The following is a 124,297-nucleotide window of genomic DNA, read 5'->3' on the forward strand; positions in this document are numbered from 1 at the left end:
CAAGTTTTCATGACGGTTGCTCACTGTTGTCACAAATGAAAATATTGATTTTCTAATAAATGACTGATAAATCAGAAATGAAAAATTAAGACCAAGGTTAAATAAGCTTGTTTAATTGAAAATTATGTTTGTTGTTACCCATCATCAAGGTTGAAGGAAGTAGCATAAAACAGTTGTTATTGGCAAACAAAAGAAGTTGAAATTGTGAAGATAACAGAGTGAGGCAAGATGCCGGTGAGTGCTCCATAAAACAACCAATAAGTATAACAGACTTTGGCTGCATGCTTTCTAAATCCAAAATAAAAGTCACAACAAAACCTGACTTACCAAACAAAGCAAGTAAACCGAGTGAAACTAAGCTTGCAAAAACCTAAGTTAGCCTCTATCACTCTTAGTAACAGTGTTCACAACTTTAACTATAACTCTAGGAGGCAAAGAGCGGAGAAGTGTCTGGCTGAAGCTCTGAGATGCAATTGACCAGCTTCGTAACCGGAGCTCTCCTCCCTGATTGGTGCGGCAGGTTCCAGTTATCTGCCCAGGGGAATGCATCACTTTGGCAGCAATCCAACACACCAACACTCTCATACACAGACACTACCAAATATGGTTAGTCACACCCACGAGCGGGCATACTGCTGTGGCGCGTTACTTGGTACAACTTGGGAGATTCCTCAACCAGCCAAGGCAGGGGTTCCCAAAGTGTGGGTCGGGACCCCCAGGGGGGTCACGAGACAACAAATGGGGGGTCTTGAGATGTCTTCCAAAATGTGTTTTTTTTAAGTTATCTAAAATTAGTACATTTTACCCATTATAGTAAAAAAATATCATAGTAGCTAAACTTGAAATAAAACCTTGAAAAAAGAAAATGTAATGAGTTTTCTGCCTTTCTTTGTTGCCAGATGACTCCTAAGTTTAGGGTTAGTGAACAGTTAATTATCAAAAGCATCAGTAGCAGTAGGTTAATTAATAGAAACACAGCCACATGCTCATGTAGGTAGGCTAATTTTCTCCAGACCAGCTAAATGAAGCCATATTAAATCACTTTGAGGGGCAGTGGGGGTTGCAAGTCTTTGTCATCTATATTTTGGGTGTCGTGGGCTGAAAAGTTTGGGAACCCCTGTGCTAAGGTATAGAGCCGGCAGGTTTTATTCCTTTACCTAGAGTTTTTAAAAACAGTGATACATTAAAAAAAAGTTGAATTTCAGTACTTTTATTAGAGCATGGCCATATTAGTATCATCAGCAAAACAGAAAACACAAAAGACTAATGAGTGGTGTGAAATAGTTTTTTAAACTTTGGGGAAAAAAAGGCAAAAAAGTTTTCATGATTCATTATTTTAAAAAAAAGTTCTTTCTAGTACAGCAGTATCTTATGTGGGATTCACTGTCTTTATTGCAGCTCCAGGTTGTTGCTGTCGTGAAGGGCAACTCAGAGGAACAGCTGGTTCGAAAAAAAAGAGAGTGGATTCTCCCCCCAAGACCACTGATGGAAAATAAGGACTACACAGGCCTTGAGTATATCGCCAAGGTAAGTCACTGATCTGTTACTTCACTTTTATTCTACTCTCAAAATGAGGCAAGACTGCTGGAGTAAGCTTTCAGATAATGCTGTTGGTTTAAGAGTCTGGCTACAACGCTCAGTGTTTGCTCACTATGCTACTAAAAGGAGCAAAACCAGTTTGTGTTTACTTCTTGGTATAGGAACAGGAAGGGATCCGGAAGTGATTGAGTGTGCGGTTTGTTTTTGGCTGGGAGAAACGGACTGTCAGTCTGATGTGTCCTTTCAAAATAAAAGCCTAACAAAATAAAAAAAAATAGCAAGGATTCTGGATATTATCAATCAACAATTTCAAATGGCTGGTATTTTACATCTACATGTCAAATCAAGCTGTGATTGGCTGGACTACATCATGAGGTTGTCTACTATTAGTCGAAACTATAATGACACAGTGGAAACAGAGATTCTTTGTTCATAATCTCTGATTGAAAATCTCCAGTATTATTGCCATTTTTTCCAATTTCATTTGGCATTCTTTTTGAAAGGACACGTCAGGCTGACCTGTGATTGACAGGACAGTCAAAACAAACCGCTCACTTAGAGCTTGGCAATATTAAAAATGATCTTATCAGGATAAAATATTTCATATCAGTTGATATCGATAATTATCACGATAAATATCAAATCATTATTTCTTTTTGCCCCGATTGAAAGTTGGAGAAACCAGACCGTTTGTTGGCTTGTATCTGGATTTAGTTTTCTGTTAAGCTTCTTGAATCCCTAATTTCTGACGGTGCTGGTGGACTTTTTGTGGAGTTTTAGTTTGTATATTCTTATTTTCTCAGGTCGAGATAATTTGTATGATTTGATTTAATTTTACAACAAAAATATATCAAATTGTATACTGTGTATCAGTTTAGTAGAGTATTGTTTTGGGTTTTGCACTCCCCTTTAAGATTACTGGGCGTCATGGGTGGAGTAATACTGTTTCACACGGTGCAGTGAATGCATCAAGTTTATTCAGTGTTCAGTTGTACTAAGGTTGCGGTGGACATTAAACGTGTTAGAAATGCCCAGCAGAAGTTGTTACTTCTGTTACCCACATCCTGAAAGTATATTTAATAAAGTGTATTAAGTTAAAGGTAAAGCAGAGTCAGCAGAGTGTTAGACTAACGACTCTGCATTTCCTCAGTGTCGCTGTCTCTCGTTTCAGCTGTGTTTACATTCTGCTTCAAATGTCTATAAGCCCCGCCTACCTCTGACCCTGCGACATGATTGGCTGTACAATGCCGTCTTTTTCTTCTGTCTAATGTTGGATGGCAACTAGCGTTTAAGGCTCATTAGAGCCCCCTCTCTTTCCAGTGGTTGGGGATGTAATTACATGTTTATCTATATCAAATTTTTATTAGAAACATTTGTTATATATATATATTAAGAAAAATTATATCAGGATAAGTATTATTAGCAAATTATCCCCCCGCCCTACGCTCACTCGATCACTTCCGGATCACTTCCTGTAGTTTGTAAATTCCTTTTCTGTCAGAATCTGTTGTTTGTAAATTTGTTGTAGGACTGGTAAAAATGTTCAGTCACTTGTAAAGTTGTCGCTTCTAAAAGTGTTTCAGATTTTTAAAAAATGTTTTGTTAAATGTAATTTTGTTTTGGCCTCAGTAAAAGTGTTTTGCTATGGTCATTTTGTTTTATAAAATGTAAAAATGTTTTCCTAAATATAATTTTTGTCTCCAACTTTGTAAAAGTGTTTCAACCTTTGTAAATTTGCATTGCACTTCTCACCCACTGTAGTCATTAGTTGCTAAGCCCAAGCCTTAAAGCTGGGGTTGGTAGTCACGGAAAACTAGCATGAATTTGAATGTAGCATTTCCTCGGGACTCCATCTAACCCCTCGCCCCCCCCCTCGGTGCTCCTCCGAAACGATGCCCCGGCTCACATATGCGAGCGCCGCTGATTCACGACCATATGATCGTGACTGATTCAAAACCGGTCCTCAGCACATCGTTTGTGTTTTGCACTACGTCAACTCTTGTCTCACTCAGTGCTAAGAAAACACCAAAACATTATAGTGAAAGTGAGAAACACAAACAAACATGAGATGTACGCGAAGGGGGCGGGCAGAAGTAGGACGGCATTTGATTGGTATCAAAATTTGGCTCCTGATGGTAGGGATTGGTTGGTGTTTTCCCAGATTTACTCCGGCTGTAGATAGAGGCTTTTTCAAGAACACATTATCTATTGATTGCCATCGGGACAGAAAGATAATTTTAACCAGTATAACAAAAAGTGTATCTAAATCTGACTACCAACCCCAGCTTTAATTTTGGGTTTGACCATTCAGTTGCAAGGACGTAATCTTAGATATCTAACCTGTTGCAGTTTGTTTTGGCACAAAGACACTGTAAGAAAAAGCGATTAAAATCAGTCTATGGTCGCACAAAGAACCTATTCAACTTAAGTGAGCATGTGCCAAAAGAACATTGGGAAACAATAAAAAAGAAAAGATCATAATAATGAAAATAAAAATCAGAAGGGAAACAATTCCAAACACAACAGGCAGCAGTATCTAACCACAGACAGTCAGATGAACCTACAGCTTTTCTTTGTTCATCTTTTCTTGTGCATTATTTTCTTTTAATTATTATTTATCTTCCTCTTTTTCATGTTTCAGATTCGATCTGATTTTGAGAGTCAGATGCCTATTGAATACTCTCTCGAAGGCATTGGGGCAAACCTGTTTCCGTTCCATGTGTTTACAGTGGATCAAACCAATGGATACATCAAAGTGAGCAAAATTCTTGACAGGGAGGAAATCGACACCTACAATGTAAGTGTTTTTGTTAAACATAATGAATCCCTGACATTGACGTCTTTTTTCCCTTTGATAAGAGCCATGACTGCTACTTTTGGAATGAATGTTGAGAGAGTTAGCAGAAGATTGGCTCAGAATAACATGAATCAATCAATCTGTATTTATATAGTGCCAAATCACAGTAAATGTTATCTGAAGTGTTTACAAACAGAGCTAGACCATACTCTGCTATATTATTAACAAAGTCCCAACATCAAGACAGGATAAGATCCAGTCTGATCTTATAGACAGGACTCAGGTAAATCTCATCTTAATCCGCCATGAGCAGAGCACTTTGCAACATTTAGCAAGTTACAGTGGCAAGGACAAACTTCCTTTAACAGGCAGAAACCTCCAGCAGGACCAGACTCATGTTAGACAGACATCTGCTAGACTGTGTTGGGGTTAGAAAGAGGGATAGAGGAGAATAAGAGAGAGATGATAGTGGTGAGACGGATAGTAGTAGTTGTAGCAGCTGAAGTCTGGCACGTCCACAGCAGCAGGCCGTCTACGGCAGTGGTTCAGAGGAAACTACGAGACAAGGGAGCTCAGGGACTCCAGAAAGGTCTATGGTGAATGGCTGTCTATGTTTGGAAATATACCTGCTCAGATGGATTAAACAGATTTGTGTTCCCTTCTTCAGCTGTTTGGTATTGCTAAAACCACTGGTGGTGAAGAAAAGGAAAAGAAGATTGGCATACGAATCGAGGTTCTAGATGAGAATGACAATCCTCCAGTTTTTGGAATCATCAACCAAGGGGAGGTAAAGGAGCTTAGTGAAAAAGGTAATTTTTTGGGGTTATCTGTACCTTTCAGAACCAATTAAACAATGTACCAATTCAGAAATCTGGATTGTGAAGCTGAAAAGAATGCAATGCTGATGTATTATACACTATTATTAATCTTGTACTGTTTGAGTTACTAGGCTTAGTTTTTTGACACATTGTGACATGTCTTCACTCTAAAGGAATTCACTCATACCTTTAAAGTTTTTATATTTTTACAACATTATGTATAAACCTTTGTAATCTGGTTAAACATATTTTACAAAGATAGATAACAGCAAGCAGCTCTGATAAAAAGGGGCATTACACAGGTTTTCAACCATTTGACAAATCATCATCAACAATGATGTTCAACTCTTTCTGACCGTATCTTTTCCTTCTTATTGAGTACACCACCTTGTTATCAGAGCACATCCGATAAAAGGATTTTGCAGCATTAAGTATTACATTGAATGACTGCTTCACTTAATCTTGTTATTAACAGATACATTTGTAATGAAGATAAATGCAACTGATCGTGATAAAGAAGGGACTGATAACTCTAAGATCGCCTTCAGCATCCTCAGTCAGAGTCCATCTGATGACATGTTCTACGTCACCCCAGATGGGAGCGTCTGGGTCAAACAGTCTAACCTGGACAGAGAGGTGTGCACTACTTGAAACTACCAGTATTTTCTGACTATGTCTCTGTTAATGTGCATATAAATATGTTACTGTGTGATGAAATGTGTGATGCTGGAGAAACTAACTACTTGTTTGATGACAGTGTATCCTAGTATTGCTTTGTATGGCAGTTGTTACTCTGATATCAAAGTGTTCCCATGTAGCTGTGTACACTTTGTTTCAGTATTTCTAATGTTTTCTCCATTCAGAAAGGAAGTCAGTACACTCTGACAGTGATCGGTAAAGACTTAAATGGCAAACCAGGAGGATATACTGGTACAGGAACTGTTACCATAAATGTATTAGATGTGAATGACAACCATCCCACCCTGGAACTCGAGCAGGTTATTTTCTTCCTCTTAGTTTTCTACATCTTAGTCTTTTGTTGATGTGCTTATGTCACAGATCACACGTTTAATTGAAAGACATTTTTATCAGCACAAATGTAATTTCACTGTATTTTCCATGCAGTACGAGGGCAGTGTTGAAGAGAACACAGAGGGTGTGGAGGTGATGAGAATCAAAGCATCAGACCTGGATGTGGAGGCAATAAACCGTGAAGCTGTCTATGAGATTGTGAAAGGCAATGAAGGAGGGTACTTCAGCTTTAAAACAGACTCCAAAACCAACGAGGGTATCCTAATGCTGGACAAGGTAATGCTGAAATTGTGACAAAGCAGTGTTTTTCTGCTGTTAAAATGTAGATGATTAACATGGTATGGTTTAGTCCACACAGTTTTTGTAATCAATGTAGTAAACGGAGTTATTACACACAATAAATTAAGAAGGGAACATGCCCATTGTGATAAAGAGTGGCGTGGACATAGTAAGAAGTAGGATCTCCGAAAAACAACAAATGTTTAGATATAGACACATGATGAATGAATTACTCGGCATAGTTCTCAGGTCAGGAAAGTTATACCCAATCATTCAAACCTGTGGGTATGATGTGTTGGATGTGTTGCCGTGTTCCTAATTGTGAGAAAGGAAGTCAGAGTGACCTGAAAAAAAAAACGGATTACAGGCAGAGTGCTTCACATTCATTGAGTTCTTTTAAGGTGGTGGTCAAATTGAGGGAACCAAATAAGAGGACCTCAGATTCAGATTCGAGACAACCAACATTTGGTGTCTGAGAGACAGGCCATAATATTGGAGAGTTTGTCATTGTGGCTACCAGTTAGTGGGACGTATAATTGGGTGTTGTCTGCATAGAGGCAAAGGTCAATATTGGGGTTCCGAATGGTTTGTCCCAAATTAACTATCCAACATTTAATGTCAGAGAGGCAGACCATAATATTGGAGAGTTTGTCATTGTGGCTACCAGTTAGTGGGACATATAATTGAGTGTTGTTTGCATAGAAATGAAGTAGGGATGAGACACGATTTTCGAATCTTCAACTATTCGTTCACTTTGTAAAAATTTTAAGAGTTACTGCGAATATATGAATATATGAATATATATGAATTCTGTTTTGGCTTGAAATGCCCATCCCTAAAATGAAGGTCAATATCGTGGTTCTGAATTATTTGATCTAGAGAAAGCATTTATGTGGAAAATTAGAATGGACCAAGAGTTGACCCCTGGAGAACACCACATGTGAGGGGAGCAGGGGTAATGGAAAATGTGCTTACTCTTCAAGATATATGCTGTAAAAGCCTCAGATGGCATTTCACAGGATTAGAGTCATCTTTATGCTGCCCGTAAAGGCAATAAAGGGTGTAATAATAAAGCGATCCACACAATAAACACAACACATGTATTTAAGTCTTCTTATTGGATTTGGTGGGCACGTAATGACAATAACCTTGCAAAAACATTGTAATGACTACTCGTAATGTCCCTTTGTGTTTGTTTTCACAGGCTGTGGATTATGAGAATGTGAAGAACCTTGATCTTGGAATATCAGTGAAAAACAAAGTTGCACATTATGCCGGAGCTACAACTGTCACCGGCGGTCTTGAAGGCAGTAGTGAAGGCAGTGCCAAATTAAAAACCTATCCACTCAAAATCAATGTGATAAATATAGCTGAGGGTGCAGCTTTTGATCCCAAAGTCAAGTCTATTCCCATCGTAGAGGGAGGCCACTCCATCAAGGTCAATGATATAATCGCCCGCTACAATGCAATAGATTTAGACACTGGGAAACTAGCTGAAAATGTCAGGTCAGTGTATGCACAAAAACTGCAATATCAGCTTATTTTTTCCACATTTTAATATGAACTAACATAGCTTATTTCTGCTGCAGGTATGCCAAGGGTTCAGACCCTGACAACTGGCTCATCATTGATCCAGTGACAGCTGAGATCAAACTGAATAAGTTGCCTGACAGAGAATCTCCATACCTCCTCAATGGGACATATATGGCTAAAGTTCTGTGCATAAGTGAAGGTACACTCTTTCACTTAATGTCTTCTCTGGATTTGTTATTTTACTTGTTAACTTGTAGTCTTATTGGAGAGATGTTGTAGAGGTGTGCAACGGTGCTGGCAGCTACTAGTTGCAGCTACTAGTTGCAGCTAACCTAAACAGTCGTTAATCCTCAACCTGCATGTTTTGAGCTAGGATGTATGTTCTGACGATGGACTGTTGAAATCACAAAAGCACAACATGCTATTAATTCAGTTGCACCTTCATAATATAATGTCAACTATACCTTATATGAACTGTTTTTTATGAAATAATGTACAGAGAAAAAAAAGACGGATACGTTTTGAGATTTTACCTTTAACACAAGGAATTTGCTGGCTGACTGCCAAATAACTGTAAAATCAGACGACAACTGCAGTGAATGTAGACAAACTGTATCAAAAGCCTGGCAAAATCATGCAAATAGGTAAAGGAGAAAATATGCTTTAACTTCAATATGATCATCCAATGAGGCCCTCCAATTTGGGGGTCAAATCGCAGTGTACAATTGTTGTTTACCAGCTAATTGTCCCCGAGTTTGTTGTAAAGGAATATGAAAATATAGATAAAAGAAATGCTGACTGTTTTTTTTCTAATCTCTATTTTCAGAAGTGCCTGGTAGAACAGCCACCGGCACTGTGGCGATCCAGGTGGAAGATTTTAACGACAATTGCCCCACCGTCACCAGCAACTTCAAGACGATGTGTACCACAGCTGATTCTGTTATTGCCAACGCTGAAGATAAGGATGCATTTCCAAACGGAGCCCCCTTTTCCTTTAAAATCATCAAAGAAGGAACCAAGGGTGAATGGCAGGTCGAACAACTTAATGGTGAGGAGAATTCAACTCTAAAAAAACTTAGTGTTGATACATAATAATATGTACGTATATGCAGATATTGAAGCATGGCTAATAAAAATGGTGTTAGCCGTTGGTATCTTTGGGGTTATGAAGCTCAAACATGGTGGTTGACATATTGGAAATGCTTACTCCAACTACCTGCCAACTATTTTTGATAACTAAGATGAAAATAAAAGCAAGGCTTTATAAAAATTGATAACCGACCTAAGCTGTATTGTATGTTAAGGCAAGGCAAGGCAAGTTTATTTATAAAGCACCATTCGTACAAAGAGCAATTCAAATTGCTTTACAGAGTTAAAAACAAAGCAAAAACCATAACAGTAACAATCAACAAAAACATACCTCAAACATTTTATCAATCAATCAATCAATCTTTATTTTTATAGCGCCAAATCACAACAAACGTTATCTCAAGACACTTGAGATAAAATACATAAACCACTCCATGTCAAATTATGAACAGAGACCCAACACCTTAATCCACCATGAACATTGCACCTCGCAGTATTTAGCTAGTTACAGTGGTCACTCTCTCAGACCTCTTGACACCCCAGCAGTTTACAAAACTAACGAGTTACAGAGAAAGTATCCTCAGTTTTTGTCCTTCACACAACCCTAAAACACATCGTTCAGTCTGCCTCAGACACCAGGAGTTCATTTTTGGTTAGACCTTTAAAAGCAGAAGGGAAAACCCTTTCCCCTTAATATTATATAATGGACTACTTTTTTGAAGAGCTTGCTTGATCAAAATGCTGGTCTCAAAATATAATGTCCTGTTTTTCTTTTGCTACAATTGGTGAAAAAATGTACAATTAGAACACTTTAGTTCTAATTATGTTTGGTTATCAAAATCATCCTACATTCTGCCTGGATCCATCTGTTGCTCACAAAGTAGCATAATGTAGGCCCACTTGCTAAAAAGTAAACACTAACAAGCAGGGGCATGACAAGAGTTTTTTTGACTGGGGTGGCCCAAATGGAGCACTGACTATGCATTGGTTGCATGAAGTAAGTGAGACCCCACTCCAATTAACAGTATTCATTTTAGCATGTATGCTGAAACACTGTCCATATCGTTACTTTTAAAATGATTTTTTTAACACTTTTTATTTAATAGTTTTCAAGAAATAAAGTATAGAGAATACACACACACAAAAGAAGACAAAACAAAGATGTAACAGTATGTCAGAATTAGCATGGATGAGTTTGCTTATGATTTTTATAAGACTTAGGGTTGCAAAGAGGTGGAACATTTCCTTGGGAAGTTAAGCTGGTGAATTTTGGAAATATTCCAAATTGGAAACTTTCCATGGGAATTATGGGAATTATGGGAATTGAGGGTAATTTAATGAAAAGGTATCATATCCAAGCATAAATACTTGTTTTGTCATAAGCAAACATCCATCCAAAGTAATGCAAATAAAAAAGCATCTTTTGTGATGGAGGAATGCACAGTGCATGTAGGGGGCGTGGTCTCATTAGCCCTGCCGTAAGCAGCATGCTATGTGCATGTGATTGAGGAATAGCATAGATATTCAACTGTACTTGCATGAAATCTGGTTGTTTGAGTCAGGGTTATGCTAAAATATATTTTCCCCAACTATATTTAAGTTCCCTATTAAGAGCCAACCTTCAATTTAGTAAACTCCTGGTTTATTCACGTTTATTTCTATGGAAAGTTTCCACTTTGAAAATTCCCAGAATTTTGCAACCCTAATAAGTCTACCTTCTGTATATAAAAAAAAATGTTATTTGTGGTGGGGTCGGATTCAGCCAGTTTTTAGTTTCCTGTTTCATTTCCGTTATTCTTAATCCTATACAGGTATTTGTCTGATGTAAGAGACAGTACCTGGAGGATGGTTCCTAAAAGCAGGTGTTGTGGACCTTGTGAAATATTACAATTAAAGATCTCATTGATTTCATCTCCGACTGAGGACCAGTACTGTTTCAACACAGGGCCCGTGTATAATATATGAATGTGGTTGGCTTCAGTTTCTCCAGTTACGCCAGCAGCTTGATGTGATATTGTGGTTGTATTTGGATTGAATGATCAGTGTTTTGAAGTATCTTATTTGAAGTTTCCAGGAGAGCTCCCTCCAGAATAGTGAGCTTGTAGTTGTCCAGGTATTAGTGCAATCTTCCCATTTTTGCCCTGATATGTTAACCTGTAATTAATTTTCCCAATTAATCAATGCTTTAGGTCTCAGCTCTTCCCTCTCCCTTGAATAAGTTCATATATTTTACCTACTTCATTCTTAGTGTTTAGTCTATTGTATGTGTTAACTATATATGTAACTAAGGGGTGTATATCATTAGGGTCTTGTTGTTGCCTATTGTTTTTATTAAATAGCTTCGTACTTGAAGATATCTAAAAAACTGAGAATTTGAATGATTGAACCATTTTGAGAGATTCTCAAAAGTGTCTACCCCTTATTTGTAATAATCTGGCTAAATCTGGTCAGCCCTTATTCTGCCCATATTTTAAATGTATCGTCTGTCTGTTGCTGAACAAAGTAGCATAATGTAGGCCTACTTGCTAAAAAATGAATGCTGACAAGCAGGGGACAAGGTTTTTCGGACTGGGGTGGCCCAAATAGAGCACTGACTAATGCAGGGGTAGCATGAAGTATGTCAGCCACACACCAATAAATGGCATTCATTTTAGCATTTTTGTTCCATATTGATACTTTTAATCCGGCTTCTTAAGGCAATTATAGGTTGGCATTTTTGGGTGGAACCAGGAGTGGTCAATCAGATAACGATAAACCCTGTGGCTTCTCTTCTGCGGACAGTGCAAATATTGATGCATAAATGATGATAAATATGTTGTTTTGAGATTTTTACACACCACATCTTGTCAGCTACTCTAAGATCTCTTTATAAGTATGTCATATTACAAAAAAATAAACTGACACTAAAAAAAAAAACATGACAGAGAATTGGCCTGCTCACTCAAACCACTCAGTGCTGACCCAAAGTGGATAGTTTATTTGAAAAAATGTTAGCACTCGCAAATAAGTTGACAAACTTTTAATGTCAATAATCTGACATCAGCAAAAAGAAATGAAACAAACGCATTTCAGCCCTTGGTTTTCTTCAGCGTCTCACTAATTGGTTGGGTGTACAAAATGCTACCAAGTAACATAAACACAAGAATCACAGAAAAAAAAAAAAAAAGTAATACAAATACACTTAAACAAAAACAACAATTAAAATAAAATAAAATTACACAAAAATACAGAAAAAGCATAAGAAATACACAAAACAGCTCGACAACCTCTCCACTGATCAGAAAATGAATTGCTACAATACAAAAATACAATATTGACAGAAAACAGGAGAAAGAAAACTCATAGTTTAAACCTCCAGGAGATTCAGTCTGTAGATGAAGGATCCAGTCTGTTGCTGTTCCTTTGCTGCTGTCAGATATTTGACATTAAAAGTTGGTCAACTTAATTGCGAGTGCTGACATTTTTTCAACTAAATAAATAAAAAAATAAATAAAACTAAGCATAAATAATACAGAAAAAAATCATCATTATAAAAAGAGAATTTTAACTCAACTGAATTAAGAAAAGAAATGAAATGAAAAAATGAAATAAGATTTTTAAAGAGTATCATAATCTTGTCTGACAGTTTTTTATCTTCATTTTATAACCGAAAAAAAAATCATGTTTTGTTTTGTTTCATTCGGATGCTTTAAATAGTTTTTAAAACGTTGGATTACTTATTGAAAGAGGAGTCTGATTAAACCCTGTAAGGCCAATGCTTACTCATTGACAATAGACCCATATGTGATTTGTGATGAGAAATGTATTGTGTTTTTCTGGACTTTGAATTTCTCTGTTTTGTTGCAGAAACTGCAGCTGTCCTAAGGGCTCAGGGTACAGTGTGGCCGGGTGTCTATCAGGTTGCATTTGATGTGAAGGATGCACAGGGAGTGGCCTGTTCAGAGCCACAGAAAGTGGATGTTCAAGTGTGTACCTGTGAGGATGGAGTGGAATGTGGAACACGATTGGGTCTCATCGGCAAACAATCAGCGTTAGGACCTGCTGGCATTGGGCTGCTCCTCCTGGGCCTGCTGCTGTTACTACGTAAGCATAATGTGATACTCAAACTTCTTAGTATTCCTTTTTTATGAATGCTTGATTTGTTTTCTGTGTTCAGGGGGATTTTAAGAGAAGGTAAGTCAAGACAAGTTTAGGCCAAAGTAAAGGCGTGAGCAAATTAGTTTGAACTCAGACCAAAGTTTGGGTTACATGTTGGCCATCAAATACATGTTCTCCTTACATAAGATATTAGCTAAACATGTTCAATCCTTCAGTTTAATATACAACCAAAGAAAAATAAACTTTTGCCATTTATGGTCCGATCTTAAATATCAGAGCATAGCCATGGCGACATGTCCTCCAAACAGGACTAAACATTAAAACTAAACTGCAGAAAAGTGTGTTTTTTCTGCAGACGGAAAATATCAGATATTATGTTATGTTTTCTGTGTCAAAAAGATTAAATTAAAATATGTATTTTATGTTGAACGATATAAATGAAGACCTAGCTTTGATTACCAAACATTTGCTTTCAATAACAATACCTCTATTGATTCAAAATAGATAAATAAATGAGCTTGTACACAGGTCATGTGGCAAAATTGTTAGTGGGGCACAGAGATTGGGCGCTTTTTATTTTCTGTAATGCTGTGATTCGATAACAGTCAGATAAACAGACTTCTCAAGGCATTAAAGCCTTCCATGCTGAACCTCTGACATGTGATTTAACATACAATATAACATAGTTGATATTATACGCTGAATAAGCATAAAACTAAGTAAAAAAAATGTAGTCATGTATGAAATGTAAAAAATATTCCAGAAGACCATAGAACAACTAAAATATATCTAAGTTTGAGCCATGATTGCTGGAATTGTCACTGTCAAGAATGTAATTGTAACGAGATGTCTTCTGAAAAAAAAAGAAAAAGAATTGGGATTATTTTGAATTGCATATTTTATCCATTAAAAATATATACCAAAAATGTGACAAAATTGTAGATACAATTATGCATATTATTTCTTCTAGTCTTTTTAAATTACAAAGAAGCATGTGGGTTTTTGGATTGGCCTATTTATTATTGTGTGCGGCTGTGAGCAACATTTAAACACCTCAAGACAATGGGCCTCATTCACTAACAGTGCGTACACACAAATGTGTGCTTAAACCGTGCGTTTTCTTACTTGAATTTATTCTGACACTGCAAATGAAAGTAGAACTTCCCCAGACCATGCATATGCACAAATGATGACGACCAACTTTCTCAGAAAATGTAAACACATACTCTTTTAACTAAATGCATGACATATTTGAACTACTTTCAGTAAAAGAAAAAAGCCTTTAATAGAATTCATAAAAAAAAGGGTAAATTAGCTAAATGTATTAAATAACCATGTAATTGACGCCTTTTCACTCTTATCATAATTAGCATAAATCTTAAATTAGATACATTGTTTACAATTAAAAATATCACAATGTACATATTAAATTGTCACATTTTTTATGTTAATGAAATCGTCGACCACTCCCACCAACAGTGCCATGAATTAGCGCATCTGTTGCCAAAACCAGTTGATTAGTTGGAGCCTATTTAAGGGCATGCAGTGAAAAAAAAGTATCACAGTTTATGTCCAAGAAAGTAAGCGATGGCAGATCTAGCCTTGCTTGAAGACATTCATTTTAAACTACAGCACTGTGGGGATGTGTTTGGAGGCAGGAGCTTTAAGAAACTGATGGCTTGTTGATGAGCATTTATATGTTATATTTTATTTATTTCTAAACTCTCTATCCTGTTTATGCTGAAATGTTGTTGTTTTTAGGTGGGTGGGGATATGGCCTTAAAATCTGGTTTATGACTCTATTTGCGAATCCTGAAACCCCCCAAGAGGTGCGCTATAACAACGTGCATACCCACATGTGTGCCGTAGTAGAGCGCACATTTGGGCTGCTGAAGGCTCGTTGGATGTGTTTGGGCACAGCTGGTGGCAAGTTAATCTATGCCCCTGAGAAAGTGTGCAATATAATTGTGCCGTGCTGTGTTCATTAAATTAAATCAATTACCATTAGGCAATGGTTAAATATCATCACTTTATCCATAATTTCAGGAACATACTCCTGATATGGAGGTGTCTCCAATAATCGCAGGCATTCTTTAATCCTGAGCTGTCAGATCAAGTGGCCCTTGTCCTCCTCCAGTTTCCTTCCTTCTTTTCTGTTCTGCTAGTCTTTTTTTTTTGCGTCCACCTAAATATCAAACAATTTTTTCTTAACCTGAGCCACGGTGCGAACCTCAGGAGACACAGTATTAACAGCCTCAGTAATTGAAATCCATGCTTCCTTTTGTTTTTTGGTCATGGTGACTCCTGCTGATACACTCCAGAAAAGTGTTGGTTTTCTTGCCTCAACCTCCGCAACAATCACCTCTATCTCTGCCGGTTGCGGACACGCGCCTGTCAATTTAGAATTATTCTGATTCACTAATATATGCACGTGTCATGAATCCGACGGTGATTTTGCGAGTGCACTTATTATATGCACAGAGTAAGATCATTTCTACGCATTTATTAGTGAACGAGGCCCAATGGGGGTTGCAAGTCTCTGGCACAGTGATTCTGGGGGTCGTGGGTTGAAAAGTTTGGGAACCCCTGGTCTACACCACATGGTGTTATGAGACTGAGTGCATGTCTGACTGCCATCTACACAATCAGATTATAGATATTACTGTGTCGATAAGAGAGACTGTATCAAAGTCAGAGTTAAACTGAGGCCGTTTAGCTGGGATTTTGCCAGCTCTAGTATAGGGCCCCTAGTGGCTAAAAAGCTACTGTTCACTTTTTGGCTAGTACAGGAGAAAAACCACAATGCATTGTCTCAGCTCAACTGCGCCTCATCTGTTTGAGGATTCCACATCACACTCTGAGTACCAATTAGCTTTACTAAAACTATATTGTTATGTTTTTTTTACAGTCATTCCTCTCTTGCTGCTGGTCTGCAATTGCGGAGCTGCAGGAATTCCTGGCGGCTTCACAGACATGCCTTTTGACACAAAGTCGCATCTCATTAACTACCACACTGAGGGCCAGGGAGAGAGCACGGTAAATCCTTTTAACACATGAACTTCACTGTTGTTTTATATACTGGTCTCTCACTTTTTAGATTATTTCAAGGGACATGATTTTTGAAATTCTGACTTTGTTCTATGATTGGCTCACTGGCTTATGATAGGCTGTACCACTGATAACCATGCCAACGCAACCGGATGGAGGCATGGTCATAGTTAAGGAGAAAGAAAGACAGTCACAATCGGCAGGTTTGGGTTTCCATCAACCTGTCATCAACATTGACAGGATGACTGGAGCCGCCTATGGAGAAGGACATTACAGAGACAGCACATGGGAGATGATGAACGCGCATGGCAATGGCTTCTACTCTACTGAGATGGAGCACAGAGAATCTGGAGTAGGTGGAGGAGTTTATGAGGGCATGGCCCTGCCAGATCACCTTCTTCTACAATACTACACTCAGGTGAGGAGTCGTTTAAATGTTTGTAAACCCAAACTCTTTGAAACTAGTATTCATATTTTTCAGTCACGTGACCACCACAGTAGCCTGGAGGGCAAAAAAGAGCGTAGTAACATGACGGCTTCCATTCATTCAGACCGTCTCTCCCTACCAAAAGTTCACTGTCAAGCCTCGACACTAAACATTAACCTTCTCCTTAACTTACTTAAGAACACTTTATCACCAGACTGTCAGGACAAATTTGTCTGGCTGTGAAAACAGCCGTTATTACTAAGCTAGCGTAAGCTGGTTTGCTAGCAGTGTCGAAAAGTTATAACAGCTGGAGTTGTTTACATCGGTCCACGCACTGAGACAATGTCAGGAGTACTACATCCACTAAAAATACATTAATTAAAATACTTTGTGTTTACTTCAATTTACCATTAATGAAATGTTCACTCACAGACGTGTGGACTTTTATTGTTGTTTTGGTCCCTCACCAGGGACAGAGGAGCATCTAATAGAATCAATCCACATCTCCTCCTCTCAGGATTTTCTTTCTCAGATGGGAATCTTACAGGGATATCAGGTCTGCAGCTTCAAAGAGACAAAAATAAAACTAAACTTAATAATGAGGGATCCTGACCTCGCCAATGTCATGCCGTTTTCTGCTGGCACACGTAGACACCTTTATGAGCCAGAGTTTACAGAGGAAAAGATGATTCAATGCACCGGTGGAAAAAAAGTGGAGGAACTTCTGAGCTAAACTGGAGAGCAGGAGAGATTCCGAGTTCCCTGGTGGTGCAGGTGTGTAAACTGTGAGCTAATGCACACAGTTTACACACAATGAACTTAGAAAACTTTGTTCTGTCATGAGTAAGACTTGGTAACAACAGTCCCTCCATACCAGGGGTTCCCAAACTTTTCAGCCCTTGACCCCCAAAATATAGGTGCCAAAGACTTGCGAACCCCACTGTCCCTCAAAGTGATTTAATGTGGCTTCATTTAGCTTGTCTGCAGAAAATTAGCCTACCTATATGAGGATGTGGCTGTGTATCCTGTGCCTTTATGATTTAACCTACTGCTACTGATGCTTTTGATAAATAACTGTTCACTAACACTAAACTTAGGAGTCATCTGGCTGCAAAGAAAGGCAGAACACTCTATTTTCAAGGTTTTATTTCAAATTTAGCTACTATTTTTGTGGATATTTTTTACTATAATGGGTAAAATGTACTATTTTTTGATAACTTAAAAAAAAAAATCTGGAAGACATCTCACGACCCCCCATTTGTTTCTAGCGACCCCCCGGGGGGTCCCAAACCACACTTTGGGAACCCCTGCTCTAGACCTTTTGGGAATGAAGATGTACCATCAGATCACAAACTAGTGTGGCTACTATAATTACTAGTGACATAAAACTCATACAACCCCACTTCAAAAACAATGAAATATCCCTTTAAGAAGCAGAACCCGGGCTTGTCTCCTCGTCATATAACTGAAAAACAACTGTCCGGCTTTTAAGTTTTAAAACACATAGTTGGCAGCAGAGCCCAGACATTTCCCTGTAGCCCGTAGCAGGAAGAAGCCTCTTTTTGTCCTCCACGGGGGGCGTTCAACAAGTGTGTGATGTCACGTCAAAACTATGAATAGCTGAAATAGTTAAACTGTAAATAACCTGCAGGAAAAGTTCAACTAAAAATAAACCCAAAGTTTACCTGTTCTTTCATTTAAGACCACGGTGAAGTTTGTTCTGTATTTATCTGAACATACACGTGGCTCTGGGGTTTCTACTGACCAACAATGAGTGTTATATTTTTTTAGGCTTTCATTTAAAAATCAATGGTTAATAATCTTTCTGTTTGTCTTTCAACAGAAACTGGCCAGTGGAAATGAGAATCTTGCAGTGGAAGACGGTGTCTTGGTCCATGACTATGAGGGCAAAGGCTCTCTTGCTGGCTCAGTGGGCTGCTGCAGCCTATTGGAGTCTGACAACGACCTGCAGTTCCTGGATGACCTTGGGCCAAAGTTCAAGACCCTGGCTGAGGTGTGTGGTGGCAAGAAGATTCAAACTGAAGTCAAACCAGTGTTCATACCTCCCCCTCGTCCTGCCATCAACACTCAGAGCTCAGTGTCAAGTGTGGTGACCACCCAACAGCTGCCTCCTCTACCCCAGCCACAGCTGACCATCCCCCAAACAGAGCGCACTGTCATCAAGGAGACAGTGAAGGAAAGCACAGTGAGAGAAGGGATGACCACAGTGAAGGAAGGGATGGTGAATCAAGGCCAGATGGTCATGCTACAGCAACAACAACAGCCAGCAGTCTACTACACCGCAGCCCCTATGATGCAGCCGATGCACTACATAGTCCAGCCGCAGGTCCAGAACACTGTGCTGCTGGCTGAGGCACCAGCCACCAACATGCAGGGCATGGTCCTAGTTAATAGCGGTCAGACTGTACCTGCTCAAGGCATGATTGTCCAGGGGCAGACCATGATGTCTACTGCACAAGCCCAGAGCCCAGGCATGGTGCTGGTAGGGGGGAGTGGGATCCAGGGAGGCGGTGCCAATCTGATCCAAACCGGCATCCCCTCTGGCTCCCAGACCATGATGGTTGTGCAGGGCAAAGTCCCTGCAGGGTCGATGAAAGTGCTGAAGGGGGGCCAGACCAGTCTTGTGCAGGGGGGCACTCTGCAGTTAGGGGGATTCTCAGGATCTCAGAGAGTCGGCGAAAGCAGCACATCAGCTGGCACTCAGATCAGCTCAACTACCACCACTGTGAGCACAACCCCCACATACACCAAACTAGTGACGCAGGAGATTAGAGAAATACCCTGATTGAGACTTTGTCAGTGATGCCAGTGAAACTGTTTCTCTAGCAGGGTCCAGCTGGTGATGGGATGCTTGTGGGATTCAGGTCATGCATATTTGTAAATAGAGAGGCAGGGCAGGTATCCCACTCTCCTGTACTGTTAGCTTTAACAGATTGAACTATTCTGTACATAGTCAGTACTCCAACCGGGAAAATAGATCAATCAGACTTGGAAAAAAGAAAAAGAAAAAGTATCAATGGTAAGCTTCCTGTCTAAAACTCTTCAAGCTGAACTATGTGGTGTCCAACCCTGCCCCACCTCTCTACTGCTTCGCACTTTGCTTAGGAGTTTGGCTCTGCACTAAAGGAAACCCCCCTTCTCCCAACATTTTGAGGATGCACTACATTTGTTTTATAGAGATATTATTTTAATTTACTTTTGTACTTCTAGCTATTGAACTCCCTGGACCACTAATTGTATCTCTTAAAATTCCTCTAATATTCCTTATGGCTATGACAGACAAACTATTTCATCATTGTAAACCAATTCCAGAGTCTGTGTTGGAACCATGAGCAACACGTAGAACATAACTTTTCAATTTCAACAATTGCTACGTCATGCACTGCGTTTTAAGGTTGATATATGTAAGATGATAGAATGAAAACTCCATTGAGTCAGGAAAGGTAAATCCACCAATCAATCAATCTTCAAATCACAACAAACATGATCTCAAGACGCTTTTAGAAACATAGCGGGTCTAGACCAATCTATGTTAAATTATTAACAAAGACCAAACATCAAGACAGGATAAGATCCAGTCCCCTCTTACTGACAGGACTCGATCGTATTTCATCTTAATCCACCATGAGCATTGCACCTTTAGCTAGTTATAGCGGCAAGGAAAAACTTTCTTTTAACAGGCAGAAACCTTGAACAGAACCAGACTCATGTTAGACAGACATCTACCTAGATCAAGTCGGGGTTGGAAAGAGGGATAGAGGAGAATAATAGAGAGAGAGAGAGAAAGATGATAGTGATGAGACAGATAGTAGTAGTAGTAGTAGTAGTAGTTAGGGATGGGAATTTCAAGCCAAAATACTATTTGATAATCATTGGCATCTATTCGATAATTATTCAAATAATCCACTGCCACTCTCTGGCGGGAATACTGTATTACAACCAGGCACCAGTAAAATGATGAGAAATTGTTCTTTTAAAATGAGAAAATATTTGAAGTTACTCTTCAATTTTCACAAAGTGAACAAATATTGGAATATTCCAAAATCATAGCCCATCCCTAGTAGTAGTAGCTGTTGCCACTGGAGTCCGGCACTTCCGTAGCACCTGGAGTCTGTAACGTCCATAACAGCAAGCCGTCTACGGCAGCAAAACATGGAAGTAGAGTTCTGATGACACATGTAAGTTTGATCTGCAGCTGCCATAGGGGTGAGCCCGACTAAGGATTTGCTTAGTCGAATCTGAGTCATCAGATTTTGCCCATAGTCGAGGAATAGTCGAATGTTTGTTGTTTTTCCTTATTGACCCAAAGTCTGCATGATGGTGACCACATGACAATATTACGCATAACCCTTTACAATTAAGAGACTTGTAGCTTAAAGTAAAAGGGACAACAGAATATTATAAGCATAAAACTTAGATTTTTTAATTATATATTGAAAAACAACGAGGTGATGAAGGAGAGAAAACTAAAATAAGGCCACCATCCGTTAAACATGGAACAACGCTCCACTATAGAGTAAGGAATCAGGAGATATTTATACAGTGTTCACACAGCAGAGAGCAGCGCTGCGGAGGGTAGTTTGTCCAACTTAAGGCTAAACATTTGTATAATGTTCATAATCAAACCTGAACCAGCTAAAGGGTTTTTAAATCTCTTAACAGAACCTTTTAAAACAGTCTTTCATCGCGTCTTTGTCCGCTTGAGTCTTTTCAAACTGTACGTGAGGAAAACCATCGTGTGTACGGGCAGCAGTGCGCTCCTTGCTTTGTTGACTGTAAATCCTGTTATAGAGAATATCCTCTCTGATGGTGTGGAGGTGGATGGGATGCTATGGATTGTTTCTGAGGCTTCTGACAGCTTTGGGTATTCCTCCTCGTTCTTTTGGCCCCGTACAGTTTTTTGTGTGGTCCGGTAATCCTTGATCTCACAGCCCTCTTCATGAAGCTGCTCCTCATCTTTATTACTAGTTTTAGGATCATCAAGTTTTATTTTCTGACAGTTTGAGCTGCCATGAACGTAGAAAGATTTAAAGACCAGCTGAGGTACGTCTGCTCCACAGGTCCCGCTAAATGGTCCACCTTTAATTACCAGGGGAGATTTAATTACCACTTTAAGGAGATTTAACACTTCAAGAGCTGTTCTCAGAATTACATTAAATACGTTTATATTTATAGAAAAATAGGCTTAATGAGACACTATTTTATGGGAAACAGGAAAATAATGTAAAATTAGACATTGAGCACCCCCATGGTTGATCCACGTTTCATATGCAAATATTCGACTATGAGATTGGCAGTCGACTAAGGCTCGTTAGAACGAATCGTCGAATATTCGACTATTTGGAGTCACCCCTATTGCACATCTTCAGATTTTGGTACATTAAAATTTCCACATACAATTACATTAAATGTTGACAATATTAATTTTGCTCTACCTTTGTTTTTTATTGTTGTTTAAGTGATATCACAGGATTTTTTTTATGTTAAGAGTTTCGATCATTTTGTTCTTTGATGCTTTGGCAAAATTGTTACTGAAACTCTCGTTCCAATAAATTGTTTGAATTGACTTTCTGTTTTTTGGTAATTTTTTCAAATGCTCTTTTAGTCATGAGTTGCTTTTGTTAAGTTTCTTTTCTTCCTTGTTATGTATCCGTATTCCTCTTCCCATGGTATTTGGCGTCTTGTGCCTTGTGTTCTTGTATTCCTTGTCTGTGTATTTGTATGTGTTAAGTCTTAAGTACTTCCTGTTTTATTTTGAAGTTCTTGCTCCCTGTGTGTCTGGTTTAGTTTTACTTCCTGCCCTTGTGTGTTTCCCTCCCTTGTGATTGTGTGCGGATTGCCCCTGTCAGTATGCAGTCTGTTTTTCCTCCCTTTCGTGTCGAATCACTGTCATTCATCTTTCCAGTTGCAGTGTTCCTTAGGATTTACTTTCATGCTCCCTGTGTTTTCACCATGTTTTTCTTTTATCATGGACATTTTTTATGCTGCACTTGGGTCCTCATACTTAGTTTGACTACACACGTAACACTTTTTTTTACCAACTACATGCCCAAGCAGCATGTGACTGCTGCCTTGTTGAACTGCTGTGGCTTGATCTGTTTCTGCCTCCACTTGGGATTCGTGTTAGCAGCATGTGATATCATTTCCATAAGAATTCCATTTACAAGGTTTAATTAACCGGTATTATGTTAATTTGGTGAGCCTGAATCATTTTCAACTTCTATTTTTACCCGTGTTGAACTCAGAAGTAAAGCAGCCTCTACCTCTCTATATTTTTGATGCTGCGGCAACACTTATGAAAGGCTTTACTCTCAACTTTGCAGGCTTCAATAAACCTGCAAAGCGAAAGACTACAGCATCAAAATACTTGGCTGGGTAAAGTTATTCCCTGGTTAATCTGGTGAGCTGTATTACCCTAAATTATGGCTGCTTTGAGAGCTCTTGTCAGGTTTTCCTGGGCAGCTGTTGAAGGAACACGTAAAATCTAGAGGGTTGTAAAAATGTAGCGTTTGTTTTTTATATATATCATAGTGAAATAGAAGGCCAACAGCTGATATGGCTTTATTGTATGCCAGGAATGCACCAAACACCTAAGTAGAATACAAATAACAGAGAACTGTTGCTGTGACTGAGCTAAGATTAAATATACTATGATTAATATTATCTCTCTCAACTCAACTTTATTTATACAGTACCTTTCATATGTACATGCTTACCGCCCAAAGTGTTTCACAAAAGAACAGAGAGACAGAAAACAACCGAACTAGTGAAATAATGAAAGACATTGGTAGATAAAATACTTAAAACTAAAATGAATACAGTAAAAGTACTAAAATAAGTAAGAGTAAAAACCCAAATTAAAAATAGTTAAAGTTAGAAAGATCAGATAATTACAAGAAATAAATATATAAATAAATAAGATAAATACATTTTGTTAAAACAATGATTGTAATACTCCAGTCCAGTGCTAAAAATAGATTACTCCAAATTAAAAGCCAAATTGAAAAGCTAAGTCTTAGGTTAACTTTTAAACTCCAAGTTAGAGTTCAAACTAAACATGAACATAGCCTTTGTTTCTGCTTTTTATTAGCTTCATTATGATGCTCTTCAAAATATTTTATTTTTTAAATGCATTTATATATACGTAGATTTTTAAATGGATCCAAGTTGCTTTCAGAAGTTGTAGCCAGAAGGAACTAGGGGTCTGTCATGGTTCTGTTTCGGGACCCTCACACAGAATGAAGGCTTAAGAAGGAGGCCTTTGAGTCTTGGCTAGGTAAAGACCCCTAGGGCTCTCTTGAAGCAGCTGAAAGGTACAAAGTGGTTAGAGAGGATGCAGCTTTGTAGGAGGCTTAGAGATGCGGTCCTTAAAGAACCTCAGCAAAAGGGGTTATAGTGTATGATTGATACATGTATAGAACATTGAGGACCTATTCAATTCATTAAACACTTCCCCAGATAAGTAAACAGAGTCTAAAAAGATGAAACATTACCTGTATCTTTACAGTAGCCACTGAGGTAGTCGGGAAGCTCCACCGAGGCAGAGCAGCCGATATCAGATAGTGCCAGTAGGTGGTGGTTGATGTATGGCCTCTAGCCAGCTGTGTGCGGGTCTGCCTTTCTGGTTGAGGGTGGGGCTCAGTTATCCTTGGCAGGCAGGACGAAGCTTGCTCTTTGGCTGCATTCACATTGTGCTATGAGGAGGTGTGGTAGTGTTTGTGCTCTAGATTTTAACTACCATGATGCAATGAGAAAATGAAAAATGTATTTCACTGATTTACAGCTTTGTTCTTGTTGATGTGGCACTGTTTCTTCCCGCCCTCCCACTGCTTAGCCTTACCCCTTGCTTGTTGAGCTTGGTAAAGAGTGAGGCAAAGTTTGAAGGGTGTCTTTACAAAAAGTGGTAAACAAACTCTTTCACTGTCTCTCCATGTTGAAAGACTAAAAGATAAGCCTGGTTCATTCTGGTGTTTTTGTTGTTCTTGCTACCATTTAAATGAGTTAAAATTGTGCTCCTGAATGTCATTGGTCTAATCTGGGTACACAGTAATGACAATACAGGAAACATCAGCTGCCACATAAATTGTAAGGGGGGATGCAAACAGTAAAATTTAGCTGCACTCTGAATGTTGGTTATGACCCAACTTGTTAAGAACTGTGCCCAAAAAAGTTAAAGTCACCCATCTGTTCCTGATCGCTGCTTTGAAGCCAGTCGTCAGCGTGCTGAACATACTAAATTTAATCCAAGCTAGTGGGAGATAAAGTGGTGGGCCTTTAGCCTTTTCACTAGAAGCTACAAGGTGCCTGTCAATCAAGTCAGCCATGTCAAGTTTAATATCTTAAAAAAATACAGAGTTATAGAAAAATAAAAATCCTGTACAGTGTGTGCGAATAGAGAAATGATCTACTCAGACCTACTCAGAACTGTTTTTTGAACCCGGCTGTAAACATGTTTATTTATTTATTTATTTTTCACAATTATCTTTATTGATTTTGTAATTACAGTGCATATACGCATTGACAGTGTAAAAAAGGAGATACAAAGAGTGTGTGCACCAATAGCGGTACTTCATTACAACATAATACAACAATTTTACTTTTTTTCATGACCATGACCCCAAGCTCCTCCCACCCAAGTAAATATGTTTATTATGTTTCTTCTTTGAATGGTTGTGTATGTGGTTTCTGCCGCCAGCCTCAAGTGGACACTTGATAAACTGAAGTTTTTAGCACTTCCCGGTTGCCGCTTGATCAAGATTAATTGATAGTTGATGAAAGTCTAAACAGCAAAAAAAAACAAAAAACACATCCCTCTTATTTCTTCCAAATTTGGAGGTTGTTTGAAAGGTGACTTCAATTAGACATTTTCACATTTGCCAAAATACCACAAGGAATACAACTGGGCCTCCTGTATTGTAGTAAGCATGAGTGCCATGGATTTTGGGCCCCATTAAAAATCCCATCCCAGTGGGCCTAAACCTAACCCCAACACTCCACTACAGCAAATCTTCTGATATTCTTAGGGCCCCTGCCGGTCTCTTAGGATCTACTTCACTTTCCTCCTCATGTGGTGCCTCTTATAGATGAACAAAGTGTAACATATCAACCATGTGGGTTTATAATGACCCATTCAAATGTTATCTATGAATATATTATGAAATAATAATTAATTATGAACACTTTCTTTTCTATTTTGTGAGATGTGCAGAAATTTGAATGATCTTGTGGGAAAGTAAGCTTTTGAAATAAGACACCTTATGACTCTTGACGTAAGCAAGTTTCTTAGGGTGTGTCTGTCTGCCCTTATTGTCCCTCAGGGGAGATGAGTGGCACAGTAATTATTGCAGGACATGTTAAATCTGTTTTCAGTATGTGTGTGTGTGTGTGTTCTGGTGTTTCTGGTAAGAAGTAGTCAGTTTCCCGTGGAACTGGTTTTCACGTAGAGCACACATTAGACTGAATTACTCCACCCTACGCATCATCAGGGCCCAATGATTCCTTTTTTCTTACCGACAAATGAGAGTGGAAGCAGCAGTTTTATTCACGTCACATTTGAAAAATATGTGTAGAGACACAGCAGTTTTCATGTATTTGGGGGAAGGTTTTTTCTTAAAGTTCTAGGAAACAAACTGACCCCCAGCAAAGATTTACAGTCTAAACATTAACACCAAAAGTCTGTTCTCATTGCTGTTTCGGAACCTCATTTCTCCTTTGACTCTAATATACAGATATGGCATTATTATTATTATTATTATTATTATTATTATTATTATTATTATTATTATCATTATTATTATTATTATTATTATTATTATTATTATTATTATTATCACCTTTAATTTGTATCATGTGATTATTGGTTGTGATGTTGAAACCAAACTACGGTAGCCCTAAAAGGACATTATTGAATACATTTTATTTTTCTCAGTTTTCATTATCTTGAGAAAACAAAGCTTGTTATCTTGAGATCTCGACTTATGGGACCATTTATCTCATTTTATTCAAATAACAAAGCTTGTTTTTTTATATTTTTGATCTTCAACCTGTAAGATAAATGTCTCGTAACAAAATGTGCTCCTTTTATGTTTAGTACGGAAGCTCTAAAAGAACATAATTAAATACATTATATTTTCTCACTTCTCTCGTCTTATTTTTCTCTTTATCTCGAGAAAACAAAAATTGTTATCTTGAGCTAACAAGTAAAATAAGTTGCGATCTTGAGAAAACAAGTGAAATGAACTCTTAATCTTGAGAAAAAGGAGAAAAATGTATTTAATCGGTCCTTTTAGGGCTTCCATACCAAACAGCACTTTGATTTATACAATTATACTCATTTAAGCAACAATTTTTTGCTGTGGCAGTATACTTTGAAGAATTGTACCAGAATTTTTTTTCATTAAATAGAAACGAAAAGGTTCTGTTGGTAAAGAGTGATTTTCAATTTAAAGCTCAACATTTTTACTTTGAAACTGAAGGTAGAATATTTATATTTTTCAGAATTATAATGAATAAAAACTGAAGGAAACCAAGCAGAAATCTCCGGTCTTAGAATATGAAGTCCATGCAGAAGTGCTAAAAATCTGCAGTTCATCAAACGTCCGCTTGAGGCTGGCTGCAGGAACACTGGAAATCACATACACACCCATTCAAAAAAGACGTTCTTCACAGCAATAATAAACATGTTTAGAGCCTGTGAACGCATTAGGTCTGAGTAGCTAATTTTTCAGTTGGCACACACTGTACAGAGGTGCATTTTTTTATAACTCTGTATTTTCGAAGATGTCAAACTTACGAGTTCTGTCCAAATAAGGACATGGCTGACTTGATTGACAGGCAGGCACCCTGTGGCCTCTTTACCTCACACTAGCTCGGACAAAGTTTGGTTGTGTTGAGCATTTCCAATATGGCAGCCACTGACAATTGGTTTCAAAACAGCGCTTCAGGAACAGATAGGTGACGTCATGAATACAGTCTATATATTTATTGATACAGTCTATGAAGTACACTCACATTGCCCATTGTTGGAGTTTACCTATATTTATCTCAGACTTTTATTTTGAAAAGAACAAGGAAAAGAGGTAGGAACAAAGATTCTGTATGAAAATGATGGCAGAGGCTACTGTATGTAAAGAGCTCATCAGTAGTAACTAATCCCATTCACACACTAATGGCACAGCCACTGGGGCAGGTCAGGGTTAAATGTATTGTTCAAGGACAGTTCAGTGGACAGTGGGCTGGGATCAAACCCCTGACCTTCTGATTTAGAGACGACCAACTCTACCACTGAGCCACAGCCGCCTCACAATCTTTTTTCAACCCCAGTTCTTTGAGCATAACATGCATTATAAAATTTTTGGGAACACATGTGTCAGATGTCTTGGGGCACCTACTTGCGCTCAATGACACACAAACATTTTTATTTTACCACTTTACAGCTCATCTCACACTTTACCATGACTCACAGTCACACCTGCTGGTATCGCCACACCCTGCCTGTTTGTGTTCTCTCAGCTACAGGAGAGTTTTTGCTCTGTATAGTTTCACAGACATTCTCTAACTCCCTGTTTCTAGTGACACTGCGTTGTCCACCAGTTTTGGAAATGTCTTAATTGAAACCAACAACTGACATATGCTCATAGACTCTCAATAATCCATGTCACAACCTCAAGTTTACAGTAAAAGAGAACACCAAACCCACAAGACAGCAAATCTTGCTAATACAACACCAGAAAGAAGAACAGAAACCTTTTGAATTTGTTTTAAAGTCGAAACTCAAACTGTTAAAAGTGGAATTCAGTTTGCAGTTAAGATAACAAAATAGTCATGATGTTGCACTTCTTTTTTTTGGCATTTTCCTACTTCCTTTTTCCCCATATTACATAATCTTTTTGCTTAATATGCTGTCTTTGAAGCCTCAGGTTGGGTTGTGTTCAAGAGTCAAAATGCAGTAGAGTGAAGAATAAGTATAAATGAAATACCCAATCTGTTTTCTGGGATACACTGTAAGTGATAACCAAAGACCAAAAAAACCAAAACAGTGTGAATGAAGGCACCTCTGTTGGGATTTATGCTTCAAATCTGATCCCTGCTCAGTAAAATTTATATTTATATCCAACAGTGTGGGTGAAATCAGGGAAATAAGTTTTGAGGAATTTTAAACTGAACCATACATGCCAAATCTGCATATTTTTAGTTAAAGCAGAGCTTAACACTCAAGAGAATCTTCTGTGTTCCCACCATGGGGCACCTGTTTCCAATCCTGAAATAGGAAAAGAATGAATCAATATAGGTGTGGTCATAAAGGTGGTTGACAGATTACCGCAAACAACATAAGTCTCTGGGCCAAGAGAGACTACCACAACAGCTTCAATGGAACTTAGTTTACTCCAGTGTTTGGTATTTGGTCAGAAAAGTTCTTATTTATCCCTGGAAGGCCTTGGAATTGGCTCTACCAGTTCCTCAAACTTTACTAGAAGGCTGGGACTCAACTGCTCTGAGCTGTTTTCCCTCATTTTATGTTTGATGGTGGTGATGGAGCATGTCCCTCCAAAATCTCCTATAGGTTGTAAGTTGAGTTGAGTTGAGCTGCTAATGCAGTAGCCTGTGACTGGAAACATCATGCCCATACTCATTAAACTATTCAGTGACCGCTCGTGCCTCATGGATGGGAGATTTTCCATGGAGACACCACTCTCAGGATTTAAATAGTTGTAGAAAAATTGTGATCACTCAGACCCTTCATTTCAACAGGGATAAGTGGTTCGACAGAGCTACATGATCTCCCCACTGTAGGGCATTTAAGCTTGTTTGATGTACTACACCATATAATGGTGATGGGTCTCTGATTAGACCATACACCTTTTTTTTTCTACCACAATCATGTAGACTAGTGCAAATTGTTTTTGTTCCACTGAGCTCTTAAATTTGAGGCCTATATTAAATTTTTGCACAGCTGGTATACTACAATATGCCCCTTTATATACTGTTCCTATTGGCAGCTTTATCACACTCTGTTTTAAAATTCTTACCTGCTGAAGAGCATCCCTTCACAGTTTCATTCCAGATTGCGCACTCATGTTGTAGCATCATGTGCTGTCAAAAGTAGATCTGGCAGACTACCAAAATACTGATGCGAGATAAACTAGGTCTCATATTTTGATTTATTTTACTACAGATGCTGTCATCAAAAGGATCAGTAGGTGAAAGAGATCCGTCACTCCAAATTACTCTTTGTAAAAAAGTCCTTTAACTCTCCTTAAACTGTTTTTTCACTGGTGTCCTCATGTTGGGTCCAATTAAGCATGGTTTCAGTAGTGGATGTGTTTACGGTCACCACACAAGTCATGTGAGGTAATTAAAAGTCTTTGTGAGTCATGATTACATGAATCACTGTGTATGAAAGTGCTTGAGCTGCCTTAATGTTAAAAAAAATGGTATCATGTCAAGAATATCAAACAAGGATAAGGCCTTTTATCCTCTTAAAGTGTATAAGTCATTTTTAAACATTTATAAAGGTAAATATAAAATGTAATATTTCCACATAAACCCAATTGGCACTCAAGCAAATCTACCCACTGGGAATGGCTGTCTACAAACATAGAGAAAAATAAGGAAGTTATCCTGAAAATTATATTTATTCCACTGATGTAATCTCATTTAATTTAGGATGAAATAAGTTTATAAATCAGGATATTGCTCTAAAAAGATTTTGCACATGCTTTTTTCTGATACTTATTTGCAGAGGTGTCAAAAGTATTCACATTCATTACTCAAGTAGAAGTATAGATACTAGGGTTTAAAAAGACAAAAAAGTGCCAACTCAACTCTTTTACTCAAGTAAAAGTGTAAAAGTACTGGTTTCAAAACTACTTAAAGTATAAAAGTAAAAGTAATGTAAGGGGGAAATAATGCCATGAAAGACAAAAGCCTAGGCTGCGCCACAGGGGCCTATAGTGCATTACCCTTCTTCCCAAAAAAACATGTTTCTGAAGGCCATAATGACTATAATGTTATATAATATGTTAAAGTTGAAATATTTGGGTTGCACCTGTTTGTGCCGCATTTATGCCCACTGATAGTGAACGCATTTTCTTACAAATACATTAAAGAACCATATATGTGCATTAACGTGTTTCATGGAGCGGAAGATAATGAGGCTATTTTCAAAATGTAAGGAGTAGAAAGTACAGATAGTTGTTTGAAAATGTAAGGAGTAGAAAGTACAGATAGTTGTTTGAAAATGTAAGGAGTAGAAGTAAAAAGTTGGCTGAAGAATAATTACTTCAGTAAAGTACAGATACCCAACATTTCTACTTAAGTCAGGGAATGAGGTATTTGTGATTCGTAATTTGACACCTCTGCTTATTTGTAACTGGTTATTACAAAATGTCCAATATATTGTAAATAATCCCATAATTTAAAAATTTGTTTATGAAAAACTGTTTTGAATGGTGAAAAATTGCTTGTATTACTACAAGGTGGTGTTCATGTACTCTTAAATTGAAAGAAAAGAAAAACACTAGCCCACACACAACCAGATAGGCTACATCTTTAAAATGTCATAGCTTTGTGTTTTTTTGATAATAATTGATGTGAAAAAAATCTACAATAATTCGTTTTTTTTTTTATTATAGAGCATTATTTGGAATTGAAAGGGTTAAATAAAAATAAGAGTGTACAACCCCTGAAGTAACCAACAAACAGAAGCACACATTGTGTCCAGGCAACGAAGGGTGTGTTTTGGGTGGAGGGGCACTACTTCTCCTACATAAACCTCCGCCCCGCCTCCAGCACCTCACAGTCTGAGAGGGATACTAGTTGGCATCACTAGGACTCTACCGGTTCACTTGTTACGGATACAGAGACTATTTTTACCGTCATGTTTCGGGTGTCTTCGCCTGTGTTTGTTTCGCTACTATTTGTGGTAAGTACGGATCTCATTTTTGTTACTTTTAACCGGGTGAAATGTCTTTTCAGAACTTTATAACGTTAGTCTACTTCCTGAAATCCGAACCATTGAGACAAACAGTTCCTTTTTTAACACATTGTATGCCAAAAACATGTTTTTTTGCTTCTAAATACACCTGGTATGCATACAGTTGTAATACATTTTGGAAAACTCATTTGCAAAGTGTTGTAAGAACATGAAGGTTGAGGTAACTCCTTCAGGATCATTATGAAAACAACAAATACCTGGCTGCCATAGCAACAATACCTGTCAGACAGAGATATGGTACCATCTCATCCAATTATTTTCTAACATGTCCTGTGAGCTGGTCCAAAGAAACCTTGAGTAAAGTAATCAGTCTGGAAAAGTCAAGGCCTAAAGCTGTGTAATAATAATAACATGATAATCATAACATATAATAAAATATGGGGTAAAATGTTGCATATTTACTTAAAGATTATTAAAGGTAAAGTAAAGACAGATTGTTCCTGTCAGAGTTGATTTTGTCCTTTTGTCCCCAGCAGTGTTTTAAAAACATGTCATGTCCCCTGGCTTGAGACTTAGTTCACTAAAAGATGTAAAACCACTCCCTTCTCTTTGTCTAATCATACCTCTTCAGTTATCCTGACATGCCCATGCGCTGAGGAGGATCACACAAATATCCTAGGAGTGGCAGGGTGTGTCTGCCTCTCCTCTTAACACAAACAGCTACATGTACCGGATAGGCGGATGCTTTTTCACACAGGCTGTCAGACTATCTTAATTCATGCTGTCAAATTTTTTTTGTGCTGAATTCACAATGCAACACCACCTTTCTACGTGCTAATTGCAATATTGATTAAATAGGAGTTTCTGACAGATATGGGCAGGTGACTAGAGAAAATGTTAAAATATGGTCAAATTGCTGCTGTTAAACATAGAGAAATAAAGTTACACTCTTAAATAGATATCATTTGGGGTCATTGCTACACTCATTTTTTTCATTTGAGTGCACCAGTAAATAAATTAGATGCACTTATTATACATTTAAGTGTTCTTGGTAGGTCCCATTTCTGTACAGGTTTACATTAATTTTTTTTTGGTGATGAAAATATTGTTTTCATATCAAACATGTTGTCTGAGCTTTTACAAACATAGGAGGTCTAGACCATACTCCCAATATCAAGACAGGATACGATCCAGTCCCCTCTTACAGACAGGACTCAATCTGATCTCATCTTAATCCACCATCGCTGCAAGGAAAAACTTCCTTTTAACAGGCAGAAACCCTGAGCAGAACCAGGCTCATGTTAGACAGCTGTCTATCTCAACCGACTTGGGGTTGGAAAGAGGGATAGAGGAGATCAAGAGAAAGAAAAAACTTCCTTTTAACAGGCAGAAACCCTGAGCAGAACCAGACCCATGTTAGGCAGCCGTCTGTCTCGACCGACTTGGGGTTGGAAAGAGGGTTAGAGGAGATTAAGATAGAGAGTACTGTAAATAAATCTAGGTGGGGGGTTTATTTGGTCATTTTCAGTTACCTGTCAAATGCAATTTAACATATGGGAATACACCACCACTCTATGAATATGTCAACACTTATTTGTAGCCTAATGAGGTCAGACATTCCGACATAAAACATGAAAAACACATTCAAAAAAATATCAATTTGAGCTCGCAAACCCCCTTCTGCCGTCCATATGCTTTCCTGTTTGGGGTCACAGGGGTGCTAGAGCTGAGCTCAGCTGTCACTGTTTGAGAGGCAGGGGAAACTCTTCACACCCACGAGCAATTAAGACTCACCAATCTTGTTGTTGCAGTCTTCTTGCTGTGAGGCGACAGTCCTAACCAGAGTGCTACTATGCTGCCCAACAAGTGACCTGTTTTCTGTTTGATGTTTCAAATACAACATTGGTATGACAGTCTTTTAGCTGTCAGCTTACAAAACCACAGTCATTGTTTGTGCTGGCAAAACGCACTAAGCTAACTGACATGTGAAATAAATGTTGATTTGTAGAGATGGGAGGCATAGCTGAGATATAGAAACTCACTTTGTTATCTGCTGTAGCTCGACAGGTCCCAGAAGCGGTAATAAGTATAATTACTTTAAGCCTTTTATGATACCTTGTGTTTGAAAGCATATTGTGGATATGTTTCAGCTTGTTAGAGAAAGACTGAGGCTTCTTTTTCAGAGTTTAGTTGTTAAGTGTTATTGTCTCGGTCCACTTTCTTGTGACTACTTTGCATATGAGCCTTTAAACCTTGCCTCTTTTGTGTGGTTAGCTCCACAGTATCTCTGTACACACCCAAGAAAAGGTCTCTTTTCACTTCTGAGCACAACACTGGAAAGACCTGTATGATCTTAGTGACATGGAGCATGTTTGGAAGAGACCAGATCTGATTGACCTGACCCCTAGGGCTGGGCGATAATTCGATTATTATCGTATAGTTTTTCTCAATAAAAATATAACAAATGTAAAATTATCACTGTAAGAAATGATAGATTCAAGAAGCTTATCAGAAAACTAAATCCAGAAACAAGCCAACAAACTGTCTGGTTTCTCCAACTTTCCTTCAGGACCAAAAATCTGCCTTTACATTTAAATGAAATAATGATTTGATATTTATCACGATAAATATCAATATGGACTGATATGAAATACATTATCGTGATAACATATTTTTTAATATCGCTCAGCTCTACTGGCCCCACAGGTCTACTTGCTAAAGCCTCCATTAGCTAGTCCTTGTTACTTTCTTACATGTTTATTTAGTTGTTACAGGGTATCAGTGAGTAAAGTGTATTGCCTTGACCTGCCCCAACAACAGATTTTCACTGACTGACTCCTCTCTGGAACTCTGCAGTGGAACATTTTCCTGTATCCACCTGTCTTATTTTCCATTTTAAAGGCTCTTCCTTTCCGTCTGTCAGGCTTTGCCAAGTCTTTTGCAACTTTCTCTGACAGTTGCAATACCAAGGAAGAGGCTCATATTTAGCTAGAAATGTGGAGGATTTGTGACGTGATAACTCCTGTTTTTCATGATTTTTTTGCTTGTCACTTTCATTCAAATGAGTTATAACAGCCGTTAATGTGCCTCCAAGGACTCAAGAGCTGACTTTGATGGTTTCTGATTCAAGCCCCCTCAAGTGTCCTCAGTTGCTCCCCTCATCCTCTGTAAAAGACAACCTGGATGGTCATAAAAATGTTACCTTCTTGTCTGTGAACTGTATCATAGAAGTATTCAGGTCCTTTCATTCTGTAATGTAGAAATATCACAGTCTCAAGTCAAAATACTAATTTCCAAGTAAAAGCACTGAAAGAAAATTGCTTTTAGCTAAATACAAAAGTTTTGCAATATCAGTTGATCATCCCACCCTCTTTATTTACATCAACTGTTGTAAACTGAGCACATCTGCGCCAAAACCAAGCAGCAACCTTCAGTCTTAAAATTTGAAGCCAATACAGAAGTGCTAAAAACTGAGGTTCATAGAGCGTCCACTTGAGGCAGGCTGCAGAAACACCAGGAACCACATACTCGCGAAAACAGCCACTTGTATTATAAGCAGTGTGATGGTCACATGAGGCGATAGCAGTGTGCTGCGTTCAATACTACATATTTGGGGCCGAAAACTGTGTTGACTAAAGCAACAGAAGAAATGTTTGCTGCGCTGAAGCAAACTATATATTCAAGTATACTTTTAAAACATATAAAATAGTGCTAACTGGTTTTATGATGATTTATGATTTATTTGACTCAGTGTTAAAGTTAAACAACGCTATCACGACACTAAGTAGAATTTTATTGTGTGAGTTTGACAGCAATGCTGGCTAGATTAAGTTAAATTGAATATGTTGAAGACATCTTTAAATTCCTTTGTTTAATTAAGTTATTTCAAAAAAGAGAAGTGTTCAGATTTGTATCTTTAATACAAGTATCAGACCTGGACTCAATATTCAAAAAATCAGATCTGAATCAGGGGCAAAAGAAAGCCGATATAGGAGATGGCAAATGTTTGTGTACATAAAAAGATTCAGCTGTAGGACAAATGTAGAGGAGCATAAAGTTTAGTTTCCCCCTTGAAGAAATGGATGTAAAAAGCAGCATAAATACACTAAAAGTTAGTCAAATCTGTCAGAAACACAGCACTGTTTGAGATATGAGAAGGATTCCAACACTGACTGTTTCATCATGTAATATTTCATTTAGGGTAAGCCACTGCATGATGGTATAAAATAAAGATCGTGAGATCATGAGATTATTTTATGAGCTACATCTTTTGAAACAAGTTCAGTTTGGGAGTGTCTTTGTGGATGTCTTTAAGTCAAACCCGATTTAACTTTGGTGATTTCATCACTGTGAGTCAGTTGCTTTGCCTGCAACGGCTGCAGGTGATTCACACATTTTCAGACTGTCTGCTGAGCGTTCTATCAAAGGTGCCAACATGAGACTTGATTCTGTTTTGATGGAAATCAGGAACTACCGGCAAAGAAAAGTTTTAGGATACTTTATTTTCTCTGTAAATGCGACCCTGTTGAGATGTAAGACTGGGGTTATATGTAAAGAATTAACTACAGAACTGCATCAGTTAGTAGACAAACACAGGAAGATGTACAGTATGTTGTATATGTGGGACTTAGTTCACATTACATTCAACAAAATTACTAGATAAATGTACGTATTACTATTATATGAAGCAAATATATATATGTATTTTTTAATTAATTGACCATTATGAATTAATTAAAAATGGAGAAGGGTGGGATTTAATATTTTTTTACTTCTTCTCACTCCTTTTCGGATATGTAAATATAATTCATTTTAGTGAGGATACAATTTATAAATATTCTAATGATTATTATCATTTTTTTGTATTTTATACCATTTTTCTTTTTTGTATCTTTTACATGTTCAAAATAAACACTATCACATTTTTAAAAAATCAGTTGGAGATGCTAATAATATTTTGTCATGTCTCATCTTCCTCAATGGAGCAATTATTGGAATATATTTTGCATTAATTCTTTCAAACGTTCATGAACGGACCTGGACATTGCTTAACCTTCCACCCTTGATGAAGCCACCTGCAAATAGAGATTTTTTTAGTTTGGTAACACATTTGCATTCGGGAAATTATGCTGGAAAGAAAAAAAAAATTAAATAGTGAAGCCTCTGGTAGCTAATGGAAATGTAGCTAAATGTGATGAATGTCAAATGTAGTCACTTCTTCCTCCGTTCAGCCTTTTTTTCTTTTCCTCATTACACTTAACCCTTATATTAGCTTGCATGAGTCTCATCATCACCAAAAGACACAAAGATTATGAATCTAGATGATTTTCATTTTATGATCATTCTGAGGCAGGAAGGTAAACTGATAGGCAATCATAGTTTCCAGTAACAGTGCTCTAGAGAAAAACACACAAAGCGAAAAAACAAAGCATTGAGGCACATGGCAGAAAACTGGAACCATACAAAGGATGTGTTGTAATATTTATTCAGTAAGGCTGATCGGATAGAGGGGGAAAGGTGAGCAGGGGACGCAGACATCATGACTGCAGACAAGTGTGTGGCTGAGGTGAGGAGGCAAAGTCTGATGGCATCTGGTGGAGAGGTTGGGAATTGCCATGTAAGGGGGAGACATGCGAAAGACAATAATTGAGAGCTGGTTGAACACATTCGAACGTAGTATTTACTTCAGATAACACGGCCTACTTTTGTAAATACCAGTGATTGGTTATCTCTACACTGTGCCATTTTTTTTCAAGATGACATCAAGGGTCTTTTGAATGCATAAGGTTCTAAACAGCTAACTCCTCGGCCTATGCAAGTGCACAAATGTAGAAGTCAAGCAGTAACACGAGGTTGAGGCAGATGACTGTCTAACAAGAATCTGGTTCTGCTAAAGGTTTCTGCCTGTTAAGGGAATCTTATCTCATTTTAATCCGCCATGAGCATTGCACCTAGAAGTATTTTTGTTTTTAAATGCTTTATTTATAGTTTTTCATTTTACAAACAAGAACATTTATTCCCTACATCCACTCATGTTATACTCATCCACCCTAAACCAAGATACAAGAGTGACAAGAATGAAAAAATAAATACATAAATAAACAACACAAATACAAAACAATAATAATAATACCAGTAAATGTAGTAAAAATAATAGCTGATAAAAAAATCTGTAGATTAACAAGCAAATACTTACATGATAAACATTGTAAACAAAAAATAAATGAATCCATAAAATGACAAATTCTCCTTTACATTCAGAGACATGACAGTCAAACATGAAGAATTACGTCCAAAACAAAAAGAGAGTTTCATGATGGACTCAGGTTTTCTATTTCTTCGATGAAAGGTTTTCTCAGCTCGCAGTATTTAACAAGTTACAGCAGCAAGGAAAAACTCATAGACAGCCATCGACCTGCCTCGACCGAGTTGGGGTAAGAACGAGGGATAGAGGCTGATGGCTCAAACACTTTCATGTAGATGGTGTACAGTTTTGAAAAGACATTCTTCAATCATCCAAGGTTCCATGTAAAATCACCATTTTGTTTTTATTTATCTCACATGTGCTTCTTATTCTGTAAATCTGCAATTCCTACATACATATGCACCTGTGTAAACAATATTATTGTGTCAAGGCAGTGAATTGTGAAGTGCTAACATTTATTTGTATTACAGTTCCAGGCAGTTGTTGTTGTGAGGTCTAGCTGGATTCCACCGAGGAAACCACTGCAAGAAAATAAAGACTACAGTAAAGAGGAATATGTCGCCAAGGTGAGTAACTGCTAGACAAGTAGTGCACATTATTCCATGTACATGGGATAGAGGAAGCTTTCTCATATATCCAAGTCCCTCAGTTTAATCACTGCTCTAATGAAAATATCATATAACAAGAAAATGTATTGTTCTTCACTGGTAGAAACACCACCTATGTAGTACAATTTCTTCTTCCCCAATCTATTTTTGATAGAAAATACTAAAACAGTAATATGTTATTACAAATGAAAATGTTACTGAGTTTTATTATTTTTTAAATTAACATCATCAATATCCAGATGTTGAATCCTTGTTAAGCTATATCTCTGAGCACACCACACATTTTTTATTATGTAACTCTACTAGCCTCTAAAGAGATGAATACAAATACTTACATAAGCATGCAATGACCAGATTTGTTCAACCTAACTAGAGCTGTAGCAGTCTTCGCAAATGGTCAGTACACCATCCATTTGAAGCCACCGTATTTTACTTTTCAGCACAGAAGTCCAGTTCAGACATATGGCTGGGCGATAATTCCATAACGATTATTACCGTGACATTTTTTTCTCAATATAAATATCACAAATGTTTGTGCATTTCCAACATGGTTAATGTCCACCCTGACCAAAGTACAAGTGAACACTGATTAACCGTGATGCTTTCACTGCACTGTGGGAAACAACATTACTCCCCAACAGGGGATTGCTACTCAAAACAATACTGTATAAACTGATACACAGTATACAATTTGATTTAATAATTCAAACTGTCTGAGCAAAATAAGAATCTACAAACTAAAACTTCACAAAAGTCTCATTTTACACAAAAGACCTGTTACCTTTTAGCTAAGTCAAAAATTAAGGATTGAAGAAGCTTATCAGAGAACTAAATCCCAGACGCAAGCTAACACACCACTTGGTTTTATCAACTTTTACTCAGGACCACAAATCTGCCTTTAAATCTAAATGAAATGATGATTTGATATTTGTTGTGATAATTATCAATGTTGACTGATGTGAAACATTTTATTATGATAACATCTTTTTCAATATCTCCCAGCTCCATTCAGACACATCAAATTCAAATCACAAATAAAATCCACAAAAATGAAACACAAATGTCAACTTCATCAAAAAAGAAATGTGCATAAGAAATGAAAAAACATAATCTGACACCAGAGGGGCCCATTAGAATATATTCAGCACCTTTAAGAGGGGACTTAACATCCAAAAGTGTATGTATCTGCAAGTCAGGGCATAGAAGTTAACAATAAATAGAGTCCAACACCATATGAAAGCTTAGCTTTTTTACCTATCAGTAGTCAGACTTTCCAGTGCACTGAATTGAATGTGACAAAGGCAGTGTTTATCCTAACCCTTTCTCCTTGTTGCGTTCCAGATTCACTCAGATTTCGACAATGGCAAGGGAAATATTTTCTACTCTCTGCTAGGCGTTGGTGCAAGCGAGTATCCCTTCCACGTGTTCACAGTTGATGAAAATACTGGACTAATACGTGTCACCAAAAAACTTGACAGGGAGTTTATCCACACCTATGATGTAAGTACTACAGGATAGACTCTGTTTTAATATCATGCCCTTTGGGACTTAAATGTAACAATACAACACCCTTTATGAGATCTAGTAATTGCAACTTTTCATGTTTAATATCAAAACAGTGGCTTATATTTTCCAAACATTTTTGTCAAAGGCTTTTTGTTTGTTTGTTTTTAAGAAAGATGAAAAGAAGAATCACATTTACCTTTTTTTTTCAGCTGGCAGGAGTTGCTAAGTACCGCAATGGCACACTAGCAGAGGAAAATGTTGCCATAAAATTCAAGGTTGTAGATGAGAATGACAATTCTCCAGTGTTTGGTATCATGAAACCAGGGGAGGTATATGAGCGCAGTCCTCCAGGTGAGTGTTAATGCTATGTATTTTTCCAAGTATCTATGGTTTAGTCATTACGTCAAGTTTTTCATCAATCTCATCTCCTAAAGATATTTTTTTAAAAAAGCTTTATTGATCCTTCATGAAAAGTGTCTCAGTTATACTTGTCAGCTAACACACACTGCTGTGTACACCCATGTGTTCCTCCTGGTCGTCTTCTTTATGCATTTGTTGGCCTATTGCTGAGTGTCTTGCTACATCACATTGGTGGTAATCTATGCAACCATTGCTGCAGAATTTGTATTGTTCCACTTGCTAACATGTACTGTATGTCTTCAAATGCATGCATGGAACAAACAAACAAACAAACAAACAAACAAACAAACAAACAAACAAACAAACAAACAAACAAACAAACAAACAGGGAACTGTCTTTTTCTTTTTACATACTCAAAATGTGCACTGTTGGCTTTAGGAGCATCATGTCACATCTTTAAGCCAATAACAGATTTGCATGTAAATAATGAAATACTTTTTATTTATATTGTAAACCAAAGCTGGTTAATGAGCTTTCATAAAGTGGAGCTGATATCACTGGCCAGTATACAAGCTTTTTAATAAACACTGCCATCCATTTATAAGTCAACTAAAGCAGCAAAGAAGACTCCAAGGAAATATGGATTTAAAAAATGATATGACAAGCATTTTAATATATTCAAATAATCACTTTTTTCGCCACTATTAATTGTTCATTTCAGGAAATATCTTGTAAGAAAAGAAAAATACTTTTTTTTAATGAAAAAATGTGTTGTTTTTTTATTTGACAGGCACTCCAGTAATGACAATAAATGCAACTGACGCTGACGAAATAGGGAATGACAACTCTAAGATTGCCTACAGTATAGTTAGTCAGAATCCACCGACTGACATGTTCTACATTACCAGAGATGGAACCATCTGTGTAAACAATGGTGGCCTAGACAGAGAGGTACAGTACGACGCACACTTACACTTTAAAGGGTTCTGCCCATTTTGAGGAATTAGATAAAGCTCCCTATCAATACTTTATTGTGAAATATTATTTGTGTTTCCCAGCTTTAAACCCGCAGCAGTTCATGAATAGATTTATTTTCTGCCATCTAGTGGGGAGGGATGAAAAGTACACATGTAGACCAAGTTAAAAACATTTGCAGGCAGATTCTTTGGACTAATTGAGATGATACCTAGAATCATTTAGGCTGTACAACATTGAAAATAATACAGCCTGCTTGTTTGTCCTCAAAGGCTTTGTGCACTATCAGTCTGGTTGTCCTGCTCTCTATTAGTTTCTGGTTATTGTATTTTTCTGGATTTTTGCCGATATGATTGGATTGTTAAAAAGCATCTTGCTATGTTGTTTTTAATGTATTCCTCAAAGGATGTTTGTTGGATATCAGTGCATCACTTCCATACATAAGGACACTGTCTATAAGCTTCAATTTGCCTCAACAGTGAAGCAAATTGAAGCACTTCTATATTCTCTAAAGAGCTATTATGCATCAGATGTTACAAAGTTGTCATTTTTCACTGCTTGAAAAAATGTACATTAGCCTCTGTAAGTAACATACTTCTGTTTGTATTTTATTTCAGAAAACAGATAAGTACACTGTGACGGTGAAAGCTCAGGACCTAGATGGCAATCCAGCAGGGAGAAGTGCCATCAGCACAGTTTCTATAGATGTCAAAGATGTGAATGACAACATTCCCACACTTACAGAAGAGCAGGTACTGTCCCTTTAAAAACTCCTTTATATAATGTTATGTTACTTCAAGAGAAATTGGTGACATGGTTGATAGATTTACATGATTTGGGTTTTTAGACTTTTAGTACAAAGAAAACATGAAACATTGTCATGCTCATGTCTTAATTAAACATTAAATCAAAAAACAATTTTAATGAAATAAAGTGATGACACAATAGTCAAATGAACCCTGATTCATTTTGTGTTTTTACTTGCAGTACGAGGGCAGCATTGAAGAAAACACACAAGGTGTGGAGGTGATGAGAATCAAAGCAGATGACGAAGATCTGAAGGGCACAGAAAACTGGGAAGCTATGTATGCCATTGTTAAAGGCAATGAAGCAGGGCACTTCAGCATTAAAACAGACCCCAAAACCAACGAAGGAATCCTAATGCTGGACAAGGTAAGACTGATTGAGCAACAAAGCAGTGTTTCTGCAATTTGGATTGAGAAGAAGTATGTCTGTTGGTCTCTTTAACATAGGGTGCAATTCACTTTAAATGAGCCATAAGACATTCAGTAAGAACAGCTCGTCAAGTCATGGGGTCAGAGAAACCTCACTGTTTCTATCTAAGGTGTCATTTCGCTCCCACGGGTTAAAAGGCAGGATTTAACAAGTCCTGTAATTTGCATTTTACTCAAGGCAGCTTGAATTACAAAATCAAGACATGATCTAGCAAACTGTCCATATCTCATTGTGTAAGACTCCACATTTTCAAATCCCAACAAATGTTATCTCAAGACGATTTACAAACAGAGCAGGTCTAGACTGTACTCTCTATACAAGACACAACATCAAGACAGAAAAAGATCCAGTCCCATCTGACAAACAGGACTCTGTCTTATCTCATCTTAATCCACCATGAGCAGAGTACTTTGCAGCATTTAGCAAGTTACAGTGGAAGGACAAACTTCCTTTAACAGGCAGAAACCCCCAGCAGGACCAGACTCATGTTAGACAGCCATCTGCCTCGACCGTGTTGGGGTTCACTTAAGTCTTACTGGAGCATCCTAAGGCATCCCTTGTGTTCTGGGTCTGCCCCACGGTTCCTTTCTAGTTGACTCACCTTGATAGGAAGAGATCAGAATCAGATACTGAAACCTCGTCCCCTGAGTTATTGATACAACATTTCAGTATCATTTTGCACCAGAAGGTACCGTACTTGAAATTTGCAACCAAATTTTATGATAAGGCCCAATGTCCAGAAAGGTACTTGACTTGCTGTTGTTCATATCTAGACTCTCAGTCTAGACCTGATTTTACTCAATTCAATGAGCCCATATTGAGAGTTGTTGATGCCTGCTTTTGTAAGAACCATGCTTATCTTAATTCATTGCATTTGGTTGTGCATTTCCACAGGCTGTTGATTATGAATCCATAAAGGACCTTGGTTTAGGAATAGCTGTTAGAAATAAGGCTGATGCCTATGGAGGTGGATCTGGGTCTTCTGAAGGAGGTATAGGTTTTGGAGGAGGAGGAGGGGGAGGAGGAGGAGGGGGAGGAGGAGGAGGGGGAGGAGGAGGAGCCGGAGGAGGAGGAGCCGGAGGAGGAGGAGGAGGAGGAAGTGGTACTGGATCTGGAAGTTCGTCTGGAGGAACCTGGTGGAAAAGTGGAAACTATAAAACCTATCCACTCAAAATCAATGTGAAGAATAAGCCTGAGGGTGCAGCTTTTGACCCCAAAGTCAAGTCTATCCCCATCTCAGAAGGAGGCCAAACCTTCACAGTCAATGACATAATCGCCCACTACCCAGCAATTGATGGAGACACCAAGAAACCAGCTAAAAATGTCAGGTCAGTGTATGCACAGATACTTTCACATTAAACCAGCTACAGTTAAAACTACATGTCAGCTTATTTTTTTACACTGATCAGAACTAACAGCTTATTTTTATTTTAGGTACGTCAAGGGTTTCGATCCTGATAACTGGCTCACCATTGATCCAAAGACAGCTGAGATCAAACTGAACAAGGTTCCTGACAGAGAATCTACTTTCCTGGTCAATGGGACATACATGGCTAAAGTTCTTTGCATCAGTGAAGGTACACTCTTTTACTTTATATCTCCACATGTCCACTTGTACTTGTAGCGATCCATTGTTGTGGGAAGGTACAACTCATTTAGCTTAAGACTGGGAACTTTGCCAGCTGCTTCTACAGGCTACAGCGTCGATGCCATACCTGCTACAATGTGATGATGACAGAAACTGAATCGTCTGATTTCTTGTCTTTTTTTAACACAGATGAGCCCGGTAAAACAGCCACTGGCACGGTTGCCATTGAGGTGGAAGATTTTAACGACCACTGCCCCACCCTGACCAGTACCAACGAGGTCATGTGTACCTCGGCTGATTCCGTTATTGTCAGTGCCAAGGATGAGGATTTATTTCCTAACGGAGCTCCTTTTGACTTTAAAATCCTCCCAGAAGACACTGAGGGTAAATGGCGAGTGGAGCATCTCAATGGTAAGAAAACTTTAAAAGGAGATAAGTAGAAATTTAAAAATAAAACATAATAAAAAAAAAAAATTATAGATAAGTTAAAGTACACCAGATAAAATAAGAAATAGACATTCTATACATTCTTGCATTTGTCTCATCCCTGGCAGACACTGCAGCTATCCTCAGAGCTCAGGAGCCCATGTGGCCTGGTGTCTACAAGGTCGCATTTGAGGTGAGGGATGAGCAGGGGGAGGCCTGTCCAGATCCACAGAAAGTCGAGATCGAAGTTTGTACCTGTGAGGATGGAGTGGCATGTGGAAAACGAGGGGCTAATGGCAAGGTCAATAAAGAAGCAGTGTTTGGACCAGCAGGCATCGGACTGCTCTTCCTGGGCCTGCTGATGTTACTACGTAAGTACAATGTGATGCTCGTTTTGCTTTAGATCAAAAATTTAACAGCTTTACTGCACTCAAGAAAGTCCCTAGACAAGTTCAATTGAGTTAAAGTCCTGGGCACTGTTTTCACATCAACATGGCATTAACATAAGGGTGATCTGAGCCCAGGTGGATATCTCTGGGTGCCGTAGTTAATGCAACAAGAACACACATGAAAGTAATGCAAACACAATCCTTATCAATCAATTAATCAATCTTTATTTGTATAGTGCCAAATCACAGCAAACATTATCTTAAGACGCTTTTACGAACATAGCAGGTCTAGTGTATTCTATGTTAAATTAAATGATGAGTATTATCTGACAACATCTTCACAACACTCGGCACAAAAGAAGACAGACAGCATAGAGGTTCAGCATCAGTTTGTGTTTATATATTGAAGAGTTCAATTGCAAAAACAGTTAACTCCATTTTGAAAAACTAAAAAAATGTTTTTTCTATTACTAGCTTTTGGTACTATCAATCAACTGAGGTTGGGTGGCTTTGACAAAGTCAAAATGACTTACTAATCAGAGGTATCTTGAAAATGTAACTTTATTAGGAATCTATATCAAAAAGAAATGTGTTTTGAAAATGTATAAAAAGCGGAGTTATCTGTTTTTGCAAATGAACTATGTTTTTTGGCCTTCATGCTGAGGCAAATTCGGAACAAACCTATTCCTTTAGACATCAACATTACAGACATCTGCCATGTGACATGTAATGCAAAAGAGCTTTGATTGGTCGACTCAAGATTAGGAAAAGTGCTATATGAATAACCCATGTACCATTTACCAATTGCTTTTAGATGTGCTTATTGGTCTTACCAGCAGATGGCAGTATCTGTACCTGACCACACTCAAGAGATCACAGTCACAAAACATTAAGGGCCCGATCTACTAAAGGTTTGCGTGTATAAAAACACGCGCAAACTTGATAGCGCGCGCAGAGCGGATGTACTAACCGGGAGCACCGAGGATTGCGTCTGTCAAATAAGCAAAATAGCACTTGCTATCCATTTAGCGTGTTTGCCTTCATGAATATGCAGTATACATGTAGATCATCAGAACACGCAAAATACTGGGAGGAGGAGATGCAAATGTAAACATTTAGCACACGCACAACGTTATGCACAAATGGCTGCGGTAACTGGTGAGAAGGAGGCATAAATGCAATGACAGATGGCTAACGCCGCCCCAGTGCTACACTATTTTAGAGGGCCCTATAGGAGCCCTGAACCACAAAGTTAAACTGATTTTCTTGTGTTTGTTTTCAACAGTCATTCCTCTTTTGCTGCTCTTCTGTAATTGTGGGAGTGCTGCTGGTATGCCAGGGGCCTTTGCTGAGATGCCTTTTGATACCAAATCAAACCTCATCAACTACCACACTGAGGGCCAGGGAGAGAACACGGTAAGTCCAGCATATTTACCTTTTACAACTCTTACTGTGAAGGATAGCAGTGTTGTGAAACATCACTGTTGGCTCTACTCTAATATTTGGATCACTGCTTGATGACAGGAGGTGCCACTGCTGAACATGCCAACACAAGTCGATGGAGATATGAACTACAATTCCCAACCAATGGAGGTCATATCAGCTAAGGGTTTTAATCAGTCTGCTCCCCCCATGGATGTGATGACCGGAGCTGGCTATGCAGAACGCTACACAGGAGGAAGTGCATGGGGGACGATGAACGAGTATGCCACTCGTGGCAGTGGCTACTTTTCTGAGTATCAGGGCAGAGGAGCAGCAGCAGCAGCCACAGGGGGAGGCATGTTTGATGGCATGGCTATGCCGGACCACATCCTGGAACAGTACTACTCTCAGGTTAGGAATTAGGCTCATATTTCTACTCTTTAGTTCCTGAAGTTTTTCATGTTAAGTGAACATACACATGCCTCTGATGATTCCATAGGCTAATTTCAATTGACAATTAAATATTATTTCTACATCATTTTATTAAAAGTCAAATTAAAACAGTTAAATAAAGAAAATATAAAAAATGTATGACAACTGCTAAAAATAGATTGCAGAAATACATTTTTGTACAGTAGAAAATTTCTTCTAGTAGCTGATAACTTCACATAAAGGCAAATGCAGTATCAAATGAAGTTAGACTGCAAAGGTAAAATAAGATTGTATCAGACTGTTAAAAGAAATAAAGAAAGGAAAAAAACAATAAGCTCTAAAATGCTGTGTAGAGCTGAAAAAAATTGTAAAGAAGATACCAAAAAAAATGACTGCACAGTAGACAAAAGTGTTTAATGAGTGTTGTTGTGTTTCTTGTCTTTCAACAGAAACTGGCCAGTGGAAATGAGAATCTTGCAGTGGAAGACGGTGTCTTGGTCCATGACTATGAGGGCAAAGGTTCTCTTGCTGGCTCAGTGGGCTGCTGCAGCCTATTGGAGTCTGACAACGACCTGCAGTTCCTGGATGACCTTGGGCCAAAGTTCAAGACCCTGGCTGAGGTGTGTGGTGGCAAGAAGATTCAAACTGAAGTCAAACCAGTGTTCATACCTCCCCCTCGTCCTGCCATCAACACTCAGAGCTCAGTGTCAAGAGTGGTGGCTGCCCAACAGCTACCTCCTGCACCAAAACCACAGCTACCCATCCCCCAAACAGAACGCACTGTCATCAAGGAGACAGTGAAGGAAAGTGCAGTGAGAGAAGGGATGACCACAGTGAGGGGAGGGATGGCGAATCAAGGCCAGATGGTCATGCTACAGCAACAACAGCCAACAGTCTACTACACCGCCGCCCCTATGATGCAGCCGATGCAATACGTAGTCCAGCCACAGGTCCAGAATACTATGCTGCTGGCTGAGGCACCAGCCACCAACATGCAGGGCATGGTCCTAGTTAATAGCGGTCAGACTGTACCTGCCCAAGGCATGTTTGTCCAGGGGCAGACCATGATGTCTACTGCACAAGCCCAGGGCCCAGGTATGGTGCTGGTAGGGGGGAGTGGGATCCAGGGAGGCGGTGTCAATCTGATCCAAAGCGGCATCCCCTCTGGCTCCCAGACCATGATGGTTGTGCAGGGCAAAGCCCCTGCTGGGTCGATGAAAGTGCTAAAGGGGGGCCCGACCACTCTTGTGCAGGGGGGCACCTTACAGGCAGGAGGGTTATCAGGATCTCAGAGAGTTATGGTGGGTAAAGCCCCTGCAGGATCAGTGAAAGTGTTAAGGGGGAGCCAGACCAACCTTGTGCAGGGGGGCACTCTACAGCCAGGAGGGCTTTCAGGATCTCAGAACATCATGATGGTTGGTGGGACAACAGTCAGTGGAGGGCAGCTGATCCAGGGGGCAGGAGGTCAGTTCCAAAATAGTGACTTATCTGGCTCTCAAGGAGTCCTGTACAGCAGGGGCGGCACATCTGCTGGCTCTAAAAGCCGCCTGGTGGGTTCATCTACCACCACAGTACAGTCAACGCCCACCTACAGCAAAACAGTGGTGTCGGAGAAATACACTGAATTGTGATAGGGGGAAACACTCTTCGGATGCAGCTCAAACTGGCAGAACAACCTCTCGAGTGTTTTCATGAGAGAAATGTGTGTTACTTTAACGGTGGAGGGCGTGCTACTGCAGCTCGACTAGGAATGAAGCTACATGCACCTACATGTTCAGCTGTCTATCTCTATGCTAGTGCACTACCTTCCCTTGCTTTTAATTTTAGAAAAGCAGTTTTTTTTATTTGTTTTGTTTTCTTTGCTTTCCTTTTTTTAAACTATCAAATTTTTTGTCATTTTAAATGTACAGTCCACAGACAGGAGTTGATTTGATCAAAATTACTGCAGTATTTCAAATAGTCTTACCTGAAAGGCAAAGTAAAGGTAAGAGTATGTCACTGTTTTGAAAAAGTAGCAGTAATAAATGTTCAGATTTGTGATGTTACGTGTTGTTTTGTAGAAATGTTTTACTTTTCTAGAGTCAGACAACTTAATATCACAGGTCGGACCTTAATTTGTACACTATTTAGTCTGAATTAAGCGACTTTAATGTCAAGTAGAAACCAGGAATTGAGTGATATAATGCAAGCTAACTGAGAGGGATAAGAAGGGCGGGGTGCCTTCCTCAAGCATTATCTGAGAGATAGCCTAGACTCTGAAAACCCACGCCATCAGTACGTTGTGGCTTCCTTTCTTGTTGCCTTGGAAAGCTATGTCTTTAAGCAATGATTCTGTTATCCCTAAAGGAGTTTGAAATACAGTATGTTTCATGTTTGATGCATTTTTTTTTTCAAAGTCATCTTCATGCTGTCATCAGTGAATTCTTGAAACGGAACACTATGCTTAATTTACACTGATTTAAACTATGATGTTTCAAATGAGATTTTGAATTTTTTAATGATTGGAAATGGTTATGAATGCTTAACACAGGAGTTCACATTTAACTATGCAGAGGGATGTTTATGTGCTTCAATATTTCAGCATACATTTTAGCTGTATTTTGGTAAAGTCTGTCTCAGGGATATCACATGTAAAAGATTGATCTTGCTTTCTTGCTTCAATAAACCCTTTTGTACAGTACACTTTAACAAGTCTTTGATGTCTTTCTTTGTTTGCCTGACAGAAAGGTCATTTCTGTCCAATCTTTAATTTTTTTTGGCAGTGATTTAATCTTTGACATAAAGAACAAAAGAACACACCCTGGAATCCATAAGAGCATGCATGACAAAGTGGCAACCTCCGGTCTCAAAATGTGAAGCCCATGCGGGAGTGTTATAAACTGCAGTTCACGTGCATTAGCTTGAGGCTGGTTGCAGAAACACCAGAAACCACATACAAACAAATAAAAAAAAACAATCTTTGAAGCAGTAATAAACATGTTTACAACCTTGTTTAAAAAACGCTTCAGACTCGGGGGAACATTGTGTAGAATGCTGACAGTAGGGCACTAATCAGACTGATGTGAGCCATTTTATCCACAAGTTTATGGATACAGACCTCCTTGGGATCATTCAGGAGCAGAGATGGCATCCCTTTATATAGTGATGTATCAATCTTTATCTACATACACCTTTTTTGCCAGTATTTGGCTTTGTATCGTTTTAAGTGATTCCAGATTTTGACAGTAAAAACAAACACTGAAGGAATGAGGATCATCGGGAAAAAGCTAGCACAGGGCACAAATACATTCTCAGAGTGTGCTTCACATGTCAGGACACTTGCTTATTATCCCACTTAACTCAGTCAGACTGGCTCCCTGCCAGATTTCACAAGGAATTTTAACATTTAATTATTGATATTTGTGAAAGCTCAGTTATGTAGGTCATGTTAATTTAAAGTTCAACATGATAGTCAAGGCTATGTGAAGTGGATTCATATAAGGAAGTTATCTATATTAACTGTACTGTTACATACAAAAGTTTACAGTCCCTGTTTGTCGAAGCTGGCCTGAGTTCCTTCACAAAATATCACAGTCACATTCACCAATATTATTACTCTGCTAGCAGAGGATGCTATTGTTAAGCATCCATCAGTTTTATTCACCACTGGCTGTGCCACCTGGAAGACTTTGGTAGATAAGTGTCTTTCCCAAGGAATCTCTGTCACTGGTGAACTGGAACAGAAGCTAGGCTATCAACTTCTGCAGGTGGGGTGACCTCTACCATGTCATTTAGCTACTTTTAACAAACTTCATCAAAAGCTTCTATGTTCGGGGAAAGATTGAAGGACGACCCTGGTTCTCCTGTTGGCTACCAGGCTGAGACCAGCACCCCGGTTCCTTCCTACTGGCTTTTTGTTCCCCTGATGACTTTTTTGTTTCATTTGGGACGTCTTGTATCCGTCCCTTGAGGAGGGAGTACTGTCATGAGTTGATCTTCAGTTTTGTTTTTTCCTTGTGTTTCATGCCTTAGTTACTCCCTGTGTTTATTCAGTTACAAGCTATCCAATGTATTCCTTATGCTGAGTGATCCATGTCTTGTGTGGTAGTCTTTTGTATATTTTCTTGTGTTTCTTAGTTTAATTACAACTAGTTACTTACTTTTTTAATTTACCTGTTCTGTTTCACCTGTGTCCTGTATTCCACACCTGTGTGAATTACTCTGTGTATTTAGTTGCTCTGTTTCCCTGGTCCTGGGTTGGATCTTTGTGTGTCTTTCCTGTTTTCTCTGAGTTCTCAGTGCCTCTCTCGTGTTTTCTTTTGGATTTAGTTCTTGGTCGTTGTGAGTAAGTTTAGTTTGAACCTTTTTTTAATTCAAAATCTGTACTTGGGCTCTCCTTCAGTCTTTCCCCCAACGTGACAAAAAGCACTATACTCTGCATTACTGTATGCTGGATTTGGTCATTTTTCAAATATACTGTAATTGGGTCCATGATGTATGAGTCACTGATACATTTGTGAATTTTGGTATTTTTGCATCTCAGCTTGACATGATTTGAATCACCTGTGTAAGATTATTCAGCAGACACAGTAATGGCTGTTGAGGTTGTTATTTAAGCACAGACTTCCCCTTCAAGAGCTAACACTGCATTTTGATAGATTATGAAAAAATGCAAAAAATGAATGGGCCTTCTGATGGTGAAGTTAAGCACTGAAAAATTACGAAATCCCAAGAACCTCATACAAGCCCACTTCAAAAACTGAACTATCCCTTTAAGTGATTATAGTTGTGATAGAGATGTGTTTAATTTCAAAGAATTCACTTCAAATGCTGTTTTGAAAGTATCTTTCTATTGTAAATTGTGGGCGGCTGTGGCTCAGTGGGTAGAGTCAGTTGTCTATCAATCGGAAGGTTGGCGGTTCGATCCAAGCTCCGGCAGTCACATGCCGAAGTGTCCTTGAGCAAGACACTGAACCCCGAATTGCTCCCTCTGTTGTTCAGAGGTGTGTAAATGTGTACGAATGAGATTAGCTAACCCTGATGGTCACTTACTGTAGCAGCCTCTACCATCAGTGAGTGAATGGGTATGAATGGGTGAATATGTCAAGTAGTGTAAAAGCGCTTTGAGTGGTCAGAAAGACTAGAAAAGCGCTATATAAGTACAAGTCCCTTTTACCATTTATTTCTTCTGTTCTTTTACCTTTGCATATCTGTTTTTGTCTCCTTGAACTTGGTTCCCACCCAAATACTGTTCAGTTAAGGCACAGCAATAAAAACATGTGACTGTGTTAATGGCTTTGATAAGATCATGACAGACAGAGTTGGCACCTTGCATAGACCATCATTGTGTGAATGACTGAATGTGACATACATTGTGATGTGGAATGCTCTGTCGTAGGACAATCATTTCATATGTCAACCATTTACAAGTTCTTTTTCTGGTCTCCTCAATCTTGTCTTATGCTTATTCCACTACTAAGCATTTACTCCCAACTCAGAAGAGACTTGAAAAAAACATACATCATTCTAGTCATTTCTCAGCCCCCCCCCCCCCCCCCCCCCCCCCCACACACACACACACACTCACACACACAAACACACACACATACTGTACATAAATCATCTTAGTGCTTACATAGGAATGCATTATGTTCACCGTAAACATCATGTTGAAGAAGTCATTGTTTCGCAATGATTTTGCATCTACACAATCCACACTCCACGTTAAGGACAAAATGACAGGCTCGGCTAACATGCTTTGTTGTTTTGATTCCACTTGGTTTAAAGACACATAGTTGCAGATTGGCAAAAATAACTTATTCACCCAACAAAAATACCTCAACACCAGCTGCACACTCCTGAACCCCTTCCATGACTTTTTAGGAAATAGATTTTCTTACACAGAACTAGAGCAAAAAAAAAAAAAAAAAAAAAAAAAATCAGGTTAAAAGTGTCTCATTATAAATTGAATTAGTTTTCTGATAAAAACCTGTGCTGCTCATCTACTTTCTGAGCAAGGGCAGCCCGGAGCAATAAATCTCACCAGCCTTCTGTGTGTCTGCTAACTCAACCTTTAGGTGCTGTATATTGTACATTTTAGTTTGTAGCTTTTTTATGGGTTTTCTGTCTTTCTGTGTGCATAACAAAACCTCAACCAGATGCCTGTGGCATTAAAATACTTTCAGAAGCTTCCTGAGTTTAATTAAGTCAACTGGTTCTTTCACCTCTGGCAATTCTGTAACGTTTGCAGCAAGAGAAAAGATTCTATATGAACATTGTTGGATGTCTCTGTTTAATTAATGTAGTAACCTGATTTTTACCTGTTTACAACATAGACTGTAGCACAGCTTAGAATACTCTGGGACTGTTTTACATAATATAAAACCTTTAAAAGTTCAGCTTGACAGGTAAGCTATAAAGGGAGATTGATGGCTTAGTGTAATATGTTGAGCCTTGAGATAAAGTTTTTGGTATGTAATGAAGATAACTCTTTTTCAGTCTTGCTAGATCTCCATTGTAACTTATACTTTAAATGTGAAATTAATTTTGGCGCCCTGCGACAGGTTGGCGTCCTGTCCAGGGTGTATCCTGCCTTCCGCCCAAAGTCAGCTGGGATTGGCTCCAGCCCCCCCGCGACCCCAAACAGGGTAAAGATAATGGATGTATTGATTTTGGTAAAAACAATTATTAAATGTGAATTCACAACCTGTATACAGATTTTGATTGAAATGCTAAAATAATCTGTGTACGGTTTCATGTTTAAGAGCTCTACATAATGACGTTGTCTCTTAAGCAGTAAAAAAACAATGGCAGAGCATGGAGCAGTGAAACAAATATTAAGTACTGACAATATTAATGCTCCATTTTGTGCATAAGAGGAGTCCAGTGACACATCAAACTCTACATTTTTGTGGGTGTGCTCAACCTGAAGCATACCAACATGGGTCATTTTCCTTAAACCTTTTAATTCTAACAATTTTATTCATCTTCATTCATGTACCTTATTTCTACTATATTTTGTTGAGCTAGCACAAAGAAGGCCAAGCTGTATGGATCTTACTTCTATTATACCTTTTTGGTCACAGTTTTGCCAGGGATATGAGCTTGTAGTATCTTAAAACACCTTTTTTTCAACGTATTATTAACCAGTTATTTATTCTTATAGCCTTCAACTTTTAACAACCTAATTTCCTACAGAAAAACTTTGATTTACTCTGACCGACAGGGTAGTGAAGAAGTGACAGATATTTCTAACTCAGGAGTTGTAAGAAACCTAATATGGGGCAAAAAACACACAAAAAAAAATCATTATACTTGTAGAATGTGTCATGTTTTGCTGAAAGTAGAGATGTTCAGAAGCATCCAGCTACCAAGTTGTTAAAATGGAGATTTAAATTACGAATGGCCAAGTCAAGAGATTTAAATCGCTCATGAAACAGTCAAAATTGAGTGTATTATATCAAACACAACAAAACACAGTAGTGTAGAGTCTTCAGGTAAATTATGTCAAATTGGTTTGTTGAGTGTGGCTAACGTTAGCAGAGCTAGCACCAACCGCCTTCCTTGCAGGATGCCATCAAGCAGCAACCTCTGCACTGCAAAAAGCCAGCCTTCAAAAACAAGAAAAAATATACAAAATTGGGGGTATATTACTTAAACTAAGCAAAATTATCTGCCAACAGAACAAGAAAATTTGGCTGAAAAATATTCTTAAATTAAGTAAATGCTAGTGCCATTATCTTGACATAATGATATGCACTAGGACAAGAAACTTTATACAACTTTATCGCAATTTTCAAGGAGAGTATACTGCCAAACCACGACGAACTGCCATGTGTATTTGTTAACATCGAAGACGAAGAGTGTTGTAGCATTATAGACATTACTGATTAACCAGCTAGATATCTTGGTGCACAAGATATATCAACCAAATGTGAATATCCCAAGCTGAAAGGCTTATTTTAAACAAGTTATTGTGGTCAGAGTGTATTGAGCTGCCCTCAAACAACCAAAACTAAATTGAAAGAGTACTTTGTAATATGGACTTTCATGCATGTGCATGTTCAGAAGACACACAATGGCTTCCAATTAGCTTGAACTTTTTTCATGACCTGCGTGTTTAGTGATGTGAGAGGATTGAGTGTGGCAGGAGGAGCTGAGAGGAGGGAGGAGAATACGTGGGCTGAAAGGTAAAAGGAGAGCAGGGAGGGACAGAGAGACAGAATAGCAGGGGAGAGGATGATGTGAAGGCTTGATTTGCATCTAAAGCTGCTCACATTACAGATCCGGCGTGCGGCTTTGTTCTACAACGGGCATGGAGGGCTTTTCAGGCATCACTTTACTCCTTCACCTGTCTGCTCTGGTGAGTACAGCTGTTCTTTTACTTCTCTGCAATCTGCATGTTAGAAGGGGAGAGAGTCACAGAAAGTACGTGATGTTAAACTGAAAACATATAACAAATTAAATCACGGTGGAAAACAATATAATGATATGATTTTATTTTAAAAACATATCATTTTTACTCATGAAGTATAACTACACAGGACAGATAATCAACCAGAAAAATGTGTACCATCTCAAATGCATCAACCATAAATACAAATCATCAAGCAGGTGTGGTTCTACATCAAAACAGTCACATGGCTTAATTCGCTTATAATACATTGTGTCAAGCAAGTCAGGAACAGCTTTGGTATTAAGTTGTTAAGTTCATTTCTGCACCTGTCCATATGGTTTGATGTGTTCAAAGTGCATGACAGCTGTTTTGATCAATAGCAAGTATTCTGAATGGGTAAACACTGCAATACATGTAATAAGAAATGAAGACAAAAGTCTAGGTCCTGGTCTTGCCTGTGCTTGTGCTTGTTATGGGAGTTAAACCTTCTGGCTTTTCTTTCCACATTAAGAAGACAAATGTTTTTTTTTTTTTATAAGCTGCCAACTTCAGACAGAATCCTGACATTTTGTCTTGCCCCTGGGTGTCAGGTCAACATAATTTTTATGAAATATGTCTGGCTGTCAAATAACTCAAATCTGAACTTATCTTATGTAAGATACCCAGAGCGAGCACATGAGGAGTCATTATGGGAATATAACCAGCAAGAAAGAGCAAGAAAGTCTGCTTTGGGAGGGGGCCCATGAGGGATTCAACTCAGGACTGTTGTTCCATGACGCCTGGTTTGTGTCCTGGCAAATATCGACACTGAAATGTTGTTAAACCCATTCTATGTCCTTTCCCCTATAATGTAAACTTTGCTGTGTAAAAAAAAAAAAGCACCCCCACAGAGAGCGTGAGAAGGTGTCAGCATTTGACGACCTGTGAAAGACAACAGTTGACAGGCTTGATCTTTAAAATTGAACTCACATTTCCTGCCTACTATAGATTAAGCGTATACTTATAGAGATGTCTGTGACATGACTCATGTTTTCCGTTCAAGTACCTAACCAAAATGTTCAAAGCAGTTAAAGAACAATCTATATCTTCTTTTATTTTGTCACAAATGTTTTTACAGCCTATTTTTGTATCACCTCTTTTTACCCGTGGAAAACTTTCTTTGTTTTTAATGTCTTTGTTTGCCCATTAATAATTTGTAATTGTTAAGAATTGTATTTCACTGAATGATATCCATAATAAACCTTTATTTTATTTATATATAAAGCGCTTTCCTTCACATAGTTACAAAGTGCTTCAAAAAAAAATACAGTGACATTAAATAAAAGCAGGTAAAAATTCAGTAGATCAAAAGACAGAAAATAGCCGATAATTTGAGTATTCAGTCTATTCTGTCTTATCGTTAGAATGTTGTGTCTACTGCCAACTTTTTGAGGTGCCAGTGCCTATTTTCTATTCAAAGCCAATGTGATTCAGCGTTTCCAGTGCTCATAAACGCCCTCAGTGTCTGCTGATTTTTGTCACAGCGTTGTTCGTTGGTAACGGTTTAACTTTTGGAACACAGCCGTGCTCATTAATGTCAATTCTTGATCACCGACAAACTAGAATCAAGAAGGGGTGGGGCTTCTGAAATCAACTTTGTCAACAACATGGGCGGAGGTCCGTATGTAGGAGAAGATGATTCATCACTCTTGTTTTTTCGAGATAAGAGTTCCAAGTTTAGAGCTGCTGGTAATACTATGACATGATCAAGAGCTTTTACAGTTTATTGGTGAGATGCCATTGATTGAAAACAATAATGAAGCATACAGAGCATTTTAAAACAGACCAACAGTCACCACTTAGGGAAACGGAAGTACCACAATACTACTTTCGTAGTAAACACTGGTGAGCAGTTGAAGTATCTGACATAAAATAAGTATCTGACATAAAACAAGTCCAGGAGAATCCTATGTTGTTTCAGACTCCCAGGGACATTTAGATAGAGACCCCTTTCCTGTTTTGTGACTTGCAGGGACAAGTTTTTGCGACCCATAGGTCAGCAGAGCTGGAGGACAGTACAATAGAAGACTTGATGTTAAGATAAGTTTGTGCTGTGTGAGTAGTCTATGTCAGTGGCTCTCAGACCTATAAAAGGTGCTGGTCAACAGCCTTCTGGGAGACAGCAGATTGGCAGAGCTGTTCTCCCAAGCAGTCTGGATGCTTGTTTGATACTGGTGTTGTAATAAACGTATTACTATGTAAGCAAGCCAGTGTCATGAAGAGTCCTTCTACATCTACACATCACGGACAGTCAAGATACGACAAAGTGCTCTGAAATTGAGGCCGTGGGTGCTGCCAGTGCAAAAAAAAAACAGCAGCAGTAAAAACAGCAGCAGTGGATGCCGCACCTAAGGGCCAATAGTTCTACAATATTGAGGCTCTTAATACAAAGGCAAAGAATTGACGTGCTCACTCGAAACTAGCTGACCCAAAATGGACAAAAGGTGATAGAGACAAGAAACTCCTTCAGAGACAGGCTCATTGGATCCATTATCTTCAAACAGAGTCTCCTAAAGGTTTAAACGAGGAGTTTTCTTTCTCCTGTTTCCTTTAAATTGTATTTGTATTTTTGTGACCCACATTTTGATGGCACAATGTAGAGGATGTTGGGATGTTGTGATATTTTGGTAATCTTTTTGTTTATTGTATAATCTTGAGTCTGGTTATATGTTTTTGGTTCTATATTTCTGGTTGGTTTTATAATCGACTGTTTTTTAGTTTGATCCTTTTTTTCACTATTTTTCTTTGTGCTGTCTACAGTGACCACAGGGGCTATGTATTATGACTGACTGGCTCGTGAGTTTTCATGCTGCTTATATATCACACATTGTTTTTTACATCCCGTTGTCTAAAGTTGCCACTATGTATCATCTTATGTTATTATGTAAGTGGCCTTTATATGGTTTGCCACCCTATGATAATTACTTATAAATGGGACACACCCACCTAGTCGGTGAGATGCTGATGAAAGCCTAGGGCTGAAATGCGTTCATTTCTTTAAGCTGCTGTCAATTTCTGACAATTAAAGTTTTGAACTGTATTGTGAGTGCTGACATATTTCAACTCTTAATTCAAAGGGCCTTTCACCTTTGGTTAAAAGCTGGGATCTTGGAACATCCAGAAGAGCTGCATCCACTTATCTAAAGGCATGCCCTGCTTCATAGGGGATCAAAAGGCCTCTCAAACATTGTGGATCAAGTCCATTTAAATCTTCAACAGTAATCTCTAAAACCCTCAAACCATCTAATAAATATGAGTGTATGCTGGCAAACAGCAGTGATGTGCTGGTTTTAAGGCAGCAGTGTTTTGAACCAGCTGGAGTCAGTGGAGGAAACTCTGCCTGAAACCGAATGCATCCATATGGATGTCACCAAAGGGAGCAGCTCCATGTTTCATACATGTAATGACCTGACATGGTGCATGCCTGTGTGATGTAAATTATGATGGAGAATATGTTTTTTGGCTTCCATATTCAAAAGTCACAAGTGATTTTAAAGTTGTATGGATGGCAATAAAGATCTGAATATGTATCAGTTTAATACTTTGTTACCAACTCCGTGGACTGTACAGAGTTGAAATGTTGTTAAATATAGAAAATAGATATATATGGGAGATCTGAAATGTTTCACCGCAGCTGAGGGGATGATAGGAGAACAAAAAATGATAAACCTGCTGTGGTTGGTCAAAGTAAGATAAATCTGTCATGCCATTTAAGACAAATGACACCTGGTTAAGTAAAGTATGTGATGACAGTAATATTGTGTACAGTGTCTTCAAATAGACATTCCTAATCAGTATATTTAAACATGATAAGCACAAATCCCTTGACCCTTGTATCATTAACACAGCAATGTGCTAACAAGCAAGCAGATCTTACTGGATAAAATTACACCAAACACTAGCATTTTAATCTTTTGCATATACTAAGCACATAAGGCATGGTATCTGGAAGTCTATATCCTAATGCACATCAGATTTGGGACATGCAGCTACAGCTTCCATTGTAGCCCTGAGGCATGCAGGTGCTGTTATAACCTTTAACATGTGATGGCACAGAATTAATGTTGTTGCCACATGTAGCATTGAATTGTAGCCTCTGGTTTAGACTAGTTTTGAATGAGCTATGACGCCCCGATGAGAAGACATCTATGAAACAATCAATTTAGAAAACTAAGGACAAGTTTTTGGAATACCATTGGAACAGCTGAGGAGCAAAAGCTAGAAGTAATGATAATATAATATGATAACTTTTATTTATGTAGTACCGTTAGAGACAGATATTTACGAAGTGCTTTGACAAACAGAAGAAACCTTAACAGACAGGGAGAAGTGTAGAAAATTCTAATAATGCAAAAAACTAAATACAAACAAAGAGTTAACAATAATAAACAAATGAAACAGAATAAAATGATGAAACAGTACACCAATAAACCATTATGAGAGTTTTTTTTTTTAAAGCATTAAAGGACAAGAAATAGGTTTAAAGAAGAGGACAACATCACATCAGAGGAAATAGAATAATGTTATAAATGAAAAATGAAATAATAAAACAATAAATAACCAAATAAATACAATCAAAATAATTAGTTAAATAAAATAAAAATCAATTAAAAAAGGGGAATTCACATAAAAAAGCTAGTAATGATCGGTCCATACATCTGTGCAAGTCTGTGGGCTACAATTGCTATTACGCCCTATTGCCAAAATCCCCATAAGGTTCAACAGAAGGGTCTCTTAAACTTAATTCATAACGGAGTACAGCACAGGGAAAACTCTTGTGCTCATTCGATGTGTATGTAAAATCATCTAGGACTCTAATATCCCAACAACATTCCCTTTGGTAACATCCTAACACCAACAGCATCTCACCCACACCAATAGTACTGCATTAGCATCATGCTAGCCTCAGCTATGTACAGGACATTTAGCTACAGTTGAGCCGTGAATATCAAAACGAAGTCAGATATGGATGGATGGATGGATGGATGGATGGATGGATGGATGGATGGATGGATGGATAGATGGATGGATGGATAGATAGATAGATAGATAGATAGATAGATAGATAGATAGATAGATAGATAGATAGATAGATAGATAGATAGATAGATATTGTTCCAGCAGCTTACAACACGGAACATGCAAATACAACAATGTACTACTTACACAGTTTAAAAAAATACACAACAACAAAAAATATATAATAATGATAAAGGCTATCAAATAAATATAAGACATATATTTGCTATGTACACTTCTACACTTCTATCTTATGAATCGACATTTGATAGCTTGTGCTGTCATAACTGTTAGAAAAGCATTTGACGCAGAGTAACATGAGTCCCTGTGTGGAAGATGAAACACAACAGTGATGTGATATGAGTTTCCTCTCTTCTCTGCAGCTGTCTGGGTATTTGGGAGAAGGTGCCGCCAGCAGCCCACAGCTCAAACGACATAAAAGAGACTGGGTTGTCCCAACATGTATGCTGAAAGAGAATGTGGACTACAGCAATAAAGGCTACATTGCAAAGGTAAGAAGTTCTCCAGTATGTGTGTTCCCGTATTGTATCATGTATTACAACAGCAAAGGCCGCACATGCATTTCTTTACAGTTATCATGAAAATATAGAATTAGAAAGCATTCCACAAAAAAGGCTTCGGCTCAATTGAGGACCTAAAGAACGTGTCAACCTGTGCTGTTGTAAACCTTCCAGAGAAACATTCACACAGATCCAGATCCCGTTATTTTTGTGGGCTGTGTTGACAAAAGTATCAATCTGATATATTGAAAAGAGGGAAGAGGACCCAATCAGGCCGCATATGGATCCATTGTAAAGAGATCTGTTCTGTTGTTTCAACGGATGAGAGACGAAAGATAAAACCTACATGATGAGTCTTGCTAGTTTTGATTGAGCAGTAGCAGTCAAACCCTCTGAAGATATGATATACTGTATGAATCACCCATTCCTTTTTGATTTATGCACATGATTTAGGTCAAGCTCGTAAATACACACATGGAGCCAAGACACATAAAAGTTGAAAACAGCTCATCAAGACAAATAAGACTCAACAGAAGTCATAAAACTTGTGAAGCTAGGAAGCGCTCATGTTCAGGCTTGACTCCTCAAACTTTAGTTCTCAGGGTGCATTAAATCTTCAAGGTTTACTCTGGCTATATTTGCCTCTTGTTGTATTGCCTTGAAGCATCTGATTTCAACATCAAGACCTTTTGTGCCCTGTATTTAGTATATCGAATTTTCCGTTTTTCCTAGTTAATCTGGATCTGTCATGATAGGAGAAGCAAAGGTATCTGGTTAGATTGTGCTCACAGGCAAGAACAAAGGAAGCTCTGTTCGCTCCAAAGGTTTTATACCTTGACTGTAAACCAAGAAAAATAGAGGGAACAAAGCCCAACAAAATCCTTACCTCAACCGCCATGGCAATCCATCAATCAATCGATCTCTGTTCTTGCTGTGCCAAACACAAGGAATGTTATCTCAAGACGCTTTAACAAACTTAGCTGGTCTACAACCTACTCTTGTAAATTATTAACAGAGACCCAACATCAAGTCACGATGAGATTCAGTTTCCTCTTACAGACATGACTCAGTCTGATCTCATCTTAATCCACCATGAGTAGAGCACTTTGCAGCATTAAGCAAGTCACAGTAGGAAGGACAAACTTCCTTTAACATGCAGAAACCTCGAGCAGAACCTGGCTCATATAAGACAGCCATCTGCCTCGATCAAGTTGGGGTTGGAAAGAGGGATAGAGGAGAAGAAGAGAGAGAAAGAGAGAGATGATAGTGATGAGACAGATAGAAGTAGTAATAGCTGTTACCACTGGAGTCCGGCACATCCACTGTAGCAGGCCGTCTACGGCAGCGATTCAGAGGAACCTACGAGACAAGGGAGCTCAGGGTCACCCAGAAAGGTCTATGGTGAATCAATCAATCAATCTTTATTTGTATTGCGCCAAATCACAGCAAATGTTATCTCAAGACACTTTTACAAACATAGCAGGTCTAGACTGTACTATGTTAAATTATTAACAAGGACCGAACACTAAGGCAGGATAGGATCCAGTCCCTTCTTACTGACAGGACTCTGTCTTATCTCATCTTAATCCACCATGAGTAGAGCACTTTGCAGCATTCAGCAAGTTACAGGGCCATGGCAAAACGTCCTTTCAACAGGCAGAAACCTCGAGCAGGACCAGACTCATGTTAGACAACCATCTGCCCCGTAGTAGTAGCTGTTGCTGTTGCTGTTGCTGCTGGAGTCTGGCATGTCCGTAGCAGCTGGAGTCCGGAACGTCCACATCTTTGACTTAACCTTTACTCCATTCTTGCTAGTTGCCAGTTGGACTGTTAAAATGTCAATGCGGAGCAAGGAAAATAAGGTCCTGGGTTGAGTTAAAGATGTGGGATGGACAACATTGAATGTAAAATATGTTGCTAAAATAACTTAACTGTTGTGCGCATTGTTCTGGCCATTCTTAGATCAGGTCAGACTGGGATGAAGAACAGAGACTCTACTACTTCCTGCTTGGTCCGGGTGCCAGCGAGAGGCCAATGCATGTGTTTGTTGTGGACGAGGATACTGGATTGGTGTTTGTCCAAGGAAAGCTAGACCGAGAGGAGAGGGAGACGTATATTGTGAGTATAAAACTTCATAAACATGTTGGGTTTTTTTCCACTAATCAATAAACAAGAAGTCACTGATTTAGGTTATTTAATCAAAGTGTTGAATGCTGAGGTTGCTAGTGAGTTAAACCCATGGTTGTAACAACTGATGCTAAGTAAGTTTCCCTCCAAGCACTGATTAAACCTCTAAAAGCTTTCATCATGCACACTTCAAAATATATATTTTTTTGGCCATTAAAAACATCCTGTCTTTTAACTTGAACTCTATGCCTTCATAATATTTGGTATGTCTCTTTAAATATGCTAATATCCCCTATTATTGTCTACTGCTGCTCACCTCCGGCTACGATCTGCAGTGTCTCATATCTCACTGCAGAAAAATGATGTGATCCACGGGAGTTATGTATTTGAAAGTATGAAGTTATGTTTGTTTATTATGTGTATTGCCTGTGTTGTATATGATGCTTGTGACTTCTGTTGCAAACCAAATTGCCCCTTGGGGACGATAAAGATTTTCTAATCCAATCCAATCCAATCCAATCCAATCCAATCCAATGATGTGTCAGCTTCAGAGCTGAGATGTTCATTCATGATGACTTTACTCTTTTTTTGCATCTGAAATTTCTCATAACCAATTAAAAAAACAAAATCTACATGTAGAACAAACTGCTTAAAGTTTGGATCAGGTATCTCATGACACATTTTCTGAAACATCTTATATTTCTTAAGAGTTGTAAACAGACCTAAGTTTAAAAAACAAGAAAAATTATGTCACTGAAATGTAGTGAATAATCTCTTGAATACATGTATTTGTATTAACTTTATTTCTGTTCAACAGCTGACAGGAGTGGCCAAGTTTAATGACGGCAGAGTGGCTGAAGGCAGAATAGACCTGAGGTTTGATGTGGAGGATGAGAACGATAATCCACCTGTTTTTGTCTCCATGCCTGCAGCCACAGTCAATGAGTCCAGTTCAGCAGGTATAACATGAACACATTAAGCCATAAAAACTCAACATACACTAACCACAAGAGAAACTCAAACAGATTGAAACCAGTGATTGTCTATGGTTTCCCATCTCTAATTTAGATGTCTAATAATGCAAAATAATGACCATAGTTTTGTTATTGTGGATTACCAGCTAAGAACCAGTTTGCTTTCCACAGGCAAGGGCCACAAGAGAGCCACACTGAATACGTATCTTTATGCCTTGAATACGTCAGGATGCGTGCACATAGTTTACAAGTACAAATAAATAGAATGGTATGAATAAAGATGTTTTTTTTCTATTGAAATACACATGAATCATCTTATATTGAGGATCTACTCTTTTACATGCCAACATACGTTCAAGATGATGCTCTGAAGTACCTGATTTTTTACTTTCACCCTAACGCCACACATTTCATTTTGGCTCCACAGAGGAGGAACTGAATGCTAACAGGCTGCAAGTTTCCTCATCAAAAGCAGGAAAACACTTCTCCATTGATTTCAAGAGAACAAGAAGAGCTCGATATTTAATTACGGTGCTCTAATAACTAGTTACACTGTAACTATAATCTCACAAGAAGACATGTGGGCACGTAGACCAATCAGCTATAATATTATGACTCCTGACAGCTGAGGTGAATGACTATCTGGTTACAATAGCTGTCAAGGGTTGGATATGTTGGGCAGCAAGTGAACATTTTGCCAATGTGTCTTAAGCAGGAAAAATGGATCCGCCACTTTCTTATTTGCCAAATTGTGATGCCTTGACAACCAAGTCAGTCATCATCCATCTGGTAAATCAGCGACATCAGCAGGCGAGGCTTAGTCAAGGTGCCCATGCTGACCTCTGCCAAATGCTGAAAGCACTTGAAATGGCACTACAAGGCAATGAAAAAAGGTGGCCTGGAGTAGCATTACAAGTTAAAGGTGTTGATCTGATCTCCAGATCTCAATCCAATTGAGCACCTTGAAGACTTGAACAACCAATTCTGATCCATGGAAGCTCCACCTTGCATGTTCCAGGTCTCAAAAGATCTCAGTGCCAGAAACCAGCCCATCTTTAGAGTTCTAGAGGAATATCATGGCTAAAACAGCCCTGACCTTGACTTACTTGGGACCTGATTGGAGGGGGCCTACACAATGTTAGACAGTCGGTTATAATTTGGTGTGTAAACAGTCATCAAAGTCAAACATTTTGTAAGTTATAAAATCATCAAAGTCAAACATTTTATAAGTTATAAAATGTTTGACTTTGATGACTGTTTACACACCAAATTATAACCGAAGCCATTGGTGTTGCTGCTTATGTTATAATAACATAAGCAGCAACACCAATGGCTAAACAACAATGAATCATCCTTTCTCTTAAACCCACTCACAAACAGGCACACATGGACCTGATGGCAAGAGTGCAGATCCTCCTAACTATATTAACTACTCGTGAAATACTGAATGTTGTCCTCCTTTGCTGTCTCTCCAGGGACTTTAGTTGGCCAGGTTATAGTCACTGATGCAGACAAGGCAGGCTCTCTCCATTCAAAGATTGCCTACAGCCTTGTGAAGCAGGAGCCCTTTAATGGCAAAGACTGTTTCTACATAGACAGAAACACCGGGAACGTCTATGTGAAAGAAAACACCTTGGACAGAGAGGTTAGTTGTCTGCTTTAAATCTGATATTGATTGAATATGAATGTACTTTTAATATATCAACCTTATTAAAATGTTTAAGGGATCTTTATCAGGCACTCATTGGGTGGTAAACATGCTTTTGCTCTCCGTTGTCCACAGACACAAAGCTTATACACACTGACAGTTGCAGCAAGTGATATGGATGGAGCTCCTGGAGGATACACGAGCACCGGTACAATTGATGTCAAAGTAGTGGACATCAATGATAACAAACCAGTGCTGGAGAAAGACGAGGTATCAAGAAGTAATAAACAAAGTGTCAGAAAATAAAAGGAAGGTTGATTTAGTTTTAAAAGAAAACTTTGACTCGTAGCTTATCAAAAGTTAAAGGTATTATTCCTCAGCTTTATTTTTTTTTAGATACATTCATTGTGATTATACCAGCTGTATGACAAACTTTTCGACCCCACTGTCCCTATAGTAGTCCACAAATTGACAATACATTCCAACGTATGGCGTTCAAAAGATAGCAATACATATGTTTACATATTGCTATCACCTCAGAAAGAAAAATAGAAAACAGATACAACATTTTTATTTCCTTTATTTTTTAAAATGCAACCACTATTTTTGTTTAGATTTTTGATTAAAGCTGCTGTTGGTAGTCTTGATATAAACATCAGTTCGGAGATAGATTTCGAATGTCAGCACTACCCCTCCCCACCAGATTTCCTTTCACTCACCTCCCCCTTCCCTCTCTGCTGCCGTAACCCCGCCCACAAAAGATTGTTGAGCAAGTTCTATGGGGAAGTAGTGGCTTCCCAGCCAATCAGGGCGAAAGAGGGTCGGGGAGGAGTTCTGATTGGTCCGTGATAATAACATTGCTTGATACAAAGGCATTGGAAAACACAAAGATTTCGCAATAATCTCAAATTACTTCACTTACAGTTGAGTACCAATGGGTTTTATGACCTTTTCTCCAAACCCAGCAGAAAAAAAGTAACGTTTTTTACACCATTCCTACCAACAGCAGCTTTAAGGCCAGTTTTTGGCTGCTATTCTCATTAACAACAGGCAGCTGTAAGTTCCCCACCACCAAGCTTGAAATAGGACTAAAAGTATAAAAACATACAAAAGCTAGATGTATTTTATGGTTTACCAAGTGATATTTAATTCCGGCCATGTCTTTCTGTAGGCAAAAACATGGGGGTTGTTGCATTCAAGCATATTGTGGGAGAATTAAGTATAAAAAGAACAAACACCTGATCTTTCATTTTTATTCTCATAGACTTACATGAATAAAAAAAAACCCTAGCGAATGACCCTAGTCTTTTTTTTTCACTAGCCATGTTAGAGATAACAATTGAAAAAAAATGTGTTAGCTCACTGGCTAACTTTTGTATGCCCAAATTAATTGAATCCTTCATAACCAAAACTTAAATTTGGCCAAACTGTATGTTGCACAGCATTTTTAATAGTGACCTTTAGTAGGACTTGTAGTAGACATGAGAGTTAAAGTAGTCTCTCTCAAACTTTGAAGTGAGTATTGATTAAGGATGTGTGTTTTTTGTTCTTCTGTAGTATTCAGGCAGCATCATGGAGAACACGGCTAAAGTGGAAGTCATGAGGTTCAAGGCGCTGGATGATGACGAGGAGAAAACGGATAACTGGGAGGCTGTTTTTGATATCATCAGTGGAAATGAGGATGGCACGTTCAGCATAGAGACTGATCCCAAAACCAACGAGGGTGTGCTGATGCTGGAAAAGGTAAAACTTTCTTGATAACTGGTGTTGATAAGACAATCATATTTTGCTCAGTGACATCACTTAAATATTTTGTGAAACCTAACTTATAAGAATAATTGAATGCCTAATGACTAAATATGTCATAATACTGACTTGTGGGAGTTAAACTGATGTGGTGGAATTTTGTTTGTGGTCCCAGCCTGTCGATTTTGAAGAAAATCCAGATATCAAGCTTGGAGTGGTCGTGTCCAATGTAGCTCCGGATTTGGGAGATGGAGGCGGCGATGGTGGTCTTGGAGAGGGAGAAGGAGAAGGGGATGGGGATGGTGGTGGGGATGGGGATGGGGGAGGAGATGGAGATGGGGATGGTGGTGGGGATGGGGATGGGGGAGGAGATGGAGATGGGGGGGGAGAAGGAGACGGGGATGGGGGAGGAGGTGGAGCTGGAGGTGGGGCTGGAGGAGGAGATGGTGGAGGAAACACAGATATAGGAGCAGGAGCAGATGTTGGTGTCTCAGTTGGTGCTGGTGCTGGAGCTGGGGCAAATGCTGGTGTCAGCCCTGGAGCTGGTGGTTCAGCTAAAAAGAAGAAGAAGAGGAAGAAGAAGAAGAAGCCAAGAGGAGGCAAAGTTTACCCGGTGAACATCGCAGTGCTGAATGAACCTGAGGGGGTCGCCTTTAAACCCCTCGTGATGCCTGTCTCTGTATCAGAGGACCCAGAGGAAAGTCCGGTAATGGAGGTGATCTCTGTTTTCACGGCCACCGACACTGACACTGGACAAGCTGCAGATAATATTCGGTGAGCTGGAGACACACTTCACTTTTAGTTTACTGACTTAAAAGATGCACTTTTATAAAATAACTCAGATTCTATTATGGATGACCATTTTAGCATTGCTTAATTACTCACATATAATACAAATGCAAACTAAACACATCTGTTTATTACTGAGCTTAAAACATCATTGAAAGCAATCAAACCTTGTTGTGGACTAAATTCTGAGTCACTTATTGATCCATACAAAAATTTTCAACCAGAACCATGAGCATGAATCTTTTTCTGAACTAAGACGGAGAGGTTAAAGGATCACTTAAGTCATAAGATGCCTTTCCCAGGTTGCAAGGCATTCGTGTACAAAATGTTAGTGTTAGACTGACAGGCTTCCCACGCCACTGGATTGTCTAAGAATTAAAAATTTGATTGTTTGGATGTGAATCACATTTCCATTGGGAACCAATTGGCTTGAGGTTCAAAGTGGAGGACAAAGTGAAGTCAAAAAGAACATTCGTACGGACTGACATATCAGGAGGGTTTTTTTTACTGAATGATTATCTTTTATACAAACTTTTTTTTTTAAGTTATAATTTTGGGCTTTTACATCTGTATTTATAGAGGAGAGGGCAGTGGGTAGGGTAGGAAACCAGCAGAGAGTGGAGGAAAGACATTAGGGACCACCTGCTATATGGGCACACCACTTAACCATTAGGCTAAGTCTGCACCCAATGTTTATACAAAACTGGGACAATGACCTTAATCTTAAGTCCTTAAGTGCAACAAAATGTCATCATTTACTACCTCCATGTATTAACTATGAAATTCAGCAGCAGAGGGATTCATATTGGTGAAACAGTAGCAAATAAACAAAGCTTTGATTGTTGGTTTCTGCAAGGAAGATAATGCACGTTGTTATGTTGTATGTTGCTTCATACTTTCCCACAGATATGCTAAAGGCCATGATCCTGACAACCTGCTGCTGATCGACCCAGAGACAGCAGAGATTCGACTTCTAAAGACTCCGGACAGAGAGTCCCCGTCCTTGGTTAATGGAACTTACTATGCTAAAATACTGGGCATAACTCAAGGTAAGCTCTATTTATTGTTGGCTGTTGTAGCCATGAAATAGGAGGTGAAGCTGGAAATTTTTCTCCTGCTTTTTGAGGTTTTGGAGAGTTTTGGATAGAGAGGAACTTAAAATCTCGCATTAATCCCTTAGCCTCTCTTTGAGCTGTTTTACTGCTGGGGTCAGAAATCAATCAATCAATCAATCAATCAATCAATCAATCAATCAATCAATCAATCAATCAATCAATCAATCAATCAATCAATCAATCAATCAATCAATCAACCAATCTTTATAAATATATCACTAAATCACAACAAATGTTATCCTAAGACGCTATAATAACAGAGCAGGTCTCGACCCAACATCAAGACAGGATAAGATCCAGTCAATATCATACACAGGACTCTGACTTTGATGCATTTAGCAAGTTACAGCGGCAAGGAAAAATGTCCCTTTAACAGGAAGAAACCTCAAGTAGAACCAGACTCATGTGAGACAGCCATCTGCCTCAAATGAGTTGGGGTTGGAAAGAGGGATAGAGGAGATGAAGAGAGAGAGATGATAGTTGTGAGATGGATAGTAGTAGTAGTTGTAGCAGCTGGTCTGGAACGTCCACAGCAGCAGGACATCTACGGCTGCGACTCAGAGGAACCTACGAGACAAGGGAGCTCAGGGACTCCAGAAAAGTCTATGGTGAGGCAGAAATGAGGATGCTTGAGGTCCTCATTGCTCTAGATTTCTAATAAGTCAGGTTCCTTACAGTTTATGTTCAGTCTTCTGTAAACTTCTTATGTTTTCTGATTTCCACAGACATGCCTGCAAAGATGGTCACAGGTACAATAGCACTGCAGGTGGGAGATGCAAATGATAACTGCCCCTCACTGGCCAACAATGTGGAGTACATCTGCTCTGACACAGAGGTCGTTAATGTCACGGCGATAGATGAAGATGGAGATCCAAACTCATCTCCTTTCAGCTTCAGCCTTGTGGAGGAGGACAGTCAGGGGGAGTGGAGGGTTGAGCCTCTAAATGGTATCGTATCAATTTGTATTTAGTATCAGTTAGTTTGAACATGAAAAAAAGCACACAACTTATAGTTGTCTTCATTCTTCTCATTCTTCACTCCTAGCCACCAGTGCATCCCTCAGGGTGTTGAAACCACTGTGGCCTGGTCGCCACCAGGTTGCCTTCATGATCCAGGACCAGCAGGGCCTTGCCTGCCCAGATCTCCAAAATCTGGAAATTTATGTGTGCAGATGTGAGACAGGAAAGACCTGCAAAGCTGAAGGTTCAGTTGCTGGAGCTAAATATCTCAAGGACTCCTCTTCTGCATTTGGAGGACTGGGAGTGGGGATGCTGATCTTGGGACTTCTGACACTGCTTAGTGAGTACACATTGTGTTAGCATGCTTAAGAAATGATGCCAATAATGCATTTACGTTAACCTACAGAATGAATGTTTCAAACCTCTTAATAACTGAACATACCGCATCAAAAGACAGATTTTTTAACGACTGCATCATGAACAAAAATATTTTCAATCTGATACTTTTTAAAACATTTTATTTAAATACTCACCTTTCCAAATCACATCTACATTTCCTTGCTGTCATCTGTCGGTGAGGAAAGTTGTGATTTATCTTCTATCAGGGTTTTGAAAGACCACATTATTCCGCTCTGTTTTTACAGTCGTAGCTCTGTTCTTGATGACTTGCTCATGTGGAACGTCAGGAAGCTTCTCTGAGCTTCCCTTCGATACCCGAGAACACTTGATCGTCTATCATACAGAGGGCAGAGGAGAGGACAAGGTAAGTTATACTGTATGACAGTGGCGGCTGGTGGAGTTTTCTCCAGGGGGGCTATAATTCCAAAATAGCAAGCCAACGTGTACTAAGGTATCACACCACAGAACTTGACACAGCCTATCATTTTAGATAGGATGTGCCTGTTTTTGTCAACCTCCTCATTGTGCTGACGGATCCCTCTCCTGTAGCCTTCATCAAGCTGACATGAAATGTTTCTTTTTCCAAACTTGACTAGTTACAGTGCATTTTCCATGTGGATCCTAGTTTGTTCATGCTTCTTTGTCTTTTCTGAAAAGTGCTCAAATCAGTAATACCTGTCTTAATCCATGCTAGATCAGATCCTGACATTTGGAAAAAAAGGAGGCAGGGAAAGCAGAATAAAGCATTAGCCTCACTTCATGCAGTGAGCCAAGCCTTGTTGCTAAACCAGGTCCTGGTTTAAAAAGACCGGGGTATTGTCTCTATCTATTGACTGCTGATTAATTGTGAAGTTTTGCTGATCACGTCTGCGCTCTTTCACGTTGAGCTTCTCCTGGTACATTCTCCTCTCAAAAGGTGATGTCTTAAGTGATTTCACTGAATTATTAATTTAGTTTTCTCCATTCTGCATCTCTGTCCGATCGTCTCCAACTCCTATGGCTCGACCTGTCGATCAGCCGCACTTTATAACGGACGGCTGTGACGTCGGCCCCGTCCAGCTGCATTCAGCTCTGGGCGCAGGGAAGGTGCGCCAAGACATGGGCTGTTTCCGAAATCGCCTACTATACTAGCAGTACGTACTGATATGTCCAAAATTCAGTATGTAGTAAGTAGTATGTGAACAAGAGCAAAATCTGCAGTATGCCAAAACTCCCCGGATGTCTACTGATTCGGGAAAATATCTCAGTGTGCATCGGACCAGTCTTCCTCGCGTACTGTTTCCCATAATGCACAGCGCTCGTTCTGCTTTTTCCTTTTCCTCATTTTTTGACGGGAGGAAATCCGTTTTTGGGTGCTGTGAAAGTTATCAAATTACATATAAACCACTTCCTTACTTTTTAAATCATAAATGGATGCTAAATAAGCTTTTTACTTATCGGCTTCGCCGTTGTTTACTTCCGCTTTCCGAAACCGGAAATCCAGCGAAGTCTGGCTCAGCATGCTGCATGACAGATCGGACAGAGCAGTCATACTACATACTAAATTCAAACGCAGTATGTAGTAGGCAATACCTACTGCCTACTACATTAGTAAGTAGTATGTAGCAGGCCGTTTCGGAAACAGCCATGGTCCTATCTCTTGTATTGAAGAGGAGCTACTGCACATGTACAACTTTTAATGAGAGTCTATGGCCAAGGATTTCTGTGTCCAGGGCGGAAACACGTCACCAATCAGACAACACAGATGAACGAAACACCTTTACTCATCATTAACTATATAATATGTATCTTGCTCATATAAAAATACATATAAATATAGTTCAGAATATTATTTTATTATTCATTTTGATTTATTTTTTGTTTGTCTTATTGAAGGTAATATGGTGAGTGGTGGGGCGGCGCACTAGCACCCCCTATTGGCCAGCCGCCACTGCTGTATGAGACAAACCATGTTTGAAGAAGAAGATTTTTTGGTTCACATCATATATATAGTTCTTGAAATCTACAATTACTGGAACCCTTTAACTCCTAGACACTAATACTGCCAATATTATTAATCAATCAATCTATCTATCAAACAATCTTTATTTGTATAGCACAAAATCAAAACAAACATTATCTCAAGACGCTTTTACAAACAGAGGAGGTCCAGACCGTACTCTGTGTTAAATTATTAACAGAGACCCAACATCAAGACAGGATACGATCCAGTCCCGTCTTACTGACAGGACTAGATCTTATCTCATCTTAGTCCACTATCAGCATTGCACCTCGAAGTATTTAGCAAATTACAGCAGCAGGGAGACTTCCTTTCAACAGGCAGAAACCTCGAGCAGAACCAGACTTGTATTAAGCAGCCATCATGTTTTGACCAAATTAACCTCCAATACAGCTTTTTATTGCTAAAAGCAGCTATTCTAACATTTCCTATGTACACATTTTAGAGCATAAAATGATACTCCTTACAATCCTCAAGATCTCTGGTTTAGAAAAGTATGTTTAAGATAATTTGTAGTCTGTTATCAAGATTCAACAAACAACATCGGGCAGAAAGGCAGTGCTTGGTGTTCTGCTTTCCAAAATAGGATACAGTATTTTTTTAGGCTAACTAATCAGTATCACCTGCACAAAAACTCATCCTGTTTTATGTGAAAAAAAAAGCAGGTTTGATATATTTTTTTTATTGTCCATTGTCTTTTCTCCATTAGGAAGTGCCTCTGCTCAGCTCACCAGTCAAGGCAGCACCTGCTGCTGTGTCTGCTGTAAAGGTCAACAACGTGGCCTCAAGCCCCAAAGAAAACACAACCTCCTTCATGACTCTCACCATGGGCAGTGCCAACAACACTTACAAGTCCGGCTGTGAAGCCAACCTCGGGATCCAGCACAGCGGTTATGGAGAATCCCGGAAGAGCTGGAGAGAAACCAGGGAGAGCCAGAGGGAGGTCTATTCAACGACAGAACAGCTCCTGAGGCATGACAGCACGGATGACATCGCCCTCCCTGATGTGCTCTTACATGATTACTATTCACAGGTGAGAGCATACAATGTGACACATTCTCTACCTTTCTCACTAGTGAGTCAGAATGAAGCATAGTGTTTGAGTGTTTTACGATGTAGCGCTAAATACTGGAGTAGGCTTTTTTCCCCGTCCTCTATTTCCTTCAGGTTGTTTTTTTCATTGTCAATGATTGTTGAATGTCATGCAGAATTGACGTTGCATTAAATCTTTCTGCATTTCAGTGTGTTTCTTACAATGTCATATTCATTTTTTAATTATGCAAATGTACTCTTTGCATGCATCTCTTTAATTTAGGATTAGGCCAGCAGTGTTTACTTCAGTGTGTCACTCAGTGTGTAGGGCTTTGGCTCAGAAACCAGAGGGTGTCTGGTTTTAAGTTCTGGTATGGACCAAGCAGCAACCTCCGGCTGCGAGAATTGAAGCAAATGCGAAAGTGTTGGATTAGACTAGAGAACTTGTGCCACAAGGTTCTGTTCACAGAATCAACAAACAATAAGAACAATACAGTCACAAAACACGACAAATAAATAAATAACACAGTCACACCATTTGAGGCATAATTAACAGCTGGGTCATATCCATGGCTATAAGTTTTCATTAAAAAAATCTGACTGCTGCAGGAACAAAGGACCTTCTAAGGCGTTCCATGGAGCACTACAGCATCACCAGTCACTCACTGAAGGAGCTTCTCAGTCCATTAAAAACATTGTGCAGGGGTTTGCCTTCAAAGATCAGAACAGTTTTTAATTCAGTCCTGGTTCTCTTCTCCAAGGTAACCTCAAGAGAGTCAGAGGTATTCCGATTTACAGAACCAGCCTTTCTGATCAGCTACAAGCCTTAACTCTGACATCTCTCCATTAATACATGATCATATGTTTCGGTCGAGGCAGATGTGTGTCTAACATGAGTATGGTTATGCTCCAGGTTTCTGCCTTGTTAAACAGAAGTTTGGCCTTGCTGCTGTAACTAGCTAGATAATAAGAATTTAACAGAGAGTACGGTCTAGACCTACTATGTTTGTGAAGGCGCCTTGAGATGACGTTTGTTGTGATTTGGCGCTATATGAATAAAGATTGAATGATTGATTCATAGGGTTCTGTTTTTGCATGTATTTAGCATGATGAATAATAGACGGGAAAAAATTAAATTTACTCTCTGGGAATAGTAGAGTTGATCTTTTTCTTCTTATTCTCCATAATTGGACATTACATAAGAACGTAGAGTACAGTTGAAATAAATAACAGTCATATAAGGCGGCAGACACTTTGATGAAGGTATGATGAAGTTGATTTGAGTCTTGTATTTTGTCATTTCTGATCTTTAAAAATGGGAAAACAAAATTGAACCAGAACTTGTTTAAACTCTGATTGCCGTGGTGTTTATTCAACAAATGGAACCGGTCATAGTCATTATAACACATAAACAAATAGCATTTATTTCCATGTAATACAGATTAGGTCTCAATTAAAAAACTTTGATACCAGAAGTTATACACGACATACCTGATTGTGTTTGAGCTGTATTTTATTAAAAATGAATAGCATGTTTCTCATTCAGTCTGTCATGTCAGCAGTGTTACTGATGATGTGTTGATGTTTTGAACACCGAATGTCAGAGGACTTTTTATATTGTTCCTGTGTGACTCTAACTGTCACAAGCAAAGCAGCCATGCAGCTTTTATAATGGAACAACAGCTGTTAATTTTCCAAATAAAACGTAAAAAGTTGCCTTCAGCACATCAGTGCTGATAATAATAAGAGGTGAAGTCTGCATATCTTTCAGTGTTCTCAAGGTAATTATTGTGGAATTTTTATTGAAATTGGCATCGACAAATGTTTTTTTATTGTCTTTTTGTTGATGCAGAAGGCGAGCTGTGCAGCAGGAATGAGTGCAGCGTGGGATTGTCTGCTGGAGCATGATTTCGAGGGCCTTGGCTCCCCTGCCGGCTCGGTGGGCTGCTGCAGCCTGGTAGAATCCGATGATGACCTTCAGTTCCTCAATGACCTCGGGCCAAAATTCAAGAAACTGGCTGACATCTGTTCTCCTCCTAAACCTCCGACACTACCAAAAAGTGTCACCATGCCACAGTCAAGTAAAGTTGACATCATCGCTGAGTCTTGTGTGGAGGCCAAACCAGAACAAAACCAAGATGTCAGCATGGGCTTGTCATCCAGCAGTGCAATGGGCTCTAGTAGAGCCTCCTCCAGCCACATGCTGAGACAAAAATCCACCAGCCTCATGGGCTTGAATGAAGCAGCTTCCACTATGCATAGGCAGAGCACACGCCTCAGCAGCATGTTACAGTTGCCTCATGTCAGTACTGTTAACGAAGCCATGCTGCCCTCTTCTGGCCACATGCTTCTAGTAGAGGAGCAGCCTGTCTTCTACACCACTCCTATGTTGCAGCCAATGCACTACGTTGTCCAACCCCAGCTCCAGAGTCCTGTGCTGCTAGCTGAAGCTCCTCTCAACAACATGCAGGGCATGATTCTGCTTAGCAGGAGTCATGGGAACATTGGACCCATCCTTCACAGGAGAAACACTGCTGGGACTCTAACTTTGGGTAGAACAAGAATGAACACAGTGATAGATGGGAGCCAGGGAGTCGGCATGTGGCCATGGTCTGACGGCCCAGGAGAGGTGATGAGTGTCAGAGGGAGTGGTCGAAGGATCAGGTCAGAAGGCGGGGCTGGGACACTGCAGGGCTATATGGGGACACAGATTAATGGAAACTTGAGTGTTGGAGAAGTAGGGTCTGAAGAGGAGCAGGTAGTGTTCACGCAGAGAGGGGGCAAGAGAAGAACTAAGTCCACGGCATCAGAAGCATTCAAATATACGATGAAATCATGAGCACCTCCAGGCCAAGTAACTTGAAATATTCCTTCAAAAACGACAAAGCAACTGTTTTACATTTAAACATCTTTGGTCCAATAAAAAACAAACATATTATGATACTAGTGAATAATTTGAATAATGATTATCTTTTCTTTCATAATGCCATGTGTCTAAATTTAATATGTTAATTCAAAACTTGCAGGTGTATTAATGAACAGGTGTTTTTAAAGAAACAGGTGTTTGCAACGAACAGCTGTTTTTAATCAACAGGTGTTTTTTAACAAACGGGTGTTTGCAACAAACAGCTGTTTTTGACCAACAGGTGTTTTTAATGAACAGATGTTTGTAGTGAACAGGTGTTTCTTTATGAACAGGTGTTTTCTAACAAACAAGTGTTTTTAATGATGATACTGTTAGTCTACCTTAACAACATTTAACTAATTAATTACCAAAACAGAGCATGAGCAGTTGGATACTTGGCACATACTTCACTTATTGTACATTTTGATTTGACAGGAAAACTTTAAAGTGGCTGTCTAACATGAGTCAGGCTGTGCTCGAGGTTTCTGCCTGTTAAAAGGAAGTTTGTCTTTGTCGCTGTAAGCTTAATACTGCAAAGCGATCTACTCATGGTGGATTAAGATGAGATAAAACTGAGTCTTTCTCTGTCTTGATGTTGGGACTTTGTTAATAATTTAACATAGAGTATGGTCTAGACCTGAAGTTCTATTCTATTAAAATAGAACCTCAGTATATTGTTGTTGCTTATCAGCCTTGATTCGTAAGTTAATTGTCTAAACCTGTCTGGAATATTTGGAGGAGGTGTTTCTTTATGATTAGTTACACATAACAGGAGAAGGATTTTTTTTTAAAACGTACATGATAGTATGCCAGTAGTTTTGAAACTGAACACTAGATGGCAGTACTAAAACTCAAAATAAGAAACTCAAACACATGATGACAGCAGAATAAAGCGCTTCTTCAAATTTATTCTGTCTGCAGTTGCAAATCTGCTCATGCTCTTCATAGCTTCATTGTTTTGCTGAGCTTACGCGTCAGGTGGAGGGAAATGCTTAAAATAACGCACTAAGACCAGATTTGTGTTGCTCTGGGAGAAGGTTTTTGTTTACATGGGTTAAAGTGTTTGATGAAATAAGATGAATAAGAGCACTGCACTAATTTCTAAAGCTAATTTTGTACATTTTGGTTGTGTTCATTTTATGGTTGTGGCTTGGGGTGTTGTTGTATAAATAGTGCATTTTTTAGTGTTATTGTGTTTGCCTGATACTGTTGTTACTCTTTTCTAAAAAGTCTGGCGCAAACGAACCACAGCCTAACAACTCATATTCAACTTAATATGATTGAAGGAACTGAAGTTTAATTATCTGGCTTTTTTACAACCATATTGCCAATAAATATTAGCTTGTATAAATATGGCTTGCTTTATTCGTATTCTCTCTCTCTCTTTGGTTACATTTTAAAAAACGCATCCCAAGAAAACTTTTCTCAGCAGGAAGTTTGACCAGCAGTTTAAAAATAATCCTATAACTTAACTTTCAAAGTTAATTTGCACCACAACATGTAAGATATTTTATGATGGCCATATTACAGCCTTTCACATTTCTGGGCTTCTGCTGTTTAATTAATTGTAAAATATTTAATTTTAAAATATTTGTGTCAATCAATAAGGCTCGATGACATCTGTTATGATACCAAATATGATGTCATTAATTCACCACCTTATCTAGAAAAAATTGATTTAATTTATAAATCTGAATTTAAAAGTACAAAACAAATCACACAGGGATGATTTTTGTCAGTCAAGTGTAATGTGTCATATTTTATTGTGTGATTCAGTTTTTAGTTATTAACACGTGTTCAGTTGTCTGACAGAAGTGTTAACCACCTCATTAAAACCATGCATCACCTTCTATCACAGGAAATAGAATCACATTTCTATCAAACATCTGATCGTCTCACAGAGTTTTCAACTCATGCTGGGCTAGAGTCTTCTTTGAAAAATCTTCTTTAAGGAGAAATTTAATCTTTTCATCTATAACAAAATGTTTACCATGTCGATAAATTTGGATGTAAACAAGCACGAGGCAACTTCAAATATGTGTACAATAACAGCAAATGTTTTTTTGCTATGTTGAAAGAGAATATAATTTCAGTTTTAATAAGAATGTCTTTAAGATTAAAGTTGTTAAATCCAGAAAACTATCCTACTGTATAGAAACTTTCAATTGCAGCAGAACTTGATAGCGAGGAGAAAATGAACAAATACAAAGCAAGCATAATATTTTCATAAGAAATTAAAACCAAATAAAATGAACAGAATTAGCACTCACAGAGGAGGGATCATGAAAACATCAACAATTTGTTTATACCTATAATTAAGAGAGCGTGGAGAAACTATCATAAGGAAAACATGCAGGCTCTCAGTGCTATTACAAACATTAGGGTGTGGTGCACTTCAGCTTCTCGGGGACAAATGGAGTAATAGAAAACACAAACGACTGAGTCAGACTTTTTTTTCTACCTGACAATTTTTTTATTCCTGAAAACTCTTCGAGTGCAAAAAAATGCAATCCTTTGATTAAAGCTAGGGTTGGTAGTCATGGAAAACTAGCATGAAATTGAATGTATTTCCTCGGGACTCCGTTTAAAACTTTGGACTTTGTTGTTGTTTGATGGCTAACGTCAAAAATGTCTTTCTAAACCAAAAGGGAATGTGATTGGAAAACCATAGACTGTATAAATAATGGAGGTAGTATCCGTGAAGTTACCAATCTGTTCCTGAAGTCGATCGTTGGGAGGAACCATAATGGATAAGCTGAACTCAACCTAACTTCTGTCAAGGTAAAGAGGCGGGTTTTGAGCCTACAGCTACAGTGTTCCTGCCTGTCAATCAAAGTCAGCTGTGCCTCTCATAATGGAAAACTCGTAATCTTAATATCTTCAAAACTGCCGCATCAGAAAAGACAGTGTGTGTCAATCGAGAAATTACATCTTTTTAACCAGGCTGTAAACATGTTTATTTCTGCTGTAAATATCGGCTTTTTTGAATTGGTGTGTATGTGGTTTCCGGTACTTCTGGTGCCAGCCTCAAGTGGACACCCGAGAAACTGCAGTTTTTAACACTTCCTAATTGACTTCAATTCTCGCGGCCAGAGGTTGCAGCTTGTGGAGAACACACAGTTTGCAGTAATTGTTGTGGAGTTTAGTTGAAATGCCAAAACTCCTGATATGCAAGGGGAAGGTAGCAGTTTTGAAGGAATATAATCTAAATTACTGGACAGAACACGAAGAAGATAAATTATCTGGGAGGCGAAAGAAAGCAGTGGGGCCACGCACTTGTAGCGAGGGCAGACGTTTCAGCAAAGTTGTTACCAGAGTAATGCGGATTCTGCAGTTGAAGAAAGTTATGTGGTGAGTTAACTGCCGTACCAGACCTGACTGCACAGATTCTTTCCAAGTTACATCCATCCATCCGAGAGCTGAGCAAAGTATTCAGTCACGTGATGTGCCACTTTGGAAGCACATATCTGTGTAAGGAATCTGTTCTGCTGTAGTCTTAACCAACCGGATCTTTAACGTTTCATTGATAATCTTAATGCGTGTTTTGGTTAGGCGAGGGTGTGACATCAGTACCAGCCAGATCCATTGTCCATTCTGTACACAGTCAATGGTTGAACGTGCATGCCAGTCAGCATGGACCCCAGATACAACGAGGCATATACAGGGCCTGCCTGTAAATAATTACATTAAAAGTAACCATTTCATTTATTGCCAGTTTATTGGTAAGGAGTGTCTTATATCGACAACAGAACAATAGAACAAAGCAACTTGGTCTGCTCAGGCAATATTTCTAATACTAATCAGTAGCAGGCTACGTGCACAAAACACACTAAGGTACAACAAAGCTACACTCTGAATGATGGTGGGGCAGACTCTGCAGCTGAATCCTCTGATTGGTTGATCTTCTCAGCAGCTGCACACCAATCAGGCTTCTCATCTGGCGCACAGGTGGGTCATATCAGGCCTGGAGAACTGCACACCAACTCACACATCACACGCACTCGCTGGACACTCCAAAATAGACTCTACAACCACACAGACAAGGGGGTGCGGCTGGTGTTTTCGTGACCCCTTCAAAGATCCAAGCTTTGGTCATAACTTGTCTCTAAAGTGTCACTTGAACTCAACTCACCTGGTCTTTAAGTTTCACTGGTCCACAAATGACAGGTCTAACCAGTGACTCACGCCAAGCAGTTTCTCGTAAAGCTGTCAGTCTTGTGAATTTGTATGTGTAATGAATTGGTGCCGAAGCCAATAAATCTTACAGAGGTATGTGTTTTTCAAATTGCATTTATTCCAATCATGCACTGTAAAAAATAGAGGCAAAAAACATCCCCTTAAAATTATGTTTGTTACTTTGTGGTGCACACGCAGGAATCTTTTAGTCTGTTAAATATGTGGGTTCTGTACTGTTTATATACACTGCATTGTGAATAGATGGGGCAACAGGCTTTGTAATCTGTTTTGTACTATAATGCCGCAAAATGCTCAGTACGTGAATTAAGGTTGTCTTGGTTTAAAAAAAATATTTTATAGTAAGTTTCTTTCTGTGTTAATTTTGGTACATGTGAATGTCATGTTTTCTGACACAATCTTATTTTGCTTTGTTTTTACAGTCACTCATTGTGAATATTTGCAGGGAAAACAGAAAAAATGTAATTTCTTCTTCATAATGTAAACCATCTCATCTGACACCTATCCCCTTGCAGTGTTTGCAGAAATTGAAAGTGTACAGTATACACAATATCAAACTTTTAGCTCATGTTCTTCATGTTTTATATAAGCCAGTTTCATGACCAGCTAAAAACTCCTCACAAGAGCTTTAATTTCAGTCAAGCTTTATTTATATAGCATCTTTCATACAAATCAAATTCAAAGTGCTTTACAGCGATTTACAAAAAGAAAGAAGCAGAGATGAAATAATGGCAAGACATGTTAAAAAACAAAAAATGATTTTAAAATAGATATTAAAATGGAGACTAATGCAGACCAACAATAATCAAATATATGGAATTAAAATAAGTTAAAGACTCAAATTAAAGTTTGGAATAAAAATAGTTAAAATAAATAGATAAAAAAGTGTAGGGAGTTGAAGATAAAAAGGCTAAAAATACCAATACAATTAAGTAGATAAATAATAAAAAAAAGATTGTTAAAATCAACAAAATAATAAAACAACATTAAAATCAATATAAACTATTAAAGTAAGTCTATAGTGAGCAGATTAGAGTTCAAATAATACACCTGTCAGCAAGATCAAAACTGAGAAGCTGTACAAATGCAACCTGGTTAAGTGAAAAACAGTAAAAAGACTCAGCTTCAGGAGTCAAATTGTAAAGGACTAATGTGTCAGAGCAGGTTCAGGTGTTTTCTTTAGTTTTGTTGATTTGAGGCAGAAAAAGTTCAGAATCCAAATATGCCTCAATCATCATCTCTCTCTCTCTCTCTCTCTCTCTCTCTCTCTCTCTCTCTCTCTCTCTCTCTCTCTCTCTCTCTCTCTCTCTCTCTCTCTCTCTCTCTCAACATATGTCTGGTTGTGCTCAAGGTTTCTGCCTCTTAATAGGAAGTTTTTCCTTGCCGCTGTAACTAGCTAAAAACTGCGAGGTTCAGTGCTCATGCATGAGATAAGACTGAGTCATCTCAGTAAGAAGGGACTGGATCTTATCCTGTCTTGATTTTGGGTCTTTGTTAATAATAGAGCATAGAGTACGGTCTAGACCTACTAGTCTTTAAGGACACATGAAGAGGTTCTATTTAAAGTGAAATAAATGAGGATGCAGCATTCATTTCATTTGGTCTACATTATTGTAGGAAGGCAGAACAAGCTTAATTTATTTTGAATGATGATAAAGAGTTTAATATGACACAAAACAAGAGTACTTCTTTATGGAAACAATACACTTTTTGATACAGATTTCTGGTTTTCTAACATACAGAGGGTGATATGATGTGGTTGGACACTTTGAGGCTTCACCTTTGCCCCTATATTCTTTTATTCAGATCTCCCTTGGATGCCGCTAATGCAGCAGCTACTCTGCCTGAGGTCCACATACAACAAACATAAGTCAAGTCGAAGAGAAACAGGGTCAAGTAACCAGATCCCAACAAAGCTCACATCATAGGAGGAGTTGTTGTCTGCAGTGCTCTGTTGAGTCTTTTGTTTTAATTCTGAATACACAACATGTATGTTTAACAAAGAAAGAAGAAAATCAGGATTCTTCTGAAGGATCAAGAAGTTTGAATGGTCTTCAGAATGTGCTCTACCTGTCCGTCCCTTTTAGCCTGATCAAGTGTTCAACCCTGAGGCTTGAATGTTAACTTTCCAACTCAAAGGCAGTGAGAGGACACACCTTTGAGAAACATTCTGCATGTGACAGCTGAAGTTATAAGTTCATACATGAAGTGGGGGTGGGAGGAGGGGTCTGCACATATAGGTGTGGTTCTACTGTACATGTAAAAAGAGGGAGGTGAAGCAGAACATAGGTGTGTCTCTTGCACAAATTCTTTAAGGCTCAGCAGTTTTTTCTCAGTTGGAAATAAGCATTCAGTGGTTTTACACACAGACAGGACAGGTCGGCATATGCTGCCCTCATGGCTCGGCTCTCCCTTGCAGCCGTGGGCCTTCTACTGCTAACACTGGCTTTGGTGAGTATTCACCCTGGAGCTACTTATACACTTCACCTTGACACACCAGGATATGTGACAGTCCATTAACCTGTTATTAAAGGAGAGGGATTTATTCTCCAAGAGGAATAGATTACATTAAATCAATATGATTAGTGATGATTACGTATGACACATAACTGCTCAGTTTTAATTGTTTTTCTCAGCCAGAGATCTCAAAGGCGGGCTGTAAATCATGCACTGCAGAGCTTATTTTTAGTTTTAGCACCATATTACTCATACAGGCTACAAAAAATACTGCATATAATAACCCTTGCATACAAGAATGCAGTGATAGACAGGGAACAGTTGGTGCAATTTGGCTGTAATTTATGCCTGTCTGTGCTGCGGCTGCAGCATGCAGCAGTAACATATGAGTGTAAGGCTGCTCCACTACTTCATATGTATCTGTTTATAACTGTGTTGGGCTGAATACACCACACTGACATGTGGTTGCTATTCTTCAGACATGCCTGGACAGTAATGCTGTGTCTGTAAAAGTTTGACGCTGTAAGAGTTACGATACATGGTTTAAAATCCTGCAGAAACTAGCAGAACAGTCAAGGATCCATTTTTATTGGAATACGAACCAATAAAACTGGATTACAGAATACGTAGAAAGTAAGCTGTTTAGAAAGTATTTATGATATAGGGATAAAAAGTTACAGGAAAATTTGTTTGACAGAGATGACTGAACTTTTGCTGAGCTTTCAGCCACTCACATTTCTTTCATGCTTTTTGTGATCAATGTTTTCAACTCACGAGGTTTTCATCAATGCACATGGGGAAAGTCAAATAACAGATACATTTTTCAGTCAAGAGTTTAACAATTTGTTCAGTAAGAGTTTCCTGTAGGCTGCCGGGTGTTTGTGAGAAATCAGTATTACAGTGTTTTAGCATTAATTGTGGAAGATATGGAAGCCCTGAAAGGACATGATGAAATATATTTTATTTTCTCTGTTTTCTCGAGATAACATGTTAATTTCACTTGTTTTCTCAAGCTTTGTTCCCTCCAGATAACAAGAAAAATAAGACAAGAAAACATAGAAAATTGAATTTATTTAATCATGTTCTTTTTAGGAAATCCGTACTAAACAAAAAAGGAGCACATTTATACATATGGTAACCAAGTAACTTCAGGTAATAGGAAAGAGCTGTTATCAATTTCTTTGATTATTTTGTTTTTTTTCACAAACATTCTTTAGAACATTTTGCCTCAGTGAAGAATAAAATGAAAATGTGTGCGAGAAATGTATCTTCCAGGTTAAAGATGAAAAAACATAACAAACAAGTTTGTTCTATGGATAAAATTAGATAAGTGATCCCGTTATCACAAAAAGAAAAGTCGAGAGATAACTTGAGATATCTTGAGATAACAAGCTTTTTTTTCTTCAGATAAAGAAAAAAATTACTTGTTGTCTTGAGAAAACGGAAAATGTATTTAACCATGTCCTTTCAGGGCTTCTGTTGGAAGAGGTAATTGTTTTAGTTTGATTATTTTGGGATAAATGAATGGAGTTTGATTGAAAATGGGTCTAAGTTTCCAGGCCACAAAAGCAGAGAGACTCAACACTACAATAAAAGAAACATAAACTCAAATGAAAAAAACCTGTGCACTGTCCAATTAGATTTTTTTTTTAGCAACGTTAGACCCTCATTAGGCAAACATATATATTAAATATTTTTGAAAGTTGGGCAGTGAGCGCAGTGCTGTATTTTAGTTTTTTTTTAATTAAAAAAAGTGAATTGAGTCTGAATGATGGACAAAAATAACCGTTGAATTCTATGTGATCAGTCATGCAATACAGGATTTTTGTATTTTTATTAACATCATCATTTTTATCATCATTTATTTTAATTAAATCCTTGGAAAACACATTGAGGGAGAAACCTCATTTGCAATGCTGCCGAGGCACAGACAACAATACAGCACATACAAATAAAGTCAGACAGTTAAAAATAAGTAATAATAGAGGATAGGGGGTAGCAGTTAGAAAAACAAACACACAAGAAAGCAACATGCAGTTCATAAATAAAGTTGTGTAAGGGCAAAAATTTGACAATAAAACTTCACCTGTCCCTTTAAGTCGACGTTGACATTTTTATGCATCTGGGAGATTCATGTGCTTGAAGATGTTTCTTTGAACCTTGAACAGTAGTTTTGTAGTACCAACAACAAAACAACAGAGTTCCCAAGTGAAGCGTGTCAAATTTAACATTTAAGCTAATTCAAATACCATTTCAAGAGTTGTTTCTCAATTAGAACAAACCTCTAAGAGCTACAGGAATGGTAGAGTCCTAATAGAGATTAATCTATAGTCCTTTTCATATTGGGAACCGTGTTATGGTGTTGCAGAACTAAGAAAGGTAAACACATGGGCAGAGATAATGTCTAGCGACTGTTAGGCCACCAGTACTAGCTCCAATGGGGGCACAGACATGGGACAACTTGGTCCCGCCATCATGCTTCTGTGACAGTCATATTGAAGGTGGGTGTCACATGTGTAAATATGGTGCCTTTAGCTCGCAGTATGAAGAGGATTTATTTAAATTATGCTGCTGAATCAGTGTGGAGCTGAACTGCCAAATCAATTCCCATGCACATCACCACACCCGTGTAGTGCTACCTGATGGAGTTAATGGGACATTTACTGCCTGGTTGGAGACATTGTGCTTGGCCATTTTCCACTGATTGCGCAATTCTAATGCTGTCAAATAACTAACATCAGATGTTGAACCTGACAGCAGTAGCACCTTCAACAACAGCCACACCTTCCTAGATTATGTGCAAAAAAACATGCAGCCACACCATAGACTGTAAAAAATATGGACGTAGGATCCGTGACGTCACCCATCTGTTTCTGAAGAGCTGTTTTGAGACCAATCGGCTGCGGCAGCCATAGTGCTTCTGTCGAGCCAGTGTGACGTAAAGAGGCGGGCTTTGAGCCTCCTAGCCAACAGCTGCAGTGTTCCCACAGGCAGCTGTGCCTCTCATTGGAAGACTGGTAATCTCAATATCTTCGAAATTGCCGAATTAGAAAAAAATTCACCCCCCTCACAGTGAGAGGATGTCGAGAAATTAGCTATTCAGACTACACTCATCTTTTGTACCAGGCTGTAAATATGTTTATTAATGCTGCAAAGACTGTCTTTTCCTCATTCATGTGTATGTGACTTCTGGTACTTCCGGAGCCAGCCTCAAGCGGATCCTCGATGAACTGCAGCTTTTAACACTTCCGCATTGACTCATATTTTTAGACCGGAGGTTGCCGCTTGAGCCACACACACCAGCAGAGTGCCAACTCACTGCCAAAAAATCACTTCACAGTTGACATTAGCTTTGGCTCAACCACCACTCACATGCTCCTTATCAGTTTAGCGCAACGTGGCATGAGAACATTGATTTATCATCTCAAGTGCTGAATGCCAAACGTGATTCTGGTTGAGTACAGGTGTGAAAGAGCACATTCACGCTTCAACTGGATTACATAAGATAACACTTTATTTCAGTCAACTGTCTTTCCTCAAGTCAAATGATGAAAATTCTTTAAGTTCTCTGTTCATTTATACCCTCTGATGTTGTACTGAATGTCAATTATGCAATATCATTAAGTTTGTTGTACAAGAAAGATTTGTTTGAACATTTATAAACCAGCTGGAGAAGAAAATTCAGTGGATCAAAACTGAACACAACTGCCTGTGTCTACTTTAAGAGAGAGTGGGGCTGTGACTCAGTGGAAGGTTGGCGGTTCAATCCCAGCTCTTACAGTTACATGTCAGAGTGTCCTTGGGCAAGAAAACTGAACCCCAAATTGCTTCAGTTGACATTGTCAGCTGTTTTTGAATGTGTATGAATGGTATTAATTAATATTAATGGTCCCGGACTACAGCATACTCTGCCATCAGTGTATGACTGTGGTGTGAATGGGTGAAAGTGACGAGTGTAAAAGCACATTGGTTGGTGGGAAGGAGTAGAAAGAGCCATAAAAGTCCTTTTACCATACATTATTATAACTGAGAAAATATTGAAAAGTGTCAAATAAGTTCAGTCAAATGCATTTCATAGCTGACAAGCTTTATGTATGTTTTAATCTTATACAACTATTTTCTCTATGCTAACTATGCAGGATAAATACGTTAAACATTCATTTTTGGGGAAAAAACGTAGCTGATACTTAGTTATCAAATTATTGTTGCATGTGTGACACAAAGAAAACTTTGTACATAAATCTGTTATAACTGTGATTTCTTTAATGAGTGCAGCAGAATGTTAGCACATGTGAAATACTTATGTAATCTTAATCAGTATTATCTGCTTTCACTACTATCTTAAATTTAAGTCGGACCAGCCCATGCCAGTCATGTTTACATCTTGTGTAACTACTCTAACTCAGGGAATTTTAATGAAGTTGAATGTTCAAGGAGTGTCATTTTCACAAATTGTACTTAGATTAATCAGGTTTCTAAGTTCAGAAGTTTAAGCACAGTCATTGTGAGTTATATTAGGCAGCAGAACTTGATTGGCCATCAGAAGAATGGGATGAATGAATAATATTCAAGCAGTTGATGCACATATCTGAGATATACATACAGTATCTGGAATAAACATATCTGTAAATAGTCACATTTGGATGCACATATTTGGATATTCATATCTGAACATATATATCTAAGTGCATATTTGGTTGCACACTTGCAATATGAATATTCATACTTTGGTATTTGTACTAATTCCTATAATTATTTTTTTTATCCTTCTTTCTTTACATCGTGTTTATTTCTCTTGTACATAGAATTATCATACCCTAAATATTTTTGTCATTACACCTTTTGTCTTCTACATGTGTACTATGTGTTGGAGCAACTGTAACTTCAAAATTTCTGTCCTCTGGAGTTAAATGTGGGTTGGTTCCTTCTTATGTAAACAGAAAAGCATATAACTGATGAATTTGTGGATTAAATTGTGTTTTTTCAGCAGAGAAAACATGGTCTTTGTTTTTCTAAATAAGGCCTTCACAGGAATTCTTCCTGCCTTTGAGAGCTCTTTGGAGCACGTCCATTTCTACCACATCTGCCATCAACACATCGTTCCTTGTTATCTTTCATGCTTTTCATTCAAAAAGTATTTCAGGAGCACAAAAGTTTTGTATCTCAATCTGAAATCTCTAAACAGTTAGTAAACATAGTTTCACTTGATTTACAGGTCCATACGATCTGCACTGAAGGAAAGCTGATCTGTAAATCTTCTTCTTGGTTTCAGGTGCACAGTGTTGAAGGAAGATGGAAGAGGAGTTTGCGGAGGCAAAAGAGAGAGTGGATCCTCCCTCCTTCCAAGTTAAAGGAGAACACTGACTACACCGAGAAATTATTCATTGCCAAGGTAATATGAATTTTGCTTATGAAGTTCTATTTCCCATAATTAACATTTAAGGGTGTCACAGTGCTCAAAAATCCTGGCAAGGTGCCTGGATGAATGAGCTTTCAAGTTTAAATAAATAAACACTGTACAGAGACTATCACAACTTCAGCTGGTCTGCCACCAGCCCTGCAGTAAAAACCTGTGTGCACATGTTTAATAGAGTCTGCTTCACTTCTCTCTGTGGCAGCATCGTGAAACTATAGGGGAATTAGCCCCGGGCTGAAAAATGATTCATACTTTCTGTGAAGGGTTGCTTTACCTATGGTGAACAATATTCCTTCAAACTGATCACATCCAGATCAGTGTTGTTTAGTAATTTCTTTTTTCACCTTTTGCCCCATTCAGCTTTTTTTTCCTATCATTTTAAAAAGTAATACGTGTTGCTATAAAATATCTCACAGTTTAAAGAGTTCTAAAATAGTCAATAACTGCTTTGTAAGGGATAATGTATGGTAAGCAGGGAGTTATGGGAAATAGAATCCCGACAGGGTAAGACAAGACCCAAACGCTTATTACCCTGCTACTAACTTAAGATACAGACATGTTGGCAAAAAAACATTGATTGAAAGATTAATGTATTGATCTAAGTTGATTTATGGATACAGTTTCTAAGAAAATAGTCCCAGAGATTCCACGGCAGTAAGTGCACCATTACAATGGATTCTTATCTCCCTGTTGAGGTCGATTTGTCCTCATTCAGCTCTCCTTCTTCTCTGAGCTCTGCGGTTGACACACCTTTAAAATAAACACGGCACATGTCACAAATTTGAACGCTGCTGTTACCATCACCACCGCTCATAATTTATGTCCCTTTGTCAGTAACCTAAAGTTACTCTCACCCGCTCTGTTTGTTGCTAGGAATGCTGGACAGGATCGAAGATGTAAATATCCATGTTGTTCAGCCTGCCGATTTAGCATGCTAGCCGAAACCAGTGTTTTAGCCACATTGTTTTGATGCAAACAGAAGCTAGGGATTTTACCTCACCTTACGGTCTATGGTGTCAACAAGCAGAAGAAGAATGGGTCAGAACTCTTTTCTGCAGATTGATTTGACGTGTGATCAGTTTGCCTCTGCTGTTGCTCATATTAGTGAAAGTTAATAACCATTGTCAAGAGGTTATCAATGTGTTTCAACCAATCAGAATCAAGCATCTTACACAGCTGGAAGATCAATAAGAAAGACGGGTTATAATACTACTTTACAACTACTATCACTTCAATGGTAATTGGATAGAAAAATATAAATCTATATGGGAATAAATGTATAGTACTAGCATTGTGCTTTTGGAATGTATTTTTTCTCTCACTTTCACATAAACGTAGAACTGCTGATTGTTCCCTAATTCTTCTCTGTCTGTGTTTTGGTGCCAGATTCGCTCTGATAAAGATACTGACAAAAAGGTGGATTATTATCTCACTGGAGCAGGAGCTGACAAACCACCATTCAACCTCTTTGTTGTGGACCAGGACACAGGCTATGTACGGGTTACACAGATTCTGGACCGGGAGAAATACCCATCCTACAATGTAAGTCTTTCTTTAAGTACTTTCTGTTGGGTGAACGGTATAAATCAGAACTGATTCCCTCAGTGCTTTATCAAGAGACACAAGGCTGTCCCTCATCCTTTTTGTTCATCTTAAAAATGTCATGTTTTTACTGAGGTGTATCTCAGAGCTTAAAAATAATCTAGGTTAAAACTCCATTGCATAGCTCATATGATTAGCTCACACAAGAAGGCTGCACTGTCATCCTCCCTGACACAAAGCTACACCTGCTCAAATTCTAAAAATAAATTCTTTATGAATAATTCTAATAAATCTTTGAGCAAAATAAAGGCTGTTACAAAGGCAGACTAGGTCAAATCCTAATGAGGAATATCTGTTAAAGCATATGTTAAGTGCACATTGACAGTACAGGTAACTAAGAATGCAAGAAAATATAACAGAAAGGATGAGGAGGATGAGAAAGAGGAAAAAAGGTCAGATCTGGTTACCATCATTCATGTGTTGCACTAACTTGCTCATATATAGCCATGTGTCAGCCATCTAGTTTCATCTCTTCACAGACTTTACTTGACAATGCTTGTTTTTTTTGTACCAGGCTGTAAACATGTCTATTTCTGCTGTAAAGATCGGCTTCTTTCGGAATCTTCAATTCTCGTGGCCGGAGGTTGCCACTTGCATTTGACACATGCATACACCAATGCTCCAGTTTTAACCTAGTCTCTTGATTACATTTAACATACAGTGCACCTATGTCAAAGGTCCATAAGGACTCTATTTTATGAAACCATAACCCTAACTGGATTTAGTGGGTTTTTTTTTCGATAAAAGGCACCTAGGAGAGCATGATCTGGAATAAAAAAGAGCACTATATATACTAATACTTTAATACTACATGGGTGGTTATAGAGGAGTGCTGAAGGGCCTTTTTGAGAGTTATAGCTGAGATATATATAGATCTTCGGCTGTAAATGTCAACGCAGTGGAAGAACTGTCTCAGACTGATCTTTTTAAAATTGGCCCTGGGGGAAAAAAACAATCTGAAAAACTACTCTTTTATTGACATTGTAAACGTGACGCAGCACTGTCATTACTGACAAAATACAACATTTATTCTCTCTGTCTATTTAAATGTGTGCATGCATGTGGGGAATCCCATCTATTCTTAATTTTAAGAATGTGCAGATCTATAAAGGTGGTTCTTCACTCTCACCTCACTCTCCTGTATAGTCAACTTTGTGTGTGTGGTCAAGTGAAATGCTCCATTGATTTATGCTTGCATGGTTTACATGGGATAGAACGGGCAGGTAGTGTTATCTAGTGGTTACATTGCACATGTTTGATTTAATGCATTTTACTAATCTGCATTTTATTGACCGACAATACCTGTCCTGTGTTCTTATTTAAGTTTGGTTAAAAATTCCTGCTCCTCTACACAGTAAATCATTAGTAGAATGTCTAACCATCATCTTTTTATCTAAATAACACAGCTAACAGGAGTTGCCAAATACAGAGATGGTTCTACAGCAGAAGCAGACATCCCACTGACTGTCACGGTCGTTGACATGAACGACAATCCTCCTTACTTTGAGATGCATACTGGCAATGTCGCAGAGGCAAGCAAAAAAGGTAAGACTTTAAATGAACATTTGCTTAAATAAACTTTGACAATCAACATTTGGACATTTTTGTAGACTCACTTCATGTTTTTTTTTGAAGCACTAGTTGTGGTTCAGCAATGTTTTGTACATTTGGGATGCTCAGGATTTTGTACTTCTGTTGTGTTTTGTTGATTAAGTTTATCTTTTTTTTAATGGTTTCGTTCTTCATGTGTCTTCACAAATCCAATGGTTTTTAATCTTGGAAGATGTTTTCAGTGATTTTTTTCCCATTGTTTTATGGATGGCTGTTCAACCTCATACGGCTTAGGGTGGGGTGTGACAAATTATAAAACGTTTTAGCGATGGTTCAATCAAAATGAAATTGACAGTTGTTGGAACTAACTTATTCAAGGCTCTGTCAATCATATCTGATTCAACACCCACACAGTTCTGATAAAGCCGGTCATTTGAGATTATCAGAACTAACTTTCTAATAAATCACATCCAGAAATTATTTTTAGCAAACTCTTAGAGCATGATGAAAAAGATGTTTTAATTAAGCAATTCATAGAGTTCAGTATCCAGAGTCTGTTTTTCAATGTTTTTTATTATTTTGATGTGTGGGCGTTAGCAGTTGGCAGTGTTGTGGAGCCTCTGGCCATCTTAATTGCAATCTGAGTGTAACTGAGGGTAGGGCTATACACAAAAAAACACACACACATTCACACGTGCACACATAAGGGCAGCAGGCAGGATGTAGCATGCACTTAAATTGGAGTTGAACTAAATTAGCCCTGTCCTGCAGGGCTGTAATGAGGTGTGAACATATTTTTGTGTGCTTTGTATTCAGGATTTAGAAGGTAATCCCGTCCAATATTTAAAAAAAGAAATTGATTGCTTGCGCTCTCCCTCTTGCTTAAAGAGGCAAAAAGGGGCCTACTAACTGACTCTGCCTGTGAGAAACTTTCGTTGGGTGTCACTCATTATTACTATTATTATTAAAGGTGACATATCACGCTTTTTTCATCACTATATATTGGTCTAAGAGGTCCAAAACATGTCTTTAAAGTTTATGCTCAAAAAAACACTTTGAAATCAGATTTTGGCATGCCTGAAAAACTCTCCAGCACGTTGATCTTTTGTTTACATGTTGGCTGAATATACAAGGCTGCTCACAGACCCCCGTTACTTCAACCCTCTGAATTTGATCCAGAATCTGATCCTGACGGAGAGGCGCCTGCAGCAGGACCTTTCTGAACCATTGGTCACAGATTTAGTGTTTCTTGTTGTATGTAGACGTGTGTCTTGGTACACAGCTACAAACATGTAGCTATGTGGCTATGCTAACTAGCGCTAGCACTTTTCCATGATAAATAAAAATCATCCACTAGATCTTCAAATCTGCAGACGTGGGGAGTAAAACCGACCTCTGCCAGAAAGGCAGCAGGACCCTTCTGAACGTTTGGTCACAGATTCTGTGTTTCTTCATTGAATATTACAATACAATATTACAATTGAGTCATACCTTTATAAAGAATAAGCTAACTAAGATAAATGTTGGGAACTATGGAGGATAAACATGTAAATTAACAAGATTAAAGTTGTAAATGTATGAGAAAAGGCTGTGCATTTATGGAAAGAAACGACTTTAAAATGTCTTACCCATTGATTTACATGAATAAAGTTGTAATCTAATGAGGATAAAGCTGTACAGTTGTAAATTTAGATTAGAGAGAACAGACTGAAAGTTCCGTTTCTCCTGAGATCCATGAGAAGTACAAGTTCACATGCTGCTCCACATTCCTCATCTACCTGCAGGCGGCTGGCTGCTGGCTGCTCTTCTGGTTTTCACCTATAGAATAACATGTAGACAGTTACACCTAACATTGTGCCTTTTTTTTCTTGTAAATTTGTGAGCTTCAACCTTTTCTGTATATAATGTGGCAAAATACAATGAGCTTCCGTACTTCCTGTGAAACTTAATCAGAGAATTTAATTTGTTCTCTCTTTCCAAGTTTGTGTCGTAAATAGTTTCATTGGAATCTGAACCGTTGACAGCCGTGACAGGCCTTAAAAATAATACATACATTATCATGCTGTAGCTGGCGACCGGTTTAAACTTGTTCCTCACACAGAGGCATTGACTCTGGTATCAGCTTTAACATTCACCATGACCTCATCTCCTCCTAGATAACAAGAATACGTTGAAACCATTTTTCCTGAGTCATTTCAGTTCCTTTTTATGAAACAGACTTTAAATGAACTCTAATGCCTCCATGTGAACTACAAAAACAAGAATAGACCACCAAGAAGGAGACTGATTATTTCTATATAGTTAACTGGGAAGGTGCCAGGCAAAATTAATTACAGCACGTTGAAGAAACCGCATTTGATGATGTTTTTCACTGCAAAGATTTGCATATTATAAACTTTTGGCAGCAGGGGGATAATTCTCTTTGGAAAATACTGCAGGCATGTTTACTGAACAAGATCAGCAGAGAGATTAGAGATACCACTTAGTCCATAGAGAAAGCCAAAATGATTGCAAACCCAAAGCTCCTCACTACAGCTGTGATAAGGCAACAATTTAGGGTCATTTTTTAAAACAAAAGCATGCACATGTCCTCTGCAAGCTAGATTCCACTGAAACAACTGTCTTTTCCTTCTCTGATCCACTGCAGGAACATTTGTTATGCAGGTCACAGCGAATGATAATGATCAAGCTGGGACAATCAACTCAAACATCTCCTATAGCATCATCAGTCAGGAGCCTGAAGGCACAGATCACATGTTCTCCATCGACAAATATACGGGGAAGGTGTACGTCAAAGAGCCCACACTGGACCGAGAGGTGAAGTCACTGCTTCCTGCACGTCAAACATTTCACACATCTTCTGCAGCATTTTGTTCAGAAACTGATTTTAGAAGCTTCTGTTTCACATCTTTTGAACCTCTTCCACTTGAAGTTAACCAATCCTTTGATTAATGCTCTCCTCTGGATGACAAACAGTTTTGATCACTGAAATTAAAGGTTGAATTAAAGCATTTTACAGGCCTTGAATTTGCCCTGAGCTACTTTCTCACCCTATGAGAACCTGTGTTAACTTGATTGACTTTAAACCCTGTGAGGTTTATCTCAATTCATCTTGGTTTGTTGTTTTTCCCTCCGGCAGCATGTAGACTTCTACAGACTCGTTGTAAAGGGGACAGACATGGCGGGGTCAGTAAATGGACTAACAGGAACAGGAACTGTGGAGATCAAGGTCCTGGACATCAATGACAACATCCCAGAATTAGAGAAGACTGAGGTGACACTTGAACACACACACACACACACACACACACACACACACACACACACACACACACACACACACACACACACACACACACACACACAGAGATACATTCACCGGAATCAATTTGGTCCACTTACCTAACCTATCTTACCTTGTCAGGCAAGTGAACATGAAATTTGTCCAGACAAGAATGCAGACAGTAATGTGAAAATACTTTGCAACAAGTGAAAGTAAGCCCTTGAATATGTTACCAAAGTTAAAGAAGCAGTAAGCAACGAGAACACATCGATGGAAAAACACTTTGGCCTCTCCCTTTGCTACCTTGTATCACTCTGCTAAGCCCCTCCCATTAAATGTTTCATGCCAACCGTAGTCAAGCATACCGCCTGTTACAATTAGCAAGGTACATCAGACTCGATCAATGTATATCCCAGAAAAGAGACACATTTCATATAGAAGCTGTCACTGTGATTGGCTAGTTATATAAAAACCAACCCTGATTGGTTGTTTGATTCAGACTGGACCATTAAAAAAAAGAAGACTCAATTACATAGAGGTGTGCACTTACAACAGATCAGAGACACATTTATTTAAAGGAAATGTATGATTTGGTATTACCAGGTTTTCTTAGTAATCACTTGGATGTGTTAAATACTTGATTCTGATTGGTCAAAACCTCTTGACAACAGCAACGCTAGGGACAACCTGACCATACATGTCACACATATCAGAGTAGTTAAAAGTAAGAAGTTAAGGCAAAAATAGTGTAAAGTTAATTATTACACCTCATCTGGAATCTATCCCAGCACTGGGGTGATAGGCATTTACATAACGTAGAAATAATCAGTCCACCTGATGGGTCCGGTTTGCTGTTTGATGGTCAAGCAGCGTCAGTTTCATAACCAGCTGACAACTCCCTGAAGTACTTTTAATGCAGAATAAAAATGTTCCAAAAACTCTACATCTTCAAACTTAAATATAACTTTCCATAAACAAATACATTCACTTGAATATTGCCGCTGAGAGATTTAATTAGAAGCCCATACCTCAGTTATTGAATTTCCATTATATTTTTAATCTACTAAGCATAAGTAGGCCTAACCAAAGATATCAGACTGTGTAGACAAGCAGCAACAGATTTGGTTCAGGTCCCAGTCCAGGTCCAGGTGACATGGTACAGAAAGCTGGGTTAAGACACAACAATTACAATCAGCTGTGGCTAAAACAAGCAGATGATATGGCAGGTATTAATGATGGATGTTTTATATCCATATTTATTAGGTGTAAATATAATCATATTTAAGTGTGCATAAAAATGCATGTGTGTATGGTATTATATTTTTCTTTCATTAGACTAGTTGCCAAGTTCACACTGTTTCTTGCTGTAAATAATCTGTCAATTTTATAATTTTGTCTGTTTGTTTTGGGATTCATATTTTGTTTGTTTCATTTTATTATTTATTCATCTTTTTCAGTTTCTTTTTAATCATATTGTCATTATTTGTCTTAACTTGAATGTTTGTAAAAACTAATACATTTTCTCATAAAAACAATAATAATAATATTTGGACCAGGAAACGGAGAACTCTATTCAAATATTATCAAATATCATTTGGGTATTTAAAACACATTTTAGTCTTACACTTTCACAAAGTTTCCTCCTCCAGAAATTGGTGTGAGTGGTCTTAGTCAGACAGCTGACCTGTTTTGACTCTCACTCTGTTTGCAGTACGATGGGACGGTGGATGAAAACGTTGCTAATGTTACTGTGATGAGAATCAAAGCTTTGGACGCAGACCTCGTGAACACAGACAACTGGCTGACTGTCTTTAAGATTATCAAAGGAAATGAGGATAACCTTTTCTCTATTGAGACAGACAAAGAAACCAACGAGGGCGTCCTGAAGCTGATCAAGGTATGGAGAGTCTTCTGAAATTAATTGTATGTTCACTGTATTTTGATTTATCCTTATTACTGTAACTTTTGTTGGTCCAGTCCCTCCCATTTATTGCTCATTGTTGTCTCTTGCCATTGTCTCCTCCTTATTTGCCTTCCATCATGGACCAAACAGCCAGTGGATTTTGAAGAAATCCAGAATCTTGAGCTCGGTCTGGAAATTCAGAATGTGGCTCCTTTTATAGAGGGTGGGCCTGTACGGATGGATGTGGATGTTCAAATTGGAGAGGGTGATGGGCCCGGTGCAGGAGCTGGAGCTGGAGCTGGTGCTGGTGCTGGTGCTGGTGCTGGTGCTGGAGCTGGAGCTGGAGCTGGAGCTGGAGTTGGAGTTGGAGTTGGAGTCGGAGTCGGAGTGGATGCTGGGGTGGATGTAGATGTGGATGCAGGGGTGGATGTAGATGTGGATGTAGGAGTGGATGCAGGAGGGGGTGCTAGCGCAGAAGCAGGGGCAGATGTAGGGGTTGATGCAGGTGTCAAGCCTGGAGTTGGGGTTCATCCTGATGTTGGGCCGGGAGCTGGCGTTGGAGTTAAACCAGGCGGGAAACCAGGACCAAAGAAAAAGCCAAAGCCAAAGAAAAAGCCCAAAAGTTATCCCATAAAGATCGCAGTCAACAATGTACCAGAGGGTCCAGCTTTTGTACCTGACACCAAGAAAGTTCCTGTATCAGAAGATCCAGAGAAAGCACCTGAGGATGGAGTCATCACAACGTTTGCTGCTGTTGATCCAGACACTGGAAAACCAGCTGAGGACGTAAGGTTGGTAAAACCCCAATTTAGATTAATTAACAGAAAAATATTGGACATATTAAAATGTTAGAGCATGAGGATAATGATAATGAAAGACATGTCTCTCCAAACCAGAACTATCAATCACCTGGCAGCACTATATCCAAACCAAGTTTCATGAGAACTAATTTCAGCATAGCAAAACATGTAAAAAATGCAAGCAGTCATTATTAACAATTATTTCTTAAATAAGAAAAAAAGAACAATGTCACTCCATAGTATATACCATGAGCCAGAGAATATTAACTTAGCACAAGAAACTACTACATCATGCTGTTTTCTTATGAGAAGACAATAGCAGTGTCATTGGTTGTTTTGTTTCCTCCCTGATGGTACCTTGGTTGTAGTTTCTTGTGTTATTTTGTAGTCTTTTGTCTAATGTATCATGTCTTGCATTCCAGTATTCCTTTTATTTTTGTTTATGTTACTTAAGTCTTTCGTGTTTCCTGTTTTATTTAGGTCTCCCTCCCTGTGTGTCTGGTTAAGTTTTACTTCCTGTCCTTTTGTGTTTCCTTCCTTTTTTGATTGCACCCTGATTACTTCCACCTGTGCCTATTATCACACCTGTGTTAGATTACTCTTTGTGTATTCAGTCTCAGTTCATTTTGAGGCTTCCCCTGCTGTTCTTCATGTTCTCTGGTGTTTTTAGTGGATTTTCAGTTGCACTATTGATTTTTGTAATACGTAATTGTTGGCTTTATCTCTTTTGTTAAACCTTTTTTTTTAAGTTTGTCCTCCTTTTGTTTGCCTCAACCTTGACATAAACTAAATCAGACACACAAGGAGGAAGTATGGGGTGCAGTTTGAAGAGCTGTGCACACTGAAAATAACAGCAACAATTCTCCACATTTAACTCCAAAATGTCATAAAAACGTAGCGTAAATTTTTAAAAGTCACTTTTTTAATTATCACATTTAGAGCAATATTCACACATTTAATTTTGTTGTGAAAAATATATTTTAGTTACAATCTCTGTTAAATCCAAATGCTAAATATAAATCTAAATATTAAATGTTAAATCTGAATGTTACATCTAAATTTAAATGTTAAATCTAAATGTTAAATATAAATCAAATTTTTAAATGTTAAATATAAATGTTGTTTGTTAAATATAAATGTTAAAGTTAAATGTTTAATTTAAATGTTAAATCCAAATATTAAACGTTGCTCTACAATCCTTAATATTTAGCTAATATTCAAATTAGAACCTAGTGGAAATACCAAAATAAAAGCTTAATAAAGCGCTACAGACTTCGCAATAACAACTTAGCTTGACCCTACCTTAGACTATCAGGACTGTCTCTGAGCGTTGTGAAATCTCTTAATGGCCTCTACAACTGCCTTTCCAACATTTTTACAGCGGGCAGTCTGGCTAGTAACCCGTAGGAGTCAGTACTGACAGACTATTTTTGGGATATCTGTATCACTTTATGAAGCTTTTATTTTAGTACTTCTGCTAGGTGGCAGTGCGAATTTGTATTGGGCGCCGTTAGTATGTTTTTAAGCTAAATGTAGAGAATTGTTGCTGTTATTCTCAGTGTGTACAACTTTACAAATGGTTCCCCATAAGGAAGAACTACAAAATAAAACAGGAAACACTTTAGACTAAAGAAACATGAATATGAATACACACACAAGGACAATTGGAACCCAAGACATATTACATTAGACAAAAGACTACAAAATAAGAGGGAACAACAAAAAAGATACCAAACAGGGAGGAAACAAAAATTGTTAGAAATGCTAAGATGTTCCCCAAAATGTTTAAATTGTACTTGTTGTGTCTTTCTATTGCTTATGTTGTATTTCTTAAATTGTTTCTTCTCCTTTATATCTGTTGTGCTCCAGTTATGCCAAAGCTTACGATCCTGATAACTGGTTTACCGTCGATGAAGAAACAGCTGAGATTAGACTTAACAAGGTGCCAGATAGAGAGTCACCGTTCTTGGTTAATGGTACCTACATTGCCAAGATTCTGGCCATCACCAAAGGTAAATTTCAACTTTTACTTATATTCCAGAGATCAAAAAGGGGAAACCTTCATTAACAATGATGTATAGAGGCAAAATGAAAGACAAGACAACAAAGCAATTATAGAGAAAGGAGAGAGATTGATTGAAGACCATTACAAATCAGATAATGGGATAAATGCTGGTGTTATGACAGTGAAGGAATCAAAGGGTAGAATAAAATAGGGTGTAACACAGGGCAAACATTGCAAGAGAGTTTAAATCCTTGTGATTCAAATGTTAAAATGATTAAATAAAAGGTGCACATATGTAAAAGAGTTACAAACAGAGTCAGGGGCAGGATTATAGATCTTTGCAGGATCTGACCTACCTCAAGGAACATGTAAAAGTAAATGCTTTGAGGAGCATGTAATTAGCTCTCAATTGCTCTATCAGCTTAGTGTCAACATCAAGGTTTATTTTCTTTCCCCTTGATGAACAGTTTGCTGAAGAACTCTAATTAATTTCAAGTGTATTGTCTGCACATGATTTATTAACTTTATGTTTATGAGGAGAAGCAGTTCATAAACATATTAGCCAGAGGTAATTTATGAAAGGAAGTCTCTGACTGAACCTGCTAAACCACTTTCTCTCACGGTGTGTCACATATATATCCAAGAGGAGCCTGTGGGAAAAATAACATACATCAACCGCCAGTTTAAAATGATCTGTTTGCAATCTATGAGAAGAAAACATGACAAAAACACTGTCAGAGTTGTGATTTAGTCAGATAAAAACATTTTGTTGGATAAAGTAGTTTGGTTTTTCACATGTATTTTCTTTACTGTACATTTAGTTTTACTCATATGTGTTTCGGTTTGATCACTAGATATGTAGGACTCTTGTCTCGGCTTACAACTTTACCTCCTGAGTGTATCATTGTGTCATTGTGGTCTCAGTCTATATGCTGTTAGATTGACTTAGCTGTTATTTTTCCCTAGACATGCCAGCAAAGACAGCCACAGGGACAATTGCCATTGAGGTCGCTGATTCCAACGACCACTGCCCCTCCCTGACCACCTCTCATGAGCATCTGTGCTCTGATGCAAAAACTGTTTATGTCACTGGCTTTGATGAAGATTTCAGCCCCAATGCTGCTCCATTCACATTCAACATTGTACCTGAGGGGACACAGGGTTCCTGGGATTTAGAAGTCATCAATGGTAAGTGGAATGTTCTTAGTAGAAAGACGCTCAAGAAAAAGCATTGATATTTATACTCATTTTGTAATTCAGAGAATGTCTCATTTAGAAAACAAGAAAACAAGTAACTTATGAGATATATGAAGATACCAATAAAAATGTCAATTCCAGATTGAAGTTTTAAATTACAATGAATCTTCTTACAAACAATTATTTGTTCCTTAAGTAAGAGTCAGAGTCAAACATTTTTGGGTATAAAATGGCTCAGTGGTAGAGTCGGTTAATCTCCCAATCGGACCGTTGCGGGTTTAATCCCCAGTCAGTCAGTCAATCAATCAATCAATCAATCAATCAATCAATCAATCAATCAATCAATCAATCAATCAAGCAATCAATCAATCAATCAATCAATCAATCAATCAATCAATCAATCAATCAATCAATCTTTATTTATATCATGCAAGATGTCTTCCAGATTTTTTTTAAGATATTTAAATTTGCTTATTTTACCCATTATTTTAAAAATACAGAAAAAATAGTAGTTACATTTGAAATAAAACCATACAAATAATTACATTTCATTAGTTTTCTGCCTGCCTTTGTTACCAGATGACTCCTAAAGTTGGGTCATACTGACAGGACTCAGTCTTATCTCATCTAAATACACCATGAGCATTATTTACAGTGGCAAGGAAAAACTTCCTTTAAACAGGCAGAAACCTCGAGTAGAACCAGACTCATGTTAGACAGCCATCTGCCACGACCAAGTTGGGGATGGAAAGAGGGATAGAGGAGATTAAGATAGAGAGAGAGAGATGATAGTCCTGCTGTTTGCTTACAGAAGAGTCCTTGGGCAAGACACCTAACCCTGAACAACCCCCATGGCTGTGCTATTGGTGTGTGAATGGGTCTAGGTAATACTGATAGGCTCTTTGAATAGCTGCCATCCGTGTATGAATGTGGTATGAATGAGTGACTGGACATGCAATGTGTAAGCGCTTTGAGTGGTCAGAAGACTAGAGAAAGCGCTGTAAAAATACAAAAACGTCCACCCAAAATGAGTCTTTTTTCAAGGTGCATTACCGCTATAATTTAACAATAAATTCATAGTGTGTTTGTTTTAATTCATCAAAACCAATTCAGTTAAAATGTGTCTTATAAATTTAACGTTAGGACTACAAATTTATTTGTTATCCCTGTAATGCTATCATACTGAAAAAATGGCTTGCTGTTACTGCCTAGCTAGAATAACTCTTTTATTTGTTCTTTCTAGAAACAACTGTTGCTCTTCACTCACAAGAGGCGCTGTGGCCCGGAAGATATGAGCTGCAGGTAGAGGTAGCTGACGCTCAGGGTCTGTCCTGCCCAGAAAATGAGGTTTTTACAGTGGATGTTTGTATCTGTGGGGAAATCAAGGACTGCTCTTTGAAGGCAGCACGACTGTCATCCACTACATCAGAGCTCTCTGCCCCAGCCATCGGTCTGCTGCTAATGGCACTGTGCTTACTGCTGTGTGAGTTGAACTCTGACAGATACATGATAATAACAAGATGTATGGTCATGATGATAGTTACGCATTTGGCGTTAAATGTGATGTGAATGTTTGGCTTCTCTCTGCAGTCATCCCTCTTCTTTTGCTGTTCTGTCAATGTGGAGGAGCAGACACCATATTTCCTGACCAGTTTAGTGATCTGCCATTTGATGCCAAAGAACACCTCATATCGTATCACACTGAGGGCAGAGGCGAGGACAAGGTTGGTTGACATTTTTCTCTTTTTTGTGGAAAGAAAGGTACACATAACCTTTTTTTCTTAGATTGTAACCATTAAATTGTCAGACTAAAGACTTTAAAGCCCAACGTAACCCATGTTATTTTGCTGAATCAAAATTATAACATGACATATAACATGAGAAATGTTTCATCTTTTTCTGTATTTATCAATTTTAGGAAGTGCCACTTCAAAGTGTCCCTATCATGTTGGCCAACCAGAAGAAAGTTGCGGCAGCAGTAACATCAAACTTCAACAGCATTCATACCAAAAACACAGAATCTTATCAGACAAACGTGAACTACACTGAATCAGTGCAGAGGTTTCAGGATACCACTCAAAGCATGATGCAGGTCGACCATTCCAACAGATTTTCAAGAGAATCCTTCAACCGCGGCTATGGTAGCAGCAGACAACAACTTGGTGTGACAAAAAAGAAAACTCTGTTTGAGGATATTGCCCTACCTGATACTATTCTGGATGAGTACTATTCACAGGTACTATGTTTACTTTGTACACAGCTTTACCACATACGAACATAAATTCTGAGTTTTTTGACAGCATTTTATGTCTTTGACATCCACAGAAAGCGGACTGTACAGTGCCAGTGAAGGACAGCCTGTTGGAGTATGATTTTGAGGGCAAAGGATCCCTTGCTGGCTCATTGGGCTGCTGCAGTCTCCTGGAGTCTGACAACGACCTGCAGTTCCTCAATGACCTCGGGTCAAAGTTCAGGACTCTGGCTGAGATCTGTTCCCCTGCGACGTTTGTACCCAAACCATCCCTGACACGCAAAGTGGCAGGGGCGGTCAAATCCACAGTTAGTGTTTCTGAACCGGTTCTTAAGTCCAAAATTGAGACTAAGCAAACCAATGTACAGACAGAGAAAGTTGTGTCATCGAGTCACATCTCTAAGTCATCTGCAAGTACTGTAAGCGCTACCCTTCCTCAGTCAAAGGTTACTAACATCAGTCATTCCTCTAACATCAGCCGTTCGGCCACACTGCCCCCTCAGGCTCCGAGAATGATAATACAGCAGCAGCCACTTTACTACACTACCAGCCCTGTAATGCAGCCCATGCACTATGTAGTTCAACCACAGCTACAGAGCCCTATTCTGATGACCGATGGGACTCATGGAGCTAATTTCACCAGTATGTATGTAGTTCAGAGCCCCACAACACCTTCCAGCCCTGGCAGTCCAGTCAGCCCTACCATGTTGCTACCTGTTGGGCCAGGTATGTCTCCAGGCTCAGTCCCTGGGGAAGGCTGGAAAATAATTGGACCACAGCCAGATGGTAATTATGTACTAGTTAAGGAAAAGAGTGGTCCAGGTGAGGCAGGTGGGGTGGTCCCAGGTTCGCCTCCGGGTACTTTGCCAAGAGGTGCTATTCTGGTTAAAGAGGCTGCTCCCCCTCAGGGGGTGTTAGGCCCAGCAGCCCAAAGGAGTGTGCTTGGCATTCTGCCAGGACACACTGTTGGTAGACAGGGGGGTGTTTATACAACAAATACAGGTTTGGGGCAAACATGGGTTGGGCAGCCAGGGCACATGGGATTAGGGCCTGTAACTGTTTTGGGAGTTGGGCAGCCAGGAATGGCAATGGGACATGGGGTGGCAGTGAATCCAGTGGCAAGGCAAGGGAGACCTGTGCCAGCTGGGATAAATCCAGTTGGGATAAGACAGGAGAGTATAAACCAATTTCAAGGATTTTCTCCACTGGGACAAACAGCAGGTATTCCAGGAGTTAGTAGAACATTTACAACACAGGAAAGCAGTACAATTAACATTGTTAATACCACCATTCAACCTGAAACTGCAAAAACTGATTTGCCTTTACAGGATGAGGTTAGTGTGAATCTGTCTGAAGAGGACAGTAATCCAGACCAGATTATATATGATGAACATGTGATCATCTACACATCAGATCAAGAGACAACACTAGGTGATGAGGATCCCAGTGATGTTGTCCAAAATGAGGGAAACAAAGAGTATCCAAATGAAACATCAGGAAAATCACCAGAGCAGTCTGACTCAGTGGTTGAGATACCAGAAGATACAATGGAGAGAATTGTGCCCGATCCACTGACTGAAGTTGGTGAAGCTCTCAGAGACATTCCCAACGATGAAACAAGCCAGGAATCAAATTATCAGCAAGAGAACACAGAGGTAGAAGCTCAAGTTCCACAACCAGAACAGGAGGACAATCTTGTTGGACCCGATGGTTCTCCTAAGGAAGATATTTCCATGGCCCCAACAGTGTCCTCCACAGAAGCTTTGCAACCTGTATCAGAGGTCACTAATTTAATTAACCCTACAAAAGAGAATGAAGAGGGATCAATGTCTCCTCAGGAAGAGATAGCCACCTCGTCTTTAGACACCAACATTGTAGAAGAAGAACTCGTGAAAGAAGTAGACAAAGCTCTTCAGCTCAGTGGAGTCGATGGTCCTGAGGATATAAGTTCTGAAGTTGAGTCAGAACCTCAATCAAATGAAGTCGAAGAGGATCAAAGTGGGAAGGCGCCAGAGGAGGACTCCAATGCAGCAAAGGAAGCTGAGTTAAGCTCAGAAACTGAACAGCCTATGCTCATTTCTGCCGCTGAAGTGGGACTGGGCAATGTGGGTGATGAACTGTCAGCAAGTCTTCAAAATGAGAGTCCACCAGATTTAGTGAATGAGTCCGAGGCAAAGTCCGTTAGTGATCAAGAAGTGGATCTTACTGTGGAGGATAAGATGGATGAAAGCATTGCCAACACTGAGCTTTCTGAGGCTGAAGAAAGAACAGCAGAGTTAGAGTTAGGACAATCTCTAAGCACATCTGTAACTGACCAGGAAGATGGAGATCTGGTTGATCCAAATTTGATATCAGCATCTGCAGAATTCATTCCTGAAGCAAAAGTAGAACCTGAGCAACATCTACAAACTGCAAAAGAAATTATCTCTGGTGATGAGGGAGGTGATAACCAGCCAATTGTAACAACAGGATCAGAAGTGGATGGGGATCAATTCAATGCAGAGGCAGAACGTGCAAATAATGGAGATGAAGAGGAGACAACTGGGCAGGAAGAAGGGTTACAAAGGAGTTTAAGCAGCTCAGGTGACCCCAATGAAGACATTGAAAGGCAAGATGCAATAAGCACAAGTTCTCAAATGGAGGATAAGTTTATCTCAGATGACAATATTACAGACGAAGAGGAACATGATGGTGTGGTAGAGGAAATAGTGTCTGCAGTACAGCAAGAAGTAAGCCTCTCAGATGACCAAGTTGAAGAGAGTGCAAGTTCTCAAGAGGATGAAACCTTGATCTCAGGTGATATAAATGTTCAAGAGGAAGAAGAGGAGACTGTGGAGGTAGCTGCATCACCTGTTCAGCAAGATAGTAGCAGCACAGACAAGCAAGATGAAGAGATTGAAAGAGATGCTGCACCAGAGAGCACACTGGATGATCAGCTTGTTGCAGATGGCACAGATATCGGGGAGGAAGTACAGGATATTATAGAGGAAGTTGCTTCTGCTGTACAGGCAAATCCCAGTGGAGATATTGAGATTGTAGTAGAGGATGCAGGGAGTGTTATTTCCCAAGTGGAAGATCAGCTTATCTCAGAAGACAGCGCAGGAGATGAGGAAAAGATGGAGGGTAGTCTGGAGGAGGAAGTGCCTGTACCTCAGATGACAGGTGAAAGTAATGAAGAAACAAATTTAGGAGAAAAAGTTGAGTGTATTGTTGCATCAACTTTGCAGGAAAATGTTAGTGCTCAAGATCAGCAAAATCTCCAAAGTGCAGAAGAAGTCACATCAAGTGCAAGCTCTCTTTTAGAGGAAGTAGGTACCAAGTCTTATCAGATTTTGGAGGAAGAATCTAAAGCTGAGGAGGATCCTCATTTAGCAAGCCAACATCTAGAGGTGGATCAAGTTGAAGCAACATCAGATGCATCCGAAACTCCAGAAATGCCTTGTGATGATACTATACTTCAAGTAGAGCCAGATGTTGAGTCTTCTCAAATAGAGGAAGAAACTATACATGCTGCTATTCAAGTTATAGAGACTGGTGCTGATTTAGAGGATGTCACATCTCCAGAGGAAGTAAGATCTTTAAAGGTGGCCACCGGACAGGTTTCTCTCTCCAGGGAAGATGAAGAGGCCAGTGGTAGTGTACTGTTGTCTGGTCAAGAAGTAACAGACATGATTCAAACCGAACTGGGTGAGGTTGATGATCTTATTGTGGAAAAAGTTGAAGAAGAGGTCACTTTTGACCAACAGATTGGACAGGGATTGGAGGATACATCCGGTGAAGTAGCACCAACATATTCAGAGAGTAACGTGGTGGATGAGATCACATCTCCAGTGGTGGAAACAATCTCAGGCTTGGAAGAGACAGGTGCTGTGAATTTGGCAACAGCTGAGGTAACTGAGGCTGGGAACCTTGTTGAGAGTGAGAGTGTTCAATTGAGTGGAGAAGCAGCAGGGGTAAGCCCAAACACTGCAGAGGAATCTAGTTCAAAGGAGGTTGTGTCAGAAGCTCCTGATAATGTGCCTGGGGCTGAAGCAGGAGGTAGTCAAGCAAGTCCTGCACAGCCTCAGGGAGCTGTCAGCCAGGGTAGTCAGAAAAAATCCAAAAAGAGCAAAAAGGAGTCCAAAAGACTAAAAAGTCCAAAAAGCCCCTCCGGAAAGTGTAAACAACAGTGATCACACACATGTTTGAAGCCTGATAGACAAAGATATAGTTACTCATCATGGTAGACTGTGTCACCAAGTAAAGCGGTCTCAAGTAGGAAGCTCTGAAGGTGTTGATTCAGCTCATCAGGTAAATCTGATCAGGATATGTTAGCACTATGAAGCCACTTCAACATACCAAGGGCATCTTGAATTATTGGGTTTTACTAAAGTAACATGAGGCTGACTACCAAATTGATAAGGCTACAAAGGATTTCCTGGAGTGCGTTCACAAAAAGAAGGATTTTTTCCCCAGTCCATAACCAATTGCAAAAACGAACAGATCTGCTGCCAGTAGGTTGTCACATTTTACGAATCTGGACAGCTTTGATATTACAAAAATGTGGTCTAATAATCCAAAAATTCCTTGACTCTTCTGCCTCTTTCTCACCAATTAAGAACAAAGCTGTACTCCAACAGACTTGGAGAACATCTCTTGTAATGACTGGAACTGCTTATGATGTTTTTGAATTTGGATTTTTCATGTAATCGCAGTGGGAGGTCTGCAAGTACATAAAGAATCACAGTGACATTTGTTTCAGCTTTTTGAAGCCTGTTTTATCATGTGCTTCTTTGTAAATGTAATGGATTCGTTTTGAACTTCGTTGTTTATGTATTTGCAGCATTTTTCCGTAATAGAAATTGTTTGGGCCATGGTAGCCTGCTTGCACTCGTCTGCAACTGTACTGTTGATTGTTATGTGTGTATCTATTCGTGGAGCATCCCAGTCAAACAAATCTGTCACCAAGGCTCAAACACTGACAGATCGTTAAGCTGGCTTAGTTGGCTATTAAACTAAGCCAGCTTAACGATCAAGGTGTGGTAAGGTTCAGCTCAACTATGCTTTATGATTAATGAAGTCTTGTTGTGATTTACTGAAACTGTGACATTGCTGTAGAAAAATACAAGTTGGTTGTCTTTCTTTCTTTGAAAGATTATTTCCAAAGTTTTTAAGCCGTTGTTCATCGGTTTGAACAGTGGAGAGACAATGTGTAAGATTTGAACACAGTCTGCCGACTTTGAACTCTGTACTTCGCCTCTGTGCATGGGGTAGAAGTTTAAGTGCTGGAGATATATTTGCAGTTGAGTACGTGTACACAGGTGCAAGGTGGCTGCCATACATCACCAGTGTTGGTTTGGGGCATCAGCTGCGCAAACCCTCAAAAATGAATGTGACATGGACGTGAGGTGCAATATCCACAAATACAGCAAGGGTTTTGTAGATGTGACAGTCAACACAGCAGCAGGGAAAACATTGGAAGACAGTTTCGATGACAAGCTGTTGGATCAAGTCCACAGTTTTCCATATCTGTATGATATGTCATTGCCACTGCACAGCAACAAACATGCTGGTTAGAAAAACTGGGGACACATAGGTTCAGTTTGATTATTCAATGTTGAAACCTACATTAGACTTTTAAGTTTGTGAAAGGAGGAAAACATTGGAAAAACTGAGCAGGGGCGATGTTAATGGTGCTCATCAGTTGCCTGAGCTGACTCAGGAATGTATCCCTCACTGGGGCATTGAGACCCAGCTAATTCAGTTGTTGTATATGGCCTGTGCTCTCTGGCGTGCCCTCTTGTGGTGTCTTTCAGTAGCATGTTTCGAGAATTGTCAAGTTTATTTACAATTACACTCATGACCCAGCTGAATCCAGCAAGTATATCTCTGGCCTTAGCCACTGAGCTAAACCTTGTCTTGATTTTTTGTAGATGATATAGTTGTGCACTTCATAGAAATATGGTATGGAAACAGTTTATTTTTGTAGAACACAGACACATTTATGATTAATAATTCAGTAACACTTGGTGCAGGGGTGCTGTTCGGTGCTGTTCCACTTATAGGGGCGCTGATAGAAAGGTTTGATTTCAATTCTACTCTTTTCTTGTCATTATTCCTCAACTATAAGAGTCATCAGTAGCTCAAAACCCCTTTCTAGTTGAAGCTTTCCTTACTTGTTTGTTCTGTGAAATAATAATCACTTCTTTGTAAATAGATATAAATTTTTAACTGTAGGGACCGCTCATACCCCATTTATATGGCATAAAACCTGTTCAGTGTTTTTTGATATGTCTATTCCAGGGTTCATTTGATATAGAATGCATGTTTTATTCCAGCTTTTAAAGGTTCCTGGGCCAATAATACATTTTAGACTAAATAAAAAAGAAAATAAAAACTCATAAATCTCTATTGAGATTGCTTTTATAAAAGTTCTGTGTTTTTTCTTTCAACCTGACTACAATAAAATGCCTATTCTATAAATCCAATGGCAAATACTGCTGATGTAAATATAGCAAGTACCCATACTGTATTTAGAATTTTGGTTTTGGGTCAGTTCTTTCTTGTTCATGTTACCATATAATCCAGTTTGTGTGAGATAAACATCATTTTTTTACTTGCTTGCAGCAGAACTATAAATATACATCACTACATAAAAAAAATGTTTGGAGTTGATTTATGACTCGACCTGTCTGCACTTGTATGTGAGCTTATTGTGTGTGTGCTAAAGCAGTAGTTTGGTTATTTCAACTTGTTTTCAGAAAATGTACTACTACCAATAAAATATGTACCCTGAAAAACACAGTTTGGGAATGCTAGCTCATCTTTGAACTACACTATGTCATTTTTTCCTACAGTAAGGGTGCTCTTTTTCCATGTCAACACATTATTAACATGTTTTATACTTTTTCATCTTCTTAAAAAAATTGTAATGATAAGGGCGGAGTGATAACAAAAAACTGAGTATAAGATCAGACAACATACTTGCGTACAGGATCCTTACTAAACATTAAAATGTACCAGAATTAGCCAGTTCATGAGAAATCCACAGATATCCCTCAGGGTGTTTTGCTCCACAGTCCTGTCTCACCCCATCAGGATTCTATTTTGCATAACCACCCACTCACTTTACATTATACCAATAATTACCTGGCTACCAAATGGAGATACAAATAAGTTGACTCTAAGTATAAATCTCAGGATGATTCTAATGATTTCAAAGTGTTTTCTTTATACACCTAAGAAATAGTCCCTGATAGTTGGAAGCACTTCCATTACAGCATTATTCCTATCAGGCTTCTTATGGGTTGAATAAACATTAAACAGAATTTATTATCTCACATCAAAGTTGTAACATTAGCCAGCATCACTGTTATAGATTCAATTAGTGTGGCTGGATTAAACCATTCTGAGGTGTGTTTTTTGCATTATTTTTTGGTATTATCGGTATTATTTGTATATGTCTAAACCAAGAAACTTAACTAGCAATCAAAGTTAACATTTTCAATCACTGTGAAGTAAAAAAAAAAAACATTTTTCCATTGCCATGTGTAGCACCTGTATAAGGTCCTCTTCCCAGTAACTTTTCTGTTGACATTCTCTTCTCACTCAACCAGTCCTTGAGTCCTGCCAAATCCCACACTTTGTTGCACTTCATGGTTGCTTTATGTTTGTTTTTTCAATTTGGTCAACGTCTGCTTCACTCAGCTCTTCGTGTGATTTAACACCCCCCATTATAATTTCTCTGTGGTTTCCTCTTCTCGCCTTCCAAATAAATTGAGAGTAATCCTTCACGTCAAAACTAACATTTATGTCTTTGATTTTAAACTCTATATGTTACTTTAAAAAAGTTCTGAGTCCTGACAGTATTTTGGTGATACAAAACAAATCTCTCAGTCATCTTTTATTGTCTCAAATGGATTCATCTGATCAGCAGCAGTTAAGCCATTTGACTTTGTGTTTACTTAGACCTAATGTTGAGACACTCTGAGGCGTCTTGTTGTCATGTCCCTTAGGAATCTGTTCTGTTTTGCCTTGAGGTAGTGACACCTGATTGCTTGCACTGCAGTGTCACGCTGACACCTGTGCATTAAAAACACATTGGCTTGGACAACAAGAATGTTAGCACAGAGGAATTTGCACCTGTTAACATTGTCGGTGTTCACATCAGTGGAGGCGATCGCTCTGAACTAAGAGTGCCTGCAGCCTGACACCCGTCAGACCTGTTGTACAGCATCACTTATGACCTTTGGGAAAACACACTTCTGCATAATCAGTTGTTTATTGGTAAATATGCTTACATTTTAAAACATGCACACCAGTTTATAAAGCTGCCATTGTTACAGGAAAACAGATTTTGTCACTATTACATTATGGGTCTATATTTCCTTGTGAAACAGTTTGAACAGATTTTATATAAAACGCCAATCAGTCAGGTTGTGTGTTCCTCGAAGGTGATCTGTGTCAAAATTGAGCAGTGAACCCTCACCTTTTTACTTACAATGTCAGCAGGATTCATCAGGTTCAAACATTTTGAGCCCAACATTACATTCCATTACTGCTTATACTGTGTGGGGTCGCAGGGGGGGCGGAGCCTATCCCTATTGGTCGACATCTCAGTCAGGGCAGATGGCTGTCTTACATTGTCTTTTAAGATCATTTGTATTGTGTGGTCTTAGATCTTCCTGCCCTGGAAGCACATATTTAATTTAGCTCCTTTAGCTAAATCTGGCTTAGCAATTGTGTTGTGCAATGTCTCTGTCATTTAAACCAAACTAAACATGAGTCTGGTTCTGCTTGAGGTTTCTGCCTGTTAAAGGGCAGTGTTTCCTTGCCTCTGTAACTTGCTAAATGCTGCAAATTGCTCTACTCATGTCTGATTAAAATGAGATAAGAGAGAGTCCTGTCTATAAGATGGGACTGGATTTTACCCTATCTTGATGTTGGGTTTTTGTTAAAGCTGGGGTTGGTAGTCAGATTTAGATACACTTTTTGTCATACTGGTTAAAATGATCTTTATGTCCCGATGGCAATCAATACATAATGTGTTCTTAAAAAAAGAGTGAAAAAAGCCTCTATCTACAGCCGGAGTAAACCTGGGAAAACACCAACCAATCCCTGCCATCAGGAGCCAAATGATGAAACCAATCAAATCCCGTCCTGCCATTCTGCCCGCCTCCTGCACGTACATTTCATGTTTGTTTGTGTTTTTAACTTTCACTATGAGAATGTTTTGGTGTTTTCTTACCGCTGAGTGAGACATGAGTTGATGTAGTGCAAAACACAATCGATGTGCTGAGGACCGGTTTTGAATCAGTCACGATTATATATGCAGCTGGGAGTCGTTTTGGAGGAGCTCCGAGGGGTGGGGGGGAGGGGTTAGACGGAGTCCCAAGGAAATGCTACATTCAAATTCATGCTAGTTTCCCGTGACTACCAACCCTAGCTTTAGTAATATAACATAGAGTATGGTGTACACCTGGGGCCCGTTTCAGAAAGCAGGTTAAGTGGAAAGAAAAGTTAGTTGAAATGAGGGAAACTCTGTTTTTTGGTTTGTCAAAACCAGTTTAGCGTAACGCTGACTCAGTTACCCGGTCAACATACTCCGTGAAACTAACTTACTCACTGGCAGGTTTGCTTCACCTGAGTTACCCCCACTCATAAACTGAAGCCTGCAGACTGGGGCCGGCACGGATTAATAAAAACAATACACCCAGCTCTGCATTGCTACTAGGACAACTATGTATATATGTGATAGAAGTGAAGTGGCAGGTAAACACAGTAGCGAAGCAGAGTGATATGTGACAGACAACAACATAGATCGGACCCCCTCCTCTGTGTTACCCTGTGACATTTCAGAGCTGAGCCATGCTCATCAAACAGCTGCTGCAGGGATTCTCATCTGTGACCGAGGCTCTACCTGCTTCAAAGTGTTAAACTCAATATTTTTAAGTCAAAGATGTGTAGGATCGATGGCTGTAGTCTCCGCTACTCTGTGTTACTCTGTGTAAGCTACTTCAATGAAAAACATTTTATTTCTGAAAAAACGTATCACAATAAAATGGAAATATCTATAGCCACAAAGGGGGGGCCACAGAAAAAGTTTGGAAACCACTTAAGTAGCGAAACACTCAGGATGTTTCTTTTTTCATGCATTGACTCAGTAGTCAGCAATTTTCTGCCACACCAGCTCTCGCTCTTTTGCTGCTGCCACAGTATTGCTTTTGTTTTGGACGATATGCTTATTTTCTGCATATGCAGTCATTAATATCTCCAACTCCACTGGGGAGAAGAAGGAGGATGAAGGTTTTTTTTTTCGCTTGTTGCCATGGTGAATCATGTTATCTGTGTTCCATTGAGGAGGGCTTTTTATATCCTCATGCACGAGCTTCACTCAGGTTACCTTCACTCAGAGTTGATTGAAAAAATTGTTATCACCTGTTCTGAAACCAATCACTCTGAGTTTGACAGCTCAGAGATCATCAACCTAGAGTTGAGGGTTTGACTCTGTGTTTGTTAAACTTCCTTCCTGAAACGGGCCCCTGCTCTGTTTGAAACAGATCAAATTTGTTGTGATTTTGCGCTACATAAACGTTGATTGATTGATTGATTGATTAATTAATTGTATCAATCAAACCCTAATCCAAACCCTAACCCTAATCATAACCTTAATCATAACCCTAACCCTAATCATAACCCTTATCCAACACTAATCATAACCCTATTCATTACCCTAACCCTAATCATACTACTAATCTTAACCTTAACCCTAATCCAAACCCTAACCCTTATCATTACCCTAATCATGACCATAATCCAAACACAAACCGTAATCATAACCCTAACCCTTGTCCAAACCTTAATCATAACCCCAACACTAATCATAACCCTAACCCAAACCTTAACCCTTTTCATAACCCTAACTCCAATCATAACACTAACACTATTCATAACCCTAACACTATTCATAACCCTAACACTAATCATAACCCTAACCCTAATCTTAACCTTAACCCTAACCCCAATCTAAACTTTAAACCTTAACCCTAACCCTATTCATAACCCTCACCCTAATCATAACCCTAATCCAAACCCTAATCATATCCCCAGTCATAACCCTGACCTTTATCATAACCCTAATCCAAACCCTAACCCTAAATTTAGTCATAACCCTAATCAAAACCCTAACCTTAATTCAAACCCTAGTCTAAACCCCAGTCATAACCCTGACCCTTATCATAACCCTGATCAAAACCTTAATCAAAACCCCTCGCCCTTATCATAACCCAAATCGTTGTCATAGCCCTAACCCTAATGATAACCCTTACTCTAGTCATAACTTTAATCCAAATCATAATCATAACCCTAACCTTAATCCAAATCCTAAGGTGTCCCTAGCGGCCTCCGTGTTTGTATTAAGGAGTTCTCCTGAGTCTTCCAGATACTTTTGCTTACTGTCAGTTGCTCAGCAGTGGTGTCTTAGTTTTCTCCTTATCTTTGTAAAGCTTTGTTTAATTAAAGGAACCTCTTTGTGTTAGCCTTCTTTATTTTTGGTTTTTCCCTATTCATTTGCTCGCTTGCACACATTTGTTGTACCTCAATATGCAGCAGCTCACTTATGAAGGTGCGACTGCAGACCAATTTATGACTCTTACCAATAAACTTGTTTGTTTTTGTTTTCATTTTTAAATAAGGGGCTCCTCGTGACAGCAGTACTACTTTAATTCTATTTTCCACTTCACAAAATAGTATTTTTATCTTCTTAATGGGACTAAAACCAGAATAAAGTCTATAGAACAAATTCAAAAAGAACTGACTCTACAAATGGATTCTTCCTGTCTAATAAAACCTTATGATCAGACTTCAAGTAATGGAGTTAGTAATGGAGTTCCTGCATTCACTTTCTGGGATCATTATGCCACCTTCTGGTGGGTTAGTCAAAGTATATGTCATCCAAAGTAAAGGCTGCATTTTATTTCAAAGCTTTGTAAACTTTCTTTAAAGATAGCACAACGTTACTAAATGTATTTCCTCAGTTACTTGATTACTTCATTTTGTAGTTATACTGCTTCACACTTCCCTTGAGTCCCTCGAGCTCGTCTAAGGACAAAAGGTGACCGTGCTTTTGAAGTGGGGGCACCAACATTGTGGAACGCTCTTCCTGTTAATATTTGTTCAGCTGTCTCTGTTGTCGCCTTTAAAAAAACTCGCAAAGACCCATTTATTTAAACAGGCCTTTGACTCACCTTGTACAGACTAATGTTTTAATTATGTTATTGTCTGTTTCTTTTAATGTTTTATGATTTTATTTTTTTTATGATTTCATTTTAAATTGAATATTTTTTCTGTGAAGCAGTTTGTGATTTTATTCTATGAAAGGTGCTATACTAAATAAAATGTATTACTTACTTACTTACACTTCAGAGGCATAAGCAAGTGTTTTTGACAAGTTCATAAAAAATGCCTTAATTTAAGATGTTACAAGCCAAAACAAAAAGACCTGAATTGACTTTAATGATTAAAAAAATCTGCTAGTGGAATGAGAAAATATAATAAGTTTTTTGAATTAATACATTTTCCTTGTGTCAAGACAATGTCAAGTACAAATTCATACCCATAAATTGGCAGAATTTTGTTGCTGATAACAAGCAATTCCAAGTCTTATTTTTGGTTTTAAATTAGATATTTTAGGGCTTGTCAGGTGTTTGGGGCTTATATTACAGTTTTTCTCAATTGTTTACACACATTTTCTGAAAGCATGCCTCATACTCTCAGAACTCTACACACAAATCAAAAAACACACACACAATGGACAAAAGCCCTCAATTCTCCTGCAAAATGAAACTTTAAATTCAAAACGATGTTATTTGTTCTCAAAATGGTATTTTGTTTTCAAAAGACACACACAAACCACCATATGATTTTAACATTTATAAGAACCAGTTGAACACTGATGTGCTCAATGTAAAACACTCTGATGAATGGAAAACACTTCTGTTCCATTCATCATGACGTAGGCCTTTTTTTTGTTCAGTGTTACACTTACTACAGACAGTTCATGCATAAGTTTGTTATAAAATATTTTAGAATATTGTTTTTATACTCAAACACACAAATACACGGTGACAAATATGTTTTATTTCCCCCCCCCAAAAAACAGTGTACACAGTGTACATCCCAACCAACACAAAGTTGCGCATACAGTGATCTACATAAAAAACAACAGAAGTATTTACTGTATGCAGTTACAGTAAAAAATAAAACCATGTTGCATCCTCTCTTCTGTTTCGGTCTGGCCACAGCTCCTCATCCACATCATAAGCAATGTTTTCCGTGGCCAAGCAGCGGGGGAAATAAAGCCCTGACTGCTAATTTTAAAACTGTGTGACAGGTGTTTTCCCATGTGATGAGTCAGTGTGCATAGTAGGACAATTAACTTTAGAATATTGAATGACTGTGTTCCCTGTGAAAAGAAGACATTTTCTTGAAAATTGTGCCATATACAGAGAATTGTGTGTAGTGTTTTGAAAAAAAGTGTGTTTTAGAACTGACATTTGAGTGTAAAGCAGGAATTGTGCTTGTAGTTTAGCAAAATTTGTTCAGGGGGTTGGTGCATGGGTCACATGTTGTGGTCATTGTGTCTCAAGTACCAGTATTTGTGTGTAAACAATTGAGAAAAAGTGTACTAAGATATTTTGACACTTGCTTGGTTTTTATTGTTTGCATTGTGTTAGGAGTGATGGGCACCTTAAACCTCCTCTTCTTCTTTCCTTTCTTTTCTGTTTACTTTTGCTGGTTCTCATTCAGGAAATGGGGATTGGGTTCAGTCGTGTCACTGACACTGTAAAACGCACCCTTTTCCTGAGGTGCGCCCCAAGAAGGTGCTTGGTCAACTTTAAATGACGTAACCTAATTGAGGTGATCTGCCGCAGTTGGGATGTGATGAAAAAGCAGACCACTGTAACCCCAGTCTATGGTATAACTGCAACAAGACTCAACCACTGAGAGACCCACGAACTTTGGAGAACAATATGAATTATCCCATTACTTCATACCTCTATGAAGTAACGGAAGTAATATATTTCTTCAATGATATTTGTTTGACAGCTACAGTACACTTAAATCAGGAGTTTACATTAAATCACATACACTACCTTATTAACTACACTTGCATTTATATTAATTTAAAAATGCACACAGATGTTTTGAACCATTTAATCACATGACCTCATTCATATAAGATTCAAGTTTAATTTTGTCTACTCATCAAAATTATTTTAATAGTTTCAGCAAAAAGACAATATTCTAATCTTCTTGCATGACAATTAGCCTAAGTTTTATTTCTGCTTTTCTCTCCTTTAGTTTGGTGACCTGTATAAGTGGCTTACTCCTCTGGTTGGGAATCACTGAAGTAAAGCAGCTAACTGTGAAATGAGTCGTTTAAATAGAACCAGCTCCCACTAAAGCAGCCTGAACTGTAAAAATGCTCATTGCACAGTAATGCATCACTTCACCCTCACATCACACAAACACTTTTAATGTTAATATTCTCAGTGTGGATGTATTTTTGCAGAAAAATTGGAATGCAGGACATTCAGTGATGTTAACAATATAAATACTTCTGACATATAAGTACAGCATGTGCATCATGCTTCACTCATTGTCTTTGACTACTATATCTCCAGGTATTGTGCTAGTAACAACATACATCATTCAGTAAATGGTGACCAAAGAAGCTTCCAAACGGTTACCCTAAAGCTGATTGAGGCTGAGTTATTCATTGTCCAGGTATTGACGTGGCTCATGAGCTGGCAGCGCTCCCTCCATTCCTGGGTGAGGAATGGAGGGAGTGATGGCATGGGAAGTACAGCAGCCTTTATAAAAGGTCTGAGACAGGAGAGATCATGTGTGAACACAAGTGACTTCTGTCAGTCTGACTATTCATCACAGGATCATGCTTCAAACACTACACTGTCTGCTTCTAGCCTCTGCTGTGCTTCTCTGCCACACGGCCCCAGCCCCTACGGTCAGTGTGTGTGTGTGTGTGTGTGTGTGTGTGTGTGTGTGTGTGTGTGTGTGTGTGTGTGTGTGTGTGTGTGTGTGTGTGTGTGTGTGTGTGTGATTACATCATTTAAAACTTTAACTGTGTTTTTAGAAGAAAAATGTATCACATAATGTAGATCTCATTTAGCCAAACTATAGATTTAGACAAAGTGCTACCTAACTCCACCTCATTCTGTAGATATTATGTAAATAAGAAGCTGATGACTCATGTTGGTGGATTTTGGGCTGAAGAGTGAGGTTCAAGAAGAGCTGAATTGTAATCCTGTGACATTTTGTGAGTTTAATTTATATAAAATGATACGTGAGCTCAAATAATGTGATGCTTTCATCTCATATTCTCTGACATGAGGTTAGATTAGCAAAATGGTCACTTTCAGACTACTTGAAATTAATATTTTGCCTTGCTCTCTGTCCTCATTTTTAAAAATACACTCGAGACATGGCTTTCTCCGTAGATACCATCCTGGAGCTGGAGCTGCCACTTCTCCTCTCACTTTTAACAACATTAGCAAATAGTTTCTGACCTAACTGAGGAAAAGAGAACTTTTACACTGCACAAACTCAAAATCTTACCAAGTGAAAAGGTCTCATTTTTAGTCAAAATGTCTTATTCCACTTGGTTCAAGGTACATTTACTTAACAAGTAACGTTTGAACAAAATAGAGGGACCTGTTTTAAGAAAATGCATCTGAAATATCTTGTTAAGTCAAACAGTCTTGAAATGATCTTGTTTTGAGTTGTAATTTAGAAGAAACAAGGTTTATTTTACATTTCATAAATTTTTTTAAGCTGAGCTTATTTGTAGAAGACAGATGATCCTGATTTAAGACAAACACTTTACTTGATTTAAGTAAATGTATTTTATTGGAGAATCTATTCGAAAACTGATCCATTGATAAAAGAAAGAAAGAAAGAAAGAAATTATTATTATTATTATTATTATTTTTAAGGTAAGGCTACAGTTACAGTTTTCAGGCACTGTTTCTTCTAAATTAGATAAAAATATACATCCTCAAACTACATGCACACTATGAAACACCTACTTTTGAGCATAGCTGGCTTATCCTAAAGAACAACATGACTGAATATTAGTATATCCAGCTAACTATGAGAAGACATTACACCTCAAAATGCTCAAATTAAACTTTATAATCTTATTTTTTATTTTATATTATAAGTGAATATATCTCAAATTAAGAAGCTGACATGAAATGTATTAGTGCAGAAATCTTTTTTTGAGAGAAAAAATACAAATTGTTATCATTTCTGTCTTACTCTGAGACACTAAGATTTAAAATACTGGTAAACTATTGCTTAAAATAAGATTTCCTTGCTAATTTTAAGATCAGAGTTTTTTTAAATATAACTTCTTATTTTAAGAAATTTTACCAAGCTAATTTTCACAAATTTTCAATTTCATTTAGCTTATTTCAAGGTAAAAGTACAGTGAAATAAGTTTTTATTTTCTTGTTTTTGGAGGGGCATTTTTTCCAGTGTATGTAAAAGCATTCCAGGTTAGTTAAAGTAATCGATCCGTGGAGCAGAAATTAGTTCAGTGACCTGACTGTGACGAGAACTCTCCTAATGTACATACTGTTCAGCTAATGCTGTGCTTTAAATACTAGAGATAACAGGCTTGTATGAGCTACAGAACAGAATATGTTCAAGTCACTGGCCAAATAATGAAATAGAATAAAAGGCAGAACTAGGGTGAATGTTTGGGCTGAAATTGACTGAAACTGTGGAGTGAGCTACTCCTCCTGGGAAAAGGGGGCATGGGTACTTTAGTAAAATCTCCTGTACCCTGCTCTGTTGTGGTGCAAGACTTGGTTGCACTCTGACCTGAAATACTATTTAGTGGCTGTAGTTTTTAAAGATCTTCTCTTCTCTCTGAGTCATTTGTTGAGAGATCATAATGTATGAGACACACTTGTTTTAACATGTTCTGTAAATGAGTGAGGCTTGTTTTAGTAGAATGAGAAGAAGAGATGACTGGTTGTCTTAGCCTGTTGCTGTGCAGCAGGAGAAGCATGGAGGCTCAGACATGAAGTGCCCTCTGACAGTGAAAATCCTGGACGCAGTGAAAGGGACTCCAGCTGGATCATTAGCACTCAAGGTGTCTCAGAAGACCGCTGATGGAGGATGGATTCACATCGCCAACGGGTATGTACAGTGTCGAATACAAGATTAAGTTTGCACACAAAATTATCAGACAGATTTTCCTGTCCCCTCCTGCAGAGTGACAGATGTCACCGGAGAGGTCCACAACCTAATCACAGAGCAGCAGTTCCCCGCAGGAGTGTATCGTGTTGAGTTTGATACCAAGACCTACTGGAAGAGCGAGGGCAGTGTGCCGTTCCATGAAGTAGCTGAGGTGAGATAAAAAAGCATCACAAGTCCATGTCCAAACAATTTGAAGAATCTGTGTTTATTTGATTACATTCATTTTTAGTATGTTTGCTACATATTTGATTTGGACTTCAGTTCGATAGACCAACAGAGAGAACACCTGACAGAGCTCCAACAGAGTATACTAACCCTGTAGGATGGATTATAACACATTGTATAACATGTGTGGGAGGCTTATCTTCTGTTATTTGATCATTCAAAAAGTACTGATGTCAGGAAATTGGCAGTATTTACATAAGCATGCCCCAGCTGCTTTTTGCCCTACTGCTGTTTTTGTCTAATACAAGGGAACATTATGCTCAATATAATGTGGCCAGAAATGATCTTTTCATACTGTACTGTATTTCAAGTAAAACTGTTGTCATTCCGTCCTTTCTGACAATCTGTAAACCTAAATATCAGCCAGAGGGGTGTAACCAAACACAGATTTGACTCTGACCCATTGTTGTTTGTGTGTGTGTGTGTGTGTGCAGGTGGTGTTTGAGGCCCATGCTGAGGGTCATCGTCACTATACCCTTGCCTTACTAATCAGCCCGTCCTCCTTCACCACAACAGCAGTGATCACAGACGTGCATCAGTAATACTTATTCCATTCTTAGTAATAACAGAAATTTAGTAGTATATGGTTGGGCAGAATACATCTAGATTTTTTTTCCCTAGTTAAATTTCAGTGCTGGTCCAAGGTAATCAAAAAATGTAGGCTACTAACAAATTGTGTGTGTATCAAGGGCATATCTTATTCCTCTGTACCATGGACTGCCTTTATTGTAAAACAAAAAAAACAACAACTAATTAAAACACACCAATATGCCACACCATTTCACTGGTTGTAATGTTTTTCTTTTGTCATTGTTGTTTGAATCTGTCTGAAACCCATTACTCTATTATTCACACTTTCAGAGAAACAAATGAGGATTGAAAATGTTCTTTCAAAGAAAGAAATCAATATTCATTCTATCATTTCATTAAGATGGAAAACAAAAGCTACAGTTACAACTGTCATGTTACTAATATGAAACAAGACAGGGACATCTTCAGAAGTGCCCTGCCTGGGCTGAGGAGAAAAAGAACTGGATCACTGCTCAGTGATCCAAAGTCCTTTTTCAGGTGAAAGTACATTTTGGATTTCATTTGGAAATCAATGTCCTGGAGTTCAGAGGAACAGCAAAGAGGCACAAAATCCAAGGTGTTTGAAGTCCAGTGTGAAGTTTCCACAGTCTGGAATGACACTGGTGCCATGTCTGAAGATTTTAGAGTGCTTCATGCTTCCATCTACTCAAGCTTTAAGGAGATGCTGATTTCCTTTTCCAGCTCGACTTAGCACCTGCCCACAGCGCCAAAACTACTACCAAACGGTTTGCTGACCATGATAAGACTGTGCTTGACTGGCCAGCTAACTTGTCTGACCTGAACTCCAAAGCAAATCTGAGGTTTTGTCAAAAGGAAGATTAGAAATCCAACCAAAACTTCACAAAGAGTTGAGCTAAAGGCGGATATCAATGCTACCTGGGCTTCAATAACACCTTAGCAGTACCACAGGTTGATATTTCCATGCCATGCTTCATTGATTAATTTATCTTGGATAAAGGAGTCCCAACCAAGCTCTGGCTGAAAAATGTAACATACTTTTCAGAAGTTGGCCATTTCTGTATTGTTTGAATAATCTTAGGAAATATCCTTATTCTTATGAATTTGAAATACTGGAGTTCTGATTTTAATGAGCTTCAAGCCATATTGATCAAAAAATAAGGCTTGAAATATTATATGTCACAAATATTAGAATATATGAAAGCTTGCCACTTTGAATTAAAAGTATAAAAAAATAACCTTTCACAATATTCTGATTTATTAAGATGTACCTGTATACATCGATATCCCCCAAATTAAGTTTGAAGAATATCAGTATATTTGATATTAGCCAAAATCCTATATAATATGCATCCCTAAATATAATTGTACTTAATGCATGTCAAAGTTTTTAAGAAAAAGGTGCAAATAAATAATTAAGCAAAAACAAAAACAAAAAAGAGAATACGTTTCTCCTTCTACAGAGAAACAGGACAATGAACCTGTGTTGTACATGTGTTATGTAAAGTAAATCATCAAATAATAAAGGAGACAAACATCAGGTCTGTTTTCCAGAATATGGCAATGAAGTGTTTATTTGTCTTCTGTTGACAAAAGAAAAAAAAAAAGAGAAAAAAAATTACAAATCAACGGTTCAACACCAGACTCAGCCTGTTTTTTTTACTGTCTCTTTTCAAAGACTGTCTTACAATGGAGCTTACTTCACCATGTTAAAATGTTCAGTGATTTCTGAAGGGGGAAGACCTCTAGCACATGCTTCTGAGCCAGCAAGAGGCAGGACAGGACTGAACTGAATGAACTGAGCATGTGCAGAGTGGGTGCTACATCAACATGTTCACAGGGTTGGCTCAGTGTGAAACTGCTTAGTTCTTCAACCTGAACTGAGATGGAAATGAAGAACCAAAGTGATTGAATGCACAGATCAGGTGAGCAGACGTAGCTACACAGACAAGATGATTATCTTATGCTAATTATTATTTTCTGGACTTTGTTTACAAAATGATTCTGCTTTCCTTCACCCAACAGACATTTTCAACCAGTGCAGACACAAGCTTTGTCTTTGACAAGCAGGCAGCTTTTTCTTTTGTAACAGTAGAGCCCGACAGACGCAGAATCTCACAGGCCAAACCAAATGTCTATATGAAATCTGATTATACAGATCTTTCTCAATGGGGCTCCAATAGTGGCCCTGAAAAAGGCAGGTTGACATACTGAATTCTTGATATAACTTTAGATACTTTAGAGGCTTTTAGTCACATCTCATGATCTTCATCAACAGTTTTTTTTAACAACAGGATGATTTTGCTCTCATCCAGGTTAACATTTATTTAATATTTTTTAAGGGAAACTTGAAGTCATTCTTTTTGGTTGATGAGATATTTACTAGCTTTCAGTTTTTCTGGGGCTTTTGATAAATAATCTTTGCATACATTTTGCCCAGTTTTAGTAATTTCTACAGCATCAATCAATCTATCTTTATTTGTGTAACCCCAAATCACAACAAATGTTATCGCAAGACCTTTTTACAAACATAGCTGGTCTAGACCGTACTCTATGTTAAATGATTAACAAAGACCCAACATCAAGACAGGATATGATCCAGTCCCCTCTTACTGACAGGACTCAGTCTGATCTCATCTCAATCCACCATTAACATTGCACCTCGCAGTATTTAGCTAGATTAAGCGGCAAGTAAAGACTTCCTTTTAACAGGCAGAAACCTCGAGCAGAACCAGACTTTATGGAAAATTCAAACAACTTTTCAGTACTGTTGCATTCATATGTTTGTTGGGCCCGTTTTTGTTACAAGTTGGCAGCCATATTAAGTACTAATACTATAAAGACGGAGGCCATGAGATGTGTCTGTGAGCCAAAGTAAATATCAAGTGTAACCTGTACAAGTAACTTATTTCTGTTAAAAGTTGTAACTTTTAAAATTTTAAATGGTTCATTGAGTAAATTGATCTAGAAGTGTATTAAGCAGGACAAATTACAAACATCTTTGGCTCTTATGGGTGCATATGCTGTATATATAAATATATATATATATATATACACACATATATAAATATATATGTACATATACACACAAATATACTTATATACATACATATACTTATATACAGTATATACTGTACATATATATACACATACAAATATGTATATACATATATGTATATATATATGAAT

At 38.5% G+C, this 124,297-nt stretch overlaps 4 protein-coding genes across 4 annotated transcripts; all 4 read left to right on the forward strand.

Moving 5' to 3' along the window:
- The first annotated feature begins 228 nt into the window (after window positions 1-228).
- Window positions 229-20,254, forward strand: LOC117829040 (desmoglein-2-like). The gene is made up of 14 exons (XM_034706557.1): window positions 229-234; window positions 1,399-1,527; window positions 4,181-4,336; window positions 5,004-5,145; window positions 5,630-5,790; window positions 6,018-6,152; window positions 6,280-6,462; window positions 7,670-7,971; window positions 8,055-8,197; window positions 8,825-9,046; window positions 12,934-13,170; window positions 16,094-16,221; window positions 16,352-16,651; window positions 18,504-20,254. The coding sequence occupies exons 1-14, from the start codon at window positions 229-231 to the stop codon at window positions 19,464-19,466; spliced, it is 3,207 nt and encodes a 1,068-aa protein (XP_034562448.1). The 3' UTR covers window positions 19,467-20,254.
- Window positions 20,255-31,440: 11,186 nt separating this feature from the next.
- Window positions 31,441-49,452, forward strand: LOC117807819 (desmoglein-3-like). Its single transcript, XM_034677225.1, has 14 exons — window positions 31,441-31,604; window positions 38,292-38,387; window positions 39,771-39,929; window positions 40,145-40,286; window positions 41,087-41,247; window positions 41,889-42,023; window positions 42,259-42,444; window positions 43,402-43,835; window positions 43,942-44,084; window positions 44,285-44,506; window positions 44,650-44,892; window positions 46,196-46,326; window positions 46,435-46,743; window positions 47,214-49,452. Exons 1-14 carry the CDS (start codon window positions 31,560-31,562, stop codon window positions 48,393-48,395), a joined length of 3,588 nt encoding a protein of 1,195 aa, XP_034533116.1. The 5' UTR covers window positions 31,441-31,559; the 3' UTR covers window positions 48,396-49,452.
- Window positions 49,453-62,751: 13,299 nt separating this feature from the next.
- Window positions 62,752-76,402, forward strand: LOC117829044 (desmoglein-3-like). The gene is made up of 12 exons (XM_034706567.1): window positions 62,752-62,835; window positions 63,662-63,803; window positions 65,294-65,463; window positions 65,602-65,736; window positions 67,024-67,209; window positions 67,388-67,986; window positions 68,908-69,050; window positions 69,842-70,063; window positions 70,161-70,415; window positions 70,720-70,838; window positions 73,183-73,506; window positions 75,358-76,402. Exons 1-12 carry the CDS (start codon window positions 62,752-62,754, stop codon window positions 76,342-76,344), a joined length of 3,366 nt encoding a protein of 1,121 aa, XP_034562458.1. The 3' UTR covers window positions 76,345-76,402.
- A 34,866-nt stretch (window positions 76,403-111,268) lies between these two features.
- On the forward strand, window positions 111,269-121,313 carry ttr (transthyretin (prealbumin, amyloidosis type I)). Its single transcript, XM_034673626.1, has 4 exons — window positions 111,269-111,334; window positions 120,132-120,274; window positions 120,350-120,485; window positions 120,994-121,313. The coding sequence occupies exons 1-4, from the start codon at window positions 111,290-111,292 to the stop codon at window positions 121,099-121,101; spliced, it is 432 nt and encodes a 143-aa protein (XP_034529517.1). The 5' UTR covers window positions 111,269-111,289; the 3' UTR covers window positions 121,102-121,313.
- The last annotated feature ends 2,984 nt before the right edge of the window (window positions 121,314-124,297 follow it).

Source organism: Notolabrus celidotus, chromosome 2, assembly GCF_009762535.1.
Source record: "Notolabrus celidotus isolate fNotCel1 chromosome 2, fNotCel1.pri, whole genome shotgun sequence".
Lineage (NCBI taxonomy): Eukaryota > Metazoa > Chordata > Actinopteri > Labriformes > Labridae > Notolabrus > Notolabrus celidotus.

What these genes read in the sequence shown, in the direction of transcription:
- LOC117829040 (XM_034706557.1), top strand. An exon ending in AAACTAGCTGAAAATGTCAG is followed by an intron (nt 7,972 to 8,054) that starts GTCAGTGTATGC and finishes TTTCTGCTGCAG; the next exon opens with GTATGCCAAGGGTTCAGACC. An exon ending in AGGGCCAGGGAGAGAGCACG is followed by an intron (nt 16,222 to 16,351) that starts GTAAATCCTTTT and finishes GGCTTATGATAG; the next exon opens with GCTGTACCACTGATAACCAT.
- ttr (XM_034673626.1), top strand. Translation starts at nt 111,290, where the DNA reads ATGACCTTTGGGAAAACACACTTCTGCATAATCAGTTGTTTATTG. An exon ending in GCATAATCAGTTGTTTATTG is followed by an intron (nt 111,335 to 120,131) that starts GTAAATATGCTT and finishes GTTGCTGTGCAG; the next exon opens with CAGGAGAAGCATGGAGGCTC. An exon ending in TGGATTCACATCGCCAACGG is followed by an intron (nt 120,275 to 120,349) that starts GTATGTACAGTG and finishes CCCCTCCTGCAG; the next exon opens with AGTGACAGATGTCACCGGAG.
- LOC117807819 (XM_034677225.1), top strand. Translation starts at nt 31,560, where the DNA reads ATGTTTCGGGTGTCTTCGCCTGTGTTTGTTTCGCTACTATTTGTG. An exon ending in TTGTTTCGCTACTATTTGTG is followed by an intron (nt 31,605 to 38,291) that starts GTAAGTACGGAT and finishes TTTGTATTACAG; the next exon opens with TTCCAGGCAGTTGTTGTTGT. An exon ending in CCACACTTACAGAAGAGCAG is followed by an intron (nt 42,024 to 42,258) that starts GTACTGTCCCTT and finishes TTTTACTTGCAG; the next exon opens with TACGAGGGCAGCATTGAAGA.
- LOC117829044 (XM_034706567.1), top strand. Translation starts at nt 62,752, where the DNA reads ATGCATGTGTTTGTTGTGGACGAGGATACTGGATTGGTGTTTGTCCAA. An exon ending in GTGTGCTGATGCTGGAAAAG is followed by an intron (nt 67,210 to 67,387) that starts GTAAAACTTTCT and finishes TTGTGGTCCCAG; the next exon opens with CCTGTCGATTTTGAAGAAAA. An exon ending in GGGACTTCTGACACTGCTTA is followed by an intron (nt 70,416 to 70,719) that starts GTGAGTACACAT and finishes CTGTTTTTACAG; the next exon opens with TCGTAGCTCTGTTCTTGATG.